The sequence below is a fragment of the Lissotriton helveticus genome, chromosome 11, assembly GCF_964261635.1.
Source record: "Lissotriton helveticus chromosome 11, aLisHel1.1, whole genome shotgun sequence".
Taxonomy (NCBI): Eukaryota; Metazoa; Chordata; class Amphibia; order Caudata; family Salamandridae; genus Lissotriton; species Lissotriton helveticus.
This window is the reverse complement of record NC_136072.1, coordinates 448,610,214-448,754,392: the sequence shown is the minus strand read 5'-3', so window position 1 is coordinate 448,754,392 and position 144,179 is coordinate 448,610,214.

Below are 144,179 nucleotides of genomic sequence, written 5' to 3'. Positions count from 1 at the left end.
TGTGATCTTTCCCTGGCTGACATAAATGATGCACTAGCTGTAGCCTGTGCTTTTCCACCGAAATGTGCGGGTACTCACATACATTGCCTTCAGTATGCGGATGATACATTGCTATATGATCACACAGCAGTGGGGCTCCTATGATCTTTGGATGCTCTTGCATGATACTGCAAGAAGGACAAACTCCTAGTTAACCACTCCAAAACCAAAATCATGGTCTGTCGATCCAGACACATCAAGAGCTTGAACAAATTCAAATTTACCATGGAAGATATACAGTTGAAACTAGTACCAAACCTAAAGTACTAGTGCATACATTTTAACCAGTATGGCTCGCATGTAACACACCTTGCTTGTCTTAAAGGCAACACCTTGTCCATGATTATGACCTTAAAGAAATTGGCGGAAAAGATGCGGGCCCAGATCTCATAGGCATTTGTAAAGTCGTCTATGTTAAGTTCATGCCAACTCGAAACTACAACTCACTGATATTTAAAAAACCTTTTGGTAGCATGGCTGTACAAAGTCCAAACTAGATTCTACAGGCATTTGTTCCATCTCCCCAATGCCACCCGGTCACCCCAAATACAATTTGAATCTTGTCTACATAAGCAATCAGTCATGTTGAATGAACGGTTTCTGGGCAACTACGCTAAACTCAAGTCGGCCCCTAAATAATCCCTAAAAAAACTAATCTGTCAAGGTATTCACAATTACGAATTGCAATGGAGTGCCCACGTATGGAGCTTAATAGAACTTTTGGATGCCCGGGACATTATGTATCGAAATCGTCTGCCAAATGCAATCTCAAAACCTTTAGCCAAAAGTGCAAAAATAACTTCGGGTGAGGAGGACAGGCAAGAACTTGGTCTATCAAAATATTGGGAAAGCCTTATTTCTTTCCAGCCACGTGAAACTGGTTTTCAAAAAAGAACTAATGAGGCACAGATGTGGTCTAATTAAAAGCATACAAATGTGGGCACCTAAAGGTTCCTCCAATCATAACTGCCAATTGTGTAATTTCAAGTAGGAATCCTTGATGCACATTGTTTGTATTTGTCCCTTTCTCAAAGTCTAAGATGATACTGATTAAAGTCAATATTCTGTCGTTTGGGCATTTACCAATGTAACCAGGCCATTACTGCATGTTTGTCCGGTGCCGATGTACAGATGTCAGTTAGGTGCATGACATTTCTTAGGGCTGCCCTAAAGTTACTGAATCTGAGCTCTTTGCATCGCTACCGGGGTAGTCTGAAAACCGTCTCAGGATTCTACTCCAAGAATAACCCTGTAATTGCACTACTCACTTTACTCCCCAGCAGCCGTGCCATGACACCGTTCAACGATTTATCTTGAATGTTGCTGATTGATTCCTTGGCAGAACTGCAAGATATCAGGTGTACCAGCATCAAAAATGCTAGGGCGCTTTGTTCCATCTTTTCCTTTAAAAAAAAGTGTTTTAATTAATCAATTACATCAACCCTGAGACTACAAGCACACTCTGCTGTATGTTTTACCCTCTTCATTCACCAGCCCCAGCCATACCATGTCACAGTTGAATGGTTTATCTTGAATACTGTTAATTGCTTCTTTGGCAGAACTGCAACACATCTGGTGTATTGTCATCAATGGTGCTAAAGTGCTTTACTCAATTTTCTTTTTTTTACATATTTTTAAATTCAGCAATTTCACTAGACTTTGCGGCTATTTTAGAAGCCTACTTTGCTAAGTGGTTTATTTTGAATGTAGTTAATCGATTCCTAGGTCGAATTGTAACATATTACGATTATCAACACTGGTGGGTAAAGATGCTACGATTATGCAGTTACAAGATGTTTGCCATTGGCAGACGCTTGCCCTGAACTGATTATTTGTTACGCGGATGATGCTCTTTTTACCCATCTTTTTTAATAGTCTTCTTAATTGTTATAGTTTGAAATACCTAAAAACAAAAAAAATTATCTGTCTATCTTGTTGGTTGAATTTGAGAACACAGAAGAAGCAAAGGTGAAGTGGCCAGATAAACACAGATTATGTAGGAGGATTTGCCAATGCTGCAGACTTTCATAGACCTTGGGATCCCACTGGACATTGCTTAACCAGGTAGAAGAGAACAGAGTAGTTATAGAAGTTATGGGACTTTGGAGTTAGTTGTGGGGCCCAATGAACACGTTGACACTGGACATCCTGGACAACCAGATGGTCTGTTCCCATTGCGCATACATTCAGGCATTTCAGATCTTTTATGTGAGGAAAAGGTGCACGAGGTGACCTAGAGGGTACAAGGTTCGCTTCAGCATGATAAGCGTGGCTCAAATCCACCCGAGTGACTTACCGCACTCACCTATAATTACCAAGTAATAAGTCAGCCGGACAGTGGAGAAGAATAAACAAAGTAATTTATTAGGCCACAAACTCCCATATGAGATGGCCCTGTCCGACCTCACCCCTAAGAGTGCGCCGAGAGGACTGACTCATCTCATCACAGCAATATATTATAACACGGTACAGTGAAGTAAAACACGCCCATACTGGAAAAGTACTGGACCCCGGAGACAGTGAACAATGGCCTCACACAAGAGGCATCTGCACCTGCAATAGCAACATTTGGTTATCTGTGTCCAAGGCCGCGGAGCCAGACCTCAGCATCTCCAGCATATGGGAACAGTGCAGATAAGACGTTTTGCTATTAGTTTCGATTACAGTTAGCCAAGAAACAAAAACTGCTGCGTTCAGGGTTTTTCTCTATTCCTACGGGAGGGGGTGAGCAAGTGCGACTCGCACGCAGAGAGAAGCACTCCAAAATGGTGGCACACAAGCTAAGCTAAGAGAACTGAATAATATCACACACATAAATGAAATAACGAAATGGGGAATATAAACGAAAATGCATAAATGAATATATCATTAGTTAGACACATTATGCTAACTCATAAGCGTAAGTGTAAGTGGGCGGGGCATCAGACAATGAAACCTATCAGCCCTCCTTTTAGCATTATGTGGCTAACAGGGGCGCAGCCTTTATTAGCTAAAAGGTAGGATCTTTACACAATATTCTAAGGATGGGGCAACATATCATTCGAAAATATCATCATCAATAAGCATCAACCAATGAATATCATGGAGCTCTACATCATTTGAAAGAGGATATTGACTTGTTGGTCTCTTAGAAACTCGCAAATTGCTGGCACACATGGAACAACAAGGGGGGAGGCAATAAACACATAGGCAACAGGTCAGCAATATACCAACAACTCCTACAACACCCATCAAAATCTTCCAGCCCCAAGAGGAGAAAACACCCCACAACCATGTCTGTAGTGACCAACGTACCAGTGTCCTGATAAAGTTCAGCCGCTAATCTATGGAGTTTCTGGACAGCTAAGTTAACAGTCGGGGCCGAGTCAGGAATATACACACAACAAGACGTCCTGATGACGCGGCAGGCTCCACCCCTATCTGCAAGGATGACGTCGAGCACCATCCGATTCTGGATCGTAAATAATCTCATAGCCTGCATCTCAATAGACATATTGGCTGCAATGTCTGCCTCAGTATTTACCACCTTTTCCATCACCCTTGACAGTCTCCGAATAGCTCTACTGTTAAAGATGGGACCCCAGAACGGCAGTAAACCCTTAGAAAAATCCGTCCATTGCTGCAAAGAAGTGTCGGTCTGATCTACATCCTCAACTTGAAGAGCCCTCCTTACACGCTGCCCAGGCATTATAGCAAACCGACGATGGGTTTTATGATAGTCTGAGGGTGCTACATAGACAGGAGGAAGCAAATAAGCTAGATAGCAGACCCCCCCCCCCCCCAACCCTCAGGCAACCACAGATATCCATTGTCCCCACAAACAAAGTAAATATTCGGGGGAGTGACTAAAGAAGGACTAAGGGGTAGACGAATCGAAGCAGTCACATTGCAGGAGCTGTTCCCAACCTTTATAGGACCCCTCCCTAGGATACAGAAAAATGGTGAGGGCCCAACAACTGCCAGGGGTACCAAAGAATGACCACTACTATTTGTCGAAGGAGGGTGTCTATAAGCTAGAGAAGAGTTCAACTGTAGAAAACTCTCCCTCACTTTGTCAGTGTCGTTAGGGGTCACAAATCGTTCTACTTTCCTTGAGCATGTTTCCAAAAATGTCTGATCAAAACGTCCGTCAGTAAACAACCGTCCAAGGGAAGAGGTGGGCATAGGGCGTACTCGCATCGTCAAAGTAGACCCTTTGCTAGGCAATCGAGGGTCCAAAAAATCAGGTTGTTGAAAGAATTTTACCATACCAATTAAGGTGTACCAACCCACACAACTATTCACAGGTGCTAAAGGAAGTGCCAGCAATCTATCCTTTTTATATGCAGCAGAAGGGAGCAACCCACAAACCCAACAATCTGTTACATTATACACGGCATGGGCATGATGTAGAGTCTTGATAAAAACATTATCCCGGTAGCCCTTTCGCATGCATTGTTCACCATAATCAACTGTAACCATATTATGTTCGGGAAGGGCAGAAGGGGTAGGGATAAACTTGTGAACAGGATAAGCTTCATCTAGGAAAAATAGTATTCCGAGAATTATTAGAAATACAATGATCAATATCACGATGACCACCATTTTCCCTTTCCGTGACAGAGCGAGCCATGGAGAATCTGGTTCTGGTCTACGAGGAGCTGCAAAAGGTTGCCCCTCCTCAGGGACGGGGCGGCCAAAGGGGTACATGTTCCCTAACTAAAAGTCCAAAACTAAACTAAAAGGGTATTCAAACAGTTCCAGTCACTCCAAAGCCGGCCAAAGGGGTTCTTCACCCTCAAAAGGGATCTTCTCCCTGTGTCCGTTAAAGCCTCAAAGGCAGGCTTCTATTGTTCATTCCCTAATCTCACGATGGAGTTGCACAGCTTTTGCAACTCAGGAGCACTAAATCCGGGCCCAGACGCAATCCTAGTGTCCCATTAGACAATGTCTCGACAGTGCACCAGGGCTCTTACCAGCAGTCCATCCCTAACACTTAACTATCCTTCAGCACTGTTCTCCTTTAACCCTATCTCAGCCCTTCTTCCAGTGCTCAGTTCTCGGCCACAGATTATAACTAGTGCTCCCTCGCACCTCTGGATCTGTGAACAAAATGGGGGGCTCAATGGCAGGGGACTTATCCGCTGATGTTTGCTCACTGCGATCAGGAGAGGCCTCACCACTTGCAATCAGAGCTGGCCTCTTTGCTCTTTGATCCGACTCCTCACCTCTCAGCAAAGCATCCGAGAAGGGTATGTACCGAGGAACCACTTCACATTCTCGATCAGCGACGCCTTCTCTCACCCATTCGTCATATGGCAGCGGTAGGGGAACGCGCTTCACATGAGATGCATGTGTCCATGCTTTGCGGCCCTGGATCCGAAGTGCGGTGCGGGTGGTGAGGAGCACCTGCCTTGGCTCCGACCACCTGGGTTCCAAGCAGGACTTCCGTTGGTACTTCTTCACGACAACCCAGTCCCCGGGTTGTATGGTGTGGCCTGGCCCCTCCGGCAGCGGTTTCAGGGTGTCTGCTACCTGCTGATGAATAGAACGGAGATCTTTAGTCAAAGCATACAGGTAATCTATCAACAAGGGATATTCTATTTCAGAGAAACATTTTGGTCTAGGGACACCCCACACGTTAGCCAAAAATGACCTCGTGGGGTGAGACACCTGTCTTAGAATTAACTGTCACTCTAGTGGAAAGCAAAGCTAGGGGAAGTGCATCTGGCCAACGTAACCCTGAACTCTCTTGTATCTTGGCCATTTTCAGCTTTAGTGTCCCATTGAACCTCTCTACCAAACCCGCAGCCTGGGGGTGTTGTGCTGCATGGAACTTTTGAGATATCTGCAGTCCCTTACATATCTGCTTCATCAATTCAGCACTAAAAGATGTACCGTTATCACTCCAGATCACCCGGGGCAAACCATAAGGGGAAAAATACTCCTTTATCAACATCTTAACTGTTGAGTTAGCCGTACAATCCTTAGTTGGGAAAGCCTCCACCCACCTGCTAAAGGAGCATACCACCACAAGGACATATTTAAGATTGTTGACCCTCTCCATTTCAATATAATCCATTTGGATCACTTCAAAAGGGCAAGAGGGAGGAGCAAAATTGCCAACCGGAACAGGTGTTCCTTTTCCAGGATTATGTCTTAAACAAACCATGCACTGCTGCACTAAATGGGTTGCCACCTTGGAAATGTTCTTGTTACTCCACACTAGGTCTAGTAATTTACATATTCCCTTTGCACTAACATGAGCTGGCCCATGAACCATTGTCACCACGGGGAGGACATATGCATCCGGGAGTAACCACCGTCTTTTGTCTGACACATCCGTCCAACACTCATCCAAGTCCAACCGCCCCCCACCATCCTTCTGTGGAAAAGTAAATTTTGCCATGTTCTGTGTCCCTACGTGTCCCCCATCTTATGTTATGTGTGCATGATTAATATGCATATGTATTCCCCATGTTTGATTAAAGACGCAATTACAGTTGTGTCCATCCCTAGTATGCCAGTTCCCAGTTCTCGTGAATACTACGAATATCAGGCCTATGTAAAGTTACGTTGCCACATTTCTCAATGTGCACGTTATTTCATTAAAAAGTCCCCGTTTCTAGGCCTCAAAAGGGCCCGGACACCAGATTCAGCTCCTGTCTCCTGAGCCCTCGCTGAGGAGCGATACAGCCCCCACCTGTATCCTCGACCCTTCACTTACTTCCTGCCTCGCAGTGCCCGGTTCAGCCTGGCTCTGCCTACGAGTCTGCCAAGAGTATGTTATGATTCTAGTTATCCGTCCAGCCCTCCTTCTCTGCATTCCTAAGCTACTGAATCGCATCAATAGTTTCCGTCATCGTCTAGCCTTTATGTCTCCATGTAGGAGAAATACTGTATTAATGGTCATTTAATATTCTCCAACACGCACTACATGTAGAATAATGCATGCACCAGTCTTAGAGTTTGTTAGCCTTTCCCCTCCTGACTTCTAGTTTATATCAACATGTTCTCTAAACATTAGATACTAGATAGGGTTTAGGTACATGTCGCCCTGACTCTCCAGACTTCAGTCTCTGCTCCTAGCGCAGAGTTCATAGCCCCCAGCTTCTCCTAGTAACACGTCATTGTCAGTTTGCGCGCACCATTAGGTTAGAGGTCCCGGCTCCTTAGGTAGCCCCCTCCATGTTTCCGCCCCATTTATGACATATTCTGGTACGTTTACATCACATGTCTATGTATACGCCTCCTGTTACACCCACTTTTACCCTTATCTTTCGCGACTGCTATTGACCACACCCACTGCTCCGCCTATTGTATGTATTGTAATGCAACTGTTTTAGTATATATGCTTGTGTACTGTTATTAAAGTTAGCGCGCTCATCCCAGATCCAGCCCCGGCAGCTGCCGGGCCCTGCCATCCTGTCCCCATGCAGGTTGTCCTGTTCCTGTCCTTTATGCTGTATTAAACCTGCAAACTCCTACTACCTCGAATCTTGACTCTTATTTATTGAGCTATCTGTTATTGCTATGTCCAGTCAAACCTAGATCCGGTATTATTTATTTATATACCACATAATGGCGCCCGAATAGGGACTTGCCCTTTCCCCACGCGCCGGTGAAGCCACGTATGCCCCCTGACCCTCTGCAGCCGTGACGGAACCATACCGGCCACGTGCAGATATTTCTGCTTCAAGTATCCCTCAGGCCCACGGAGGAGACGGAGGTTGCGGTCCAGCATCCAGACGAGGCGGTGGAGGAACGCGGCGAGTCCCGACCAGAGCCCAAGCCGAGAGTCCAAGGTCCGAGGTATCCGGAGGCCCACCCGTAACAGAAGTCCGAAGTCCGTCCGTCCGGCGTCAAAGCAGTCCAGTCCAGTCCGAGGCCTTCCTTTCTTGCTGCCCGGTGAGTACCGTTGCTGGGGTAGTATCTAGACAGGGTCAATCTAATTGACTCTGGTCCGTGGGTTTTGGTGGTACACAGACCCAAAACGAAGTGTCCACTTCGGTGGATGCGGGTCCTGACGTGTCTCTTTATGGGACCGGTAAGTTTCGTACTGTTTCAGCAGTGCATCTAGTCTCTGTTCTAGTCAGTTCTGTTCTCGAGAAAATTCATGTATTCTGTTTCCAGTATTCCAGGTAGTATTTTGTCAGAACTGTTATTTTAAATGTTCTTCATGTATTTTAAATGTCGTGGTATGAGAGTGGTGTAATTATCGTGTTCATTTTGTATTGTATTGTGTCTAGATTACAGTTCAGTCATGCCTTTATTTTCTAAACTACGTCAGTTAAGAACTAGAAAAGGTCTGTTAGAAGAAGCAGTTCCTGTCCCGCCTAGGGACAGTCCAGGTCATTTTATGTATCAGAAGCATGGCATAAGTGCCATATTATATCTAGATTTATGGGTAGAGTACACCAAAGAGTTAGAAGAAAAGTATAGATGGCCCGTATCAGGTACGTGGGATGCCGAGTGCATCATGCGAATAGAAGAAGCATTATGGAAAAAGAAAGCCAGACAGTCACAGAAAGATGCCATCGAGTTATGGCGCAAAGAATCTCATAAGAGAACTGAAAAAGAAATCAGAAAGTCTGAATTAAGTAGAGAATCCATAGAACGAGCCCAAGAAAGGGAACTAATCGAGATAGGTGAACGAGTTAAAACCGAACAGTCAGACAGACAGAGGAATGCCCTCATTAAGGGTATGTATCCTCTTCTTGCCGAGGGCTTGCCAAAGGCGACCCCGGAGGCATCCAGTAATTTTCCGCCACCATTAGTTCCGACTAAGCTACGTCACAAACCGACCGCAGCTGATATTTTTATTTCGTCCTATTTGGACGACACAGTTCCAGAATATGCAAATCCTGTTCCGCCAGTCCCTGTAAATCATGTAAATCCTGCTCCTCCAGTCACCGGAGTACCTGTTACGGTACCCCCGGTCCAGCCTACATTGCAATTTCCCGCCGCGCCAGTACGAAGAGTATCAGTCGACGATTCCAGTATAGGGGCCGCAGGAGGAGGTCCTCCTGGTACCCCGCCACCACACCAACGTGTAACATTAGTCGAGTTACATGAACGTGCGTTACAGCGTACGCCCAAATATAAGTCCGTTGCAGAAATCCGACGAGCCCTTACTGAATGCCGCTATGATCCAGTTGCAGGTGATGATAGTACAGTTATATATTCCATCCGTGTAAGACGGGTGACCGGGTATTTGGACACCCTACCGAATATGAAAGAAGATCTAGACAGAATATATCGTTTCATCCGTACAGGGGATGATCCAGAAAGTATTGGCGAAGCCATGTCTCAAAGGAAAGCTGAGATCCAGCTTATGTTATTAAAGTTTCTGATTAATTGTTTAATAAGGGAACAAGATTATCCGACCAAAGATCCGGCCGAAATGAGAATCCTGACAAGGTGGAGTGATAATATAGCCGAGGGTAAACACAGAACTATCAGTAGTATAGAGAGTATGTACAAGAGAATTCGTAAGGAAATAATAAAGTTACACGAACAACGTAAAGCAGCACAAGTAAGCGAGAAAGAGAATGACTCTTCTACTGAAGAGGTAGACGACGAGAATCCCGCTAGAATAGCGTACGTAGGTAGAACTAGACTTTCCGACCGACATTCACATCTAGACTACAAGAAAACTGTTCCTCAAGCTACCGATCACATTCTGAAATCACGAATCGGTTACAGTAAGTTAAATACCATGCATGAACAAGAACTAGCCCGATCAGCAGTCCGATGGATTACTGATTCTACCACTTTTCCAGATGAAATAGTGGCACAAATGTTTCTGAAACTGCCCCCAGCCGAGCAACGACTGGTGGGTATGTATATGATCCAGCACCTCATTACATTGTATGAGGGTCAACATTCTGATCCAGGTCCGTTACATGATGTCCTGAACGAGTTACTCCAGTATAGATGGAAAGGTCTAGGTACCGATTTAATTAGTGTCATTCTAGAACAGCGCCACAAATATAGTATGTTTTTGAACCCGCATTTTGTTCATGTTTCACCTCCAGAAAGTAAACCGTTTTACATAGACAGAATCCGTTACGAGAAGTACACCCAGTCAGGACAGCAGATGGTGAAATGCAACGAGTATTTGTTTACACCCCAATTACAAAGATGGAACTCTTAGAAATGAAGAAATTAATTCCCTGCCATGACAAAGATCCAGCAGGGTTCCACCGAGAATTAAAAGACATGCTCCGTATGGGAGAATACACGTATCCAGATATTATTAAAATGCTAAAGGTCCTGTTGCCCGCAGGGGTATACGAGAAACTCAAGGAAAAAGAATGGGAGGTGGGAGAGAAAAAGATCGATTGGGCAGTTCTAGAAGCTGAAGATAAGATACGAGTACCAGGTACCGGTCTTGGGGAGAAATTTAAAGAATTACCAGAATTGTTAATACAAGTTTTGCCCAGATTATTAGCCACTAAAAAGGAAGACTGGGATGCAATCTCAGCCTGTAAACAGAAACAAGACGAAGACACTAGTGATTTTTATTCTAGATTCGAGAAATGCTTTATTATAAACAGTGGCTTGAAGACGAGTAGTGAGTCATACCCTCATCTTTTTGTTACTAAATTAGTCGAGAATTCAAGTCCACAAGTTAAGAATCGAGTTTTGAAAGTCGAAAGTACATGGCAAGCTAGTACCCCGTCCCAGATGTTACAGATGCTCCAATATCACCAGAATAGAATCAGAGAAGAGCAAGATCATGAAAGGAAACGTATGAAAGACACGAAAATGAAAGTACTAGTTGCACAATCTGTTCCACAAGACAGTCAGAAGAGGGGTCCGAATCAAGCCAGTCATCTTGCGGTTCCCGTTAAAGGGACCTGCAATTATTGTAAACAGCCAGGTCATTTCATAAACGAGTGTGCAGTTCTGAAACACAATATAGCTACTGGTAAGACTAAAGAAAGACCACGTCCGCCTAGACAAGAACAAGTTTCACAGGCTTCTCAGCCACAGAATGCACAACAGACAGTTCCAGCACCGCAGCCTATTGCTGCAACACAGCATGTTACACAGCAGATGTACCAGTATGCACAGTCCGAGTATCCAGAGTATCAGCCATATTCATGAAACAGCCTAGAGAGGGAGGTAGGCTTGCCTCTCATCGAGATTCCTGTAGATCAAGAAGGTCCCTATGTTCATAGTCAAGTACTAGGGAAAGACAGAAAGTTTCTGATTGATACAGGGGCAAGTAGGACGACCATCAGTCACGACGAGGTTCCAGGGGCTCCGCTCTCAGGCTCTAGAAATGCTTCCCTTGGATTTTCAGGAAAGCTTATTGTAAACGAGATATCTAAGCCAGTTACTCTAGAAGTAGGTCCATTGTCCCGCACTACTGATCTGTTACTTACGAAGTCATGTCCAGAAAATTTGTTAGGTATTAAGACACTGAAAGAATTAGGTGCAGTCATATGTTGTTCCCCCGAGGGAATACGCTTGTTTCTACGTGACTTCAAGGGTCACTATGTATTACGAGATTTTGATCCGAGATTGTCCAATGTTCCACAGCATTTATGGGCGCAAGGTCCAACTGATGTTGGCTTCATGCAAATCACACCCCATCGTGTGACTCTCAAGCCAGGTGTAGTGTTACCACGAATCAGACAGTACAGATTGCCACCTGAGGCTGTAGCAGCCTTATCCAAAATTATTGACGAGCTCATGGCTCAAGGAGTAGTTGTAGAAACTAACTCCAATGTATGTAATTCTCCGATCATTCCAGTCATGAAACGTACTGATCCAAATGCACCCCCAGTATATCGATTAGTGATTGACCTTCGAGAACTCAATAAATGTATTATTCCTCAGTACCCAGTTGTCCCAGATATCTCTTCCCTATTGACAGCCATTGATTCAGAAGCCTCATTTTTTACAGTCATAGACCTCAAGAACGCGTTTTTCAGTGTCCCCATTCATCCAGACAGCCAGTTTCTTATCGGATTTTGTTTAAATGGAAGGAGCTATATGTTCACACGAGCTCTTCAAGGTTTCACGGAAAGTCCTAGCATTTACAGTCAAGCACTTAAGAGACAACTAGACAATATTCACATGCCAATTGACACTGCCCTGCTCCAGTATGTCGATGATCTACTGATCACAGCCCGTTCTGAACGTGCTTGCGAGCGAGCATCACTTACAGTCTTGTATTTTCTTGCCGAGATGGGGCACAAGGTGTCCCCTTCGAAGCTTCAATTCTGTGTCCAGCAAGTGATCTACTTAGGCCACTTACTGTCCAAGTGGGGTAGGCAGTTGGCACCAGACCGTATCCAGTTAATAGCGAGTCTTCCTCAGCCCAAGACCCAGAAGGAGGTACGTGCTTTTATCGGCCTTACTTCTTATTGCAGACAATGGATTCCTCAGTATGCATTTCTAGCCAAACCACTGATACCGTTAACGACACAGGAGGCAGCCGTATCGACTGTCCTCCCTTGGACATCTGAACATACACTTAGTTTCAATGAGTTAAAGAAAGCTTTATGTCAAGCTCCTGTTCTAGCTACACCAAACTACAGTAAGCCTTTTACACTTTTCGTCACAGAACGCGAAGGTACAGCATTATCTGTTCTCACACAAGATCAAGCAGGACAATACAAGCCCTGTGCTTATTTTTCGAGCACATTAGATCCTGTAGCCCAGGCTCTGCCTGCGTGCCTCAAGTCAGTTGCAGCCACAGCACTAGCTATCAGACAAAGTGATTCCATAGTATTAGGACATTCCTTGACAGTACAAGTTCCACACTCTGTGGAAGTTCTTTTAAATCGAACACAGACTCAGCACTTGACAATTGCACGTTTAACAGGTTATGAACTGACACTGTTCCAGCCACACATAGAAATCAGACGCTGCAACGTTCTAAATCCTGCTACACTATTACCGTCAGTTAATTCGAATCCTGCCACACACGACTGTGTGGAAGTAGTTAACACTATGACTAAGCCAAGACAAGATCTGACAGATATTCCATTACCAGATCCCGACCTGACACTTTATGTGGATGGTTCATGTATGAGAACAAGTACAGGAGAACTAGTAGCCGCGTATGCAGTGACTACTGACACTGAAGTTATAGAAACACACCGTATTGACACCCTGTCTGCTCAAGCAGCAGAGCTAGTTGCTCTGACACAAGCCTGCATACACGCCAAGAACCTGAAAGTTAATATTTACACAGATTCACGTTACGCATTTGGAGTCGTACACGACTTTGGAGTGCTCTGGCAGGAGAGAGGTTTCATGACTTCTCATGGAACCAAGATTCAGCATGGTTTCCTTATTCAAGCTCTGTTAGATGCAATACATTTACCGACATCCATCGCTATCATGAAATGCAAAGCACATACGAAAGTTACTGACATTATTTCCCAAGGTAATGATCTAGCAGATCGCACAGCCAAGCTTACAGCACAGACTCCAGACATTCCAGTTAATCCGACACAGACACATACTCCAGATCCGACTACATGTATGACAGTTAAGGACCCCACTCAAGATGTCATAGATATCCAGTTACATGCTACTCCCGAAGAAATCAAGAAATGGTCCGAACAAGGAGGGGTCCAGACAGATCAGGGATGGGTAACGAAGGGTAGAGCCACATGGTTTCTCCCCGACTCTATGGTTCAAGTCATTATCAATACCGCACATAGTCCAGCACACTTAGGAGAAAAAGCTATGTTAGACAGTATCCAGAACATTTGGTTTAACAAGCATTTACGAGCTGCAGCCAAGCAGAAAGTCCGTACCTGTATGATATGTTGCCAGTTCAATCCAGGTAAAAGTGTCCCGGTGGAACAAGGTGGATTCCAGCCCCCTGACCACCCTTTTGAAGTCCTCCAGATGGATTATATTCAGATGGAGCGATGTCGAGGTTTCAAGTATGTCCTTGTAGTTGTATGCGCTTTGTCCAGGTGGACAGGCCAAGCAGTTGGTTCGTGAATTCTTCCCCCGCTACGGACTCCCTAGGGTCGTATATTCTGATAACGGCCAGCCATTCTCATCTGAGCTTATGAAACACATCTCCCTTTTGTTAGGGTACCAGTGGAAGTTCCATTGTGTACGCCATCCTGAAGCAGCCGGTCTCGTAGAGAGACATAACCAGACCCTGAAAATCCGCATTGCCAAAATATGTAAAGAGAAAGGTGTAGACTGGCTAGTAGCTCTGCCAGTCGCTCTGTTTTATACGCGCATGGTCGCACATTCCAGATCAGGTCTGTCCCCGTACGAGGTCGTATTCGGCCGCCCCCCTAACATGTGGGGTACACCTAGACCCCGAAGTATTACCGATGTTTCAAGTAATATGCTGACAGATTACCTAGCTTCCTTGATGTCTGCCCTACACTCTTGTCGTTCACAGGTTGCTGCCGCATTTCCAGACAATACCGAGGTGGCACCGCATGAAATCGTTCCCGGATCCATGGTTCTTGTCAGGAACTTTGATCGTTCAAGTCCGCTGGAGCCTCGCTGGAAGGAGCCAAAACAGGTCCTCCTGGCCACCCGTACTGCCGTCAAGCTGGAAGGCAGGAAGGGCTGGGTCCACCTGTCTCATGTGAAAAAGTTTTACGGACTAAAGACTGTTTCCAAGAACATTTCCGAGGATTATAAAGACTGCCAAAGTACTATTCTTAAGGACTGTCCCGCAAAAGACAATGATACAGATTCCTCCCTGTTAGAGAAAACTCCGCAGCAGGAGTATAAGAAAAAATTAAGGTCTAGTAAAATAAGTCAGCCAGTTTGATTGTCTAAGTCCTCCCCTAGGTGAAACGGTTAGACCAGTTTCTGACATGTATATAATAGACCCCCACAGAGAGAGAGTTAGTGAGAACTCTAAAAGTTGCATTATTATTTTATGTTTTCTGCTTTATCTCAGCCTTATGTTTACCTGCACAAGTTATGCATTTTATTTGTGTTTTCCAGTTTCTCACGTAAATACGTCCTCTAATGCTACAGTAGAGCATACGTTTAGTGATCTGCCTCCTCATGAACTCTCTTATCGTCTTGCCATGCGTAATAATTCCTTTATCCGCATGTTACATTATTCACACCAGACCAGCAATGCCACTAATTGTTGGGTGTGTGGTCGACTCCCCCCTTTCCAGACACCGAAGGGAGTTCTGCCACTGTTTCCTTATCCATTTTCACATAATGGTTCGTGTGGAGCATGGTCCACGTTAACGTCATCCTTGACAGATATGTCTTTTCTTAACAGTACATGTTTCCCAGGCAAGCAAGGTCTTCCCCACAGAACAGGGTTAGATCTAGAAAATGAAGTTTATAATTTAGGTAATTATTCTTCGAATTTTATGGTCCTGAATGTTCAGTCTGATACTACTCCAGACTTACCTGCTATGTCAGTATTACCAGTAAAAGGTGAATTATGTGTCCGAAATAATGGTTCCGTACATGTAGGCCATAGTGATTGTACTACTATTGTCAAGTATAGTGACAGTGGGAAATCTATTTTCAAAGCTTCACGTCATTCTTATTTTGTTTGTGGTCAGACCGCATATGTTCGTCTGCCCCTCGATTGGGAGGGAACCTGTTACATTGCCTTCCTACTGCCACCAGTTTTTCTAGCCCCACCTGACTACCATAGGAATTCCCACCTAGTACATATCAGACACAAGAGAGACCTCCCGATTGTCGATTATACTGAAACTGCTCTAGAACAATATATAGATATCAATAAAGGTGTCTTCCCTTATTTAGGTACTGTCGTGAATAGTAAACTGATACGTAGATTAACCAGGACACTCGAAGCAGTAGTGAGTGAGACTACTTCTGCTCTAGGTAATTTAACCGAAGAGCAATCTTTTATGAGAATTGTCGTGCTCCAGAATCGTCTCGTCCTTGACGTCATACTGGCCGATAGGGGCGGGGCATGTAGAGTCATCGGATCTAGTTGCTGCATTTTCATTCCTAATAACGCGCCGTCTGTTTATTCAGCTATAACCAGACTCCATAAAATTGCCCATATGTTACACCAAAATCCAGGCACCTGGACATGGTCCGGTTGGTTCTGGAATATAATTTCCGCCTGGGGATGGAGAGTGTTGTCCTTTCTAGGTATTGCAGTAGCTATCATATTCAGTTGCTGCCTCTGTATACAATGTGGCCCTGCGATTTGTGGCATTTGTGCTACCTCTTGTATTCCTAGTCCCAAGTCCCGTTCTAAATCCCGTTCCAAGAAAATTCGAGACGAGCAAATGATACTGTATGAAATAATAGATGGTATCATGAATATTGATGTTTCCTGATGGAAACGTAGTGACAAGGAGGGAATGTGGAAAAGTAAATTTTGCCATGTTCTGTGTCCCTACGTGTCCCCCATCTTATGTTATGTGTGCATGATTAATATGCATATGTATTCCCCATGTTTGATTAAAGACGCAATTACAGTTGTGTCCATCCCTAGTATGCCAGTTCCCAGTTCTCGTGAATACTACGAATATCAGGCCTATGTAAAGTTACGTTGCCACATTTCTCAATGTGCACGTTATTTCATTGAAAAGTCCCCGTTTCTAGGCCTCAAAAGGGCCCGGACACCAGATTCAGCTCCTGTCTCCTGAGCCCTCGCTGAGGAGCGATACAGCCCCCACCTGTATCCTCGACCCTTCACTTACTTCCTGCCTCGCAGTGCCCGGTTCAGCCTGGCTCTGCCTACGAGTCTGCCAAGAGTATGTTATGATTCTAGTTATCCGTCCAGCCCTCCTTCTCTGCATTCCTAAGCTACTGAATCGCATCAATAGTTTCCGTCATCGTCTAGCCTTTATGTCTCCATGTAGGAGAAATACTGTATTAATGGTCATTTAATATTCTCCAACACGCACTACATGTAGAATAATGCATGCACCAGTCTTAGAGTTTGTTAGCCTTTCCCCTCCTGACTTCTAGTTTATATCAACATGTTCTCTAAACATTAGATACTAGATAGGGTTTAGGTACATGTCGCCCTGACTCTCCAGACTTCAGTCTCTGCTCCTAGCGCAGAGTTCATAGCCCCCAGCTTCTCCTAGTAACACGTCATTGTCAGTTTGCGCGCACCATTAGGTTAGAGGTCCCGGCTCCTTAGGTAGCCCCCTCCATGTTTCCGCCCCATTTATGACATATTCTGTTACGTTTACATCACATGTCTATGTATACGCCTCCTGTTACACCCACTTTTACCCTTATCTTTCGCGACTGCTATTGACCACACCCACTGCTCCGCCTATTGTATGTATTGTAATGCAACTGTTTTAGTATATATGCTTGTGTACTGTTATTAAAGTTAGCGCGCTCATCCCAGATCCAGCCCCGGCAGCTGCCGGGCCCTGCCATCCTGTCCCCATGCAGGTTGTCCTGTTCCTGTCCTTTATGCTGTATTAAACCTGCAAACTCCTACTACCTCGAATCTTGACTCTTATTTATTGAGCTATCTGTTATTGCTATGTCCAGTCAAACCTAGATCCGGTATTATTTATTTATATACCACACTTCCATGTTCTTAACTCATTCTCAGTCGCTTTTTCTTGTATGTTCCGCACACTTTGTACAGTATTCGCGAACATATTAACGTCCGGTACCCACCTAGCTGGTCCTGCCACAAACATTCGTGGGAGTTTTGTCCTAGCCGTCTCCTTAGCTGTCTGATCTGCAAATGCATTTCCCCGTCCTACGTCATCCACCACCGCTTTGTGTGCACTACATTTGATCACAGCCAGTCGTCTGGGAAGCGTCAATGCCATCAATAGTCGTAATATCAATGGACCATTCTGAATCCTTTGTCCGTGTGATGTCAAAAACACCCTTTCTGCCCACAGTCGCCCGTAACTATGAGCCACGCCGAAGGCGTATTGGCTGTCAGTGTAAATATTCACATCCAGTCCTTCACTCAGTTCACACGCTCGCATCAATGCTATTATTTCTGCAGCTTGGGCCGAGTGGTACGGGACCCTAGAAGTCTCCACCACTGTTTTCAATGTTGTAACTGCGTATGCTGCAGTTGAGGTACCATCCGCAAGTTTAAAACAAGAACCATCAATATACAGCTCCCCGTCAGGATCATCGAGGGGGGTGTCTGTTAAATCTATCCTTCCCTTCGTCTTCTCCTCTGTCCGAAACAAACAGTCATGGACTTCATCGTCTTTTTCATCTGAAGGAATGGGTAGCAACGTGGCCGGGTTCTGAGTGGCACATCTTTTAATCGTAACATGGGGTGCGAATAATGTCATCTCAAAACCTGTAAGACGAGCACTAGTTAAATGCTGCGTCTGCGTCCTGTTCAGTAAAATGTCCACAGCATGCGGTACCATTACTGTGAGATCTGAACCCAGGACGAGCCCCGCCGATTGTCTAATTGAGACCGCAGCAGCCGCTGTAGCCCGTAGAAAGCTCGGCAACGCTCTCGCCACATTGTCAAGCATAGCAGAAAAATAAGCACAAGGTCTCTGTTTCCCTCCAAAACATTGAATTAGGACAGACAACGCGCAACCTTCCGCCTCGTGTACATAAAGCACAAAAGGCTTCTGGTAATCAGGAGTCCCCAAAACAGGTGCAGAACATAAAGCAGATTTTAGTAACTCAAAAGCTTCTTGACATGCTGGAGTCCAGGGTAGGGGTTCGCGCACTTCTTTAGTAGTCAGATACAGAAGGGGTTTTGTTAGTAAGGCATAATTAGGTATCCACTGGCGACAATACGATGTTATGCCCAGAAACGCGCGCACCTCTCGCTGCGTGTTGGGTACAGCCATGTTAGTTATCGCCTTGATGCGCTCCGGTGTCAACCTCCTCCCCTCCTTCGATAGGAGATGACCTAAGTAGGTAACCTCCTGTCGACAGTATTGGAATTTGGGAAGTGACACTTTGTGTCCCTTGCGAGCCAAATGGTGCAACAATTTAACTGTGGCATCCCGACACCCGTCTTCGGTGTCCGATGCAATGAGAATATCATCTACATATTGCAATAATACATTGCCCTTGATGAGTTCCAAATCATCCAATTGAGCCTTCAAAGCCTGACTATAAATGCTGGGGCTCTCGGTGTAGCCTTGAGGAATTCTACAAAATCTGAAGCTTCGGCCAGCCAATGAGAATCCGAAAAGGTAACGGCTATCAGGGTGTACAGGGATACTAAAGAATGCGTTTTTTAAATCCAGAACAGAGAAATATTTGGCTGTGGGAGGGATCATTGTCAAAATCGTGGTAATGTCAGAGACCACCGGATATTGGGGCTCAACCACCTTATTAATGTGGCATAAATCAATCACAAATCGATAGACATCACATGCACCATAGCTTGCATCGGCAGAGGGTCGTTTAAGGATCTGGAGAATAGGACTATTACAAATGTTAGAGTCTGTCTCTTCCACTACACCTGACCGTATCAAATCCTGTATTATTTGTAGCAAAGCCTTCTCACCCTCCCTAGATATCTTGTACTGTGGTATTCGTGGCAATCGGGCTCCCACCTTAACCTTGATGGACACGGGGGCAATGTCCATCTTATCCACATCAGTATCACTACTGGCCCACAAAGTCTCTGGGATTCCCACAAACTCAGCCGGGAGAGGCTTGTCCTTTGAGAAACACTGTTGCGCAGGCGCAACAGTAGGACCCAAAGTGACGTACACACCGTCCGGGGAACAGTAAATGGTAGCATTTAATCTCTTTAACAAATCCAGACCCAGCAGATTTTCGCCACAATGCGAAGTCAAAAGAAAGGAGAGTCAACAGTGAAAGGACCAATCGTAAGAGTGAGAGGCTTAGAAATGGGGCTAATTACCGGAGTATCTGAGAACCCAACGGAAACATTATTCTTGCCAGACAGAGCCGCCCCTGGGACCTGAGAACGTGCTACAGAACTTTTCATAGCACCTGTGTCCACCAAAAATTTCCGAGGAGACCCCAACACATCCGCGGTCACATAGGGTCCTCGTTGATCAACATCCACAGAAACTGGTCCCATGCTCTGTCCTACGCTCTCCTAGTTATGGGAGAAGCCAGTCAAGTCGTCCAAGGTGTATTCATCGTTGTAGTACTGTCTGTCTCTGCCATGATCACCCTCAGTTTGAAAATGTTGTCGGTCCTTCTCTCCGTCAAAGTAATTTCTTCCCGGTCGCCTGCCTTCATCAAACTGTCTATCATCCCTACGAAATTCACCACAACCTCTACCTTGCCCAACATTGGACCGAAGCTCCGGACAATCTTTCCACCAGTGCCCCTCCTTTTTGCATTCCGCGCACTGATTCGGCCCTAGACGCTCTCTCTTCTCTCCCCTTCCGTAACCACTTCCGCCCCGACCCGGTATCATAGGTGGGGCTCCACGTCCCCGACCATTCGACACCTGCTGCAGCAGCACCCTTGTCTTCAAATCTTTGGCTTTCTTTTCCTGTCTATCTTTATTCTCGTTCTCTCTATGTTCGTAATACTGGGCCATACTCAGAATTCCAGAGGGGGTGGACGTCGTCCACGTACTCTCCGATGCCTGTAATCTAGCCGATATTTCTGGTAGCAAATTAGTTACGAACCTATTAACAAAAAGTCGTAAGCCCCCATCCTGCGAGAGATCCTGACCACTGAAATCCGTAAAGGCTTCCTCGAAACGAGTGAAGAAATCCGAAACCGCTTCATCCTTTTTCTGCCCACATGCAGTCAACTTATCCCAATCCACCTTCTTTGGAGGAATAAGGGAGTGCATATATTTTATTATTCGCCCTGGTAATACTAAAATCTCAGCTTTCGGCTTCTCCCCTGGTTTCCGCTCCTTGTACCAATCCTTAATTTCCTCCCAAGTACCACCCAATTCCTCCGCATGATCTGTACCCTTTACCTGTCTCCACACATCCACCGGAACCAGTAATCCAAAGAACAATTCTATGTCTGCTAAAGTCATGACTGTTGAGGAAGCTGCTTCCGTCAACTCTTTGTAATAAGCAGTCAGGTTTTTTCTAGAATCAGGCAACTGCGCTTTCAGCGCCAACACCTCGCTCCTTTTCCAAGGTGTGTATACCCACTGTTCCTGGAAATGAGCCTCCACACGAGCCCTGGCCACATTATGAGTTACTGGGTCTACCACTTCAGGCACTTCAGGATGGAAAATAGGGTGGACTACACGCATGGGATGCACTCCGGGAAAATGGGACCCTCCTGCTGCCGGTAACTCATTCCTATATTCCAGCAAAATCCGCAAACTCTGTAACACGTCCCTTATCCCAGTATTAGCCCTATAGGCCCTGTCCTTAATGTCATAAAGAGCCTGAGGTGCTGCTCCACCATAGCCTTGCTCCCACAACGCTATTAGTGTCGTTGACATATGCCATAAAGCATGCTGCTGCATCAGGGGCTCATAATCCTTCATTGTGCACCAGATGTCCTCCAGTACATAAATATCATTCCCAGCCCATTGACAAGCCTGATTAGCCACTATCGTTTTTTTCATCCAGCCCAACGGCAGAACGTGTAAGCAGTTTTCGTACCTGGGTAAGTAGCCCACTTCCCGCACCTCGAGTTGGGGTCGGCAACCCACCTTGGGGCGTAGCGCTAGCAGAAACAGTGGGGAGTACAGAAGAGATCACAGAGGGGGCAGGTGAGCTCGCCGCCAAGAGAGAGACCAAGGGAGTAGTCAAGGACGAGGTGGCAGAAGACAAAGCTTGTTCAACATCTCTCAGCAAAGTAGGGGCCGAAACAGAGGAAGTGGGGGTGCCGGACAAGGGAGGAACAACCGTTTTTGGAACTGAAACCACCACAGGGGAAGCAGAACCAGTCAACACGGGGTACAATGGTTGTGGAGCATACGGGGGAGGGGGCCGGGCATTCAAAATGTCCTCCATCTCATCCTGCTCTCCCTCTCTTACTACATAGCTTTTATCCGTCTGTAACCTATGAAGTCAATCTGCGCGCTCAATCTGCTTCTCATTCTCTTTCGTAGTATGTTCTCTCGCTTTCAGTGCCATCGTCTGTGCTGCTCTCTTCTGAGCCACCTTCTCTTCTCTTATCTGTCGTTCCCTTACTTCTTTCTGCCACATCCTCAAGGAATCGAACATACACTGGCGACTGCGCCTAGCAAATAATCTGTCCTGTAAATAATCTAGTTTTGCCACATCGAAAGAACCAGTCAAGGGCCACTGTAAATCTACATTTCCCTTGGTATATCTATGCCACAAAGTATTAAACAAAATTGGAGTCAATCCATGTTTAACATACATCCCAAAATTAGGTGAGCCCTCCACCTGGGCGGGTTGGCTCTCAGCCAATTTAGTGTCCGAGGCGCCGCAGCAACACCTGAGGCACCGTAGCTTACTGAAACACGGCATCTTCACTCACTCAGTCACGCACCAGCACAAAATTTACACTCACCCTCTCACCAACTCCCAGACCGCACAATCACTACTAAGTACATACATATATTCACTCTTCCTATGCGTCAAATCCCTGCCAAACACGTGTTACCAAAATGGGAGAAGGCCCATCGACCAAGTCCTGCGGAACCTGGACCCTACCGCAGACCGAACAGTACACACACCGTTCCGAAATTGGGGAACACATCCGCCTCCCGGGCGGCACTACAGATCGCTGCGCACTATACCACGTGAGAACCGGGACCTGTTCCCAGCGAACCACACACCCTAGGGGTTCGGGTAAGTCCCAGAATCCACCCGCAGTGAGCCACGCCTCGACCGCAGTACCACCCGGTCGGATGACCGTAAACAAACGTCCACCCAATCTCCACCAAGTCTGTCAGAGCACCACTCGCACTCTGAGTTCCCCGGAGCACGCTAGCCCCAGGAGCACACCGGCTCCTCCAATCACCAGAGACACACCGGTCTCATGGAGCATCCCAGCTCTCTCAATCAACAGTCGGACCACTCACCTTCTATACGTGGTACCGACCTCTACCGTTCTCCACCGCCGGCTGCCGGGACCAACACGGTCAACTCCAAAGTTCCGCCTTCCGGACCCCGGCGCAGGATCACGACCCGGACCTCTCCCGATCAGCAGGGTGGGGCAGCGCTGCGAGAACCAAGCTCGGCATCAAAGTGGGTACCCAGACCCACCGTGCCGACCAGAGGGTCCCCAGCCTTCTGCTACCCACTTACGGGTGAGGAAGATCCTTATCACGGGGTCCCTGTTCGGGCGCCATCTGCTAAGCGTGGCTCTAATCCACCCGAGTGACTTACCGCACTCACCTATAATTACCAAGTAATAAGTCAGCCGGACAGTGGCGAAGAATAAACAAAGTAATTTATTAGGCCACAAACTCCCATATGAGAGGGCCCTGTCCGACCTCACCCCTAAGAGTGCGCCGAGAGGACTGACTCATCTCATCACAGCAATACATTATAACACGGTACAGTGAAGTAAAACACGCCCATACTGGAAAAGTACTGGACCCCGGAGACAGTGAACAATGGCCTCACACAAGAGGCATCTGCACCTGCAATAGCAACATTTGGTTATCTGTGTCCAAGGCCGCGGAGCCAGACCTCAGCATCTCCAGCATATGAGAACAGTGCAGATAAGAAGTTTTGCTATTAGTTTCGATCACAGTTAGCCAAGAAACAAAAACTGCTGCGTTCAGGGTTTTTCTCTATTCCTACGGGAGGGGGTGAGCAAGTGCGACTCGCACGCAGAGAGAAGCACTCCAAAATGGTGGCACACAAACTAAGCTAAGAGAACTGAATAATATCACACACATAAATGAAATAACGAAATGGGGAATATGCATAAATGAATATATCATTAGTTAGACACATTATGCTAACTCATAAGCGTAAGTGTAAGTTGGCGGGCAATCAGAAAATGAAACCTATCAAGCAATAGCAGGCCACTTATCGTGGTTGGGTTGAATGTGCGACTAGGACAACAGGGACCATATTACAGAAAGTGCTGCAGGGAGCAATGTGTGTGGGTACCCACTTTTTGTGCCCCAGAACTCTTTGTTGCTACAGAATTTGCTGCAAATTATTGCCTGGTTCCATATCTAATATAGATCACGCAAGCACTAAATGTGTACTGGTTGGACCCAAAGGGCACAACATTGGCACAGAATGTGGCTCAATGAAAATGAGGGTACTCTGTGTTCCTGTATATATAATGGATTACAAATGCAATCAAAGGAGCCATGAGACCGTAAAGAAGTCCAGCAGAGAAGTAGAGAGAGTCAGAGGGCATCCCTGAGGGGGCCGCATGAAAAAGGGGAAAAAATGTGTCCCGGGTATCCCTCAGACTAACCAGTAGCATCTATCTGACGACCCTCCTTTTACTAAAGCGATACACCTAGTTCACACCTGCACTGAGAACACCGCATTCAGTGTAACCTACAGCCCTGTCCCAGCCTGTGCCCGGTGCACCCAGTTAAAGGTGCCACCTGGCACAGATTGAGGCAGTGTCCCCTATGTGTAATATGGGCCCAGGCCATCCAGATGGTCCACCCATATAGTGGTGTTCACCACCATACCTGTAATATAAAAATAGGCATGCAGTATGCCATAAATTGCTATACAATATATTTATATACCTTTCAGGGTCAGCCTTCAGAGAAGGGGTAAATAAAGGCTTTCTATAAAAAGGATTTGTTCAATCATTTAAAAGCCAATGAGTGCATTCATCACATTCAAAAACTGCAAAAATCTTTTCTATAAATACTTGATTCGGTATCACACTCAAATCAATGAATGTCCCAGTGAGGGAAGTAAATCAAGGCTGTTATACCAAATAATATTAGAATTACATTGTCCTCTACTAGTTTCCTTGTTCATAACTGTACCATGGCATATTTCCCATTGCTCCACATCTCCATATGTCTGTCAAGATGTTTCGATCTAATTATGGACCAAATTAAAGAGATCTTCCTCAGGGCTGTATCGACTATTTGGTAGTGATATGGGCTTTACGTAAGACATAAAATTTAACCTGGTTTTTCAAAAATGGCTCATATTATAATGAACCAATTTATAAATACTGTTTGTATTGTGGCCACACACCACTTTATTTTTACATGGACATTCATCTGTAAAAAAGCAACACAAAGAAAATAAATTGTCCATTATCTAGCACGTTCTAAAATGAGCTACTGTATTTAGTGACCCCTACATGGTGGAATATTTAGTTCACCTCATTAAGTCAAAGAATGTAACTGGCCTATATTTCTTAATTCATTCATTTTCCAGATGGAGCTAGTAATAATGATTTCAATAAAAAAATATATAAATATGTGAATACGAGTTTCAATGGTTAAACCTGTTAACTGCGGTCTGTGCCTCTGAAACAGTCCTTTCTATTTGAGCTGCCACAGTGTAATGCTGCTCTTTTAAGTCTGATACCCTCCTCCAGCCAGTGTGATTGCACATTCCTGAGCACTATATTCTCTTTGTAGGAACCTTGCTTTTTTTTACTCTTTGTTTCGATCACAAGTCTGTATCTTAAATGGATCATTGAATAGTGTCTTTGTTTACAGACTTGGAAACTAATTGCGTCTGTGGTTGCTGGCATGTTTGCCCGTCTTACTTTACAGGCTCGTGACACGGGCTCGCTCTGACTTGTGTCATAAGTAGGCTCTTTTGGCAGAAATAAACATGGATGTTTTAAATCTTTCCCAGTGAAATACCTTCACACATTTACACGTACTTACTGTTTGGTGCCTTTGGTGATGATTTCCTCTTCTTTCTTATTTGCCCATGTAATCATTTGTGATGTATTGTTTTGCATCCTTTCTCAGCTGTTACATTTTGCCAGATTCTGGCAGTTCATTTTTTCATTTTTCACTGTCCAGAGGTGATTGAATAAGAATAATTTCTTGATATTTTAGCCTTATTCCGACATCCTTTTCCATCAGCTTTCATTGTTAGGATGTGATTGTAGGAATGCGGAAGGTTGGGAGATGTAGCTGTTTTCTTCACATGTTCATGATTTTATTTTCACACTGCAGCCCGAACAAAATAGGGATCTTCCTCAGTTTGGATCGTCGTAAATTCTTATTTATGACATTTTTCAAAGAAGAGAATCTTCCTCATGTTTTACCTAACTCTGCTCTGCAACAAGAAACAGTTCCTCCCTTTTTGCAATCTACCACTTGTCGGTCAGTGCCAGTGGTGGTGTGTCATATTATCGGATCTGAGCTTACAGAACCCAATGAGGTGTGGTTATTAAGCTGTGATATTTAGATGTGGTCACCTAGTATTTCCACACAACAATTAAGGAGCAGTACTAGTTTTCCAAGAATTTCATGGAGAACTGATCCATTTTACACTTAGACTTCGATGTTACATTGCTGTAAAGAAATACTATAACCCTGATGAAGTCCTGTCAGATGACGAAACGTGTTGGCCGGGCTGTTTCCTTGATGTATTGAAGAATAATAAAGAGAATTGTTTTGAGACTTCATACCACAGCTCCCATGATATTTTGATATTGGAGAAGAGTACATTGATATTGACACCATTGAACTATGTGTACTTTATGAAAAGAGGAGAGAAGAAAAAAAGAGATCAAACTCGACAATACAATTGTTGGATTCTTGAGGCACTCCCATTTGTGTGTTTGTTTCTGATTTAATGTATTTATGGTTTTGGAGTAGTTAGAGATTGAGTGCAGTCCACAATTACTGTGTGGAACTAGCACCTGGCAGCTGTCTTCTCTGGAACTACTCTTGCTTTGAGCTTGGTAGCCCACCCTAGAGGTGTGGCTACCTGTGGGCTACACGTCCATAGGAAAACTAGTTAGGACACTTTTGTTCCTTCACTGTTCCTGCTGCCAGCCTGTCTACGTGAACAAAAGGGCGGCCCTTCAGGAGTGTGATCACCATTTGCCCACCAAATGTGGCTTTGCCTTTGAAGGTCGCCTTTTAGGCCAACACCCTGAGTGGCTTCCTGCAAGGGAGAGGCACCTCCCTTGGTTGAAGGCTACTATTTTTCCTGAGCCTGGGAGTTGTTCACATGACTCCCCAAGAGGGCATAAAGCTGTATGCCTTTTCTTAAAAGTGGTACAAAAGGGGGTGGTGATGGATTAAACCCAGATTTGTTGACTGGGTGTGAGTGTTTGATTGGTTCAGATGCTCCGTCCATCACCACCCCCTTTTGTACCGCTTTGTTCGCCATAAGTTGGCAGGGTATGCTCAAACGTGAGTACCTTGCTCACTTTGCCACTGGATTCAAGCAAGCCTGGCTGAAGACGGCTGTAATGCCAGAAACCGGTCCTAGGAAGCTTGAGTCCGGTCCAGGGAAGGCATGGCTTGGCAGTTCGGGCTGGACTGTTCCCATGAGGCACAGGGTCAGACTGATTTGCATAACCATGTCTGAACTGGGGTGGCAGATTGGGCTAAAGAACGGTGTTGGATTAAAGCCAGATCTGTTGACTGGGTGTGAGTGTTTGATTGGTTCAGATGCTCCGTCCATCACCACCCCCTTTTGTACCGTTTTCTTAAAAGTGACATTACATTTGACTTGGGCATCAGGTGGGTTTAATGGCATGATTAATTTGGAGACTTACATATATTATTAAGGGAAGTGGCACCTTTGCCATTTTTTAAAATTGCAAAGTCGGACTAGTAGTTCTAAATACGCTCTTCCAAGTTGCAGTGACAGGCTGGGAACCATTTTGCTTTTTTTAATACACAGGTTGGCACAATCAGAGTTGCATCCCTGCGGGGACACTCTGTCTTACATGCCCTGGATACCCTTGGTACCTACCATATACTATGTAGTTGTAAGTAAGTAAGTAGAAAAAATATAGGTCGCCAATCAGGCAGGCCAGGGATATGGGTGTCCTCTAAATTGTCTAGTCTCATGGATCCTATCATCCCAATACACATTTCAAACAATATGTACATATTAGATTGGTTGGAAACCTCTATATGGAAAGGTTTGTGGGTGTCTTGAATGTCTATGAATCCCCGAGGAGGAATGGTAGAGGTAAACCTGTGTTAGATGCTCTTGAAGTACCAATCTTAGAGACTAGATCGGCCTGCAGTGAACCATCACATCACACTATTCTTATATGCATTTGACAGGTAAAACAGAAGGAAGTGCACTTTCCGAGGAATATCTTATGTGGGATTTACCTGAAGCAAGCCCTTATGGAAAATATTAGAGTGAGCAAACCTTGGTGGAAGGGTATAGATTTAGGTCGATGTTTCTGTCTTGTGTCGTAAGACAACTAAATGGCAAATGAGACCTTCCATGGTAATAGAGGGTCATCCATTATGGATTCTATATAAATTAGGATAGAATCATGGCTGTTGATAAGGGATAGTTGGGTTGTACCTCACCCAGATTATTATTATAATTATTATTATTATGCATATTTTGTAAAGGGCAAGGCCACCTAAAAAAGGTTTCCCAGCACTAGGTTCATTCCAGATTATGGGTCAGGCTGGAGTGTTATATAAGAAAGATGCAGAGTTAGGAAAGTTCCAGAGATTGAAACAATCAAGTTTTAAATGATTAACGAAACAGAGAAAGTGAATAACACACTCTCAGAGTTAGAGGCAGATCATTCCAGAGTCTGGGTCCCAAAAAAGAGAATGCTTGGCCTCCTCTGTGGATTTTCTTAATCCTAGCAATTATGGCCAACATAAGATGACTAGAACGTAACAAGCTTGCGGGGGAATACAGAGATACAAAGGATGTAAGGTAAAACGGTCCGGTGTTTCATAAGCATTTGTGCATATAGCAAAATGCCTTGAATTGCACACTTCACTCGATAGGTAACAAATGTAAGTTCTGTGGCATACTGGTTGTGGAGGTGAATTTAGGAGGGTGGAGCAAGAGACATGCAGCAGGGTTTTGTACAGTCAAACAGATAGAGAACATAACCCACTTGCATCCCTTTATGTTGGATTTAATTTGGAATTTTAGCGCCTGAAAGAGCATCCAAGGGAGGAGGTTTTAGAAGGGCGGGTAGGTGGAATCCTGAAAAATATTATTATTTTGCGCAGGATTTGAGGCATTTAATCCAGCCTAGTGTTGAGGAGTTGATAATGAAAGGGGACAAAGAGCCTGATGGTAAAAGAGTATGAGCCCTATTTGAGCAAACCATTGAACAGATTTCCCGCTTTAGGATGAGTACTAAGAGTGTGGAATATAATAGTGGCAATAATCATATTGGTAATTGGTTTGACCATGAATGCTGAACGAGAAAGAAGGAGTTATCAGACACCTTGTTGAGGCACAATGTTAGCGCAAGAAAACACGAAAGATACACAAGGTCTTATATATATGTTAGTATAGTCGGTATTCTGATAAATATACAGGCATATGGATACCAAGAGGTTATCTAGAGGGCATAGGAGAGAAAAAGGTGATCTTCACTAAAGTAGAAAGAAACCCATCAGCCCACCAGTTGGCGGAACCTCATCATCTGGGTTGTGTAGATACGTGTGATGTCTGTTAGACAACTCTTTAATCCCTTCAGCGACGGTAGTGAGGTACGGATCATCAGACGAAAAAGAGAAAACCATCAACCAGAAGATGGGTGTTAGAAAGGCTGACAGAGTAAGTTGCAGTGCTCAAAAAAACAAAACAAAATTCGTGAAAGGAATAAAAATACCTGCTTTGACGGCTAAAGAACAATTTTAATAGGTGTGTCCATCAAAACGGTATGTCTAAAAGCAGAGTGAATATAGTGTTTTAAGAAATATTACTATTCATCAAAGATAGAGAGTGGTCAACATGTTTCAGCCCCTCCGGGCTTTCATCAGGACCTATGATGTACACTACTGCAACGTATTTTCACAAGACGTGATAAGAGAAGGACCTACCAGTGGTATGGTCTCTTAGTCCAAAAACTCTCCCATTATTGTTGGGAGGAAAAGCCTCACCTCTCCTGGCACTCGCTCAGGAAAAAGAGGCCTCGGCTCAGTCACACGACCGGGGCAACGACGGATAGAGCGTGGCCTCTTTTTCCTGAGCGAGTGCCAGGAGAGGTGAGGCTTTTCCTCCCAACAATAATGGGAGAGTTTTTGGACTAAGAGACCATACCACTGGTAGGTCCTTCTCTTATCACGTCTTGTGAAAATACGTTGCAGTAGTGTACATCATAGGTCCTGATGAAAGCCCGGAGGGGCTGAAACATGTTGACCACTCTCTATCTTTGATGAATAGTAATATTTCTTAAAACACTATATTCACTCTGCTTTTAGACATACCGTTTTGATGGACACACCTATTAAAATTGTTCTTTAGCCGTCAAAGCAGGTATTTTTATTCCTTTCACGAATTTTGTTTTGTTTTTTTGAGCACTGCAACTTACTCTGTCAGCCTTTCTAACACCCATCTTCTGGTTGATGGTTTTCTCTTTTTCGTCTGATGATCCGTACCTCACTACCCTCGCTGAAGGGATTGAAGAGTTGTCTAACGGACATCACATGTATCTACACAACCCAGATGATGAGGTTCCGCCAACTGGTGGGCTGATGGGTTTCTTTCTACTTTAGTGAAGATCACCTTTTTCTCTCCTATGCCCTCTAGATAACCTCTTGGTATCCATATGTCTGTATATTTATCAGAATACCGACTATACTAACATATATATAAGACCTTGTGTATCTTTCGTGTTTTCTTGTCAGTCTAGTTGGGGGACAAGATACAAGTAGGTCTATAAACTTCAACTCCCCTAGGACCCTACTCTCCACATTTTTTCATTATTGATTACAATGTTAGCGCAGCCTTAGATTGTATTTTTATTAGAATGAGAAGGGAATATGCAGAATTGATCCGGGAAAAAAAGTTTGAAATGAGACTTAAGATTTCAGATAAGGTCATACAGGCTGCCAGGGAAAAGAATTCCAGAAACTTCTTGTCACTTATTACATGGGGATATAACCAGTGCTGGGACAAGAAGGTTATATGGGTGCATGAATGGGTTTTTCATCTTTCCAGTCTTTATGCCTCTACTAGGAAGAGGAACTGTTCCCAACAGTTTACATCTATGCTTAAGCAATCATTCCTGGGAGGAGATGGTTGGGATTTCAGTGAATCTGAGGTTAAAGAAGCCATCTTACAACAGAGGTCTAGCAAAGTTTGTTCCCATAGATTTATATAAGGCTGATTGATCTTTCATTATGGGTTCCGTTTCTCACAAAGGTTTTTAATGCTGTGTGGAGATCTGGAGATACGTCAAAATCATTGTGTGGGATGATAATTCTTCCACCATTTAAGAAAGATGCTAAAACTGACCTATCTAATTAGTGCCCAATTTCCTTAGTAGATAGGGCAGGTAGGATCAATTGGAAGGTGCTTTCCAACCTACATGATTGGGCTGAAGAAGGTAAAATATTAGCAGACAACCAAGCAGGCTTCAGAAGGGGCATTAGAACGTTGGAACAGGCTGTGTGTTTATATTCTGTACATGTAAAATATACCAGTCAAAGGAAGGTCCCATTGTTTTTAAAGATTATGGATTTTAAATCAGCTTTCAGTTTAGCATACAGGGCTTACTTTGGCTAGTGTAACAACAGCAGGGTCTGCACCAGTCTAAAATTAGATTGCCTGAAGCTTGGTAATTCATGTATTTCTGTTTTTTTATATGTTGACAACGCAGTTTTGCTTTCTCTTGCCAAGCTTTCTGTGCACAAACTTATTAAGGCTTCCTTAACTACCGTGCAAGGAAATATTTGACCATAACTGTTTCCAAAACAAAATCTATGATATTGAAGCCAAGGATCAAATTAAAGTGCTCTTTTGCAGTGAGCGGTGAGTTCTTAGAACAGGTAATCATTTTGAATATTATGGGATTCGGGACGACACTAAGCTGACTTGGAAACAGCAAAGGGAAAAAACAGCTGCAATTTTAAACTAAGAGAAAGGGGGGGGGGGGTTGTCCAAGCCATCACATTCAAATGCTGCTAAACCAATCTAACAGACTAAAGGCCATCAATTCAATTGATATGGACTATAAGCATGTATTTGCTACTTTGTTCTGTGCACTTTACTCCACATTTAATCATGGGTCAGGTAAGTGCGGATATGTTTCAATCAAGAACAAATTATACATATGTTTTTGATTGAAATGTATCTGCACTTACCTGACCCATGATTGAATGTGGAGTAAAGTGCACAGAATAAAGTAGCAAATAAATGCTTGTAGCCCATATCAATTGAATTGATGGCCTTTAGTCTGATAAATTGGTTTAGCAGCATTTGAATGTGACGGCTAGGACAACCCCCGCACCTTTCTATTAGTTTACAACGGCCCTGCCCAGCCCCCTTGGGCCAAACCCCTTGTTGCTATTAATTTTAAAGTAGGCAGCAGCCGCAGTTATTAGATGTAAGCAAAGAATAGGGGTCAGTCAGTGAGTTCACTACTTCATGTTTATAGAGCAAAGACAGTTACAGCAGCAACATACGGAGCAGACATTTAGAGTTATACAGATTCCTCCATACTACAGAAAATTGAGAACAGGCTTCTGAGAGCAAAATTGATGTGGGGTCCAGGCATGCCTTTAGCATCACTATATTTTGAACTGGGCATTAAACCTGTTTCCGATTTCTATTACTATAGCACCAATAACTCATTGGGTTAGCCTACAGAGAAAACAAATATTGGGAATTTATTTGGAGGCCAACACTTGAAGCCCATTACCCTGGACTGCCTGGGATGCCATGGTGGAACCATATTTGCAGTAGTCTAGTTAGCAAGTCTCAGTGCACGCTCAGAGTCGGAAAATTAGCACCATCAGTCCACAACTTTGTGGATCAGGTAGGAGATAAACGCAGGTCATTAGTGGCTAACTTAACAATTGAAAAGGAAATTTCGAATGGACCAAGGAAGAGTTAGCTCACAAAGCTAGGGAAGTTATGGTCCAATAGCTTTAGATTGGGAAAAGGCGATGGACGCTTTGCATCAGACAAGTTCAGATGTATTATGACACCATATTTGTGGGACAGAAGGTGTGTGACCCCATCTTCACCTTTGATGCTTCTTCAAAGAAGTTCCTACAAGATGCAGTGCAAGTGGTGCTGAATGTGTATTTCGGTAGTGGGAAAAATGCGTATGTCCAATTGTCAAACAATTGGTATGGTACATGTTATGTGGCTGTTTTGTTTCCTAAGATATACTACGTGGAGGATTTGAGAAGTATGGAAGGGAAGTCACCACATAAAGAGATACATGGAACCAGTACAAGAGCGATTGTAGGAGATGTGTTTGGAGCAATGATACTCAGTTTGAGAGTGGTCTTAAATTATGTATTATTATAAGGTTGTCAAATAAAGTAGATAAGTTGCCTGTCAACACAGCTCAGTCATTATTACTCATAGATGGAGAAATGGTCCCCAGAAGAGCTATGGTGATGCAGAACCGTCTTCCTTTAGATGTGTTATTAGCAAAAGAGGTCGGAGTCTGCGTTCAACAGTGCTGTACTTATATCCCAGACCATAGTAAGGGTCTAAGGAAGTATATAAGTAACATCACTGAGATACACCATGAGATCCATGATTTGGCAACTGAGGGAGTTTGTGACAAGCTTGGAAAGGGGTTTGTAAAAGTTGGAAGTTGATTTGCGAGTCTTGGAAAGGGAATTTTTGGCTATATCTTGAAACCAATAGAAATAGTTGTGATTTGTGTCATCTTCTTAATGGGAACAGTGAAGGCTTATAAATGGCATCAGTCAAGACGAGCTGAGAATTCTCTCAGAGAGCGAGAGAGGAGGCTGGAGAGACTGCAGGACAGTCACTATGAAAATCTCAAGAGTTTAGAGATGTTTCAACAGGGAAAACTGGCTACAATGTCTGTTTAGGTTGGTTCATTCTACAGGGAGTTGAAATATGGGGGTGATGACACTTGTCATCAGAGGGGTAGACTGTTAGAATGCAAATTTTGCTCTTGCATTTGTTGGGACGCATTATAATCATGGGTAGTCCGCACCTACATATAATCTTTTATCGTGTTAATCTAGGCCTTTAGAATGTGAACTGTAATAGTGTGAAAGGTGATGTGTTAGGGTTATTTTCGATGTAAACATGAAGTAATTAGCGTTGCAACTACATGTGGTTAGTCGAAAACATTACATGTCGCTGACAAATACTCACACAATTGATGTGCTTATGTAACATGTTAACCCTAGATGTGCTCAGTAATAATGTTCATTTTATATGTGTAATTTTATGAGGCCTTCTGCTAGTTCTTGTGTTGACCAATTTCTGTACGCATGAACTGTGTTTTTCCCCTGAAAGCTCTTGTATTAGACTTACCATTGAATTTCATGTGCATGTTGGATTTGTTATTTCTCACGTTTCTATTGCATGTGGAGAATTCATCCTTGTTAGGTAGAATAATGTCTTTATTTTAAGAGTTAGGCTTGGGAAGGAGAGGATACATTTAACAGCGATACTGATAGTAAAGGACTGTTGTACTTTCACATTGGAGTAAGCCTGGAAATCAAAGTCAACTCGCAGAGGCCTGGGAGCATCACTGCTGCATGGAAAGTTATTTACAAGGTTGTGGCTTGACTGGATTGTATGATGCCGCAATGCATCTTGGGATACTACTACCTGCAAAGTGAAGTATCACAGTTACGGACAGTGTTCGGGGACTTCTGCCTTGCCTTGAGAGAGAGAGCATCTCAGAACGAGCTCTGTAGTTTTATGCTGCCTGACCGATCTAAACGTGAAGAGACTTTTTAGAAAGACCACACACGCTGACACCTTTTATGGAACTTGCTTTGGGAAATGCTAGTTAGAGATGTCATGCTAGTGATAGAGTGGCTATAGACTAATACATACCTCCAATGAAGGGGAATCTCGAAGTTGGTGCGATTATTTTCAGTATCCTGATTCTCAAACTGATTATTCTGTGCATATTGTACCGACTTAACTGCACCCATAGGTTTGGCTTTGTATTAGTTCCAAGGAGATAGTTTACCTGGCGAGGACCCGTGAGTTTTGTGTGGCGTTTGGAGATTTAGGCTGCCCTTTATGTTAAGCTGTTATGTTATGTTAAGCTGTTTTATAGCGCGCACAATTACTACCGGAGTATCCTGGCGCGGAAGAAGGAAACAAGGGAAGTATAGCAGCCGAGCCCTGAAGTAACATAACAATTTATACAGCTAATCTAAACAGATGGGTTTATAGTGCTTTCTTAAACACCGTGAAGTCCACCGTGCTGCGCAAAGAGACTGGGAGCGCATTCCATGCTCGCGCAGCTCTCACAGTCACAGAGTGCCCACCCAGCCGGATGCGCCGGAAACGCGGTACTTGCAAGAGGTGTTGAGATGCTGAACGCAGATCTCGATTGGGAGTGTACCGCAGGAATCGTTTCATCAGATAGGCGGGGCCACGCCCATTGATGGCTTTATGGGCCAAAGTCAAGATTTTGAAGGTAATTCGATGCTGCACCGGAAGCCAATGCAAGCTCTCCAGGTAACTCCTAACGCTGATCCGCTTGGAGATATTCCCCAACAATCTAGCGGTGGCGTTCTGAATAACCTGGAGCCGCCCTATCAAGTAAGCCGGAGAGCCACTAAACAGAGCGTTCGCGTAGTCCAGGCGCGAGAGAATTAAAGCTCTCGCGACTGACTCGCGGGCAGAGGCCGGCAGAAGCGGAAAAAACCTTCTAAGAGACTTCAGGGTCCCAAAGCAGCTTCCAGTGAGCCTCTTAATGTGCCCCTCGAAACGGAGGTCCTCCCCGAACCAGACCCCGAGGTTCTTGGCCAAGGTGTTTGAGGCACCTGGAATGGGGAAGCCATCTGGCCACAATAGTGACCTAAAGTCAGGGGGAAACTGGCCATAGAGCAAGATTTCCGTCTTGTCCTCATTACACTTCAATTGTGATGACGCTAGCCAATTGAAGACTGAGGACAGACAATTTTGGATCTGCTTTGTATCCAGTGCCTCACCTGGCCAAGTGAACAACAACTGCGTGTCGTCCGCGTATGCAATAATTTTGGCTCCCCAATGTTCGGCTAGTTCAATCAGGGGGGTCAGATATATATTAAATAGCAAGGGGCTCAATGTTGAGCCCTGCGGGACCCCTGTGCGGAGTGGTCTAGCCGAAGATGAAAACGGAGGGAGCCAAACCTGTTGAGATCTAGCCAACAGAAATGAACTCAGCCAGTCCAAAGCAAGATCACAAATACCTATGTCGGCAAGCCTGGACAGGAGGCGTTGGTGGGGAACAGTATCAAACGCGGCAGAGAGGTCCAATAAAATTAGAGCCGCTCTGCCGCCCTCATCCAAACATTCCCTGACCGCCTCAGAGACTTCCACCAGAGCCGACTCCGTACTGTGGGCAGTGCGGAACCCGGATTGAGCCTCGTGCAGAGCTCCAGATCCTTCCACAAACTCATTAAGCTGTTGGAAGGCCAACCTCTCACCGATTTTAGCCAAGGCAGGAAGCAGCGATATAGGCCGATAATTGGTCAGTACCGCCGGATCAGCGCCGGCCTTTTTCAGCAGAGGTAGGAGCTTAGCTTGTTTCCACTCTGCAGGCAGACTGGCAGCTTTGAAGGAGAGGCCAACTAAGTGCGTCACCTCCTCAATCACCACATCAGCAGCAGCGGCCAACACTCTTGCTGGACAGGGGTCAGAGGGAGACCCCGATTTTAAAGACTTGATCACGGCAAGAGTGTCAGTGATAGAAGGTGGAACAAACTCCGACAGCTTGGTCGAGGGAACCTTCCGAGGAAGAGGAAAGTCCTGTGGGTTAACAAACGGGCTGGAAGCAGCAAAGTTTGACTGGATAGCCGCTATTTTGTCAACAAAAAACCCAGACAGGCTCTCACACCACTCTTTCGAAGCTGGAACTATCCGCTGCTCCGCGCAGGGGGCCAGGAAGCTGTTCACAATTGAAAAAATCTCCCGACTGTTATTATTAGCTTTAGCAATTCGGTTGGCGTAATAGATACCTTTGGCCTTTTTAATACTGGCATAATAAATTTTCTGTTCCTTACTCAGTATTTCCTTGGCCAGAGGACAATACGATTGACGCCAATCCCGCTCGAGTCTTTTACAGGACTGTTTATGGAGACGTAGCTCCTGGGAGAACCAGGGTTGTGAGGCGGTGGAGCGCAGTTTACCTCCCCATCCTTTAGAAGAGGATGAAACCCCCGCAACCATCCACTCATTAAAGGACGACACTGCTGTAGTGAGATCGTTACCCAGCGCAGGCCGATTCTCAGCTATCCCTCACCTTAAAGGGATACCGCTACTCCAGTAACTCCAGTAACTCCAGTAACATTTTATATGTTGACAACGCAGTTTTGCTTTCTCTTGCCAAGCTTTCTGTGCACAAACTTATTAAGGCTTCCTTAACTACCGTGCAAGGAAATATTTGACCATAACTGTTTCCAAAACAAAATCTATGATATTGAAGCCAAGGATCAAATTAAAGTGCTCTTTTGCAGTGAGCGGTGAGTTCTTAGAACAGGTAATCATTTTGAATATTATGGGATTCGGGACGACACTAAGCTGACTTGGAAACAGCAAAGGGAAAAAACAGCTGCAATTTTAAACTAAGAGAAAGGGGGGGGGTTGTCCAAGCCATCACATTCAAATGCTGCTAAACCAATCTAACAGACTAAAGGCCATCAATTCAATTGATATGGACTATAAGCATGTATTTGCTACTTTGTTCTGTGCACTTTACTCCACATTTAATCATGGGTCAGGTAAGTGCGGATATGTTTCAATCAAGAACAAATTATACATATGTTTTTGATTGAAATGTATCTGCACTTACCTGACCCATGATTGAATGTGGAGTAAAGTGCACAGAATAAAGTAGCAAATAAATGCTTGTAGCCCATATCAATTGAATTGATGGCCTTTAGTCTGATAAATTGGTTTAGCAGCATTTGAATGTGACGGCTAGGACAACCCCCGCACCTTTCTATTAGTTTACAACGGCCCTGCCCAGCCCCCTTGGGCCAAACCCCTTGTTGCTATTAATTTTAAAGTAGGCAGCAGCCGCAGTTATTAGATGTAAGCAAAGAATAGGGGTCAGTCAGTGAGTTCACTACTTCATGTTTATAGAGCAAAGACAGTTACAGCAGCAACATACGGAGCAGACATTTAGAGTTATACAGATTCCTCCATACTACAGAAAATTGAGAACAGGCTTCTGAGAGCAAAATTGATGTGGGGTCCAGGCATGCCTTTAGCATCACTATATTTTGAACTGGGCATTAAACCTGTTTCCGATTTCTATTACTATAGCACCAATAACTCATTGGGTTAGCCTACAGAGAAAACAAATATTGGGAATTTATTTGGAGGCCAACACTTGAAGCCCATTACCCTGGACTGCCTGGGATGCCATGGTGGAACCATATTTGCAGTAGTCTAGTTAGCAAGTCTCAGTGCACGCTCAGAGTCGAAAAATTAGCACCATCAGTCCACAACTTTGTGGATCAGGTAGGAGATAAACGCAGGTCATTAGTGGCTAACTTAACAATTGAAAAGGAAATTTCGAATGGACCAAGGAAGAGTTAGCTCACAAAGCTAGGGAAGTTATGGTCCAATAGCTTTAGATTGGGAAAAGGCGATGGACGCTTTGCATCAGACAAGTTCAGATGTATTATGACACCATATTTGTGGGACAGAAGGTGTGTGACCCCATCTTCACCTTTGATGCTTCTTCAAAGAAGTTCCTACAAGATGCAGTGCAAGTGGTGCTGAATGTGTATTTCGGTAGTGGGAAAAATGCGTATGTCCAATTGTCAAACAATTGGTATGGTACATGTTATGTGGCTGTTTTGTTTCCTAAGATATACTACGTGGAGGATTTGAGAAGTATGGAAGGGAAGTCACCACATAAAGAGATACATGGAACCAGTACAAGAGCGATTGTAGGAGATGTGTTTGGAGCAATGATACTCAGTTTGAGAGTGGTCTTAAATTATGTATTATTATAAGGTTGTCAAATAAAGTAGATAAGTTGCCTGTCAACACAGCTCAGTCATTATTACTCATAGATGGAGAAATGGTCCCCAGAAGAGCTATGGTGATGCAGAACCGTCTTCCTTTAGATGTGTTATTAGCAAAAGAGGTCGGAGTCTGCGTTCAACAGTGCTGTACTTATATCCCAGACCATAGTAAGGGTCTAAGGAAGTATATAAGTAACATCACTAAGATACACCATGAGATCCATGATTTGGCAACTGAGGGAGTTTGTGACAAGCTTGGAAAGGGGTTTGTAAAAGTTGGAAGTTGATTTGCGAGTCTTGGAAAGGGAATTTTTGGCTATATCTTGAAACCAATAGAAATAGTTGTGATTTGTGTCATCTTCTTAATGGGAACAGTGAAGGCTTATAAATGGCATCAGTCAAGACGAGCTGAGAATTCTCTCAGAGAGCGAGCGAGGAGGCTGGAGAGACTGCAGGACAGTCACTATGAAAATCTCAAGAGTTTAGAGATGTTTCAACAGGGAAAACTGGCTACAATGTCTGTTTAGGTTGGTTCATTCTACAGGGAGTTGAAATATGGGGGTGATGACACTTGTCATCAGAGGGGTAGACTGTTAGAATGCAAATTTTGCTCTTGCATTTGTTGGGACGCATTATAATCATGGGTAGTCCGCACCTACATATAATCTTTTATCGTGTTAATCTAGGCCTTTAGAATGTGAACTCTAATAGTGTGAAAGGTGATGTGTTAGGGTTATTTTCGATGTAAACATGAAGTAATTAGCGTTGCAACTACATGTGGTTAGTCGAAAACATTACATGTCGCTGACAAATACTCACACAATTGATGTGCTTATGTAACATGTTAACCCTAGATGTGCTCAGTAATAATGTTCATTTTATATGTGTAATTTTATGAGGCCTTCTGCTAGTTCTTGTGTTGACCAATTTCTGTACGCATGAACTGTGTTTTTCCCCTGAAAGCTCTTGTATTAGACTTACCATTGAATTTCATGTGCATGTTGGATTTGTTATTTCTCACGTTTCTATTGCATGTGGAGAATTCATCCTTGTTAGGTAGAATAATGTCTTTATTTTAAGAGTTAGGCTTGGGAAGGAGAGGATACATTTAACAGCGATACTGATAGTAAAGGACTGTTGTACTTTCACATTGGAGTAAGCCTGGAAATCAAAGTCAACTCGCAGAGGCCTGGGAGCATCGCTGCTGCATGGAAAGTTATTTACAAGGTTGTGGCTTGACTGGATTGTATGATGCCGCAATGCATCTTGGGATACTACTACCTGCAAAGTGAAGTATCACAGTTACGGACAGTGTTCGGGGACTTCTGCCTTGCCTTGAGAGAGAGAGCATCTCAGAACGAGCTCTGTAGTTTTATGCTGCCTGACCGATCTAAACGTGAAGAGACTTTTTAGAAAGACCACACACGCTGACACCTTTTATGGAACTTGCTTTGGGAAATGCTAGTTAGAGATGTCATGCTAGTGATAGAGTGGGTATAGACTAATACATACCTCCAATGAAGGGGAATCTCGAAGTTGGTGCGATTATTTTCAGTATCCTGATTCTCAAACTGATTATTCTGTGCATATTGTACCGACTTAACTGCACCCATAGGTTTGGCTTTGTATTAGTTCCAAGGAGATAGTTTACCTGGCGAGGACCCGTGAGTTTTGTGTGGCGTTTGGAGATTTAGGCTGCCCTTTATGTTAAGCTGTTATGTTATGTTAAGCTGTTTTATAGCGCGCACAATTACTACCGGAGTATCCTGGCGCGGAAGAAGGAAACAAGGGAAGTATAGCAGCCGAGCCCTGAAGTAACATAACAATTTATACAGCTAATCTAAACAGATGGGTTTATAGTGCTTTCTTAAACACCGTGAAGTCCACCGTGCTGCGCAAAGAGACTGGGAGCGCATTCCATGCTCGCGCAGCTCTCACAGTCACAGAGTGCCCACCCAGCCGGATGCGCCGGAAACGCGGTACTTGCAAGAGGTGTTGAGATGCTGAACGCAGATCTCGATTGGGAGTGTACCGCAGGAATCGTTTCATCAGATAGGCGGGGCCACGCCCATTGATGGCTTTATGGGCCAAAGTCAAGATTTTGAAGGTAATTCGATGCTGCACCGGAAGCCAATGCAAGCTCTCCAGGTAACTCCTAACGCTGATCCGCTTGGAGATATTCCCCAACAATCTAGCGGTGGCGTTCTGAATAACCTGGAGCCGCCCTATCAAGTAAGCCGGAGAGCCACTAAACAGAGCGTTTGCGTAGTCCAGGCGCGAGAGAATTAAAGCTCTCGCGACTGACTCGCGGGCAGAGGCCGGCAGAAGCAGAAAAAACCTTCTAAGAGACTTCAGGGTCCCAAAGCAGCTTCCAGTGAGCCTCTTAATGTGCCCCTCGAAACGGAGGTCCTCCCCGAACCAGACCCCGAGGTTCTTGGCCAAGGTGTTTGAGGCACCTGGAATGGGGAAGCCATCTGGCCACAATAGTGACCTAAAGTCAGGGGGAAACTGGCCATAGAGCAAGATTTCCGTCTTGTCCTCATTACACTTCAATTGTGATGACGCTAGCCAATTGAAGACTGAGGACAGACAATTTTGGATCTGCTTTGTATCCAGTGCCTCACCTGGCCAAGTGAACAACAACTGCGTGTCGTCCGCGTATGCAATAATTTTGGCTCCCCAATGTTCGGCTAGTTCAATCAGGGGGGTCAGATATATATTAAAGAGCAAGGGGCTCAATGTTGAGCCCTGCGGGACCCCTGTGCGGAGTGGTCTAGCCGAAGATGAAAACGGAGGGAGCCAAACCTGTTGAGATCTAGCCAACAGAAATGAACTCAGCCAGTCCAAAGCAAGATCACAAATACCTATGTCGGCAAGCCTGGACAGGAGGCGTTGGTGGGGAACAGTATCAAACGCGGCAGAGAGGTCCAATAAAATTAGAGCCGCTCTGCCGCCCTCATCCAAACATTCCCTGACCGCCTCAGAGACTTCCACCAGGGCCGACTCCGTACTGTGGGCAGTGCGGAACCCGGATTGAGCCTCGTGCAGAGCTCCAGATCCTTCCACAAACTCATTAAGCTGTTGGAAGGCCAACCTCTCACCGATTTTAGCCAAGGCAGGAAGCAGCGATATAGGCCGATAATTGGTCAGTACCGCCGGATCAGCGCCGGCCTTTTTCAGCAGAGGTAGGAGCTTAGCTTGTTTCCACTCTGCAGGCAGACTGGCAGCTTTGAAGGAGAGGCCAACTAAGTGCGTCACCTCCTCAATCACCACATCAGCAGCAGCGGCCAACACTCTTGCTGGACAGGGGTCAGAGGGAGACCCCGATTTTAAAGACTTGATCACGGCAAGAGTGTCAGTGATAGAAGGTGGAACAAACTCCGACAGCTTGGTCGAGGGAACCTTCCGAGGAAGAGGAAAGTCCTGTGGGTTAACAAACGGGCTGGAAGCAGCAAAGTTTGACTGGATAGCCGCTATTTTGTCAACAAAAAACCCAGACAGGCTCTCACACCACTCTTTCGAAGCTGGAACTATCCGCTGCTCCGCGCAGGGGGCCAGGAAGCTGTTCACAATTGAAAAAATCTCCCGACTGTTATTATTAGCTTTAGCAATTCGGTTGGCGTAATAGATACCTTTGGCCTTTTTAATACTGGCATAATAAATTTTCTGTTCCTTACGCAGTATTTCCTTGGCCAGAGGACAATACGATTGACGCCAATCCCGCTCGAGTCTTTTACAGGACTGTTTATGGAGACGTAGCTCCTGGGAGAACCAGGGTTGTGAGGCGGTGGAGCGCAGTTTACCTCCCCATCCTTTAGAAGAGGATGAAACCCCCGCAACCATCCACTCATTAAAGGACGACACTGCTGTAGTGAGATCGTTACCCAGCGCAGGCCGATTCTCAGCTATCCCTCACCTTAAAGGGATACCGCTACTCCAGTAACTCCAGTAACTCCAGTAACATTTTATATGTTGACAACGCAGTTTTGCTTTCTCTTGCCAAGCTTTCTGTGCACAAACTTATTAAGGCTTCCTTAACTACCGTGCAAGGAAATATTTGACCATAACTGTTTCCAAAACAAAATCTATGATATTGAAGCCAAGGATCAAATTAAAGTGCTCTTTTGCAGTGAGCGGTGAGTTCTTAGAACAGGTAATCATTTTGAATATTATGGGATTCGGGACGACACTAAGCTGACTTGGAAACAGCAAAGGGAAAAAACAGCTGCAATTTTAAACTAAGAGAAAGGGGGGGGGGTTGTCCAAGCCATCACATTCAAATGCTGCTAAACCAATCTAACAGACTAAAGGCCATCAATTCAATTGATATGGACTATAAGCATGTATTTGCTACTTTGTTCTGTGCACTTTACTCCACATTTAATCATGGGTCAGGTAAGTGCGGATATGTTTCAATCAAGAACAAATTATACATATGTTTTTGATTGAAATGTATCTGCACTTACCTGACCCATGATTGAATGTGGAGTAAAGTGCACAGAATAAAGTAGCAAATAAATGCTTGTAGCCCATATCAATTGAATTGATGGCCTTTAGTCTGATAAATTGGTTTAGCAGCATTTGACTCCAGACTCCAGTAACTTCTCGCAGCACCCGCTTCGCGGTTGCCGCTTCGAGGGCTGTAGCGAGGGGCATTGGTGTTGCTCCTGCGCCGGATCACGGAGGAGAGGAGGGGCATTCGGCGAACAACGTGAAGGGCGGTGCGAGGCAGGGACTCGCTTGTCCAGGAGTCCCTGCAAAGCCCCGGAGATCTTGGCCGCGCCCCCTTGAAACCACGCCCCCCGCCCGGCTGAGAGTTAAAGGCCCGTGACGCCAGGTCACAGGTGGGATAGTTTACCTGGCGAGGACCCGTGAGATTTGTGTGGCGTTTGGAAATTTGGGCTGCCCTTTATCCCTCACCTTAGCGGGATACCGCTACCCCAGTAACTTCTCGCAGCACCCGCTTCGCGGGTGCCGCTTCGAGGGCTGTAGTGAGGAGCTTTGGTGTTGCTCCTGCGCCGGATCACGGAGGAGAGGAGGAGCATTCGCGAACAACGTGAAGGGCGGTGCGAGGCAGGGACTTGCTTGTCCAGGAGTCCCTGCAAAGCCCCGGAGATCTTGGCCACGCCCCCTTGAAACCACGCCCCCCGCCTGGCTGAGAGTTAAAGGCCCGTGACGCCAGGTCACAGGTGGGATAGTTTACCTGGCGAGGACCCGTGAGGTTTGTGTGGCGTTTGGAGATTTTGGCTGCCCTTTATCTCTCACCTTAGAGGGATAACGCTACTCCAGTAACTTCTCGCAGCACCCGCTTCGCGGGTGCCGCTTCGAGGGCTGTAGCAAGGGGCTTTGGTGTTGCTCCTGTGCCGGATCACGGAGGAGAGGAGGAGCATTCAGCGAAGGGCGGTGCGAGGCAGGGACTCGCTTGTCCAGGAGTCCCTGCAAAGCCCCGGAGATCTTGGCCGTGCCCCCTTGAAACCACGCCCCCCGCCCGGCTGAGAGTTAAAGGCCTGTGACGCCAGGTCACAGGTGGGATAGTTTACCTGGCGAGGACCCGTGAGGTTTTTGTGGCGTTTGGAGATTTGGGCTGCCCTTTATCCCTCACCTTAGAGGAATACCGCTACTCCAGTAACTTCTCGCAGCACCCGCTTCGCGGGTGCCGCTTCGAGGGCTGTAGCGAGCGGATTTGGTGTTGCTCCTGCGCCGGATCACGGAGGAGCATTCGGCGAACAACGTGAAGGGCGGTGCGAGGCAGGGACTCGCTTGTCCAGGAGTCCCTGCAAAGCCCCGGAGATCTTGGCCGCGCCCCCTTGAAACCACGCCCCCCGCCCGCAACGCTTTCTACTTAACAGCACGACCGTCGCATAGCGGAACGTGAGCGGAATGCCGTGCGAAGCCCGGGCAAAGGGCGGGCAGTCTGTGGCAGTCAGGGGCTGTCTAGGGCTGGGCTGGGCCACCCCTCTGACACCGTCAATCGATACTTCAGCCCCGGTAAACAAATCAACGCTAACAAGGGTATCCGCCCTTTCTTTACAGTCTGTGCCAATGTCTACCGGCTCGGGGAAGAGCTTGAGGGGTGGTGGCGAGGTGGGAACTAGTAGTGTAACCGGTACTATGGACAAATTTATTACACGGGTTGCAGCCGTCATAGAGAAGGAGATTGTAATGACGGAGCGGCGTCTCTCACAGGAACATCATCCGTCTAAAAGATCATCCTTGGGCCCCTTAGCTCAGGCAGTGTCACCTGTACGTAACCCTGTTCCCCTTTTAGTTACATCGCGTGTACCTGATGAACCACGGGTTGCATCTCTGAGGGACAGTATCAATAGATTGGTGAGGCTGGCTGCTTCATCCATACCTTCTTCTGAGGATGGCGGCAATCAGGCCTTGTTTCCCACTGTATCCCCTTTTACCATAGTAGGCCCTGACTGCCCCCCCCGGCTTAGTGGAAAATCCAAAGTCACTGGGCACCCCGCTGCTGGCTCCTAAGATCCCTGTAACTTTTAAAAGGAAAAGGAAAAGGATTCCTAGCCCGCGTAAAGGAAGTTCCTTGAAACTGTTTAGGAAATCAAGGAAACAGGGGACTAAGGGCATAGGTACCAAAATGGGTGAGGCCAAAATGGGTGAGGGCTTGGGCATGATAAATCCCTCTTCCCTTATCAATGGGAGCGGTCCCACCTTAGAAAAAATGGCTGCAGCGTCCCTTCCCAGCCATCAGCCACCAGCTTCCTGTGTCCCTGTTACTATTGCACAAATCGAGGAGTTGCTCAAAACTTTGTTGTCCCCGATTGTTGACAGAGTAACAGCACTAGCTGAAGGGGATGACTTTCACAACCCTTAGTGCAATAGTGAAATAACACCCCCTGAGATAGATGGACACACTGCCCCACAGAGCCCTAAATGTAAGGCTGCTAGGCACCATGCCCCACAACACCGCAACCCCAATGCAACACCACACTACAAGGCAATTAGGGAGAAGCTCAGAGCATGAGACACACAATCCCTACAGGCTGAGATAGAGTTAGTTTAGTTTACTAATTTGCAAGGTTGTTCCACACCCCACCATGAGACCACACCTTACTTGGAAGATATAATGACTCATATACCGCTAAGTGGGTAATGTTAAATATGAGCATGTGTAATATGTAAGTGAGCTAACTATTCAAGTGGCATATGTGTAGCAATGTCGCGGATGTGTATGAGGGGGTAAACATCGTTTACAACGATGTTTTCACAACGCGGTACCTTTACACCGCGGCTGTGACAACGCAAGTCGTTACCACGACTTGCGCTGGAGGGCGCTCAAGGTCTAAAAATAGTTAATTTACTATCCTAACACCTTCCCTAGGGTCCACGGGGACTGGTGTTAGAATAGTAAATTAAACTATTCGAAATCCGCGCCCCCCCAACGCAAGTCGTGGTAACGACTTGCGTTGTCACGGCCGCGTTGTAAAGGTATGCGTTGTGACGGTACGCGTTGTACCGTCATATATCCGTATGAGGGGTAATAATTGTTTGTACTTTTTTTAAAACCTCAATAAAAATATATTTTTAAAAACATTATATAAATACACAATTCACATAACAATTAACTATTTTCTATTAACAGCATTTTTCAGTGTATGTTATAAAGGCCAACTTGAAGAAAATTATTATATTTAAACATGATTTGCATATAAGTCACTGGGCTCTTTTAATTTTTCATATTTTATGGAAAAACTCTTCTTTCATGTAAGAATCCAAACATGGCTAGAAGTGTTATTGTGTGTTATTGGGTTATGGTGAAACGTTACCAGCACTGATGATATAATACCCCCATTTACAGTATATTATGCCACTGCAAAATGCCATTGTACCGGTAATTCGATTCCAAGTCTGTTATTTGTGATATTACAGAGAACTCTCTATGTATTGAGGAATTACATGCGGAAACAGTGTTTCCACTTTGTTTTTTATTATTTAAAAGTGTAGGAGTAGCATTCGTTTTTTGCTTAGTGTAATACGTTTCTTGGACAGAGAAGTGGTATAACCATAGTTCTTGATAGTATAACACCACTTTTCTAAGATAGAAAATGTGTTAGATAAACAGAAAACCCCTGCCTATTCTCTTCGCATATTATTTTCCAGCTGATAAATAAGAAATAAACAACAAAGATCGCCCCCCTCAAAATCAGCTTCGTGTTTTGAGGATTTGAGTGAGGACATTAGTAGGTTCTGAACAAAGTTGTTAAAAAAAAAAAGAAAATACTTACTCAAAGATTTCCCAAAATTGCATAAAATATTTTGAAAGCAAGGCCACTTAAAAAATAGAAATCCCCCTCGTTTTTTGTTGACATTGAGTTGAGGAAGCAAACCTATTGCTCTCTCATCTTTAGGAAAATACAAAACTCATATGATTTCCACTTGATACATTTTGAGAGGCTTCATCCTGCCAGATTAAAGCTACAGTCGTAATGCATTTATCTTGGCATGATGTCAGAGGAATTTCCAGCAACTTTCTTAGGAGGTAGAGATTGAGAGGAGACAATGTATATACTAGGAAAAAAAGACTTTCATACAAAGCTTTTCTCATGCATGGGTTTATAATGTAGCAATGCCATTTTACAATTGTGTTTGCAAGTGGACTGATTAATACATTGATTTCACAACTCGGTTTGCTTCGGTTTGTCATCAGCAGGTCACATTTACATATGGATTGCCATGCTGAGCTTTACAATAGTATATGCTGCAATAAAATACAGATCGACTCATTTAGTTTCATGAAGCATTTCTCTTCTATCTGTGCCATGGTTTCAGCTTCTCCTAACTTGCATGGCTATCGATGGCAGATTTACAAAGGAACAATATTGGTTAGGGCCTTCCGACTCCTGGCTGGTGGCAAGTAGGACTTTTCCATTAAAACGGCAAAAATTGGTAAAAGTATAGCAAAGAACCCAAAAGTGATCAGAATGGATGCATTGGAGGCAAAAAGTGACCTCCATGGAGGACACAAGAGAAGAAAATAAGAAACTACATGTGAGCATGGGCGTCAATTCAAAATGCTGGGGTAGCAGTAGTGACATCACACACCCTTTGACCTTAATGACATCACAGGAAGTGAAGTGAATTTTGTGGATCACTCCAAAAACTGGCCCTGCGCACTCCACCCATTGGGTTAGTTTCCCCTCTGGCCTGAAAAATGAATATCAGAATTATGAGGTGTGGGTATTAGTATTGTATCCAGCACAACCAAAAAGGTAATTCCTCTTAACCTCTTTACCTAAATTAACATTTCTTCTTATTTAATAAGAGAACATCTTTACATGCAAATTACATTAAATCATCTTGCAAACACGTCATGATGTACAATATATCACAAATGGTTCACAGATCTCACACTTCATGTGGTCTTTAAACAGCATGAATCCTGTTGGTTGTGTTTAACACACTACTGCTCCCCACACCTTATAATTGTGCTATCACAGGAAGTGACCCTTGACCCTGATTATTTTTCCAGGGAGTCATGTGAAATGCCCTTAAGAATAATGGCATAACAACAATTGACATTGATGAGTTCCATTATAATTGCATAAATACTATAAAAACACAACATAGACAAATGTGTATTTTATATATCCCCTATAATATGGTACTAGCTTAATCTTTGAAAGTTCTGGAATGTAATAGTTGCCCTCAATTGTAGTGAGCAAGCAAAACAGGAAAGCAAGGCTCTACTAGGGGGGTTCCCTCCCAGAGAAACGTTTTAAAAGAATGTTGTTGAATAGTGCATTTTAACACACAATCTTCACATACATTTTCTTTAAAGCCATAGGCTCTAAGAGGGCACTCATTACATTTTCAAATCCTTTAATGGGGTACCAAGGCAATGAAACCTTATGCTCCCCAGGAGTTGATCACATTTTTTCAAAATGTGCTATGAATGCCAACAAATGTCAACAATTGGGTCTATTAGCATTTTGTCATTGTGCCCCCCAGAAGCCATGGTTGCCCCCAATATGCCTATGCCCAGAACATTTCCATTTATACCATTGATATACCGCAAGTAACCCTTATGTCAAAAATGAGCTCAGTATGTGAGGGTCAGCCTATTGTCATGGTTGCACCCATCCCACATGCCAGGTTTCTCTCCTCTATGCCAAAAAATGTCCTCCAATGTGCTGGCATTTTTCCACAGGTGCTCCATATGTCAAGAATTACCTCCAGTGTGCCATTATATGTATTTTAGCATTAGGTCCCATTATGCCAAGAAGTATCTCCAGTGCCAGTATTTTGTCACAGGTGCTAAGAATTGCCTCAAGTATGTCAGCACTAGTGTTTTACCAAAGGTATCTTTGCAAGACAAGAATTGCCTTCAGTATGCTAAGGCCAGCAACAGACTTGCAAACATAACACCACATTCTCACTCACACTGACTCATTCATTTTCACTCACACTCATTCTGCTCCCACTGTTGAACAGTCCCTTACACTCATTCTTATGAATTCTCACTAACTTTCAGTCATTTGTTTCCACCCATTATGTTTTACTCATTTTACTGACTCTCAAGCTCACAATTTCTTACTCACTGTCACTAACTCTCACTCACACACAAATCCTTTCATATACAATCACACTTGCTCACACATATGCACCCTCACCTTCACATAAACACGCTCTCACCCAAAAGCAGGGACACCACATACATTTAAAATCATTTTCTGCTTACCCTAGCTGCTCCCAAAGGTCACATTCCAGCAAATTGTGCGACACTTTTTATTACACAAATAGTGAATACTACATTATTCACTATTAGTATAGTGTAAAATGGACAGATAATGAGTGCTGAGTGTCCCCTTTGTTCTTGGCACTGATTTTACCACTTCAGAGGCCATGGGTTGCAAATGCAGTGCTGGGGCTACAAGGGGAAAGCCAAGGGTCACAGCTGCAACCCTAATGGACCCTTAAATGACGTCCTTGAGCACTCCATACATTCGAAAATTGTCTGGGGACCAGCAACACATGAAAATAGGCCCAGACTAGGGATAGCAGCCCTGATAACTCCTTCTCAAGCCTGCTGAGTCCTCCCAGAGCCTGCAAGTGAAGTATGTTCCAGCCTGGTGGAGTTTTGGGTGTGAGAGGCCTCGAAAGATGTGAGTCTAGGCAACACGTTCAACAAACCCCTAGCTAATGATTCAAATTGAAACATAGGCAAATTGCAACTGTTCCTTGTCCCCAGCTACAGCAACCAGGAAATCCAAAAGCTGCTTTTATTTTCAGATGAAAATGTCCTGTTTCCTCGGTTCCTGTGCTGCCCTTTGTATCCTGAGCTCAGGGGTCGCAAGGATAGTGCCAGAGGTTGCAGGGGACAAGCCAGGGGTCACTGGCAATCCCTAGCGACCCCTAAATGATATTCATGCATGTGAGTATAGATCATAGGGGCAAGGGAAGATTGGATGTAGGAAGAAAACAAAAGGTGGCTTTATGTTTTTTATGTATATAAACCTTATGAAAATAAATAATGAAAAAAAAAAGAAATCACAGACAGGCTGGCTGCAGTCGGCAGAGGTATCAAAAAAAGCGATTAACTCACGTCCAGCAGAAGGTGTGGCAGTAAAGGGTGCGGGCTAAAAGGGAACTAGTGGCAGATGGAAGAGGTTGAATAAATAGGCCTAAGAAGAGCAGGTGCCATAGAAGAAAGGAACATCTGAAGATTGGGAGGGAATCAGGACGCCGGGACAAAAGTGGGGTCAGGTGGGGAGCGAACGTCGCCTGAGAAGTGGTGTCAGGTGACGGGCATTACAGGCCAGTGCAGTCCAGTGCTTCACCCTGACACCGGCATGAGTTCATGTTCTCTTACTAGGAAATGACCAGAACCTTGGCCTTCTCGAGGCTGTGAGTAGGAATACACTGATACAACTAGATTATACCTCATCACATGCTATCACCTTTATTTTATTGTTTCAGCTTGTAAATGTAAGCCATATAATATCAAACGCAGATCATAAAATACAATAAGATACAATAAAAGCTTTCATATTTTCAACGGGCAATTTATCACATTCTTGTGAGCTATTTGTCTTGTATTGTCTTAGAGTGGTGATCAGTCTCGATCACTACCTCTCAACCGGTTCTGGTGGTTCAGTGGACTAAAGCAGCCACTGCAGGGGCTTGTGTTCGACCTCATAGTCACAGGTTAGAATCCTGGCGGGTCCACCCAGCCTTTCATCCATATCAGGTCAATAAAATGAGTACCATTGAGTTGGGTAACAATAAGCATCTGTTATTCAGCACCAGCAAATATGCTAGTCTTAGGTGAAGTGCAATAGATTTTACAGGTGTTTGGTCCTGCATCTAAATGTGCAATACAATTTAAATCTATGCTGGGCCAAATAGAAAATGAACAAAAAGAAAATGTGGTCAGAGCTCCTAGATTAAATGAGCTAGATAAGTTTATGTGTCTAGTGACTTTCCAGGCGCCATAGACGTAGGAGGCCACCAGGATAAACTAGGCTTAAGAATCCGTTCAAAAGACCCGAGGACAATGCAACCTTGCAGTTCCTTATAATATATTTTCTTAAAAGAGGGACGAGGGAGAGCCTCCTTGTGTGCAAGGAGATGATGCAAAGTAGCATAATGGGCAAGCAGTGTAGTTGTTTCCTTGCTTGGAGTTACAGGTGCCTAAACCTTATATATAGTGATCCTTTTGACTCTGGGAATAACTGGTTTATATATCGTCCAAAGAGGGTGGAAAGTTAAATTCCTGGAATCATAAAATGAATTTGCCCCCTGCTTGGCTTTCTGCCAGGACTAATATTTCTCTTTGTGTAAGAAATCAGGTTACTGGTTGAGGGGGGGTGAAGCTGTTCCTAAGCAGCAACCACAGAAGTCACAAGCAACCCCTAAATTAATCAGTGCTCACCCTTCTGGCATCTTGGCATAGAGCAGTCAGAATTAACTTAGAGGCAAACACAACAGAGGAAAAATTCCACTCCAATTTAGAAAAATAGAGTAAAATGTAAGAGAAAACAGTGGCAAAAAGAACAAAGCACCAGCTGTGGTCATCTGGTAGCGCTGGACCGGGACAATGTGATAAGTTCAGGCTACCCGCGATGGAGTGTGGGCTGGCTATAAGGACCCAGTTAGGCCTGCTAAACAAAAGTACCTTAAATTCTAGTTGTGGAGCATTGAGGAGTCTAGATTCGATGAGGCGTCAGATTCCAAGGAGCTGCAAACCCGCGATGCAAGGTCCTGTATTGTCGTCGAGGACATTGTCAATGAGGTGTTTGCAATGCAAAGTCCTGAGTCGAGCTGCGTGGCGCACTGGATGGTTCGGAAGCAGCTGCGGGTCTTGCGATGTGGCATCCTGCTTGCCGCTGAGGGGCTTGCATTGCAAAGGCTGGCATTGGGGACTAACCCTGATGTGGAGTGCGGTGAGGTGATGGATCGGGCCGCGGCGAGTTTCTGGCTGGCGATGAGTTGTGTTGCGGTTCCTATGCATTAGTTCTGCTGGAACCACAGTTGGTCTGGCAGAGCACCTTTCAGGCCCACTTCCATTGGTCCAGGACTGAGGTGGCATGACTTGCAGGGAAGGACTCACAGCTGGCAGAGTCCAGGTGCTGGGTTCAAGGCGGTTGAAGCATTCTGTCCCTGAGTGTTAATAAGGCCACTCACTTCAACGCCATGTGATTCCAACTAAGTCACACTGTACCTTCGCTCCTTCTGGGAAAAACACCCATGGCACCACGCTTCATGTTTCATGAAGTGCAGAGCCCAGGAAGCTGGTGCCGTGATGCTAAAAGAAAGGCACGTGTTTCTAGTAACACTAAGAAACGGAAGAATGAGTTTCTTTTGGACTCAAGCATTTTCTCTGAGACCTAATAGTGTACTTACTATACAGCAAGTTGCACCCTTAAAATATGGTGGTTAAAGGAGCACCGTTACAAAGATCTTTATACTTCCTCAAACGTCCTGGAAGGGTGCTTCAGGTTCCAGTCTTGCGCACAAAGGAAACTCGTTCTTTTAGAATAGCGTGTTGTCACTTTCCCAGGAGTGGCCGTGGAGACAGTATCTCGCTGTAGTAGGCTGGGTCCACTTGATGGAGAACTGGGGAGAGATATTGGCCTCGGGGCACTCGTATTTCCAGCAACAGAAGTACGATATGGCAGAACAGCTATCTAGCAAGTTCACTGCCATGCACAATGCCGCAGGCACACGTGGCTGGTAAACAGAATCTCGAGGACTATGTGAGTTTGGGACTGCATCAGAGATAAGCAGGGCAGCCTACTAAAACATACAACAAGACCATGTTGGAGTAATCCTTGCTGTAAACGCTTGTTCAAGACTGCTTACGGAGGTCATCTTAGGTGTAGGAAAATCTGGTTTGTATGTTACATAGTGATTTGAAATGCGCAGCCTAGTTGCGTCGAGTGGGTGGAGGTGAACAGCTCCCATTAGTGATTCGCAGGATACTACACACTACCCTTGTTGAGTTGTCAGTGAAGTGCATTATTGAGAGTTTGTTCCACAACACCTCCTTTAAACCAGGTCATCTAAAAATCTGTAACTCTGCTGGATGGATATTGAGCTTATCGAAAGTGATTATCGGATGCTGTTTTGGAGTTTCAGTCCCTTTACAATCTCCCGGAATAAGCCTTGACTGCTCGCCTTTGGCGAATATTGGTATTTATTTTGATTTATTTTTGTTTTATTTAATGCGATTTTATATAGCGCGAACTTTACCCAAAGGTGTCAGAGCGCTTTACAAAAGGACCAGTTACATTACATAAGGACTTCGGAGTACATGAGTTACATAAAAGATACAAACAGAAAAACTCTAAATTCACAAAAGAAAGGTAGTAAGTACATTAGAGTTGCATAAATAGATGTTGAAAATTCACTCAAGGAAAAGATACAAACAGAAAAACTCTAAATTCACAAAAGAATGGTAGTAAGTACATACGTCTACTACAGATACTAGTGGTTAGAGTTGCATATATACAAGTTGAAAATTCACTCAAAGAAAAGATACAAACAGAACAAGCAGGACATTATAAGTGTTTAGCCATGCAACAGTTGATGTTGCACCAAGGATATTGTGCTGCATAATAAAATACTTATAAGGTCCCAAAGGCAAGACCTATTGGCTATGCCAATGCTTGTTTACTTGTTTTTCAGGTTCACTGGGAGTGGGGAATCTGTCTTCAGGGAGTGCAGCTTGGTGATCTGAAACCCCAAGTGATACAGGTGTGCCCAGACATTGGTCCCATGCTCACCATGCCACTGGATTAAAGCTACCCTGGCTGATGAGGGATGATACCCTAAAACTGGTTTAGGATGCTTGTTTAAGGTCTAAGTAGGACCTGACCTGGCAGTTTAGGCTGCATAATCCCATGCATAGCAGGGTCAATACTGATTTGCATATGGCTGGGCCCAAACTGGAATGGCATGGTGAGCAAAAAAACTACGGATTTAGGCCCAGATCTCTGTACTGGGGTGAATGTTTGACATTGTTCAGCATTCCATCCATCAATTGTTCTTTTTGTATTTGTCACCCCAAGTCGGACGTGTGTGCCCTGACGTGGGTCCATTGCTAACCATGCCACTGGAGTCAAGCTAGCCAGGCTGATCAGGAGTGAAACCCTGAAACTGGCCCCAGGATGCTTGTTTCCGCTCCTAGCCTGACAGTTTGGGCTGGACTGTTCCCACGGGCAGCAGGGTCAAGACTGATTTGCATATGGCTGAGTCCAAACTGCAATAGCATGGTGAGTAAAAAAATGATGGATTTAGGCTCAGATCTCTGTACTGGGGGTGAATGTTTGACATTGTTCAGCATTCCTTCCATCAATTGTTCTTCTTCCATTTGTCACCCCGAGTGGGACGGGAGCCAAGACTTGGGTGCCGTGCTTGCCATGCCACTGTAGTTAAGCTAGCCTGGCTCATGAGGGGTGATACCTTGAAACCGGTCATAGGATGCTTGTTTCTAGCCCAGGGAGGACCTGTAATGGCAGTTTGGGCTGGACTGTTCCCATGAGGAACAGGGTCAACACTGATTTGCATATGACTGGGTCCAAACTGGAGTGGCACAGTGATCCACACCTGCCTTCCCTATTACTATTAAAGGCGCTCAGGTGGCCTGTTGAGATATGTGTGCAAGTGTCGCCAAACAATTTTCTACATTTAAGCAGAAACCTATTACGATGAATGAATTCTACAACACAATATTCGGAAACCACATGCAGCGAGTCAGTATTCAATGAACAGGGAATGGGACCAACAATTGAAGGAGCATTGTTTCATAGTGCTATAGTCTCTGGGGTGTGATTGCTCAGCAGAGTGCTTCTTTGGTGCATTAGTTCCACTGGATGCCCAGTATTTCAGATGTCATTATTTGTGCTTACACAGTAATCAATATGTGTTTTTCTTAAACATGATATTCTTTATGGTGCCTATTATTTCTACTGGAACATTATTTGTTTGTGGAATTAGTTGGCCACTAGCTGTGACGCAGTCTCACTATTATACAGACATATGTTTGTTAGTTCATTTAGGATTCCAACCTGGTACACCATGTGGGAGATTGGCCAATAAAATCACTCTTGCTCTCCAAGTGACGTCTAAATCTGGGAAATTGATCACTATGATGTCCTTGGTTAAAATGGGATGTTCTAAGAGAATATAATCTTTATAAATGGCCAGTTACTATTGCACTATTTTTATAACATACTTTACTGTATGTTTAAGAATATGTACGACAATAAGCAACACTAGAGAATTTTCTTCAAAGTTACCCAGTGGAGATCGTCAGGCTTTTGGATCATTCAATGCCTAATAATAAATACACTGGATTTCAACAATCTTTGCTCAATTGTGGGGGGTATTTCTATGCTTCTGTGGCCATTTCACTCCTTTCAGTGGCATTATCTTCGTATTGAGTAAGTAGAGTCATTAATTTCAGGACAGCAAGCAGAGGATCAGACATGTGGACGCTCTCTCTTCAAATTTCTAATGATAATAATTTGCACACAATTCACTATCGTAAGGGCTTCCTGTTATTGCACTACATTTTTTGTGTGAATTGAAAGGAAGACGCTCGGCATTTCCCAGTTTATCTGTCCTCATACACTCAATCAATTTGTTGTGTTGATTGTAAAGATATTCACTTAAACAAACCAACATATCCCACTAGCTTTCTTAACATCTCTGGTGGACTCTGGAGTCTAAGGATGAAGAACTTTCACCGGCTTAAAATAGTAAGATTTAGTACCTCCCAAGCTCAGAATCTGTCATTTATCAGACCACCAATGAACATTTGGAACTCTCATCCTGCTGAAATGCATTTTCTAACCAATCTACTTCCTCTTAGGAAGCTGTTAAAACATATATGTTTCTACCCATTTGAATTGATTCTGATTTTGAAGCTTTAATGGTTTTACCTTGACATTTGCTGCACAGTTCAGTGATGAAATATATTTATGTTCTTTATGTTCTCTGTAAAGTGACCAAGTAACTTACTAGGCCCTCTTTGAAAGTAGGCCAGGAATGGGCCAATATTTCTTAATCTTTGGTGTTACCCATACCGTGTGTACCGTCAGAAATCTGGGCCCGATTCCACGGTCATTCGTCATTTTGAATACAGACGCCGCACCCATTTAACATCATCTCAGGGCAGAGTAATGCAGGGCAGCGACTTGCACTGCCTTGAGTTACTCCAGAATGCAGGGTAATGCAAGGTAGCCTTGTGTTGCATGGTAAATCTGCCTTAGGGATTAAGTTGCCCTTGTGACACCCTGTGTGGTACAAGGGCATCACAATCCCTTGATATATCTGTCCCAAAGTCTTACAAACTGCTGTTTTCCTTGTATTTCCTGATACTAAGCCAGGGAAGAGACTGAAGGTGTGATGATATTTGGACTTGATGAGAAGGTAAAGTATGGATGTGGATGCATCGTTCTGAATTCTTTGTAACTGAGCAATGAGTGTGGTAGATATGATCATAGAAATTGCATGGCTGTAATCCAGTCTGGTAGTGATCAATGCCTGAGTGATGAATTTGCAGCAGTCCAAAGGGTAGACTTTGGAAGTTTTTCCCACCATTTTCAGAGTGAGAAAATAAGTAGCAGTTATGTGGCTAACTTGAGACCACATGCACAATTAATTACTGAGAATAATATCAAGGAGAATCTTATCAAGATTTTTGAATGATGTAACTAGAGAAGGGCCTCACCTAAAATGGCCAGCCAACATTCTCTAGACGAAGACTGAGGAATATGAAGCTAGTCAGTCAGTAACTTTAATTTGGCCATTACGGCCATAAAAGTACCACATACTTAAAATATAATACAGACATAATAAAACTTTCGGAATTACAATAGCAATCTAGTGCGTCATTGGTATTATTCATTTAAGAGTCCATACTTTCTACTACTCGGAGGGAAGAGAGAAATCCCAAAAAGTGCAAGTGCTTACAGTATGAAGAATTAATTAGCCATCGTACAAAAGCTGGTGCCTAGAATTGATAAGATTAGCCTTAGTCCCCAGCTATCAAATCTGGGGCTCAGAAAGTGCCAGTGCCTAAAGTGCATAAGGACTGGGTTTTTAGTTGTAAATTCCCAATAGTTAGTTCAACTCAGACCAACCTGTGCAAATAAGCAACCATGGTTCAGAGAGCAATAAAAACAGCTAAAATGATACCTTAATACCATATCAGTAAAGGTCTACACCGTAACATTTAACAGCATGACACGTCATGGAAGGTACTGTTATGAAATTAGCCCATTTCGAAATAATAATAGATACATATTTAAAAAACATTTAACAGAAGCACGTTTATCATGTCAGAGTTATGTTTAGGAAAGTTTGCATGCATCCATCTTGAACCTGCTTGTATACAGGCGTTAAAGTTAGTTTTGATGGTGATGCAGTGTTTTGGGCCAACCCTCTTACCATTGTGGAGCAAGGAGAGGCTGTCGTCCCCACAGAATAGAGGGGGCTCATGCAAAACCACCCCTCTTTTCTTGTTTCAACAGAGGAATCAGACGGACGAGGAAATGCAGTTTCATCCCCCGGAGGTAAATGAAGTACCATATTGCTTTAACTGGGAAGACCAGGAGGAATGGGCGTGGCCTGGATCAAGCGTCAAATATGGAAGGAGGAGACGAGGAGGTGTGCTTGTTCACCGGAGGCGTAGGAGCGGAGAGGAGAGCGGAGTCAGGAGCGGAGAGGAGAGCGGAGTCAGGAGCGGAGAGGAGAACGGAGTCAGGAGCGGAGAGGAGAGAGAAGCCGACCCGTCGACGGCGCGGACGCCAGGAGGCCACCGTCAACACGAGCCGCCCTGCCATACGCCAGGAGGTGTATGGCTTGAGCAGGTACGGGGTCGGATAGCAGCTTGGGTGGGGAAAAAGGGAGGGTCAGTAACGTGACCTGGATTCCTTATTCCCGGTGTTCGTAACTCCCCGTGCACTCCCCCCCCTTTTGTCCGCCGCTACGAGCCTGAAAGTTTGACACACCAGGTGCTTCCTCACTCCCTTTCCCCTGTCACTAGAGTGTCAGTATTCATACACCCTGACGAGTGCCTTCTGTGTCCTTTTCCCCAACACGTCGAGAACCACTGAAGGCATCACGGACCCCACCGCCCCACTACACCGGAGGAGTTCGGAACCCCGAAGGAGGACCGAGATGGGAGAGAAGAGCCCCCGCCGGGGCGACCGGAGCAGATCTCCCCGGCAGAGCCGGATTCCATGGCGAACTTGCACGGACTATCTGTTTTCAGTAATAAAGACCCCAGTCACCAAAACACGTCTCTTGCCCTTTTCTCCCGCCCGCGCTACACATTGGTCATCCGGTGAACCTTTCTTACCGACTGAGAGGTGATAGGAGTTACCATTACATCAATTAAATCCAATTAACAGTGTAAACCATTTGGCTATGCAATAAGGACCAGGAATCAGTAAATATAGTTAAAAAGGTTTATTACAAGTTAGCAATCAAGTTAAGGTACACAACTCTCAGCACCATGTTATAAAGATACAAAATACCAACTGAGAAACCCAACCTCCTAAAGATGTTTAGGCATACCAATATTAAACAAACAAGAAGTTCAGTCAGAGCAATACAAAAGATAAGCAGCAGTATTTGATGCCCAGAGAAGAGTCTCAGATTTTCTTGTCTATACATAGGTAAATCTAGAATCACCTAAATTAGATTCCAAGTTAAGAGTATAGTTCTGAAACTTAAAGGATCTAAAAATCAGGAAACGTCAGAAAAATCTAAGGAAGTACAGGAAGTGAGAAAAACAAAGCATAGGAAGTAAGGGAATGTGTCAACATTGCAGAAGCTCAGTAAAGGGTCTTCTTGGGTCAGGGAAGTCGAAGTGTTAGCCTAAACCACACTCATCAAGAGTTCAAGGGAATAAGCATAAAGGTCTAAACTTCTCTAAGTCCAAGCAAAGCTGTAAGGTTCTGAAAGCTTTCTGACGGCAATCTGAAGTGATCTGATATCTAGCAGTGTGAACACTAGGTTTTAATACGAGTCTCCTAAGCAACACCCCTTTGTACGCATCATCAGGGCTACCTTTGTCCTTTTCCATTCTCATGATGTAGATTGCAACATTAGCAAAAGGTCCTACACTGGACATGGGAAGGACATTGTTCTTGTGCTACCAGGCCAGGTTACAAGAAGATGGTGAATAGGCCTTTCAGTTAATGCTCCGGCTCACCATGTTCTTTTTTCAAGGTTTTCTTCTCAGGTTCTCTCCTTCTATCACTAGTACATTATGTATATATATTCTAACTATCAATGTGTGCGAATACCTGCAAGCAAGTCATGTTAGCAGAAAATGGAAAGTAGAATTTTATGCACCATGGAAATTGTAGGCCTAAAATGTCAACTTAGAGTGATAAAGCAAGATTAAAATGTGTGTGCACTCTCAGACACAAGTAAATATATACATTAGATTTATATTGTATGTGGCATACATTAAACTGTTTGATAATCATGTTTAAGTAGGGCTAACAACTACATTAAAATGACATATACATGTAACATTAGTGCACACATTTCATAAACGTTTGTTGTTTCTAGAGTAATCACATTCTACATAGTGAGGATGGTTTCTATTCAATCATCGAAACAATCAATGTCATTTAATATATTAAGGCCCTTATGTAAATCGATTTCCTTTTAGAATGAGTACATGTCTAATAAGTAAGGATGGTTTATTCATCAAGGGCCAGATGTACGACCCTATTGTGCATGCGGAAACGGGTTTGCGACCTGTTTGCGCATGCAAAATGTCACAGGGCCATGTACAATTCATAAATAGCGAGTCACAATTTATTTGAGACTCGCTATTTGGGAATTGTGAGTAACTATTAGGAAGGGTGTTCCGTTCCTAATAGCGACCCCAAAGCCATGTAGGAATGCCACTGCGGTAGCAAAACACTTGCAAATACCACCCTCTTCAAGAGGGTGGTAATGCACTCGCAAAAGGGAAGGGGTCCCCAGGGGACCCCTTCCCATTTGCAAATGTCGGGGAATATATTTTTTTAGGGGCAGGCAGTGGTCCCAGGGACCACTGTCTTCCCTTAAAAAATGAAACTGAAACGTTTATTTTTTTTATGCATACCATTTTTCTTTAAGGAAAACGGCTGCATAAAAAAAAACTCCTTTATTGAAAAGCAGTCGCATACATGGTGGTCTGCTAAGCCCAGCAGGCCACCAGCACTGGAAGGGCTAGCCATTCCCAATAGGGTTGCAAATTGAGAGTGGCCCATAATATTCATGAGCCTCGCATTTTGCGACCCCATTGGGAATTGCAATCAGTGTCTCTGACACTGTAGTACATTGTAAATTGCACCTCTCAATTTGCGACTTGCAATCACGCGCAAATTGCGAGGCACAATTTACAAGGGTCCTACATCTGGCCCCATGTCTTTAAAAGATATGATTTAATAGAGTTAAAGCACACAATATGAGTAAACTCGCTAATCCTACAGTGAATGCACTCTAGCAGTATATTTCAAGTACAATCCTTATTTTAATGTTGTTCGATCACATTTATGTTATGTAATTGTGATAAGTAAAGGTATAGCCAATTTTGCGCTGCACCAATGTTTAGCGGATCTTCAGGACGAGAGATATGAATTCAGTGTTGTCGGCATTTAAAAGGAACGCAAACTGAAAAGACCGTACTAGGGCCGCTAAGGGGAGCATATAGACATTAAAAAGGGTGAATCTCGTGGGGGAGCCTTTTGGGACTCCTTGCTTAAAGGGTGTAGGTGCCAAACAGATAGATGCCAAAGACAATGATTGAGCCCCTCAATTCAAAAAGGATACTACCCATTTGGGGGCAGCTTGGCAAATTTCTATACTAAAGAGCTGTTCCATCACGGTAACATGGGCAACAGTATCAAATGCCACAGACTAGTCCAGAAGGACTGTACAGCAGAATTGGCCATGGTCCATGATAAATCTCAGATTATCCGTGGCGGCAACCAGTGTGATTTCAATGCTATGATTAGCACAGAATCCAAATTAATTGAAATCCAAAAGACAATTGGATTTTAGCTAGGAGGTAATTTGCTTATTAACATGTTTTTTTTCCGTGATCCTAGATGAGGAAGACCTGAGCATACTTCCAGTAGTCCATTGATCGCTGAATAGATGTGTTGTAGAGCACTGTTCGATTTGGCACAAGAAGATCAGCCATCTGCATTCAGATCCTAGGAGAACAGGACAGGTATCAAATGGGGAACCATATTTCTTGGGAAGAAGTACAGCTTTCACTTACACTTCTGAGCACCTCTGGAAAGAAGTGAGAGCAGCCATATTATCTGATTTGAAAGATAAATCCCGGTCTAGGCTTGCAATATCAGTTGATATAGTCAGAAAGACGCAATGATTTTCTAGATTTGTTTTTAAGACATATGAATTCACAATGTTATCGACTATTTAAGTATCAGGTCTAATTGTGAGCAGACTTTCAGGATTATCAAGAGGCATAAATCTTAAAATTTTTTTTAGATTCTTTTTATTTATTTTCGACCTGTAAAGTTTAAGAATGATACAAATACATGGCAGTCTTCAGGTTGCGTACACATTAGAACATGCAGCTGAAGACAGCATTAGTGTATAAATCAGGGCACCACCAAACACCGGGCCAATTAATTCACAGCCAGGCATGCCGGAGGACTCATGACTAAGATTGTGTGAGGAACATATTCGATTCAGTGTCCCTTAATGTTCATGCAGGGTTGCATCTCCTTTCATTGGAGGTGTGGGTGTCCTCCGCAAGTGTCCCTAAGTTCCTCCCATTGCTCCCATATCTTGGAATACTTTTGAGGGTAACCCCGAACCCAATAGATTGTTTCTTCTACATGCATGCACTTGTTCCTATTGCACGCTCAGCCGCTCACCCCCTGGTTGTGTCCTGCTGCCCAAAAGCTGAACAATGTCTCCTTTGGCAGATTGCAGAATATTAGGGCACATATGAGATGAGTTTAAACATTCCGTTTCCACAGAGCAATCAATTGTGGAGTGAGCCTCAACGATTTTCCCTTGATTCTGGATATTTGTTGTTGAACCCAAGACCCAGATATTTAGACAGTCCCAGAGGATGTAGACCAGAGAACTGGGCTTATGACAGGCCCGTAGACAAGAGTCAGCAACTACTTTCCCCATTTTAAACAGGCGTCCCCTGGTAAAGTAGGCCCTGTGGAGTATTTCTAGTTGTAATAGTCAGAAGCCAGTCCCTAACCTCTAGAATTTCAAGGTCAACTTCCCACTTGTATTTGAGAGTCGCTAAGGAGTCATGGCTGTTAGTGATCATCGTCCTGTATATTTGGGATATAGCGTGTTTGTGTAGTGGGACTATCAGGAGTCTATCTTCGAGGAGTTATTCGTCTTCAACTGGGTCCAGGAAGGGCTCCTACTTAGGGAATGTTTATGTTGTAGATAGCAGAAACTGTGTTAATCAAAGTTAGTAGCCCATCAGGACCCCCACACAACCCCAAGTTTGGAGGTGCCCAGGAGGTCCTATTTCTGAAAGCCCCCCAATGTCATCAGATCTGTCAGTAGAGTGGAATCCCACAAGAGTGTTTCAAATGTGATTTTATTTAGCAAACCTAGTGTCTTTGTCGCCTCCCTCCATATCTTGAGAACTGTAATGGTCAGAGTCGGACTTTGAGTTAGGACCGTCCCCCCATATACTTCCTTGGGCTATTTACTGAGTAACATGGCTCATCTCTCTGCTTTCACTGAGGATTCCTGCAGGTTTGTGAATGCCCAGTCATTAACGGTCAGGAGGTAAGAGGTCCAGTAGCAGAGTTGTTGATCTGGTACGGCTATGTGGATCTTATTAATGCATATAGTACTATTTTGACTGACCCCCGTCCCACAGCAGGGATCTTGTGCCGCTTTTAACCCTTTGGAAAAAGGAGTCGAGACATTGACAAAGCTTGTATTCCTCAACATATAATGGCATTTGGGTAGAGAGACAATTGATGGACGGAATACAGAACAATGTCATACATTCATCCCAGTACAGTGCCATTCCAGTTTGCACACAGGCATATGCAAATCAGTCTTGATCCTGTGCCCAATGGGAACAGTCCAGCCGGAACTGCCAGGCCAGGTCCTCCCTGGACTGGGAACAAGTATCCTTTTTGGGCTTTCAGCATCATCAGCCAGGATAGCTTGATTCCAATGTCATGGATGCTTGTTTCTGGTCCATGGAAGCCCTGCCTTGGCAGTTCGGGCTGGACTGTTCCCATGAGGCATAGGGTCAAGACTGATTTGCATATGGCCAGGTCTAAACTGGGATGGGATGGTGAGCAAAAGAACCATGGATTTAACCCAGATCTCATGACTGGGGGTGAACGTTTTGATTTGTTATGCATTCTGTCCATCAATTGTGTGTCTATTGCGTTCTTGCCATAAGTGCGCCAGGTATGCCCAGACGTGGGTCCTGGGCTCACAGTGCCACTGGAATCAAGCTATCCTGGTTGAAGAGGGGTGAAACCCCAAAACTGGTCCTAGGATGCTTGTTTCCAGTCCAGGGAGGACCTGGCTTGGCAGTTCGGGCTGAACTGTTCCCATGAAGCACAGGGTCAAGACTGATTTGCATTTGCCCAGGTCTCAACTGGGGTGGCATGGTGAGCAAAAGAATGAAGGATTTAACTCAGATCTCTTGACTGGGGGTGAATGTTTTGATTTCATCTGCATTCGGTCCATCAATTGTCTTTTGCTTTCTTGCCCTCAGTGCGCCAGGTATGCCCAGACGTGGGTCCTGGGCTCACTGTGCCACTGGAATCAAGCTATCCTGGTTGAAGAGGGGTGAAACCCCAAAACCGGTCCTAGGATGCTTGTTTCCGGTCCAAGGAGGACCTGGCTTGGCAGTTTGGGCTGGACTGTTCCCATGAGGCACAGGGTCAAGACTGATTTGCATTTGCCCAGGTCTAAACTGGGGTGGCATGGTGAGCAAAAGAATGATGGAGTTAACCCAGATCTCTTAACTGGGGGTGAATGTTTTGATTTGTTCTGCATTCTGTCCATCAATTGTATGCATTTTGAAAAGGGCATCCCTACCCATTTGGAAAAACTATCATAAACATTTCTCTTGATGAGTTTCTGCCGCTATTAATTTTATTTGCAAAAAATGAGCATAGCGCCACTGGAAAAACTCTGTAACAATCCTGAAAGAGCGCCAATAAATAGAAAAAAAACATATAATCATGAAGTGTTGTCTACTAAAATTATCGATCAGCAGAATTTAGAAAGGCCAGCTTGAAGCATATTGTTATAAAATTATATTAAAAAATTAATAGGACAGACGCCACAAGGCTGTTTCAATTTTCCGTGTTTCAGGGGAAAGTGCTTTTCTAGTGTAAGAATTCAGTACTATAGATGCTCAGATGAACATGCCTAAAAGTTTAAATGTAAGTGCTTCAGTGTGTTCTGATGAAAGAGTACCAACCTTAACTTACAGTGTATTGGACCCCTCAAGTAATACCATTATTTCCGCATTTACATTAAAGTGCCTGGCATTTGTGGTATTACAGAGAATTTTAAAATACATAAGGAATAATGTTTTGATACAGTGATTCCTTATTTAAAGGTGAGAGTAGGTACAGCTTGTTGCTTGTGCTGATGGGTGTGGATTTCTATGCAGAGTCATAGTATTACTAATAGCAAAGAAGGTATGCAGATTCTACGGAGGAAGAGGGATTGTGATTACACTTTGGACACTGTACTGGCACTTCACATATGGTTTGGAAAAAGATCTCTGATAAAGAGCCCCCTCGAGGGTGTGCATAAAGCCTTGCAGCGCCGGCTCGACGATCCCAATGATGAAACATGAAACTCACAAGTGTGTGCGAGGGCCCTAATTCCAAATAGGGAACCACCCCGCACCCAGCCGCGGCCGGTAGTGGGAGAATTTCGTTGCACACACTGCATCACCAAATGCGATGCAGTGTGTGCAACGAAATTCGTTTTATTTATTTCTATGTTTACTTACCTTTTAAAGTCCGTAATCCATACATTACTATCCCCCACCCTGCCCCTCCCCCTCCCCACGTCACCGCCCGGTCGGTACTCTCACTACCCGCTGCGGCTGCCCCCACCTGTTGGTTCCAATATATCTGCCCTGATATTTAATCACACACCCCCCTCCATAGGAATTGCATACCTTCTTTCTTAATTGTATGCAGCACGAATGATTTACCTTCATGCACTCTCAGTCACTCTTTTTGTAATGGAGACATAGTATTACAACATGCAAAAACTGTGCTAATTACCGACAAAACACATTTTGTACGCTAAGAAGGAGGTTTTCCACCTCCTGACAAACTCTAACTGAGGGTTGAAGTGTAGTGATCCAGATTACCAGACAAAGATGGATACCAGAGCACCAACAGCGTGTTTTGAGGACCTGTGCAGAGAATATTAAACAGTTGTTGTGTTTCAAAAGACAAAACATGTTCTCGGAATTTTCCCAAGTCTTAAAAAGATATTTCAAAACATCCTTCGTTTTGCTGACCTAAAGTACATGCAGCAGGGTGGTTGCTCCTGCTCCCCCAGCTGTAGAAACAAATACACAAACCATGTAATTTCCACTTGATTATTTTTGAGAGGGTTCATCCTGCTAGGCCAAACAACTTTGAAAATACAGTAATAATGACTTTTTCTTGGTCTGACGTCAGAGGAATTTCCAGCAGCCTTCTTGGAAAGTAGAGATTTAGGGGAGGCAATGTATAGACCAGGAAACAGGACACTGATACATACATTTCCTTACATATGCAGACACGTAGAAATGATATTAAGATTTGTGTTTGGAAATGGACTGTTTTCTTCACCAATTTCACAAATCCCTTCTCTACAGCTTGTCATAAGAAAAGCACATTTTCGTAAGAAATTCGCAGAATTTCGGCCTTTGCGAACGCATTTTTGCTAAATGGTATGTATCAAAGAAATTTGCGTGCACAATAAGGAATCGCAAAATTTGCGATTCCTCATTTTGCGATTGCATTTAAGGAATCGCAAATTTTGCGATTCCTTAAATGCAATGTAAGAAGCATAAAAAAAATGCTAATTGGCCTTACGGAATCGTAAATTACCACCAACTTCAAGTTGGTGGTAATTTGCGATTTCCTTGAAAAATGCACTTTTTTGCATTTTCAAAGTGCAATGTGAAGCATATACATGCCCTTAGGGCATGTATGTGCACCACATGTGCACCCATGCTCATTTCAGGGATGCAACAGGGTGTCCTTTGGACACCCCTGCAACCTTGAAATTGCATTCTCAATTTGCAATTTGCTAATTGCTAATCTTAAATTGAGAATGTCTTCCCATTCATTCCTATGGGCCTCTAGGCCCATAGGAATGAATGGGGAGGTATTCCTTAATTGCGAATCGCAGTTTGCGATTCGCAATTAAGGAATATGTAGGATTCGCAAAATTTATTGCAAACCCTACATACATAGCATTTTGCGATTCTCAAATGGCGATTCGCAAAAAATTGCTATTTGAGAATCGCAAAATGACTTCTTGATACATATGGCCCTAAGTTGCCAAATAATATCGACTGACTAGTTTCGTTTTACAAAACATCTGTCTCTTAGTTGTGGTGTAGTTTCGATTTCTCCCAAGTGGCTGTGCTTGCACAGCTACTTAAGGACTCCACACTTGACTCTGACGTTAGGCTTAGGGTTGACTTTGAAAATGCAATGGACAGGTGAAGGAGACTGTAGACCCTACAAGCATTATGGTGAGAGAATCTGGATATATTAAAGACAAGGGGTCCCATTTATGAGGCACCTTGCACAGTCGAAACGTCACTTTTTGTGATGTTTCATGGCGCAGAAGTCTGCTCCATATTGATGAGGCAGCACTAAGCCACTTTTTTTGGCTTAATGCTACCTGGTAAATATTGTCCCCTTTAACGCAGTTTTCTGTGTTAAAGGGGCGTGCAATGGGTGTTGCTGGGGGCGTCCCCAGCAACATCCATGCCATTTTGACACTGCCCCAGATTTACGAGAAATCTTAAATCTTAGGCAGCACCAAAAACGTATGCCTCCTAAGGGGAGGCGTAAGGGAGGTACAACGAGGAGAAATATCTTTATTTCTCCTTGTTTTTCCTTATTCTATGTGTGCTGCATATTCTGCAGCACACACAGAAAGAGGAAAAAAACTCTACTGTTTCTCTGCAGGAAGGTTTCCCTTCCTGCAGAGAAATAATCATCACCTCGTCGCAGGCACCCTAACACCATGGTGCAAAGGTGCCTGCGTTGGTGCACAGCAGCCCATTGTGCGCTAGCACAGGGGAAAAGGACAGGAACGTGCCATATCTGATAGATACAGCGCATTCCTTCCCTTTTCTTTTACCGTAGCGCAGCGCAGAAGGAGAGCCTCATAAATGAGGCCCACAGAGTCTAATTTATTGGCATCTCCTTCATTGCTATTCCAAACTGCCTCTTTAAAGCAACCACTAAACAGAAACAACATTCCAGGACTCAGAGCACTGAAGCATATACAATCTCATAATAACAGACTTTTCAGAATTTTGATTAAGAGAGATTTCATAATTAAGTTGCACAAATGGTGGTAATGTGGCTGTACTACTTGTAGTGCCCCTGGGGTTATAACATTCCCCTTACCTGGCACTGCATCTGTATGATATGATGCATGTGGATTGATTGATACATGCAAATAGGTCAGACACCTACCAGTCTGGAGTAAAATGAGCCTGGCAAAAATTATATAGTGAATGGGTCCTGCCAGAAACATGTCAGGGACTGGCTGAGCTGTGCAGTGCCAGCTCTAAGTGTGACGTCATGCATGGTTTTACTAGTCTGCTGTGTGGGAGAATGTTGCTTTGCTCCTGAGTTCTGGTACGAGGGAGAGTGAATTTCTATAGTGATAATCGGTCCTTGAGAGACTGTCTGGGTAGGGGCCGGTCTGCTTTGGTGGAAGATACTAACCTTACAGAAAACAGCCAAATAAGAAAATACCAGTGGGCAAGGTGACCCAATGATCTCAGGGATTGCCAACATCTCTCTGTTCATTAGCTAGGCAACGCCAAGGACTGACAAAGTCTTAATGAAGAACAAGGGACCAAGGGGCCAGATGCACATAGACTTCCATTTACGATTTACTAATTGCAAATTTTTGTGATTCACTATTAGGAAATCGCTAACAGCTGTGTACATCAGTGTGCTTCACACTGTTTGCGACTCCCAATGGGTCGCAAGAGACCTGCCTTATTATTATTCATGAGGCAGGTGGTAATTTGTGACCCATTGGAAATGGCTAGCACTTACATGGTTGGTGGTTTGCTGCGGTCAGAAGACCACCATGTCTGTGACTGCTTTTTAAATAAAGCAGTTTTTTTTTTAAAAGCAGTCCATTTTCCTTAAAGGAAAACAGGATGCATGTAGGAGTAGGCAGTAGTTTGTGGGACCACTGACTGAATGTGGGCACCAACATCTTTTAAGAGCAAAGGGGAAGGGGTCCCTTCAGGCCCCTTTCCCATTTGTGAATGGATTACCACCTCCTTCATGGAGTAGGTAAAGTATGAATTTTTTGCGACCGGAACATTCATACATGCCCCAGTGACTCAATATTAGTCAGAGACACCCTTGGCATGCGACTCGCAAACTCAATTTGCGATTCGGTAATAGCTTACTGAATCTCAAATACGGCTTTCTACATTTAAAATTGCTTTTTTCAGGTTGCAAACGGCCTGACTTTGCTAATTGGGGCGCTTGTGAGCTGAAAAAGGCTTCATACATCTGGCGCAATATCTCATGTGGAATCCACCTGTAAATGTAGAGAGATGGTATATGGCAGCATCCTGGTCATAATATCATTTTTGTTTTAGACAAATTTGGATTCCTGTTGGGTTTTTCCCATCCATATCTAAGGAGGTTCCGACTGTCAATATCAAGGTATGGTACTTTCAGGATCTCACACAAGGTACCTGCCCATTTAATGTCCTCAATGAGACAAATGCTACAATATCCTTCTACACATGTATCTAAAGTAAATTACATTTTTCTTAACAACCCAATCAGTTTTGCCTAGTTGCCAAATTTTAGGTCTGGTGTTCGCCAAGACCTTTTGTTTTCCCCTTATTATTATTACATGTATAATATACCAGCATACAGGGCCTTTTGGATAGCCCTATCCAATGGTTATGTTATTGTCAGTATGCCATTCATATTTTTCTTCCATCTCAAGAGCATACACGCAGCATGGGCAGCCTGCTTCGGCCAATGGCTAAAGTCTCAGTGACTGACAAAATTCTTCCATTTCACAAGAAGCACTTCCAGACAGAAGGTAATCCCCCTCAGTGCCAGGGACTGCTAGGGCAATGTGTACTTTCTGAGTCCAAAAATATGTTTCTGCTTTAAGCCAATTCTATTTATAGATTGATTAGGGTCCAAAACGTTCCCCAATAATAAGGTTTGCAAAAGCCATGACAAAAGAAAACCACATTGACTAACTGAACGCTGGTGGGCAATGCCAGACCTATTGGGTTTGCCAATGCTTGATTTTCAGGACAGCTGTATATCCACACCTTTCCTTGTTGTGATGCATTCCTTTTGTACTCTATCTGCATTGTGTGTTAGGTTTATTAGTTACCTTCTCCAACATGCCCCTGATTTAATTATTTCAAGACGCCTTCCACCAGATGATCTGCAAAGGAAAACTTCCACCTGGCCAAATAATTTAGACCTATTTTGCTTACTTATTAGTGCCCTAGTGTGGTCTATTTTGGTGATTGACCATGCTCATCCAATTCTGGCCATGCAGCAAAACTGTATTTCTGCCCTTATTGTCATGCAGGCCAAGTATGCGGTCATGCACTCTTTTTTAGCTCTAGCCATACTGCTCCTTTTTGGACTTATTTAACTCCACCTACACCCACCCCTAAATCAAGGAAAAATTTGTATTATGAGAGGTGCTCTCCCACATGCCACTACCGACATTTATAGGGAGCTGATCCATTTTATTAGCTGGTCAAATCAGTACCCACTGCTACCGAACAGTGGTTGTCAGGCGTTGGGGGGCAGGGTGGGGAGGGTGGGGAGGGAGGGGGGAAATAATTAAATGTTTTAAAAGGCACTTACATATACTGCCGACCGCTGGCCGCAGCCTCTTATTCTTCCGTCTTTGTTCTGAAGAAAGTACACAGCCTCCCAGAATCTCCTGACCAATCACTAAGTTGCCTTCGCAGCCTTGTGATTGGTCTGAGTGCCGTTAGACAGGGGCTGGCAGACTAAAAATAGATAAATAATTAAAATAAAACTAAATTTTGTGCCTACTCATTTCATAGTCAAGGTCACTAATTTGCAGAGAATTTAAAAGGTTTATATGGAATGGAAATTAAATTACTGAAAAATACATTTGCACAGAAATTGCAAAAAATGTAAATAATTTAATTATTGGGTAAATTCACATAGCTTCCGTTGCATAACAGTGGATGAGAGTAGTTTGGGTCCCTTTTTTTGAATTGACAGTAGGAGAACATTATAATCATGGGTTGTCTGCACTCATATATAATCTGTGTGACTAATTTATGAAAAGAAGAAAGAGGAATACAAAATGTTAAAGTATCCTCAGGAATTAACGCAAATCACATGTGAACTTTAGAAATTTAACTGACAAGATTGTGCATTAATACTTAGTTAAGGGATAGAAAATTAAATGTGTTTGCTAATTTGTTTAAAATTACACTCATGACACTAATATTTTAAGACTTGCCATTTATAACTTTAGAGGTGTATATGGAAAGTATGGCTTATTTGCTCGTAGAGGGGCGCACATAATGTAACCTGTGCATTGTTAATGTAGCTTAACTGTAGGACTGAAATGCATTTCCAATGTATTTTCCAGCTAACGTTTGAATTAGCTTTCTGCTTGCACCATGAAATGTTGCATGTATCTTGTGTTCCCACTGCAGGTGGACAAGGCTTCATTAGTTGAGGGAAAGAGTTAATGTTCCTAGTAGAAAGAGAACCCTGACAAGAAGAAATGCGATAATAGATGGGGATATGGGAAAGAGAACACCATCCTCAACTCTTCCCAATCTGGACTCTGCAGTAAGCACAGCACTGAGACCGCCCTCCTCGCCGCCACAGACGACATCCGCACGCTCCTCGACCAAGGTTACACCACGGTCCCCATCCTACTAGACCTCTCCGCAGCCTTCGACATCGTCTCCTACCGTACTCTCGCAGCCATACTCCACAACGCCGGCATACAGGGAACCGTCCTCGACTGGCTCTGCTCCTTCATCGTCAGCAGAACCCAAAGGATTAGACTCCAGCCTTTACTCTCCAAGCCCACAGAGATCAACTACAGAGTACCCCAAGGATCGTTGCTCAGTACCACGCTCTTCAACATCTACGTGGCCCCCCTCGCCGCCATCATCAGGCAGCATGGACTCAGTATAATATCCTACGCCGACGACACCCAGCTTTATCCTCTACCTCATGCAGGACCACAAAGCCACCATACTCAGCTTCCAGATAGGAATGAAAGCCGTTGCAGCTTGGATGAGCAGCAGCTGTCTGAAGCTCAACTTGGAGCAGACAGAAGTCCTCGTCCTTGGACCCACCCCCTCAGCTTGGGTCAACAATTGGTGGCCCACTGCAGTCGGCAAACCCCCACCCCCACGAATAACACCTGGATCTTCTGCATCATTCTCGACTCCTCCCTCACCATGACCCGCCCAGATCAACACTGTTGCCTCCACCTGCTTCAACACCCTCCGCATCCTTTGCAAAAAGAAGCCAGAAAGACCCTCACCCACACACTCTTAACAAGCACACTGGACTATGGAAACGCCCTCTACACTGGAATCAACAAATCCCTGCTACGCAAACTCTAGACCATCCACAACACCGCAGCCAGACTCATCCACGACATGAGCACATCACCCAACAACTGCGAGACCTCCACTGGCTCCCAGTCGAGAAGAGAGTAACCTTCAAGCTACTCACCCATGCCTACAAATCTCTCCACAGCACCGGACCCAAATATGAAAGAGTCTCCTTCCACGCACCCAAAAGAATCTTCTGCTCCATCGACCTCGCCCTAGCAGAAACCCTGCCCTTCCGCAGAATCAGAACGGGTGGAAGAGCCTGCTCCTACGTCACAGTTCAGGCCTGGAACGAGCTTCCGGTCAACATCAGACGCTCCCTTACTCTGCACACCCTCAGGAAGAGCCTCAAGACCTGGCTTTTGGCTGACTCAGATCGGTACTCCGCCCCTCGCCCCAGCGCCTTGAGACCCGCACGGGTGAGTAGCGCGCTTCACAATTTCCCGATTGCTTGATTAAGTTCTCGTGGGAGAAGATGGCACCAAGGATGTTATGAAATATCTCAACATGTGAACTTGGAGGCGGAGAAAGGAAGGGAGACGATGCTGGAAAAATGGAAAATTAATAGTAGGACTGTGGGAGGTGCTTTAATTCAGCAATTGCTTATGTTGTAATGTAGTTAGGGACAGCTGGCACTTTTGGTTTATGACACCTTGAGGTACAGGACTCTTCTTTGGCTTCTGTGGCTTTATGCTACATGACCCCGGTTGGAGTCACTTCTTTGGAAGGCTCTGAAGGCTGACACCTTTTTTTCATCTTTACTGAAACTTGTCTTAAAATCAGATTTCCACTTTAGGGTAGTGTAGGGACAGATAGGGACTTGTATGGTTTTCTGAATGGAGTTTTGATGCAATCCAACATGCATTTCTGTCTCCTCATAACCTATGTTGCTGTAATCGAACTAGTTGTTTCCTTTTTCATATATAGGATGAATCGGTTCCAGAGATTAGACTTCCTTCTGTTAACTTTGTAGTTCTAAACAATCATGCTTAGATTGGTATACACTAATCTGTTTCAGAGTTTGCAATAGACAAGCTAACCTGAGTTTAGTTTTTGGCTTGAGTTCTTACTTAGAAGATTAGATCCTCTGGAATTTAGATATTGTGAAAGGAGTTTTCTCTTTACCTCTCATGCTGCACAACAAGAACAATTGACCAGGTTTCTGAGGAGGATGGGTTCCAGTTTTCCCAATAGTGAACTTTTCAATTATTTATGGCAAATCACTGCAACAGCAGTCAGGATGCTCCTCATTCCTGGAGTTTGAGAAATAATCTTCCCTAGGCCCACAAACGTTGTTTACAAGTGTGCTAATAAGTCAGTTTCTCTGTGTGTCACTAAATAATGTGTAGTGCAATATTCTGGAGTAAGATGAACGTAGAAAACGCAGCTCGGATTCTCTCTGTGTGAAGATACCGATACAGTATGGCTTTTCCCTAATGCAAAATTCCTGAGGAATTATAAGTGCTTCCCTTGCAGTGGGGAATAACAGTGAAACAATTCCTCCATATTTTTTACCCATTCGTGGCTTTTTTCCCAGCACTGATTTGGGCAGGTTTTTGTCTATCTTAGGATCCTATGACAAAAATGCAACAGAAATTCAGGCACACAGGAATTACTATGTAAGAATTTTGCGAGAATTGTTCATTCCTGGATGCTGGATTCGCTCACCATTACATGTTGGTGCCTGGAATAGAGAATAACTGATGAAATCTGTGTTCCTTTATAGATGTCCACAGTGCCCCATCAATACGCGGTACTTTACTTGATATATACATCACAACAGGTGAAATTTCCGCTGTGAATGTTTTCCCATTGAACTCGGAGGCAGATTTATTGACATTTTGTACTTGGGAAAAGCCAGCAAAATTGATGCAAACCAATGCAAACTATTGGCATATTCTTGGAATCAAAAAATAAACACCTCCTCGAGGAAGGCGTTAAGTTGAAGTCCTTTTTCAATTTCTCCAAACATTTACAACATTGTATGTGTGCTACACTCTACAGCACATATATATAAAAGGCAACATTTGACACTAGAAAAAGGGAGATTTTGAAACAAAATTGGGGAATTAGCATTTTCCTAATTACCTTGCATTGACAGAAAGGCAATTTCAGGTGGGAGACTGCTAAAATAAAGCCATTCTTAGGTTACAAAATTGGGAGTCTCCCACCTGAATCAGGTCGGTTGGCATGTATGCATATACAATGTGGGAAAAGTTTTAAAGTTTGTCTAAACTTGGCATTTTATACTGGCAGAATACTTTTCAGTACAAAATCTATTCTAAACATCATGCACACCCTTTTGTACTATAGAGCAAAGGTCTGTGCGTGGTGCTAGGCAACCCGTTTGAGGGCATGGGGAACGTCAGTAGCAATACCACATCTTTGTAGATATATTTCAATACTTTGGGCCTTATTTATCGGATTACGCCAAAGTGAAAGGCCAAGAATGCACCATATATCAGCAATACGGTGCATTCCTGTCCTTTCTCCCTGCGCTGGATCCGTTTTGATAGCCTAACACCCAGGGCACAAGTCCTAAATAAAGAAGTGGGGGGATGCTCAGAGACAGGAAGTGACATCACAACAGGAAGTGACATCACGAAAGGTAAAAAACATAGAAGTGGGGGGACGCTCAAAGACATGAAGTGACCAGGAAGTGACGTCACGAGAGGTAAAAAACATAAACATCAATGGAAAAGAAAACACTCATAGGGAATGCTGCAATCCCCCTCCTAAGGGAAAACATGTTCCAAGAAAGACGAGAAAACATAAGTGCGCTTCATTGGCAAACTCTGTATAGCGTTGCTAATGTTTAACGCAACGCGGGGTCAAAGTAGTGTGAATTGGGGGGGTGGGGCGGAAATGGTTCTAAAGGAAATAAGAAACAAAGTACATCAAGGTTGGGAGATCGACGGGGCGGCCGGTCCGGTAAGTAACACCATCATTGTGCAGTCCAGCTTTTGGGCAGGGGGGACGGCGTCCACCCGGTAAAATAAATTATAATAAGTGGGGGGACGCCGTCCACCCGCGTGGTACCCCGACTCGAGCCCTGCTAACACCAATGCAGGCACCCTTGCATCATGGTGTAAGGGTGCCTCCATTGCATGCAGGATTGTTTTTGTGCAGGAAGGGGCATCTTTCTACACAAAAACAATGCACTGAGGCGTTTTCCTCTTTCTATGTGTGCGGCAGAATGCAGCAAATATAGAAAGAGAAAAACACGAGGAGAAATGCCTCACCTCGGATGGCATACGGATTTGGCACTTTCCCAGGTTTACATGACGTTGTATATCTGGGGCAGTGTGAAATTCCATGGATGTTGAGTGGGAAAAACCCACCGCAATAGCCATGGAATGCCTCCCGGGTGCAGAGTAAGGGGATGCAGTGATTTGTGCTGCATCGCCTTACTCATGATTTATCACGGTGGATTTGCATGGCTTCATAAATCGATTTGAGAGCCCTGCTTGATGCGTGTACCACTTTACGTGTTGCAAAAGTGAAGCAGGGCTCTCATAAATAAGTCCCTTTGGGGCATATTATCAAGGACAGGCGATACATTATCGCCGCTTTTATCGGCTTGATAATATGCTCTATGAATTCCAATCGAAGCCCATGTTAGATGTGAAGACATCTAACATGGGCTTCGATTGGAATTCATAGAGCATATTATCAAGGCCATTATCGCCGCTTTATCGGCAGTTTCCTGTCCTTGATAATATGCCCCTTTGTTTTTTGCCTTGCACAAAGCAGCGCAGCAACTCTGGTCGCGGCACTGCTTTGCTCAAAATTTTATTAAATGAGCTCCTCTAAATCAATCCACAGATAGTTGCATATAGCTAAATCCTGAATATCGTGATACAAGTTACGAGGGGGTAATTGAAAACGGAAAAAGAAAGGGGAGTCCGGTTTGAAAGCACAACTTGAAATTCCTCTTCTTTGATCTCCTTCACAGCAGGACCCCAAAGCAGGCTCTCTCTCCTGGGCAGTGCCCTGTTACTGTGGGCATGCTCAGAGCAACGCCATGTCAATGTGAGCTCATTTAAAGCAACTATGTGCATGTCTTTGCCCATAGGTGTGCCCAGACTCTCCCTCAATGCCGGGTCCTCACAAAGGCAATGCGTAAGCAAATGAAAGTAGACGTTTTTCCTTAATTTTTGAATCAGTAAGTATATATAAATGTTAATAAACCGTGCATTTGCTCGAATTTATATTACAATGCACATGTAGAGCTTATAGAAATAAAAGGTGGTTGGAATTACTCAAAAACAAATCATTACAAATCTAAAATTAAATATGTTGATTAGTTTCTGGAAATGTCTGGTTCAGACCCATCACCAATTTACTAAGAGATACCTAAAAAATACACTGCACACGTAGGAAAATAAAACAGAAAAATACAGTTTCCGATTGATGGCACTAGTCATGAAACCTGCACGTTATGGGCTTGCACACATGGCACTTAGCAGAGGTGCGTCATTAGTCTCGTCATGGGCAGGAGCAGGTTGGAGGCGGCTAATGGTGCTACCCTTCAAGAGATTGGAGTGACAACATTGCAATTCACCCTTTTGGGGCACGGGGCTGGCAGGAGGGGAGACTGACCTGGGGGTGGTCCTGGACCTTTCTGCCCTACCCTGAATATCATGATTGAAGGGGACTTTGCCCGGTGACAGGTGCCCCGGCTGGGGCGGTGCGTTATGCAGTGCCCTGGAGTGTGTGTATTTAGGATCAAACTGCATGTATTTGACATTCCTCTGTGAGACAGAAGGGAAGCTGGCATTCATTGTATTTGTATGACATGTTTTTCTCAGGTATCCTTGGGAGGGGTATATACGTTGTTGGCTCCAGGTGCTTGCCCCTGTGGGGGATGTATATATTGAAAAATGTGTTTGACATGATTGGATTTTGGGGGCATATGTGCCTTGTACAATGTATAATTTGGTAAATAGCCGGTAGGCTGCTTTGCCTTAGCTTCTTCCTCTATGCTCACATCTAACGTTTACCTAACTGTGGTTTTCATTCCTGCTTGAAATTGTGTATTTAAGTTCAATGCTCTGATAGAACCACATAATGGTGTCTAGGTTTTTTGGCGACTTGCACGTTGTGAGCACACTATAAAGCTTAGCATTCTCCATAAAGTTGAAACCACGTGAACAAAAACAATACGTTTGGTCTCTAACAGGGTAACACAAACATTTAATGAAAGAAAGGAATTTTAGTTAAAAAAAGATAAGGCAAGATTTTTTTCTCAGAAGCAGCTGGGTTTCATAGTAACAAGAAGCCATTATTATATTTTACAACTCTTATTATGGGTGGCTGTAGTGCCTCCACCAGCACTGCCTGTAAATGAGTGGTCTTCTGACATTACCATATTGCTCTGTTTCCTAAAGTACGCGCAGTACATTTGCTGCACTGTGGATATTTCCAATTTGGCGCCTTAATACAGAATTACAGATGAAGGAGGTGCTGTTTGTCCTCAAGTTGGTTAAGAGGAGCGTTGTCAGGATAAGGCATGATCTTTTTGATTTTGCTTATAATTTCCTTCTAAAGAGGAACGCTTTCAGTGGTACTCCTTAAGCAATAACAGTCACTGAAAGAAATAAAGGTCCTCCAACTATAGGCCAAAAGTACAAACGATTTGCGATTCGCAAATCAGTCACAAACAGGTTTGTGAATAGAAAAAGGGCGTGTGCTCTTTACAAAAGTCATTTGCAAACCTGAAATAGTGATGTAACCAATTTGCAACTCGCAAATTTTAGCGAACTGATTAGCGATTAAGGATTCTCTAATACCAACTCGCAAACGTGATGTATAAGAGAGTTGCAAATAGTGAACAGTTGCTATTTGGCATGTTTGCACATGCAGTTTACCACCAATTCAAACCAGGTGGTAAGTGAATGCAAACTATAAAAGCAGGCCCAGAATGCATCACGTCTGTCCTGCACCTGATAGCAAGGAGGATGTGCATACTGGCTGCTCAGCAGGGGAGGAGGTTGGAGACAAGAAAGGATTTTCCGAGCCAGGATGACCCTTTTCCAACAAACAAAAAAAGACATTTATGACCAATATAGGCTAAGTAGCACTGTCATTCTGGATATCATAGCATTTTTAAAGCCACATTTAGAAAGCAGTAATCTGCACAGTAATTCCAACCCCCACCGTGTTCAGGTGTTGTGCCTGTTACACTTATTAGCCAGTGGAAGTTACCAGGATGTGATATCTGTAGCAGGAGGGCTGTCTCATAGATGCCATGCTTATCTACATCCACCTCCACATATACCTGCCCAGGAATGTGCAGGAAATACAAAGTACTAAACTGCAATTTTACCAGATTGCTAATTTCCCCCATGTCATAAGGTGGATAGATGGGATACGTGCCCATATGTCCACCATCAAATATTAAATATCTAAATAGGACCCGGAAAAATACTAGGGGTGGCTGAAGAATTTCACTTGCCGGTGGAGTTAGCAGACTTTTGCCCACTCCATGCCGAGTGCGGAATTCCCCAAAACTCCACGAAGTGACGCGGAGCAGAGTTATTTCTCTCGAACAGCTCGCTAATAGTGGTGAGCACTCACGAGACAAATCTGTGCACTAGACCTCCTCCCAGTGACATTTCTCAATGAGCCTGATCGCTGCAGGTCGCGACCGCTTGCGTTGAGTAATCTGCTACTCGCGTTGAGGAAGCTGCCACTTGAGCCGAATGTCTACTCGAGCAGCAGAAAGCAGCAGCGCCCTCTGACACAACGCGTAGGGCAGTTTCTGCTGATTTTACAGTGCGGGACAAACTCCCAGCGCTGAAAATCAATGCAAGCTGTGCGACTTAACGGACTTGCCTCTGGCAGAATTCTGAGGAGCACTGTGGAGTTTTTCAGAGTTACACGGCGTAAAACTCTGTGAACACCATCCAGGTTTAAAAAATACCCATTCCTGGAACATACAAGTGGCATGCAATGCCCACAACATTATCACTAATATACTGTCCCAATATTCTGGAAACACCCATGACTCCTTCATGTTTAGGTACCGCATAATTTACAAATGACTGGTAAGAGGGGAGTTTGATGGCACGTATTTATTAAGTACCGAAAATAAATATTAAAACATATTTGTAATTTCCCAATCAGCACAACATGTATTTTACCTCACACAAATGTATGTGTTTCAGATGACAGTGGGTGTGCCCTATGTCCTCGAATTCGCACACCCTCCCTCTCTTAATCCACCCAGAATGAGAGGAGATATAACACTGCACATCGTTGCACCAGGACTGTAATTGATCATGGTTTCGTTGCCTTCATAAGAGCTGGGGTGCCCTACAATATGCACCAGAAATTGGCCTGTAAAATGGTAGCAACATGTGCCATACTACACAACATTGTCTACAGGGGAGGCCTACGCATTGAAGTGTTCGAATCAGATTCAAAGGATGAACCACCTGGCCCACCAGTTCAGTATCCAACAGAGGAGAGCAGAGCAGTTAAGGGGAGGAGTCGTAGGGACCACGTTGCCACACATTACTTCGCAAAGTAAGTCATGGTTAGTTCAACAAATTGTATTCAAATGGTAGCACAATAGTTAGATTTATCAAAGTGAAGATACCTTTATCGTCAAGTGTTTCACTACTGTTTCTAAATGATCTGTATTACACATGAATGTATGCAACATGAGGTCAACATATAAGTTGGTTACAGCACCAACCTAAATTACATCAATATATTTAGGGACTCCCTGATCGTAACCCTCAATTCTTTTTGTGACAACGTCCAGAGGGAATTTCTTTTTAAAAAACGTACATTTTTTTTAGAATGTATTTTATTATACAGTTAGCTAAAACTCACAATATAAAAACATTCAATGTTAAAGTTATATTCAGTCTTATCTTTGTACTTTTACATTTAAAAATGTACTCTCGAATAAAGGTCGTATCAATCTCAGTTTCGTTAACTGTGCAGTCCTTTTCAAGGGTAATAAAGTGCTTGTACTTCAGGGTACAGGACACAATTTTAACAAGGCCTAAGTCTAGACAGGCTGTCTCTGTGCTTCATAAAATGTTATAACTGCTTGCTGTTCTTCCATGCGCCTTTTACTAAGTCTTAAGTCTTCTATCCATTATGTTGAAGTACTTTGTTAGTCAGCAGTTTAGTTGGGTCACCTAAATTACAGCAAAATATTTAGGGACTCCCTGATCGGTAACCCTCAATTCTTTTTGTGACTATGTCCAGATGGAGATGTGCCACCACGTTGAGGGGCAGGAGTACGGCTACTACTGTGTTGCAGTAGTCGTACATCTGTGGCAGAGATGCTGACATTTGACAATTCCTCACTATCAGGTTGCACTTCAATCAGCACACTTGCAATTTGTGCTCAGTATGGCTTCCACGGTAGCGGTGATCTGGACCCGGCTACCCACACATCCCCACTGAAGTGCCCCATTTCGACCTGCAGTGTCACAGTTTGCTTTGATAAGTCTGAGGTGTTATGTGCAAACATTCCAACTGACCATGTCAAGGCACCCATATGCACAGCACTGCTCATCTCTCTTTGACCCTGATTACTAGTGTCCTCGGCTATCTGTGTACATAGATACTCATTTTAGTGGCCATTGTATTGAAATCCACTAATATTGCATATTGAATTTCATGCAATTTCCTGTTGACTATTTAATTTGGAGGAGGTCAGGCACACACTGCCTCACATCCCAACACTCAGTTTGCCCCGACATATCATAGTAAATGCAGTGCATGATAACACTTACTTTGGTGACAGGTTTTAGTTTTTCACCCTTGTTGGTGCAGCCAGTGCTGTATATCTCTAGACACGTGTTTCAGGATAGTTGTCCTTCTTAGGTAGAGAGCAACACATTCTTGTGTCTAGAGATTCACAGCACTAACCTGTACCAACTTTGGTGAAACACTTCAGTAAAAACTCAAGTAAGCATTTAAAATGAACTGCATTTACCATAATGCTAAGGGGTGAATTGTGCTGGGAGGTGAAGCAGTGTGATCCCATCCACCTTCTGTTTGAAAAGGCTTCTTTGAGCCATTGAGCTCACATGCTTTTGTAGATGCACCTGTGCACCTGTGAGAGGTACTGAGACCTGAAAGGATTGTGGCAGCTTGCTCAGCAACCCCAGGTAAATTTTGTTGTTTTATCTCTACTGATGAAGGATCATATCCAGAAACACATGTGTCTAGAGATTGACAGCACTAACCTGCACCAACTTTGGTGAAACACTTCAGCAAAAATTCAAGTAAGCATTTAAAATCAACTGCATTTATCATAATGCTAAGGGGTGAACTGTGCTGGGAGGTGAAGCAGTGTACTCCCATCTCCCTTCTGTTTGAAAAGGCTTCCTTGAGCCAACAAGCTTTTGGAGATGCACCTGTGCGCCTGTGAGAGGTACTGAGACCTGAAAGGATTGTGGCAGTTGCTCATCAACCCAAGATACATTTCTTTTTTTATCTCTATGTGCTGGGAGGTGAAGCAGCGTGCTCCCACCCCCCTTCTGACTATTTAATTTGTTTGTGCTGTAGGTGCTGAATCTGCAGCATGGATGACTGAAGCCACCAAACAGCGCTGCTGTTCTGCAGTTACCTGGGACTTAGAAGGCTGTTGTGCATGAAGAATTTCACAGCACCTACGAGCATGCACTGCAGCATGCATGACAATTTGTGGTTGGATTGTAGTGAGTGGCTGGATGGGATCCTCATCTTCAAATGATGGTGGCTGTGGGGAGAAAGATGCACCGCCAGAGTGGCCATACAGTGGTGTGGGCAGACTCTCCACCAATACTGCTTCTTCCTTCACCATTTGGCCCTGTTTTTCTCCCTCATCAAATGGGCATTCAATTTCTTCCTCTGGTGCACCTATTTGAAGAATGGACATTCTAATAATGTCATTATATGGGGAACCCATTTGTCTTTAGTTGCACAATATGATTTAATAAATGTCTGACACTGAATACAGTGTGCAAGTAGTTTGACTACAAGTCCCATGATGCACAATAAGGGGTAGTTTAGCTATTTAATGGTCCCATACTGATCTTTCTGTATCAATCCTATTCTTGCATACATGTAGTATACAGTGATATAGTAAACAGTGATATAGATGTACACTTACTTTGTGATGGTGCAGATGCAGAAGTGTCAAGGCTGCAAAAAACAACCACTGCCTCTGGCTCCAGGGTCGTCTCTACCATTGCCTCCAGTGTCCTGGGTGCAAGTACAGTTGAGGGACCACCTCCTCTTGCCCGGGACTCACTCAGTTGTGTTGCCACGCTTCCTTTGCTGCCAGACCGCTCTGCGCTGTTCCAGACCTACTGCATTTATTGTCTGCTGCATGTCCTTTCTGATTTTGAGTTTCTGGGTCTCAGACACAGTCATTGATGCACAACCAAACAGCTGCCCATGGTTGTTGCAGAACTCCTCGGTTAGTATCGCCAGTTCTATTTCTGAGAACCTCAATTTGAGCTTTGGCACCCCTGCCTCCTTCTCTACCCGTTGGCTGGTCCTTCCGGTGGTTTTTATTTAGGTTTTGGTTCTCCTCGGGTCCCTTGTATTGTGCAGCAGTTCTCCCCTCCTCACTCTGCCTGCTCTTCTGATTTCTCCTGGGCTGCACTACATGATTGTGAGTTCACCCCCTGACACAGGTAGCTGAATTGCTAAATTTTCTAATGTGGTCGCTATTTGCAACCGCATTTGCAAATTGCGACTGAATAGGTAATCAAAATTGCGATTTCCAAATTAGCGATGCAACTTGTTACCAAGTCACAAAATTCAGCAACCCTGTGACTGTACATGTCAGTTAATAATTTCCTAATTGCTAATCACAAAAATGTGCTATTAGGAAATCGCTAAATGGTTGTTTCGGATATCTGGCCCTATGTTTGTTAATTAAAACTTCAAATTCCAGAATGTACATTTCTGTTAATAAAAAACAGATGTGTATTAATTTGTCATATGCAACATGGGGTCTTTTGGCAGCTTGTGTGAACTTTGCATGTGAAAGAAGAGTCCGTGGGCCCAATTTACCAATGCAAACGTACACTTTTGTGTAAGTTTACTCTTTTTCTAGCCAGGTCTGTGCTATCGTTTTTTGTGCGGAGTGCTACGTCCTGACTGTGGAGTCTCAACAGTCATAAAGTTTGTTTGTAAATACCAAAAAAGAGTAAACTTACACAAAAGTTTGTTTACATTTGTGAATTAGGCCCACAGTGTTATAAATTGAGAGACTACATTCTTAGAGGAAATCAAATGCCATTCAACGTAGCAGGAGAGATGGGAAAGATGACCTTCCAGGTGTAGACGTGCACATCAAAATGTTAAGGGACAGTCATTTACACTTATCTAAAATTAAGGGGTTTGATAGCAACACACACTGTCAAGCAAATTTAGAGTTGTGGGCCACAGGATAAGATTGCTTTTTGTATCAAACCGTGTTGCCAAGTGGTATGAACTAAACTATAAACTATAAGTATGTTAAGAAAACAACCACTTACACAAATCAGCCCCCCTCCCTGGCAGATTTCAGCCTCGGGGACCCCATCTCCCAGGGCCCTACCTTTATTTTGATTTATCTTTCACATGGGAGGGGGGCCATGCTGCCCCCCCTCCCCAGGCCTATTTTGTCCCCCGGGACCCTATCCCTTGTGTCAAGCCTTCAACATTTTTTTTTAATTGGGTGGGGGGCTAGCACACCACCCTCCCCTTGCTGATATTGGCCCAGGAACCCCATACAGCCAGCTCACTGGGTACCTTGGGGGGAGCCTCAAGGCCACAGCGGTCACTGCTGGCTCCCCGCCTCTTGCAGGAGCCAGCATTGCTTTTGGACAGAGGGAGCTGCAAACATGCAGCTCCCTCTCTCCAAAAGCAATTGTGCTTCACTTCAAATGTAAATGTAAATGTGTTGGACTTGTAAAGCGCACAGCTGCCCGTAAGCGTCCCGGCGCTGGAGACCGCTGGGGAACCCGTCCTGGCTTTCCCTGTGAGATGGTCCCTTCTGGGTATCTCCAAGGTGAAACCAGGCATCCCCGGCATCTGTAGGGGGCCGTTGTAGAGATGAAGCAAGCTTAATGCCCAGAGTTGCCAAGTGTGATCCCTGGTTAGAGTAGGCACTGAGGTGAGAATTGTCGAGTCCGCTGACCCTGGTCCACGACCCTGCCGCGTCGGGAATTGAACCCTGGTCCCGGGCCGTTCTCTGCTTCCGGGTCTGCCGCCTCTAACCAGTGAGCCACACCACTCCACTTCATGGAGGCGAGGGCATTTTTAATGCTCTCACTTCCATGAAGCTGACCAGAGTTTGCTATGGCTTGGCCATAGCAAACTGCAGTGTCCTGGGGGTGGGCACCCCGGGACATTGCTGGAATTTGGGGAAGTTGTTGAACACTAAAGGGGTGACATTTACTATTCCCACTCCAACCTAAACCAATTTGGGTAAGGTGTTGGACACTAAAGGGGTGACATTTTTTATTCCCGGTCCAATCTATACCAATTTGGAAAAGGTGTTGAACAATAAAATGGTTATATTTACTATTCCCACTCCATTCTATACCAATTTGGGGACGGTGTTGGACACTAAAACGGTGATATTTATGATTTACACTCCAATCAAAACCAATTTGGGGAAGGTGTAGGACAATAAAGGAGTGACATTTACTATTCTCACTCCATTCTAAACTAATTTGGCGATGGTGTTGGACACTAAAATGGTGACATTTATGATTTACACTGCAATCAAAACCAATTTGGGGAAGGTGATGGCCATTAAAGGGGTGACATTTACTATTCACATTCTAACTAAACCCACCTCCATTTAAACCAATTTGGGGAAGGTGTTGGGCACTAGAGGGGTGACATTTACTATTTCCACTCCAATCTATACCAGTTTGGAAAGGGTGTTGGATACTAAATGGGTTACATTTACTTCCCAATGCAATCTAAATTAAATTCAGGAAGCTGATGGACACTAAAACGATGGCATTTACTATTCACACTCTAAAAATTTGAGGAAGGTGTTGAACACTAAATAGGGGTGACATTTAGTAATCCCACTCCAATCTAAATCAATTAAAGGACGTTTTTGAACACTAAATGGATACCATTAACTATTCTCACTCCAATGTAAACCAAATTGGGGAAATGTTGGACACTAAAGGTGTGACATTTATTATTCACACTCCAATCTATATCAAGTTGGAAAAGGTGTTGAACACTAAAGTGGTTACATTTACCATTCCCATTCCAATCTATACCAATTTGAGGGAGGTGTTGGACACTAGAGGGATGACATTTACTATACCTACTCCAATCTAAAACAATTTGGGGAAGTGTTGGACACTAAATGGGTTATATTTACTTTTCTTACTAAAATCTAAACCCATTTTGAGAGTGTATTGGACACTCAATACCAATTTGGAGAAGTTGTTGGATACTAAAGGGTTGACATTTACTAATTCTACTCTAAAGTAAACTGTTTTGAAGAAAGTGCTGGTCGCTTAAACAGGAGGCATTTACTATTTGCATTACATTCTAAAACATTTTATGCAAGGTGCTACACACTAAAAATGTAATACACACAGTCTATACTCCATACTTGCACATCACTTTTTAGCTCTCAAAAATAAAGTAAAAATTACTTCAAAAACACACTAACCCAAAATACAAATGTATATATTCATAATTAAACATTTACATATAATGGATTATTCTTTTCACATTTAATAATTAATATACTTACAAAATAAATACTACCCTTCCTAAAATGTGAACATAAAAGAAAATCACACTCCAAAATTAACTATCATAAAAATTATAAAATACGTTTTTCCAAGTATTTAAAAAAATCATTTTTTAGAAAATATATCTCCAACAATAGAACATTTACTGTAAACAATTTTTATATAACTAAACCAATAACATATAAATTTAGAACAAAATATGCATGTATACATCATAATTAATACATGTTTTTTTATTTCAATATTTGAATTAAACATTCCCAAAAATATATATTTTAAAGTTGATAACATTTTCTAGTTTTTTTAAATGACTTTAAAAATATATATTTTTAAAACCTTTAAATGATTTCACATTACTAAATTATTTGGTGATATATTTTTTATTTTCATAATTGTGTTATCATTTTGATATTTATTTATCTATATCTTTATTATAAACTACTATTTGTTAAATTATTTAATTAAATACATTTTAAAAAGATATTTAAACATTTTACTATAATATTTTGAATACCAATAAAATAATGAACATTAAATTTAAATTAAATCATTCCCTTTTAAAACACTTCCCACCCTTAATTCCTAATAACCCAATATCCCGCCGCTAAAAAAATGTATAAATCTTATCCATTATTTTTAGACATCAAAGCAACTAAAATACTAATTTCAACAATGTCATAATTAATGTAATTCTTAATTAATAAACTATGTTCCTAAAAATACAAATAAAAATTAATAAACATTTATTATCAAACACACTACAATAAATTACATACCAATTAACACTTGCAAACAATATTACATATAACCATATTTTCTAAATCAATAGTTTTTATAATATTAAAACAACACTTAAAACAAAAACAAAACTCTTACATACGATATTCCTGTTGACAAGATTTTTTCCATCCGGAAATTATTGAAACAATATATTTGTTTCCTGATATTTTATTTATAATTTGATATTTTGCCCAAACACTTCACCCAATTGTGATTGAAATCATGTTTCACCCATTAGAAATATAGCTAGACCAATATCTCCAACCACTGCTTAAAACATTAAATCGTATGTAAAAGACGCTACGGATTTCTTAACGGAATTTCGGTTAAAAAAAGTATAACAACTTTTTGCTATGTACTGTGGATGTGAGTAGCCTTTATACAATCATAATACATGCTAAGTTCATGGAATAAATTGAACAAACTTTGTGTAGTGTTAAGCCAACAAATGTTTTAGATGAAACTTTTAGAAACCATACTAACCTATAATTACTGCAAATGGAAAAAATAGTTTTTTTTTACAAGTAACTGGTGTTCAATAGGATCTAATGCAATATATAGGGAACATGTACATACAATATTACTAACACCAGTACATTCTTCAGAAAGATGAGTGAAAAAAGGACTAATATTTCGTGACATTTTCTTGGCATGATCAAATGCACAGGAATCATTGAAAGACAACATATGTAAACTCAATGAACTTGCACTATAAACATTTCCTACAAAACACATACGATTCCTCTCTGTATATAGAAGTTTACCAAATCACAAGAATGAATGTGTAAAATAACCTTCTGAATATTATTATGGGGCATGATGGCAATATCGGTGAAAATTAGATGGAACGAAAATAGTGCAAGTCTGAAGCTTAAAAAACAAAATCATCTTCAGTAAAACACTTTTGAAAAGGGACATCATTTTTACAGATGATGTCTCAAGATTTGGAGACAGTAAAAGATCCAAGAGGAAGTAATTTCAGACAAAAACGTACAGTAGCAACTTTTTAGACCATGTATATGATTTGGTTAGTATTTTATATGTTTAACCATCTTTTCATGTTTCTTAAGAAGTTAATTGTTTTATTATAATCTATAAAATGTGGGGATTGACTCAAAGTATAGAAATGGAAATATATTATTGGGAAATACACTATGTACTTTATTTGAGAAAGAATGTGACAGAACAGTAACTCACTGGCCTTTTTCAGGAAAAATAAACACAAAAGAAAGACTTTATTTTTATGTAAAGTATTTAAGAATAGAGTGACCAATACATTTATTGTGTTTGACTCCAAGACCAGAAGAAATAGCATACAGAAGTACGCAAAGAATACATATGAGATAATATGCCACAGAGCAGCAATATGTGAACAGAGGAACCTGGCAAGAAAATCTCATTGTGCCAGCACTTAGTTGCACAGAACATACTATAAGAATAAGGAAGTCAAGTGTAGAGTGGAGATGAAACAGGTTTGGACAGACTAAGGATTTGCAAAACAAAAAAAGGTTCTAACTTGTAATATTTTACATTTAGCATTATTAACCCCTTCGCCGCGGGGGTAATTCCCCCATGGCGCAGGTGGGTGGGGGGGGGGGTGCGCGGCGCCGCGTTCCTCGTGATGAGCCCAGCTCATCATGAGTCACAGTAGAGCTGTCCTCATGACGAGCTGGGCTCATCACAGCCCCACCCACTGATTAATTCTCCCGCACAGGCGGGGAATCAATCGCTCGTGGGCACGCCGCGGCAGCTATAACGAGCCCAGCTCGTCATGAGGACAGTTCCACTGTGCCTCATGACGAACTGGGCTAGACATGAGCATGGAAGGGGTTAAATGTTGTTTTCTTTGTTGTTACAAGTTATTTGTTGAAAGGTCTTAACCTCAAAATCCATTGGGGAGATTGATCAATTTAAATCTTTTTTCCAAATGATGAATTGGTTTAGAAATATGTAATTAAAATTGAATTAATTGTATGAATGAACACAAAATGGAATTATAATAAATATCTGATTTAAATGCATTTATGCATATATGGTTTACAGGACTGGGAAGTTCCTAACCCTTTTATTTATACTGTCATCCTGTACTAACAAGGTGGCAAGGAACAGAGCACATGAGGGGAGTGTTTGGCAGGTTGTGAAAGTCTCCCAAGTCGAACTCACACTTCTACTGAAACCCAACAGTGCAACTTACTCCCAGAGAGCTCCCTGAAAAAGTACTATTTTTAGGCCTATTCGTAGGTGGTGCACAGATAGTGTTTCCTCCAAGAGCCAATTGACTCAGGCATTCCGGTCTGTAATAGGCCACTGATTGATTGACTCTAGTGTTGTTGCTTGGTGTTTGTTTCCCTCCATCTCTCTAAAGCAACTTTCACGACAATCCCTTCATTCACTCGTTTATGAATGACTGCTTTTTAGTAGGCCACACATTGAGCTTTGTCAAACTACCTAGAAGAGGATTTATTTTCCCATTTCTTATTTGGGATTTATAGAGTTAGCCCATTTTTAATTATGACACTCAGGGTCTGATTACGAGTTAGGTGGTGTTGCGCTGGGTCTGCCCCGCCGCCGCACCGCTAAACTTGTGGAACTGGCCGCCCAACAGATTATGAGTGTTTCTCGTGTCAGGCGGCTTTTTTTTAAATTTCCACAGTGGTGCCTCAGAAAATGGGCACGGCAATGGGAACACCAAAAACAGTTCCTGCACAGCAGGGACTGTAAAGTCCATGCCACGCAAGAACTGGGGTGCATGCACACAGGAGGGTGCATGTTGTGCCCTCCTCCATTCATCCCAAGGCCCTGAGGCACAAGAGAGCCCTGTAGGGCCCCCTTTGTTTCCTCTCTGCCATAGTTTTCATAGAGTAGGAACCGCCATGAAAACCATGGTGGAGAAGAAACTCGCAATATGTGTGGCGGGACCGCCGCATTCCTGCCAAGCATATTGAAGCAAAAAGACCGCCACAACACCACTATGAAATGGTGGTTCCCTGGCGGCTGTGGCTGAAGCTGAAGCTGAAGCTGAAAGTATTTGTAAAGCGCTCTGTGACCAAGCGGTTTCTTGGCGCTGGAAATGTGACATGTGGCATGTGGCATGTGGCATGTGGCATGGCAATAGCGGTCCAATGCCCTAATTGTAATAGGGCTATCATGAGACCGCCACCGCGGCTCCCTCCCGAGTCTGGTAGTGGTGGACCGCCTGACCCTTAGTTCTGAGAATTTACTGCTGATGTATGAGACTAAAATGTCAACAACTACTCTATATTGTCCCCAATTATATCTCCACAGTTCCACCTTCATGAGGTATAAAAATATGTTTGAAGACTTTTGTTCGATAACTGGATTCTTCACTGCCTGATGGTCTTTTACATGAAATGATTGTGTGGCTAATTAAAGTGTATGTGATTGTAATGACCCTTGATACTTATATATCACCAATATTATGTACTCAGTATTGAAAAGTTTGTTATCCAAATACATTTTTCTGATCTCCTATTGACATGTACAGGGTACAAATTCATATGTTTACACTGAAGTATGATCCTGCAAATATGATCAATCCAGTTGAGTTAGTTGGTTTATTTTGAACAGTGAATATTTATTTATACTACTCTGTAAATTATTTCTTCACGAGTCTCCTGTTATATTTATGGGGGCTGCATCACGTTGCAGGTTCACTATAAAAGGTGTTCTCTTATTTTCATGTGGCCACACATGCACTTTGAATTTACTCAGGTGTAAATGTTCACCTTTACAATAAGTATTTCTGAAGGGAACCCCACAAGCATATTGTTGCTTGTGTAGAATGGAACTGCTCTTGAAGTTAGAGACAAAAATTGGTATAACTTGCTGTAATGATCACCAGGGGTTGAGATGAATTCAATTAATCCTTCCATCCCTTTGTAGTGTGTTGCAGTGGAAACCCTGAGTGGGATAGGTATTCATTGACCTGGGTCGTGTGATCACTGTATATATATAACACAACCCATATAAATATAAATCACTAAAGTGGCCTCAGTAGGATAAAACTGGTCTGTTCCTGACTAGTAGGGACCTGGCCATTCAGATTGGACTATTTCTATTGGAACAGAACCAAAACTGATTTGCTTATGGTTGGTCTGTGCTAGAGTGGCATAGTGGGTGAAAACAGGGATGCAGCAACCATTAGTGCAGCAGATGCAGTGGCCCTGGGGCCCAGAGGGCTGATGGCCCCTAAAACCTGTTAATTGCTGCACTTCCTATAAACTTCCTTGACTATGGTCTATGACGCACCACCACTGAGAGAGAACCCATTGACTGGAAAGCGACCCGAGCGATTGCCAGTAGCTGAGATTAATTCAAGCCTTCCTTTCATCATTTTGCTGTCTGGTGATGTACTATGGGAAACAACATGTAGACTGATATTCTTAAAAGCACTGATAACTGCAGTATAATTAAGGCACTCGGTTTTCCGTCTAGACTGATTTTTATTTTTATAGAGCAATACATACAGAGAACAATTTGCTTCTCTGTCTATATGCATGCATAGAAACAGTAAAATACTTAAAAATACACTCCCTCCCACTGTAGTTTAAATACAGTCAGCTGGATGGAGACAAGAACAACTGAGCAGGGGAATGCTTGGTAGAAGTGTGAGTACCACTCCTAGGTAAGTTAATGGCAGTCATCAATGCTAAGTCTATGGAAATGGGGCCCATCAGCATTTCTCTTCCCCAAGCTGTCACCCATTCTCTGATCAGCCTGAAGTGGTGAGGCAACTTGAAAATTCAGTGGCCTCATGGCACCTAGTTCTGTAAGGGAAGACACATTTTAAAATTATAGCAATGAACTTAGCATGGACACTTTGGCATACTGCCTGCCGCCCACCCCCGACCTTTGCATTCTCTGATTGATATCTGCAATGGTTTATAAGAAGTAGGTATGGGCAAGAGCAACTGACATTAACACAGCTTTTTCAGGGAGGCCAGAGAGACAGAAGCAGCAAGTTTCATATGTCACAACTTTTCACAGCAGCGTGGACTGTGAGAGCAAGACCTGTCTAAATATATTACTTGCGACTGGACACCACATAGTTGCATATCCTAGATCCTGAGAAAACAAAAAATACACTGATCTTACATATCAAGGTTTTTTTGTGACATTGATATTGCTCCATTGGGAATAATGATACTCCATTTTATTAACCCTAGATTGATAAAAGAGTATGGGGCCTATTAGGATGGCGGACGGACCTGCGTCCATCCGCCACCCCCGAGGTGGAGGGACCGTCCGCAGGGGCAGCGGCAGTCCCGGTGCAATTAGGATGTGACCGCCACCCTGCCGGTCACATCCCGTATCTTTAACCTTGCGGCGGGTGCTGCTTGAAGCAGCACCCGCCACAAGGTTAAAAATGCATGTTTTACATTTACATGCACAAAGCGGCAGGCACCGCGCGGTGCCTGCCGCTTTGTGCATGCAAATGCTGGGGGGTACCATAGGTACCCCCCATGTGCACCCCGCACCCCCTGACACCCTGGGGGCCCGCAAAGGGCCCCCAAACACCAAAGACCACATGCTTTTCCACGGCGGAAAAGCCGTCGTGGAAAAGCATGTTTCAATGCACATCGTAATTTGGCTGACGGTGTCTTGCAGACACCGCCACCAAATAGCCCTCCACACCCCGCGGATCAGCGGCGGACGGACCTGCCGTCCGCCACTGGTCCAACCGCAATACCACCGCCATCCTAATCTGGCGGTGGGTGTTTTCTGTGGCCGCGGCGGTGAATCTGCATCCTCCGGGCCGGTGGTGGCTTCCACTGGCCCGGAGGATGCCGATTCACCGGTGTCCTAATCGGCCCCATAGTCAGCCCTGCTAGGCTTTGTATCTCCAGAAGGCGAAACATGGATATTAGCAACACAAGTTCAAGATTTGTACTAAGTAAAGTGGGTTCTTTCTCCGGACTACCACAAAGCGTGAAGAATGGACGAATGAGATAGGCAATTGCCCTTAAGGTCTGTGTTCAATCTAGAGAGTCATAGTACACTGTAGGAGGGCTCTCATACTGATGAGGTGCGTGCAACGAGTACTGTGGAAGTAGATTGTTACACCTCTTATTTCCAATATCGAGGAAAGGAAGCATTGTTCCAAATTGAATAGTACAATGTGCTTTCTGATGAAATTACATTCAAAATTGAGGGATGATGGGGCTTTTTCCACTCGTAAAGAAGTGGGAGGTCCAGCATAAACAGGAGCCCCTGTCAAGATATCAATCCAACGGTGTTATGCTGTTCCTCATACAGCTGTTGGATAAAAGATCTCTGATAAAGTGGCCCTTTTTAGGGTGAGCCCGAGGAGCAGCCCATATGAAGAAGCATGACACCTGAAAGGGTGTGTGAGGGCATTAAAATCCAACAAATGGATTCCCCTCTCTAGAACCCACTTGGGTCAAGTGGTTCCTAGACTTTCGTTTTGATTCACTCTTTCTGATGAAATGCCACGTGGAGTGAACACTTAAATTAAGTTATCTAGTGTGATTCTATTCAGTGCTGGTGTGTTTCCTACAGACTGTATATTTCGTTTATATTTTTGTAAGACAAAAAACTGAAAGTATGAATGCTGTTTAACTCAACAAATATGTAATGTAGAATATTCAACACAGAAAGATCAGTGCTATGACATAATGGTGTTCTCAGAAGCAAGAATGGCAAGCATTGTGTACACTTTCCTTGAATCTCATGATCATACCAGTCTCTACTGCAAAGACTGAATTGGTTTTCATTGGCCTTCATCCCCTTAACAAATCTTACAGAACCTCAGTATCAGCAAGGTCTCTTGAGATGCACGTGTGCATATGCTCCTATGACACCATTTTCAGCCGAGCACTGTGATTCTTTCATTTCTTTCTACATATAAGTATATCTAACCCTATATATCGATCAAGTGAAAGTGTCCACGGTCTTTATAAAGTACATTAGAAGAATACCAGTTACAGAAGCTTCATTTCACCCCGTGAAAAAAATAAGCTTTGATAAATACAGAAAAAATGATAAAAAAATAAATAAATATAGATACATGCAGATGGAAACGCAAAAACAATACCAAAATAAATAGGGTAAAACCGGGAGCACTAAGTAAAATATTTAAATTTGTGTTTGAGCAGTCACAGTATCCAGCTGCATGTCCTGTTTCATTGTAATATCTAATCTGTCTGCTGCACCCACTCTGGCTTTGCTCATCCACTAAAGCACTCGGCGCTTTCCAGCTCCATTAAAAGGCGAGCTCAGACAGAACTTTGCTTGGTGGAGAGCACTTAAATGTTCTCACTCATCTCTCTGCAATTTCCTCCTACAGCATATTTGAAGTTCTGTATTTTGCTTTAAACAAAGGAAGCACGCATTCCTATAAGCTTTTCAAAGATGCTTATCCTATTTGCCTGTTTGCAGAACATGTTGTACCTTCTATCTTTCAGTCAGGATCAATGCATATTACACTGCTATTAATTAAAAAATAACATTGAAGTATACCAACCTATTTTTTTCTAGGCCTCATTCAACAACGAGTGAGTGAAAATAATGTACTGAGGACTTTCATTCAAACTTCGACACATTGTTGCAGAAGACGTATTCTCTTTCTTTAGCCTACATGGAAGTGTGACTATACCCGGCAATGAACAAATACACGTGATTTCGCATTAAACCTTCATTTGAAGTAGTTAGTAGAAATCTTAGTACAACTTGATGACTCACCTGACAGGAAACAATGTCGATATCAGGTAACACATACCGTTCATGCAAATTCATATAACTAAAACGCACGAACAATAGAAACACTGTGTGGTCAGACATAGGGAAATCACTGAAGGTCAACATATGTAAACATAATGAGCTTCCATTTAAACAGGCTTCATACAAAACATAAGAACACATAACATTCCTGCATGTACATATCAGTGAACAAATAAAAAATGGGAAACCGGTGTTAACACTAAACTCACTAGTACACATTATTGTATCACATAAAAAAGTAGTCATACATGACACTAGAGTTTAGATAGGTTGCATTATTATGTGGAGAAGGACTCCTCCATAGAGACCAAATTTAAATGCCACCTTCTTTTTTTATTAAAACATCTTTTTTCCTTGCTCTTCTTGAATTGTGAATTTGCCCTCTTCAACTAAGTTCATTAGGTAGTCGAAGCAGGATCAATTGTCATTTATCTAAGAAAGGAGATACGATAATTATGTATTTCATTAATAACAACAGGGTACGTAATTTAAGAGAAGATATACGATGTACTAACCTCTTTACTGTGCAATAACATCTAATCAGAAAAAGCCTCAAATAAATAATCAATCTGAAAGGAAAAAACATATTTTCCATCTGGATAGGTTTAAACAGGAAACATACTCAAAAAATATGCAGGGCTGAACTTAAATAATAATTAGTCCCTTGACTTCAGGAATGACTAATTATTCCTTTGTATATCTTACAGCTTGTAGTAGTGCACAACAGGAACCGGAATCTCCAAACACAGTGGAGAATACATTAGATAAGTATAATACTTTACATATAATGCGCAGCATGCTTTACCAATATTGAGGTAGACGTAGATACTTTAGTAATTGTTTCTGTATTTTCTTTTGCAAGAAATGTCATGTATTCACTGCGAGTCCAAACGCGATGGAGCTAAATAAAAAAATGTGCAAACATTCGGGACAAGAATTTTCAATTCTATTAAGGACACGGAGGCGAGGATTATGTTTCTCATTTCTTTACTGTTTATTCACAGCAGCCAATAAAAAGAAAAGTTATAAACTCTACATTACCCATGAACACCTCAATGTCACATCACCAACCTTAGGGTATAACCCTATATGAGCTCCGACCAAGGTAATCGTGTCCTCTTTCTTTGAATGATCATCCAACAGTTAAGTCAGTAAAACTAAGAACTTGATCCAGTCTTTACGATAGAAGAACCTCCTTGTGAAGAGACAACTTGTAGCCCAACGAGGCTCAACTTCCGAATCTGGTTCTTGAACCAACGAAATGTGGTACCTTCCTTGAGTAAAGCGACCTATGCTCGCCACAGACTGCAGAATGAAGGCATTACAGCCTTGTCCTCCAGCATACTCTACTTGCTATCAGAGCCTGAAATTGAAAAGGATAAACCATAACTCCGGTCTCCATATCTGATACCATAATTATAATATACGGAAAGGGAAGAGAAAACATAGGAACAAATTATGCAGTATAAAGATACAATGCAAATAGTACAAAGCAAATACATATGGTTTGGGTGGGATAATCCTCGCCTTCGTGTCCTTAATAGAATTGAAAATTCTTGTCCTGAATATCTGCAGATTTTTAATTCTATGTCTGGACTGGAGGCTCCGAATATGCTTTTCAAAGCTTAGCCACCACCACAGATGACACATCAACAATAGGCGAATAGTAGAATGATTTAAAAGTGGTCTCTGTTGACCAATCAGCTGCATTCATAATGTCTGTAAGGCTGACTCCTAAAAATAAAGACTTAGATGCCATAGCCCCTGGAGCCGAGTGAGCTCCAAATTTTGACACATCAAAGCCTGCTTTGCCCATGAGCCAACACACCCAAATGAACATGGTGGCTGGAGTCACTGGGCGAAAAGGCATTTGCAGTGCAAATAACACTTGGCCTTTCATGTCTTAATGAAATTCAGCAGTCCGTATCTCATACTCTTTTAAACATTGCACAACACACAGCTTAGGATTATCTGGGAAAGCTGGGTACGACATTGAAGAAGTATTGCATTTAGTCCCCCTTGTGATAGCAAATGTAACTTCCTCCGGGGAAATCTACATCCTGCTAGATCTAAAGCTCGGACATCTGAGACTAGCTTGCAGGAAACCAGACACAGCAACATGGTCAACTTGGCAGACAGTTGCTTTCTTTATTAAACCTAAAAGAAGGCCAAGCTTCCAAGAATCTAAGGATGATAGACACATCCCATATACCGAATACATAGGACAAGGGGACTTGACCATCCGGATACCCCTGAGTAGTTTGCACGCCAGGGAATGCTCTCCTACAGGTTTGCCCTCTACTGCATCATGCGCTGCTGAGATGGCTGACCAGAAATTGTTAACCGTCCTCTTAGCCAAACCAGAAGACGTGATGGAGGCCAAACAATTCACAATCAAATAGATATGTGCTTTAGCAGGATCAACTTCCTGTTTAGAGCACCAGCCACACCATCGTTTCCAAGCTGATGAATATCACTTGTGGGTATTAGCTGGCCAAGCTTCGCTAATAAACCTTTCAGAGTCTCTCGAAAAGCCGTGACCTTCCATCTGTCCCTCAAACCTGCCAGGCTACCAAAGGGAGTTGCCCCGATTCTATCAACGGATGTGGAGCTTTCTGAGAGTCTAGCAACAGGCTCGACCGATGTGGAAGGAGGATCGGCGCGGCACATGACATCTCCAAAAGAACTGGCAACCATACTTGCTCTCTCCAGAGTGGGGTAATCAGAATTAACTCTGATTGCTGATGCCGGGTCTATGCCAGAGCTCTAGGAATCATCATAAATAGAGGAAAGGCATAGCACAGAGATGCTGGTCAGCTCTGCAGATACGCACCCGTGGCGATCGCCTCCGGATCTGGATGCCAACTGAAAAAGGCAGGGAGTTGTCTGTTGAGACATGAGCGAACAGGTCCAACCGACAGGGCCCCCAAAGGCAGTTTTGTTCCCTGAACACCCGAGGATGGAGTCTCCAGTTGCTGAAGTCCTGGAGATATCGGGAGTGCCAATCGGCCACCTCGTTGTTGCAACCTGGGAGATATTCTGCTACAACTGAAATTCTGTGTTGAAGACAGAAGTACCAAAAATCCTTGCCGATCTCCGCTAGAATTCGGGACCTCGCCCCTCCCAATTTATTCATGTATCGTACCGCTGACACATTTTCCATGCGAAGCAAGATACAATAATCCGTCTTCAAGAGGTGATAGATTGCGGATTGCAAAGGAGCCTGCCAGCAGCTCGAGACAGTTGATAAGTAGGGAGAGTTCCTCCTGTGACCAGGGACCCCCAGTCAAAATCTGGCCGCAACAGGCTCCCCAACCCCAACGGGTGGCATCGGACTTGATCACTACTTCCGGAGTGGATCTGAAGATACCCTGCAGTTCCAAGTCTCAATGTGGTCTAGCCACCACAACATCTCCAACCTCGCCTCCTCAGAAAGAGGGATCTGTTCTGCATACCCGAGGCCTTTCCGGAAATGCTGAATCTTTAGTTTTTGGAGTGCTCGATAGTGAAGGGGGCCCGGAAAGATCGCTTGAATCGAAGAGGCCAGCAGCCCAACCACCCGGGCTACTAATCTCAATGATACAATCTGCTTGTTCATAATCAACCTCAACTCTCCCTTGATTGATATGACCTTCTGATTTGGGAGGAGAAACTACAGCTCCGGGAATCGATCTGGAATTCCAGAAACTTGATCGATTGCGCCGGAGAGAGAGTTGATTTCTGTGAATTCACAATAAATCCCAGACTCTGCAATAGGATGATTGCCCATTAGAGATGTATCACCACAAGTTAAGGGCACTGAGCCATGATAATGACGTCGTCTAAATAGATGATTAGTCAAACACCCAGTGCCCTCAATGACTCTACCACCGGACAAAGAAGTTTTGTGAAGCACCGTGGTACTGATGAGAGGCAGAAGGGAAGGACTTTGTACTCATAACAAACTCCTTGCCAGCGGAACTGCAGAAAGCATTGATGCAGTGCGTAGATGGGAACGGACCGATACACGTCTTTCAGGTCCAAACGGACCATCTAATCCCCTTCCTGAAGAAGGTCGCGAAGAAGATGGATGCCTTCCATCTTGAAGTGTTGATATACTACCCATCCATTAAACTCCTTGAGATGTAAAACTAGCCTGGATCCACCCCCCTTCTTCTCAACTAGGAAGATACTGCAGGTAAAGCCCCGGGAGTGAAGGTCTGTGGCCACTATGGCCCCGTTCTTCAGTAGGGAACGTATTTCCTCTAAGATAAAGTCCTGCTCTTGTTGGGAAAAATACATTTGAGGGGAAGGAGAACTCTGACTGGGAGAGCTGTACAGTTCTAGATTGTAACCCTGCACTGTCTCTAGGATCCGTGCATCTTGCGAGATTGTTCGCCATATGTGGAGAAAAAACTGGATCCTGCCCCCCAACTGTACTTCTGAACTTAGGATCAGTCTCACCTGAATTTCCGGCATCCTGCTGTCCACCCTAGTTTCCTCCATATCTGCCCTTCCGGAATCTATTTTTGGCACGCTGGGTCGGCTAGAAGGAGGGGTTGTTATTGTAGTTGGGGTACTGGTAACCCCTTCATTGTTGGTGGTACTGGCCACGTGGGGCGCCTTGGTTATAACCCTGGCCGAATGACTGCCCTTGGTGTCATCCAGCCCTGCCGAAAACCGTCCAGAAGGCACGTGTGAGGGAGCCCTGTACCTTGTCCAACCAACTGAAGGTGGCAACAATTTTTTTTTTTTAAACCCTTTATTGTACAGAAAGCGCTCACAGATACGGGCCTACAACCCATCGGGCCGGCCACCACAATAAAAGAAACATAGCAGGCAATACAGAAGCTCCCACAGGACATCACAGCAATCCATACGAGAAGCAAAGGCAAGAAGCCACCGAGCAACCATCACGTACAGGATGAGAGAAGGTTGATTTTATAATAGAAGAAAGGGTGTCTCAGAATAAGGGCAATCCGTAAAGTCCAGAGGGCCATGGTGGGCCGCGAACAAGCAGAAGTATCGAACACAGGAAAATTCAAAAAGAACAGGTACATTTTGGCAAAGGCAGAACGTGAGTCCCACAGTAATAAGCAATAGCAACCGCTGCCCAGCGCCCTCCCACCACTACGACAACACACAATAATACACAAAACTAAAAAATAGGCTTGCAAAACAAAGAGCCCTCTGCCACAACAACCCGGGGGAGGAAAGAAAAAGGGGGGAGAGGGGAAAAAAAAGGGGGGAAAGACAGAGGAAAAAAAGGGGGGGAGAAGTAAGAACGCAGCATCACTGCACGCGCCCCACGGCTAACGAAGCACTCAAGAATAGATCAGCACATGGAACCAGTGGGAACAGGAGGAATGAATGCATAGTAAACCGTGACGGCAGGAACACCAGACGGCCCATGCTAGCAAAAACACCCCAGGGGGCCACATGCCGACACCGCGTCTCGAAAAAAGGGGATACATAAGAGCCATAGAACCAAAAAAAAGAATGAGGGAAAACACAATACAACAGACCCCCCCCCACCCCGCACATCCCACCCTGCACCCCTACAGAAGGCTATGGCCTACCCCCCGGCAGCGTGCCTGTCGCCCTAATCAGAACCCGAAATATAGAAGAGATAAAGTAAGAAAGAACCACAAAGACAAAAAGAAGAAGGGAAAACAGGGAAGTAGCAACGGGAGAGGAGCCATATAATCAAAACCCCATCAGCTCCCACCCTCCCGTCCGAAAATACTCAGAACCCACGGGAAGATAATAAGCACAAGGATAAGCTCCAGGAACATGAAGGAGAATCGAACATAGTCATACAGTTACAAACGGATCATCCGACCATACCGCAAGATAACAGTCCACCGAGGCAAGTTCATCTCAACCCTGTCCTTGTTTATCCCAAGCTGTAGTCGTCGAACGCCGAAGGAACCAGATCACGTGGAACAGGAGGTGAATAACAGGGAGTCCGATCGGCAATCCACACAAGTCATATCGATTGCGACCCGGATGAACAGGAAAGGACGGCAACCACCTCAGGCAATGCAGGCACAGTTCCGACGACAATATGAGGGAAGCCGATCCGGCGGAGCAATCACAGGATCTTCGTTCGGCCATTTGAGGCAAAAAGGGAAAGGGAGATCCAACAAGGCCGGTCCGGACGTGACCCGGCCGGCGGACCCCCTGTACAGGGGGGAGCACAGGATGAAGGAGGGCAGCGGACATCCATACACCCACACCAACTGCAGCCGCCGGGCCCACGACCTCCAGGAAAGTTCCAGCAGCACACAACAGAGATGAAGCCGCACACACCGGGGGGGGCTCAGCAGGCCCGGCAAAATGATCCTCCTCCAGGTCAATGATAGGCGCGGTCATGGGAGCACTCCAGGAGCGCAAGGCGGCGAGGATGTCGCCAAGCGTAGGCTCACCTTTACGGTATTCAGCAAACGTGCCATGCGGCGGATGAGCGTCGCCAGTCTCGGCCAGTCTGAGAGACATGGGGTCGGCCGCCATCTTAGAAGCCTGGCGGGGCCGCGGCAAACTCCGACCCCCGTCCGGACACCAGCGGGGCAAACAGGATACAGCCGACCACCAGCAGAGGCACCACCAGAGCAGGAAGGGGGGCCACCAGAAGAAGGCGGGTCGCCGGCTCCCCACACGCTACCGGCTCCGTTCTCCGAGTCCGGGCGGAGGGACTCAAAATGGCCGGACCGGAGAACAAAGGGGAGATGAGCCACATACACGGTCAACCCCGTCCATGGAAGGCAGCGCCCCAACACCAGGCCGCAGGACCGCCGGATCAGGCCCGGATAGCCGTAATCGGTCTAATTGCACATCGGCCTCTCCGACCGAACCCACACCGTCACCAAGGGCCGGCCACAGCGCTCCGCCCCGCCCGGGCGCCGCCAAGGAGTGTCAGGCCCGCTCGCTCCGGAGGCCCCGAAGCAGACGAGGGTGCAGCCCAGGATCCGCGGCACCCAGGAACAAACGGATCAAACGGTAAGTGCCTGTGAAATGTCGTAGTTCCATAGTCTATCAAAGAATACTTCCCGGGGCAGGATAAAACACAGGATAGACGTTCCAGACAGGAAAGCGAACGGAGCCGAGCTAAAACGCGGCCATCTCGGACGCGAGCTTGGCTCCTCCCCCGGCAACAAATTTTTTAAACTCTTTGAGAAAGGGTTGGCCAAATAGGAAGCCCTGAGTAGGAAAGTTCTGCTAACTTAAGGTCCAGCTTTAACAGGATTGAGCGCCTTCTCTCGCTGGACATTGCGCAGTTCGCATTTCCTAATTGGCACACCACCCTTTGCATCCATCCAATTAATTCTTCTGGGTCGATTGCCATAGCTGACTCATTGGCTCTAAAGCCCAACTCCAAAATCTTTGTCAAGGGGCCCATCATAGCTAATAGTTTGTCCTGGCATGATCTCCATGCCTGGTCTATGACCTTTTTAGGGTATTTAGAGTATTTTTTCAGATATGTAAGCATAGCGGGGTCTACCCCTGGAGTCTTTGACACTTTACCTGGCAGGTCTGGTGTTGGGCATTCTGATCTCAGCCGTGCCCTTATGCTTGCAGAAGGTGGGACTGGACATAATCTGCCACCTCCTGAGGTGGAAGCTACACAGTGGAGTTGGGATGTACGATCTCTGGTGGCTGAAATGTTAGGAGCTTGGGTTGGGTCGGGGTGTCTACGTGGCACTCCTTCTTTGATCTTTCGGAAGGTCTGGGGGCCTCTTCCTGATCAGACATATGGTCTGAGGAGGTTTTCTTGTCATCATCGTGATGCGGTTTAGTGACTGATGCCTCTTTAGGGGGGGGGGGCGATATAGTCATGGTCACCTGCCATAGCCTTGGCTAGTTTTGCAAAATTGGCAGCGTGGGGGTTTCGGACCCCCTTCCCATTGGTTTTGGAGCGATTGCCAGAGCTGTGGAGTCAGCCCTGCTGTTGGGCATATCCGCACAGGTGGCGCTTCAGAGGCTCTATGACTCTCACCAGGGCTCTATCTACTGATTGTTGTACCCCTGCATCAAGTGCCTCCACAAGGTCTTGTTCCATGGACCCAGAGGGTTCTTCATCAAAGTATTCCTCCTCATGGAATTATTCTGACAGGATAGAACACTGTAGTGCAGCTATATATCCCACAGGAGGATTGTATGTCTCAAACACCAGGGGTTAAACCCACAGAGAAAAGCTTATATACAATATAAGAGTCCAGGGGGAGTGGAGCAACCCCAAGCAAGCCAATAGCAAATGGACCACAAATATGAGGTGGAGGGAGGGCTTGCCAGTACCACTCTAGGCAGAGCCTATGCCAAATTATACAGCCCCACAATCTTTACTTGTGGGCGTCACGAGGAGCTTGTACACGAGCCAACTGGGATGCCGAGTACAGAAACACTGCTCCCACGCTCGTTTAAGCCTGATAACTTCAAAGAAAGCAGGCAAAATGTCTGATGCGCATGCGAGATTAAGGCTGCTTGTGGAAAAAGGAAGAGGACTGCGCGTCAGGCCGACACGTGTCCTTGTTTCCTTTCTCCCTCTCCACTGAAAGGCAACAGGGAAGTAAAAAGCCCGGTCGGGGAGGCAAAACGCTCCCAGGACACATGTGCTCGACTCGGCAGCCAAATGCTTCTATAAATAAAGACGCGAACACCTAAATTTAGCTAATCGGGAAAATCACTGAGAAATATAATGATCCTGAAATACTCATTGCCTTAATCCAATCAATTGAAATATATCACAACATTCAATACACAAGCACAAGCTAGTCACAACATCAAGCAACAACAGTATAAGGGGAATACACTTAACTGGCTGTGGAGCAGCAAAGAAAGAGGACAATGTTACCTTGGTCAGAGCCTATATAGGGTTATACTCTATGGTTGGTCATGTGACATTGAAGTGTTCATGGGTAATGTAGTGTTTATAACTTTTCTTTTTATGGGCTGCTGTGAATAAACAATTAAGAAATGAGAAGCATAATCGTAGCCTCTGGTCCTGACATAGAATCTCAAGGATTGCAGCCAGAGGCCGAACTGCGACATTGACCGCAGAGGTGACACGGAAGCACTTAGGTGAGACAGAGGATAGGGAAGGAAGACACACATGCATATACTTGAATGCAAAGCACTCTTTTCTTCCAGTCAGCCGTTTTTATTTCTGACTTGCTCTGCCCCATCTGCACACACGTTCCGGCGGCGGAGCAAGCCTGACACCACAGAGCCAAAACAAATGGCCCATACACAGGCCCTTTCTTCTGACACTTCAAGAGTTCCAAAGAGTCCAGCTCAGCTCTGTCCAGACCAACATATGATTTTAGGTAAAGTCAGCCTCTGCCACAAGGAACTTCTCATCACATTCCATAGTCATAGAGCGAATCTGCAGTAACACATTCTGTGACAAAGTTCAAACTGCTATGTATCATGGCCTTCAGATAAAACTCCAAGGACAGAACCTCAATCACCTGTAAGATCTAAAAGCCTAGATGTCCTAGATATCACCAAAATAGTATTGGCCACCCACTTTGTATGAGTCCATTTAGACGTCTCTTTGAGGTCCAGCTGACTCCTGAACAAACTCAACTCTCTGGAGTGCTTGGATGTAATGTGCTCTAGGGTTCATCCTACCACTACCTAGCTCTCTGAAGTCTTGGTAAGGTGAGACGTCAAAGCTATTAAAAATTAATTCCCTAAAAAACAGCCAGAGGAGAACAGTGAACATTTAATTGTATGTTACACCAATTCTGGCAAAACCATCTTCACTCCCAGTTGGTTCTGGGTTGAGATATGTATGGTGACTGAGACGTCTTTGGCTCTTTCAAGCTGGTCCATCTGACAGTACCAAAGTGGCAGAGTGTCAATTAGGCCAGCCCAATACCTGGCCTAGACATGTACCTGCAGGTGAATGTCCAGACACGAGATGGCCATCAAGGGTGGGCAGTGAACTTTGCTCAGCCAGAAGAGTTTGCAGAGTTTTGCCAACTCCGCACTCTGCTGGGAGTGCGTACTTCGCAAAAAACTCCAATCCTGCCGAGTGGCGGAGTTTGCCCCCACCGACCACCCCTACGAAGTCGCATTGCATTTTTGTTGCCCCTCAAATGTCTGCAATTAGAAATTTCAAGCTTCTGGTCCAATGCAGGACTGCGCCAAGTATGGTTTTCCCTCTGTACACGATGTGTCAGGCCCATATCTAAGAACACTTCCGAGGACCTGCATCGATTTGTAGTCTCCTTTTCTGTTCACACTACAGTTGATGACAGATTATTTTGAGTGGTGGTGCGAGTGGCATGCCCTCATTGGTGCACGCTGTTGCTGTGCGCTATCAGACCGCACCTTTTAATTGCCCAAATTCATTGACCTAGAAAGAACCTTGCTCTCTGAATGGCACCTTGGGAACGGGTACACAATACGGTATGTTGAAGGTTATTATTATCTTTGTCTGTAGCTTTGTGCTTCATATTGTCCCAGAAAATGCAATACGCGGGTTTTATATAATGTAGACTCAGGGCTATTGTCTGGTAATTTACAGTCGAGAAGACATGGCTACTGAGTATTCTGAATAATTCAGAGAAATAGAAACTCTTCCTACAAAATATACAAAATGGCGCTCTGTCCTTAATAGGAATGTCACCTTTAAATCTTTTAAGTTTGGATTAACTGGATTGGCAAAAAACTAGGGCTTTCAATATTTCACAAACAAAGGTTTTCTCCCAATTCATGTTATTAATTTGTATAGCCAAAGGCCGGCTTCGCTGAATGTTGAGCTCCAGTCGTCCCTTCTGCCGTAATTAGCATGACAATGGCAATAATTAATAGGATAAGAGCTATATTATCACTTTTTGCTGTTTAGCCAGCAGAAATCACGAAGACAGTAGTAGAAGCTATGCATTTGCTTCCCTCACATTTTCCTGGGCATACGGTGGACCTGCAGAGATGCCGTAGCAATAGCAATACAGCAAATGCAAATGGCAAGCATGTTGTCGCGTCGCGATAAATGTTTCTCGCAATGTGTCTGTCACTATTTCATAATCGTCTTACACCTACAGCTCGGTCTGATATTCAGAAATCACTGCCATGCAAAAAGTGGCCATATGCATTGCCGCGTGGGTGGTGAGGAAGTTGTCATATAGAGAAATTGGGCAAAAAGTAAACTCCTATTAATAATTAATGACCCATTTGAAGCCCATTTCCATGATATCAATTTCCAGAAACCAGTAAGGTTCCACACCCCTTCATCTGTCGTTTCAAGGCATTGGAACAGCTGATTGTCATTATATGTTTACAACGGCCCTAGCAGCGCCGGGGATGCCTGGCTTCACCTTGGGGGTGCCCTCTCACAGGGAAAGCCAGGACGGGTTGCCCAGCGGTATACAGCGCCAGGACACCACGTAACGAGGTAACAGTGCGCTTTACAAGTATACATACATTACATTACACATTACATGTTTGGCATTTTTAGTACTGAGTAGAGCGGAGCGGAACACCGCTGAGTTTCACTGAGTTTTTATGTAACTCCGCTGAATTCTGCATTGTGCAACTCAGTGAACTCCGCCCACCCCTAGGAGGCTGATGAACTGGGATGTCTTTGGTGGGGAATACCAGAAAGTAAGCCATGGCATACTTCCTCAGTTCCCCTGCTCTAGATTAGAACATTTCTAGCATAGAACTTACATTTTAATTGTCTCTGTAGGAAGAAAGAGGAACACAATTACTTCCATCAGCATCATAAACTCATTTAGACCCTATTGTAATACCAGTATCTGAAGAGAGGACATAAGGTAATTCATGGTTTGAAAACAAAGTAATAAAGCCAGAATTCACTTTGGAGGAGCACACCTCAGCACATGAGGGCACTGAGCATTTTTAGAATTCTTTTTGTAAAAATTCCCACCCTAACATTTTTATTTTCTAATACGAAGTAAATATTGTTAAAAGCTTTGCTGGAAATGTAATGTTTTCAAATATTTTAATAATATTTTTGAGTTACATTTATTATTAATTACATTTGTTATTATATTTTTATATAATAATATGACTTTTTTAAACACTATATATGTGTATACATTATAAATGATGAAATACCTTTGTTAATTTCACATTACTAACAAGTGTTATTTTATTTTCCTGCCTCCATTATTTTCTATGAGAGGGTGTTGGAGTACTTGTGATGGCGGTGTGTGGTACCCCAATGTTGAGCGGGCCATTTATACCTGTTTTGAAACTCTAGGGTGTGGTATCTTTAGAAGTATTGTTTTTGTGGATAGCAAGGTTCTTACTCTTTTGTGGGTGTTTGTTTGTTTTAGCATGTCCATGTTTAAACCCCTCCTTAAATTGCCTTAATCCCTGTCCCTTTAGTAGCAATTGTTTCCCATTTTCAAGCCACCCCTGTTTGTTCTTTTCATATCTGCAACGAAAAAGTATTCCTATGCATGTGGAGAATGCCATCACGTTGGCGGAGATCTACTTACAGAAATGGTGGGAGAGACTGAGGTCTCTGGCTGTAGGTTTGTTAATAGTATGTTTAAGTCTGAAAATAGTACTACAGTAAAACTACTTTATGTACTAAAAATGCAGTTGTGAACAGGCCCCAACTACATGTTGTTAAACATGAAACAGGATGCAGCCATGAAGTAACTCCTCTGTCTTCCACTTCACAGTCCTTACTCCAATGGGATGAACTCTCATTATGGAGACTGGCAAACTGTTATTCCTTTTCTAAAGAGAGACTTATGTTTTTTGAACCCTTCAAGAACTTAGCGTTGAGCTTTGTTTTATCTAGCTCCACCACCCTGGCTATAAACAGGCTCCATTCTATCCCATTCTCTCTGCCTGTTTATTATCAAGGTTGATACTATATGGTGGGAGGTCATTTGATAATAAAACAGGAGGATGTGGTATAGGGCTGAGAGAAGGAAGACTAGGCCTTGGAGTAATTAAGTCATTAAAGTGCTCAGCCAACCCTTGGAACTCCTGCCTCCTGCCTCTTTGGGCTTCAGTGAGCTGCCTGGGATTGGTTCCAGGCAGAGGCAAAGGGAAGATTGATGTAATGCCAGAGAGCCAAATGAGAAGAGTATTGAGGGTAAGCTGACCATGAGGCATCACCCGAGAAACCCCATTTAATTTGCATTACCAGTTATCGTACATTAGCTGTCACCAGCAATGCAATGCTCCGATGCAGGTAGTTTGAATCTGACAAACTTCCCAGAAAATGATATATTTAGAGGTCAGGATAAGAATCTTCTCCAACTTTATTTGGATTGAGAACTAGGACTGTGGGATCAGGTGGTGTTAGAAATGGAGTGTCTGCTTCGCTAGGGTATGCACCTAAGCCAGGCAGAACCCACCACTCTAGTCAGGGCAAGTAGGTTACACACCAAAGATACCCTGAGCTAACACCCTGGTAGCTTGGCACACAGCAGTCAGGCTTATCTCCATAGGCAGTGTGTAAAGCAGTTGTACAACACACTCACACCAGTAACACAATAAATACAGCACAAATGAGAACCCACACAAGATTATATATACAAATATAGTATATATTGTACATATAACATAGACCAGCATGAACTGCATCAAAAGTACTGAACATGCGATGCAGACCCTGGCATAGTACACGTTCCAACCCCAGGGCATCAAATGCAGTAATTAAAAAGTATATGAATCATTAATTCTCTGCATGTTATGCTGGTTTAGTGGAGGTACAAGTTAACTGGAATCAGATGTGTACTCATAGGTCCCCGAACATCCCACAGGGGTATGCCATAGTATTGCAGTTCATTAAATGACACCAGTCAATATTGCCTTTATCACGAGATAAAAGAGACCAGCATAAATCAATACTCTCCCTGCAAGCTACACGTTTGTCAAGGACCCGGGCAAAGGCCTTCCTTAACTGTAGGACTTCAAGGGGAGGAGCCCAGCAGGTAGGACACTTGTACTAATCAAGTTCCGGTCCGGCTCCCCTGGTCATGATGATGTTGCGGGCCCCCAACAAGGGCAGTACACAGTCTATACAAATATAAGTGTTCCCGTCTCCCTCTCTCCCAGCCCAGGAAAACTATCAGTATGCAGATGGATGCCGATACCTCTCATGTCACACCCATCCCTTCCTGTGTTGTGGCTGTCTGGAAAGTATGTCTTTCCGGATAGCCACAGACAGTCACTCTGCCCTAGACATGGATTCAAAGTAGGCTGCAAAATACTAGTTATAAGCACAGAGAAATGCCCACTTTCTAAAAGTAACAATAAAGAAAGCAGCTATGATGCACTCAGTAAACTGACTCAATAAGCTAAACAATTAATCAAAAAGGTATATTATTTATCCAAATCTAGCGTGCACCGGGTGAAGGCCCTGCAAGCCTTTGAAGAATACATAGAAAGAAATATCCAGATAACTATCTGGAAATCCCAATGCACTGCTTGAAAATATCACTCAGAGAGTGTATAATTGTTGTGGCAATGTTTTACAAAAAGATTAGACCAATCTACACAATAGGTTCAATAGTCCACAGAAGAGTAATCCATATGAAACAGAAAGAGGAAGCATTCACAAATCTTCAGACGTTGTTGATGGTCTTATTTATTGTTCATGGAAATTGTTGTATCATTTCACAAGATCCGAACAGTAATGCTTTACAATGGCATCAGAGGTTGAAAATTAAAAATCCCAATGCATTTCGGGCTGAACAAACACGCCCTTCGTCAGGGGTATCTGTAGAATAATAATACAACCATTACTTTAGTCTATATACAATGCAGCGGAAAGCCAAGCGGCTTAACAAAAACGGGTCAAGGAGAAACATCATGTAGTCAACAATGTCGCTAAAACAAGTATCAAAGGTACATCAAAAGTGCTCTAGTCGCAAAACCAAGATGAACAAAAACAATAGTGAATTCTAAATTGCCAGTGGATTTACCCAAAAATAGCATGCAACCAGTGGTGCAGACTGGTGAAAAACGGTACGAACACCGTGGAAGAGAAAATGTGTACAAGTCAAAAAAGAAAAGTGGGTATTCTTACCCAAAAGGGTGGTGAAACTCAGCTAGCTTTCTCCTTGACCCGTTTTTGTTAAGCCTCAGTGCGCCGGGTATGCCCAGACGTGGGTCCCGGGGTTACTGTTCCACTGGATTCAAGCTATCTTGGCTGATGAGGGGTGAAACCCCCAAACCGGTCCTATGATGCTTCTTTCTGGTCCAGGGAGGACCTGGCTTGGCAGTTCGGGCTGGACTGTTCCCATGAGGCACAGGGTCAAGTCTGATTTGCATATGGCCAGGTCTAAACTCGGGTGGCATGGTCAGCAAAAGAATGATGTATTTAACCCAGATCTCTTGACTGGGGGTGAATGTGTTGATGTGTTCTGCAACCCGTCCATCAACTGTGTGTCTTTTGCTTCTTCGCCCTCAGTGCGCTGGGTATGCCCAAACGTGGGTCCTGGGCTCACTGTGCCACTGGATTCAAGCTATCCTGGCTGATGAGGGGTGAAACCACGAAACCGGTCCCAGGAAGCTTGTTTCTGGTTTAGGGAGGACCTGGCTTGGCAGTTCGGGCTGGACTGTTCCCATAAGGCACAGGGTCAAGACTGATTTGCATATGGCCAGGTCTAAACTGGGGTGGCATGATGAGCAAAATAATGATGGATTTAACCCAGATCTCTTGACTGGGGGTAAATATTTTGATTTGTTCTGCATTCCAAACATCAATTTTGTGTCTTTTGCTTTCTCGCCCTCAGTGCGCCGGGTATGGCCAGACATGGGTCCTGGGCTCACTGTGCCACTGGATTCAAACTATCCTGGCTGATGAGGGGTGAAACTCCGAAACCGGTCCTAGGATGCTTGTTTCTGGTCCAGGGAGGACCTGGCTTGGCAGTTCGGGCTGGAATGTTCCCATGAGGCACAGGGTCAAGACTGATTTGCATATGTCTAGGTCTAAACTGGGGTGGCATGGTGAGTAAAAGAACGATAGATTTAACCCAGATTTCTTGACTCGGGGTGAATGTTTTGATTTGTTCTGCATTCCGTCCATCAATTGTGTGTCTTTCACTTTCTAATAGTGATATTTCTAAAATAGTAATACAAAATCCAACTACATCAGTAAGAAGGACTTCTCACTACCATTCTGAACAAACCAAACATGGCAATGCTACTCCTTTCAGATCACAAATTACCACTAAAATACATATAAGGGAATTCACAATACTAGTCTATAAGAGGAGTGGGCCTCACAGTAATGAGAAACAAAATAGGCTAGTTGTCACTACCAGGACATGCCACACAATAAAGGCACATGTTCTACCTTTTAGCTAAATAGCACCATGCCCATAGGTCTACCTAGGACCTACCTTAGGGGTGACCTATAGGTAGAAAAAGAAGAGTTTATAGCTTGCCAAGTATTTTTAAATGCTAAGTCAATGTGGCAGCAACCTGGAAATGCGTCAGCCTGCTACGCTACACCATAGCAAGGCACATCGAGAAAAAATGTTTAGTTTCTCCTCGTTTTTCCTCTTTCTATGCAAGCTGCATTCTGCAGCACATGTAGGAAGAGGAAATCACCTCTTGTGATTGTTTTTGTGCAGGAAGGTGTCCCTTTCTGCACAAAAACAATCTCCCCGCAACGCAGAAACCCTTTCACCATGGCGCAAGGGTGCCTGCATGACGCATGGCAGCTGATTGAGCGCCAGTACAGAGTAACGCACAGGGATGTGTCATATTGTTGTAAATATGACGCATCCCTGTGCTTTGAAAGTGCTGCAGCGTGGCGCAGCCAAAGGTCTAGCGGTGCCACGCTGTGGAACTTTCTTGTAAATATGGCCATTTGTTTCTGATTAGCCCCTTAGAAATGGAACATGTCTTCTTTTCTCTCACCTGGTCCTGCTTATTGATTAGTTTGGGACTGGCGATAGCATTATAAATGTTGACCTGAGCACAGTACCCAACACAAGTCAGATAGGCCTACTTCATACTTTCTAATTCAGCCCTGAATTCTATACACTGCTTTTGCAATGTGCTTCATTGGAATGTGTTCTATGGTTTAGCTGCAAAACACAACAATGTTGCACTGCACTCCACAAACGAATGAGACTGAGGTAAACATGCTTGGATTCAACCACATAACCTTCAGGATAGATGGAAGGATGCACGTGATAAAGTTACAGCTGAGCTAAATAATGTGTACTGTGATCCGTGATTAATGTGTGGCAGTGCTTCCAGATGGTGCACTTTTAAGGGACTTATTCCATCGTCAGGATTTGACCCAGAGCAAGAGAGAAAATGCAATAAAAGTGAGACTGAAAGACTGAGAGAAGGATAGGAAAACAGTAACAATGGAAGCAGGGATGAAAAAGTACACACAAGAGTGGGCTAAAAATACATTAAGTGTAGGATAACAGAAGAAAGAGGCAAGAAGTTGAATGTAAACTAGAGAATCCTGGTATTCGGCAACTCAAGAACCCTGCAGCATTGAGACTTTGGATCCCAAGAGCTTATTTCTTTTTTTGCAAATTAAGTACTGACTATATCTTGACATCCCACCAAGCAAAAAAGTAATGTCGTGCCTGCGAAGAGATGTCTGGTGATGGGTCATGCAGCATCAAAATATTGAGATGCGTTATTAAACAGTATTACATCAGAGTACATGAGAACAATCAATTTGTAGCTCAGCCTACTGACCGAGGTGCTAAAAGCAGAGATTTGGAGATTTGATACCCTAAATTCATGGCAAAAGTTTGAATAACTAAAAAGCTTTATTTAGGGCTTCTTTGGGGTCTTGACTCTAGGATAGCCACCTGAAACCTGTTTACATCTGGATATTGTCATTAACATTTTGATATGAAAACTCTCCCGTTGACCTTGTGTCTAATGGTCAGCTGAGTTCTACCACTTTGGAATCCCCCACACATTCTCCGAAAACCGTTTATCCCCTGGAAACACGTAATGGGGCTAAAGGAAGTGAACATTTGGGTCTGGTAGGATCCTACCCTATGACAGTGATTGATCTAGATAGTCCAGGGGGTGGGAGGGAACCCGGAATAACCACCAATGAGATAACAGCAGATAGCTTTTCTCTGAGTATAGGTGACCAAATGAAGCCTCCATTAACTATCTCAACATCAGGGTATAACCCCAGTGGCAGGGTTGGTGGTATAGTCTCTTGGAACATCGCGGGATTGGGCCCCAGACTGCATTCACCAGAATGGGTATCGTTCATAAATGGCTATGATGTTTGCTTTTTCCAAGAGACATGGGCCTGTGAGCCCCTGTTTCTCTTGGGTTTCCTCAATGTTTTTGTTCCTGCTGTGAAGGGCCCAAAGGGCAGACCAAAAGGGGGATTGACGATTTGGGCTCGACAGGCACTATTTGAAAAAATAGTATAACTCCCCACAGGTAACAATGACATCCAGCATATAAGATTAAATTTGACCAAGGGGGAACCGCTAGAGATTTATAATTTGTATAGAAGAGGTTCAAACGGGAGGAAATCTCCAGTTTTAGTAGTACTGGACCAGCTGATCGAAGCCCAACCAATTGCTAACAATATGTCAATTGCTGGGGGCATGAATATGACCTTTGAGCCTCTCTCTATTGAAGACTGGCATCCCGGAGAGGAGGCAGATATAGAGTGGGGGATCCCCAAGATGGGTTTAAATCCCGTGAATAGATGGTCAGCTGAAATAATCCAGATGAATGCCTTATGTATGGAAAGGGGGATAAGAGCTCTGAATGGAAGGTCTGTAAGTGATGGACAAGGGGCTAAAACATTTGACAATGGACGATGGCAAAGTCGGATTGATTATGTCATCTGCAACTTGGCAATCTGGCACCTAATGATTGATATGAAGGTGGTCTGTAGGCAGGAGAGTGACCATAATCCCCTATGTATCACCCACAAATTATGGGGTGGGGAGACGGAGGGCCCAAACGACACAGAAGAGGGGATACCAGAGATCGTTCCAACGAACATGAGAAGAGTCAAGGGGCCCAAAGTAGTGGTGAACCAAGAGGCCTTGGATAGTATTAACAAGGAATTGGAGACCACCACTGTAGCCTTGGAAGCTATGTTGAAGATGGTAATGGAGGGAGGTATAGAAATGGATGAGATCACTAACCTCCATTGTGCATTCTTTGACCTAATAAAAGGTCACTTTTATAGGGCAGTTCGGGTGCAACCTGGCAAGAAAACGCTCCCATATCAAACAGGGTGGTATAACGCACAGTGTAGGGCAGCAAGAAGTTCACTGGGGATGGCTATTAAGAGTAAGGTCCCAGCAGCCGTGAGGGAGGCGAGGAGGGTGTATAAGGCTAGTGTTCACCAAGCTAAGAAGGACTGGGATGAGCAGCATTGGTTAGATCTTAAGGCCGCCAGCTCAGCCAAAGACTCCAGACTATTCTGGAATATAGTCAAGTGGGGGAAATGTGGCATCCCTGAACCACCCTCAAACAATGTCTCACAGAGTAGCTGGTTGGACTACTTTGGACCCCAATACAAATGTCGTCTGGAGGACATCTTGGGAGATTCTGTGGTAACTACAGTTTTTAAATTACCGCCTTTTATAAGAACTGACGTAGTTATGGCCCTAGATTCAGTGGCCCGGGGTAAAGCTCCGGGACCAGACGGGGTGCCCGCTGATGTCTTTCTCCACGATAAAACCTGTTGGGGGAAGTATATCTTGAACCTGGCGAACACTGTAGCTTTAGGGGCACCAGTGCCAAAATCGTGGCTGGGGGCGGTAATAATACCCGTATTTAAAAAGGGAGACAAAACTATACCGGGTAATTATAGGCCCATCAGCCTAATAGATACGGTCCAGAAGGTTGTAGGAAAAATGACCCTAACAAAGATCATGAACTGGGTAGAAGAATCTAATGTACTATCACCTTACCAAGCCGGATTTCGTAAATTGACCAGCACAATGGACCAGATCTTTAGGTTCACTTTGCTACATTGGAAAACAGTGCAGCTGGAGAAGGGAAGTCTGTACGCAGCTTTTATCGATCTGCGTGCAGCTTTCGATTTAGTCCCCCGCTCCTTGTTATGGAAAGTCCTATGCGAGATGGGTATGCCATCTGAGATTCTATCCCTGGTCATGAGATTACACGAGGCCAACCATGCAAAGATCCAGTGGGGTAGGCATGGCCAGGTAACTGATGAGTTCCCAGTGGAAAGAGGGGTACTTCAAGGCTGTGCCATGGCGCCAACACTTTTTTCCACATATATATCAATGGTGTAGTGGAGCGTATGTTGTCTGCGTCTGTTGATGCTCCAGTTTTGGATGCTTTGAAAACCCCAATACTACTTTTTGCTGACGACACATTGATAGTATCTAACACCCCTAGTGACCTTCAGCGTGCACCGAACATCTTCGAGGACTTTTGCAGGGATCGTGGCCTCGAAGTAAATGTGGCAAAAACAAAGCTCATGACTTTTAACGCTCACCTCAGTTTCAGAGGGAACTTTTTCTTGGATGGCCAGAAGGTGGAAATAGTATCAGACTTTGTCTACCTGGGAGTCCATATTGATAAGGGTGCTAAGTGGAAGAAACATATGGAAATGGCGGCCCTTAAATTCCGCCAAAACACAGGTGTCATAAGTGCTGAGCATAAAAAATCATTGACTAGACCTATTAAGCGAGCACTTCAGGTATATGAAGCCAAAGCAGTTGGCTCTGCGCTATACGGCGCTGAGCTTTGAGGCTATGACAACCTGGTACCACTAACACTCACTGAAAATAAGTTTCACCGAAGCCTTACTGTACTACCTAAAAGCACACCCTTGAAGCCGCTACGTTACGAGTTGGGCAGGAAAGCCATATCTGATATGGCCAGATTGTGACCCATTCTATACTGGCGTCGCATCTGGGTCACTCCTGAACTCGCTCACTACGCTAGGGGCTTCCTGGATGTGATCAACCAGGACAAATTTCATAAGATAGGCTGGTTAGGGTATCTGCGTAGATCCTTGGGGTCTTTGGGTTTGAATGAGCTTTGGGAGAAACCAGAGGAGGTGCAGTTTCCGGCTAAGGAAATTATAAAAGCAAAGTATTGGGAAACAGTAAATCATAGGAATTGGAATGATGCTGACGCTTCCACGCTGGAGGGCCAGTATCTTGAATGGAAATCTTTCACTTCCCTTGAGCTTTACTGGGATATTATAACCAAGCCCCAGGAAAGGAAGTTATACTTCCAGCTCAGGGTGGGGTCCATTCCTATTAGATCGCTAACTGGGAGATGGGCTGAAGGTAAGTCTCATTTTTGCCCATCTTGTAAAGGCTGCATAGAGACCATTGCCCATCTATTGTTTGTATGTGCGGCCTACTGTCTACCCTGACGTGTCTGGTTGAGGGCCATGTGTAAACATCTTGGTGCAAGGGATAGTGTTGTGGCCCTTAGAATAATACGTACTAGTTCTTCCCCCACTATTGCTGTGGCTGTTGCGAAACACCTAGGCTGGGCATGGGCAATCAGAAGAACTTTTCTGGCACAATAATAGGATGTACAGAGAAATGTAGTGCTTTTCCTGCCCTTCCAATTACCTATTGAGAATCTGATTATACATTGGTGTTGTACTTTTCTATGAACTCTGTGGTTTTAAATTGAATTTTAAATGGAAGTCTTGCAGCTTTATTTCTTAATTTCTTTGTGACTGTAAATATGTTTTTAATACCACTGTTATGAATGTAAGGTTTTATAGGTGTTTTGCTTTTATGAGTTTTTTTACCTCGAATAAAGCATACTTGACTTGACTGATATGACAAACCCTTCTTATGGTTTCTTAAAATAAAGCTTTAGCACAAACCATGTCCCGACAGCCTCATTGAGCAGTCTGAACTGTTTCGTTATTGCCTAGCTATAGAAACATCTCCAGTTGGTAACTTCACAGAAAGTGGACACTGTTGTCCACAGAGCCATCTGTCACCACCTCCCCATTTGACACTCGGGCCACTTCAGTGGGTTGTTGAAGGTGTCATTGATCGGGACCATGTTAGGACATTATCCAACAGCCACTACTAAGAGATGCAAAAAGTGATGTCCTAATGTGAGTGTCTGGACTATTCAGCCTATCCGGCTTCTGCCCACATATTTCAAATCCATGCATGGACTGTTGCCTGGAAAAGTACTCTAACCAATCGTAGAGTCATCTTTCATTTCTCATCCAACATGCATGTTAACCCATTTTCTGGAAAGGTGAGATTATATTGTACTATAATTTAGGATTAATAATAAACATTAATAAAAATAAGGTACATCAAGACATTATTTAAATATAAAGAAAACATGCATTTAATAATATTTTAAACATACAAGCTATGTAAGGTTGTTAAAAATGTGAACACATGTTCATTGGCTAGACACAATACACAGTCCACAACAAAACAAATGAGTAAACAACTGATATCCCATTTTTTTGAAATTCCGCTCTATGGGGGTACTTGAATATTTGTGTCGTAATACATTTTGTATTAAAAAGAAGATCAGCAAGGTTGAAGTTTACAGCAACAAATTCTACAAAAACTTGTCAAAATGGAAACCAGGCATAGAAAACACAACATTGGGAAGTACTCAACTAGCAAATGATAACAGTGTATAATGAAAAGACAATTGTCATCAGAGAGTAGACATGAAATTAAGCTATTGCGAAAAATCAATATCAGTGTTACATGTTTTTAGCAACCGTTCCTCCTAAAACATCAGTAACACAAACAACAGTCTTCAGTCACACTTAGGGGTCTATTACGATCCGCCCGCCATTGCACCGAGAGATGGGACCACCCGCTATATATGCTGCGGTCCTGCATGTACAATTAGGATGCGCCCGTCACACTGGAGGGCGCATCCTGCATTTTTTGCATTGTGGCGGGCAGTGCTGTCAGCAGCTTCCACCCCAATGCAAAAAAGGCATCTGTGCATTTGCATGCACAACGTGGCAGGCACCGCACGGTGCCTTCCACGTCATGCACACAAATGCTATGGTACCCCCCCATGTGACCCCCCAACATCCTGGGGGCTTACAACGGGCCCCCAACTGCAAATACTGCATGCCTTTCCGTAGCGGCAATGCCGCCACGAAAAGGCTGGTTTCCGCAGCCATTGCAATGTGGATGGCGGTGTCTAGCAGACACCGCCACCATATTCAACCCTTTTCCGCTTTGTCGACTGGCCGACTGGGCGGAAAAGCGGCAGACAGTCTTCTGGTCCGCCGCAGTACCCCCGCCATCATTATATGGTGGGGGTAAATGGGAGGCGGGCGGGAGATTCTGTTGGGTGGATCGCCACCGCCATGGGGGCGGTGGCGATCTGCCCGACATTGTAATAGATCCCTAAGTGTTACATGTTTTACATAGATATTATGCGCTGATGTAATCAGAAAATACTGCCAATTTCTACAGATAAGCTACAGATGACCTAATCAAGAGCTAGTTCTAGACTTGGAAACAACACACAACATGTATCATTTACTGTAGATGAAATTCATTAACACTGGCAAAACGTCATGACTGAGAAGAGGAGTCTAGATATTATTGGACTATTGTTTTTAGACTATTGCTTCTGTACTGCAAGACATTTTAACTAAGTATTATTTTTTAACCTACGATGCTCTCTATTAGCATGTTTATTATATAGGATTTGTATGGCTTCAAATTGCAATGATTTTAGTTAATATGCAAAAAATATATATATTTGCAAATACTATCACACTAATGATCAGCAACTTGCACTGCAGATCTCTCAATCATCTGTTTCTGGGGAAGTCTACAATATACTCACCTATGAGTTGCAACTGCTCCATCAAATCACAGGATGACATAACCTAGTAAGGATTATTCAGATATACTAATATATTTGATAGAAATGCTTGCATTTTAAATTCCAATTAGTATGTTTATTAGCATGAGCATCAAGGCTCATAAGAGATAAAATCTCACATAGCATGCCCATCTTTATATGTCTCATTTCAGAATATATACTAATGTTCTTTCAATAAAATTCATCAGGCAAAGATGTTTTCAACAAGTTCATGCCTCAGGTCACTGCCTTCATTCCCATCACTGTAATCTTGCTGATGCACCTCACCAAAATCACCCTGGGCTTCCCAATGGTAGTCATCAGGGAAGAAAGGAAAGTTCCTCCACAGGGTGATGATGTGCACCATACACCATAAAACAACTATCTTACTGGCTGGTGGAGAAGAGTAGTGGAGAGCCCATGGAGACGTCTCCAAGAGCCCAAAATCAGCTCCACAGTCACCCTTGCTCACACATTGACATTACTGAAGTGGGCTTTTCACTGAGTTGTTGGTTTTCTCATTGGTGTTACATGTCATATGTGGCTAGGATAAGCTGAGTCCCCTGAAAAATAGAATCAAAAAAGCAAACAAGTTTGATTATGTCTGGAAGGCCTAAACATTCCTATCAAATATCATTATGGCACAATGTTTACAACTACCAATAAACCAGGTACCCCTTGGTGCAAGATCTGCCATCTGTTGTGATATGCTGTTGTTGCGTAGCACAAGCAAGTAATGAGTTCAGCCTGGAAATCGTGTACACGCCTCAGTGTGGTAGAGGTCTAATGTGCAAAATACATTAACATTGATGGAGTAGAAATGCTTCCTATTGTGAGACACTTGCTCCTGGTCATGAAGGGGCACTAATTCAACATGAGTTACATTTATGGCACCAATAACATGTGGAATGCCTTGTAATCCACAGAGCCCATCCTTGATATTGCTCAATGTAGCATTATCTGTTGAAATATGGATGTGGTCAGTTATACATCTGAGCATAATAACCAGGAATTGGCTGAGGACAGCAGAACAACTTGGCTGCTAACTGTATACTGCAAGAAGTATGTACCACAGACATGCAACACTGACATTATCTTCAAAATAGGTGGGCTGGCAGCCTCAATGTTTATGTCCTGCAACATTTTGTATTGAAATTGAATTACCGAGGCTTGAATGGTGTTGCAGTGCAGACAGTACGAATGAATGATGTGTCTTTCCAGTTAGGTTTCCAGATCATACCTGGTTTGTAGACTTTCTTACTACATTGACAGTAACATCTTCTTCTTCCCAGTGCCGGTGGATGGACATATCTGCAACATATGAGTGCAATGTGTAAATATTGTATGTTAACAGTCAGGTGTTAGACATATATAAACATTACTCAGAATTTATCCCATATAAACATAAAGGCATTTAATAATGTAAAATGTTTTTATAATTTTTTTTCATATTAAATTATTATTTTTGTTAAATAAATACATTTTTTTCAAAAGTAACATTCTCTTTGCTCGTGAAATATACCTATGTTTATTTGAAAAATGTTCTACTTTAAAATATATTGTAACTATTTTTTGTAATGAATTGTTTCTAGAGATGAATGCTAATATTGCTATGTATGCTCTATGTGTGACTGCCTATATGGATGAGTCAGTGGATGAGTCAGTGGCTGTATGGGTGACTGAGTGTGTCTACGACTGTGTTGGCGAGTGAGTGGGTATATCAGTGGTATATGGTGAGTAACTGCATATGTGAAAGGAGGTATAGGTTAGTTTTGGAGTATAAGAGTGACTGTATGGGTGGGTGAGTGATTGTGAGAGTAACTGTATGGGTGGGCGTGTGCTTGTGTCAGTGACTATAGGTGAGTGAGTACATGTTAGTCTCTGTATGAGTAAGTGAGCGGGTGTGTGCGTAACTGTATGGATGAGTAAGTGGATGTGTGATTGACTCTATGGGTGAGTGAGTAGGTGTGTGAGTAGCTCTAGGGTGTCTGACAGTGAGTGAGTGGCTGTATGGGTATATGAGTGGCTATGTCAGTGGCTGTGAGTGTGAGTGAATGGGTATATGAGTGGCTGTATGGGTGAGTGAGTGGATGTGTGTGTCAACCTATGAATCAGTTAGTGGGTGTGTAAGTACTGGCATGGGTGTGTGAATGAGTTTGAGAATGGTAGTGTGTAAGTTGGAGTGGGTGTATGAAAGGTTATTTGGGGGTGTGAGTGGGTGCATCAGGTATTCTGTGGTTGATGTAATTTTTGATGTCATCCATGATGTCATGAGTGATGCCACTGACCATGTCATGAGTGATGTAATATGTTAGTTGTTGTGGGGTTATGGGGTGACAGGCACTCTGCATATTACGATGGTGGGTGGTTGGGGGCCCACTGAGCAGGGAGGCAGGGTGGGGGGTATGGTTGGGGGGGGGGTTGTTGTGGGTATGTTTTTGTTTTGCTCCAGGTGCGTGGGTAAGGCAGCTATGTTGGGTGGTCCCTGGGCTTCAGCAGGAGTTTGACGAAGATCCGACACACGTTAGTACACTGCTCTTTAATGGGTGATCATTCAAAACTGAGAATTTGGTCATGGGATGTGAATGGGCTGGGAAATAAAATAAAGTGCACACTAATCCTACAATATTTGAAACGCCACGGCCGGGACATAGTTCTCCTACAGGAGACACACCTGAGGGGTAATACTTATAAAGCACTGGACCGGTTCGGGTACAAGCTATTGTCTCACTCCGGGTTTTCGTCAGGCTCTAGGGGGGTGGGAATTCTAGTCCGCACGGCCTTTCCACTGATTGTCACGGGTAAATGGGAGGAGGCATCAGGATGTTTGGCGACACTGGCGGCCACATGGGAGGAAGAGGTGCTCCTAATGAGGCAGTTGGAGAGGGAGGTGGAGGAGTTGGAGAGAGGGGCTGAGGGGACCCCATCGGCGGAGCAAGGTCATGAGTTGGCCCTTAAACAACGAGAACTTCGGTCACTGGCGGAGGGTGAGGAGCGGGCCTATTCCCTTGCTGTGTAGCACCGGATATACGATGCGGGGGACAAGAGTATGTAGATTCTAGCATGGCTGGAATGCCGGGACAGGGAGCGATCCTGGGTTGCGGAGATACGCGATGAGGCGGGAACCCTGGTGTTGGCGGGTGTGGCTATAGCGGAGGCATTCGCCTCCTACTGTGAGGCGGTATACACCCCTGTGTGCACCAGGTCAGAATCTGACTGCGCGGAGTTCCTGCAAGACTTCGCTCTCCCCACGCTCTCGGAGGAGCAGACTGACAGCCTGGAGGCAGACCTCACAGCCCTGGAATTGGGTGAGGCCCTTAACGCGCTTAAAGCTGGGAAGGTGCAGGGGCCGAATGGGCTCCTAGTGGAAATTTACAAACGGTGGGCCAGCATAGTGACTGAACCCATGAGGCGCATGTTCCTTGAGGCACAGTGGGCTGGGGTGCTGCCTCCGGACCAGCGGGAGGCCACGATCGTGGTCATCCACAAGCCGGGGAAGCCAGCGGACTGTTTCTCTTCCTACCGTCCGATATCACTCATCAACGTGAAGGCCAAGGTCTTGGCTAAAGCTTTGGCGACGCGACTACTCACAGTCTTGCCGGATCTGGTACATGTCGACCAGTCGGGCTTTATGCCTCACAGAAGTACACGGCATAATCTACGTAGGCTATATGGTGTAATGTACATGACGGAGGATGAAGAGGATACCCAAACGGCATTGATGGCACTGGACACCTCAATGGCCTTTGATAGCATTGAATGGCCTTATCTATTTATGGTCCTGCAGCAGTTGGGGTTTGGGCCAGTCTTCTGTGGATGGGTGCGCCTGCTTTATGAAAGGCCGGTGGCAAGGGTGCGGGTTAATGGTGTATTGTCTCGGGTGTTCCCCCTGCGGCGTGGCACACGGCAGGGGTGCCTGTTGTCCCCTCCCCTGTTCGCACTGGCGCTGGAGCCACTGGCCCATTGAATCAGAAGAGAATGGTTGTTCTGGGGCTTGTCACTTACTTATAGCTGGGAAGAGCGTATATCATTATACGCCGACGATGTAGTCCTGTACATGGCTAGACCCTACCATTCCATGGCGCAGATACTTCACCTTTTTTAACTCTTTGGCAGCTACTCTGGCTACAGGATCAATTGGTCCAAGTCCTTGATTCACCCCCTCTCGGGGGCCCCTCCACGGGTCCTGTAGATGTGTCCGGACGTGTTGTCACTGAGGGTTTTAAATACCTCGGAGTGTACGTTACAAGGAACAGGGCAGAGTTCTTCTCCAGGAATCTAGAGCCGCTTCTGGTGAGATTGGCGTCTGACGTTGCGCATTGGCAGGCCCTGCCCCTCACCCTGATTGGGTGCGCCGCGTTATTTAAGATGTTGGCATTACCGCGCCTACTGTACATCCTACAAAACTCACCCTTCCAGGCACCAGACGGTATTCCGGCGCATATCCCAGGCCGTGAGGACATTGCTCTGTGACGGGGCAACTCGAGGAACGCATTGCCAAAGCTGACCAGGGGGGTGTACGATGGAGGGCTGGCCCTGCCGGATGTTCGGCTGTATTATTGGGTGTCTCAGCTTCAGGTCGTCAACGATTGGGTCTATGCGGCGGGCTCGGAGCCGGCCTACAGGGTGGATAGGCAGGTCATGCAGGAAGGTGGTTGTGAGCCTCTTCTATACTCAAAGAAGCTCCGGAGGGACTTGCCCTCGCACACAGTGGTAGTATTGCAATGCTGGAGGAAGGCTAACCGGTTCCTGGGTTGGGCCAATGCCGTAACCGGCAGGACCCCGCTTTGGTGCGGTGATCAGTTACCGGAGGTGAGGAAGCTCACTGCTTTAGGGGCTGGAGATTGATTGGTATTGAATACCTTGGGGACGTTTGGAGGGGGGAGGCCCCTAGGTCCTTTGAATATCTGAGGAAGGAGTACCGAATGCATGCCTCACAACATTACCACTACTTACGCATTACACATGCTTTACGCTCTCACATACCAGTGGGGACTTCGGTACCTGAATACTCACCACTGGAGGACAGGCTCTTGATGGACCCTATCCTAGAAAAGCCCACAGCCACTATCTATCGCAAACTGATCAATAACATGCCCGATCCCCTAGTATCACTGCGGGCAAAGTGAGAGGGGGACATTGGCACCCTGGAGGATGATGACTGGCAGGACGCCCTGCAGAGCCCGCGTGAGATAGCGATACGGGTCCAGTTTCGTCTGGTCCAGTTAAGATCCTGCATCGGGTTTACTACCCGCGCACGCACCTATTCTCCTGGGTCATGACTCAATCTCCCTTGTGCGCGAGAGGCTGCAATGAGGAGGGCAAGTTTTTTCATATCTTATGGGACTGTCCGAGGGTGGCGCCCTTTTGGTCTAAGGTGGCTCGCACCATGGAGTTAGTTGTTGGGTCACCAGTTCCATTGGACACGAGGTGGCTTTTATTAATGATTAGAGGTCTGACTGATTGGACAAGATACAAAGAGATCTGGCTGGCCTTAGCAGCGGGGGTGGCGAAAAGGAATATTGCACAGGGGTGGGGGGCGCGGGAGGCTCCTTGATGGGACCAATGGAGGCGAGACCTGGATTGGTGCCAAAGAGCGGAGGAGACAATTTACAAGGCAAGGGGGTGTGTGAAGAAGTGGAGGAAGATCTTGGGCCCCTGACAAAAATACAGAGGATCCGGGGGGAGGCTGGTGGGGTGTGATGCGTGTAAGGGTTTTGGGGAATGTTTTGACCTGCCTAATGTATGAATCAGAGACTGATGACTATCTCGTGATAAATGTATGCTGCTATGTTTTTTATGTACCTGTGAGCAAGGTTAATAAAAAGATTTAACAACAACAAAATACCAGAGCGTCTCAAGAGGAAAAAATTAATTAATAGTGTGTGTGAGAAAAACCGTTCAACAAATAAAATTACAATGAGCCTAAGACAAAAAGGTTTCTATGACAGCCTAGTGGATGATCAAAGATACCCATCAGTCACCACTCGGAACCGCCCTTCATCATTTGGGTTTCTTCCATCGCCATCTACCCAAGCAGGTTATTCTCAAAAGAAGGAAAAAATCAAGATGTAAATTGATTTCCTCAATTGAAAAAAACGGTAGTATGGTGTGCCACTCCTTAAATCAAATGAGTGGAATAGTGTAGGGTAACTGATGCAGTGCAGTTCTAAAGGTGAATAAATAATAATACAAAAAAGCAAAAAGTGTGTTAAAATTTGGATGAGGGAGTACAGAACAAACTTTATTCAGGTGATACTCACTCCACCAAGGTTAAAAGAGTTTTCGTGAAGACAGTTCGAAAATATATACTGCCTATAGATGGAACCAGGTCTACATGTTTCAGAAAATAAGGGACAACTATGTCCTTGCTTTCTTCAGGGCCTTACAATTAACTAACTGCTACTGCAAAATTATAACGTGTTCAGAAATTAGTGACGAGAATGTATTACACAGACAAGTACAAAGATCACCTGTGACTTCTAGGTGAAAGAGCCTTGTCTCCTTCTTTACAGGTTATGCCGTTCACTAGAAGGATCAAAGTAAATAGATTTTAATTGTCAAACGGTGGAATTCACACAAAATTATGCATATCACAATAGAAATGGCCATGGCCCAGTCTGGACACGAAAGATCCGTATCCGTATATCTGAACATAGAAGCACAATCCATTGTAAGAGACAGGCCACAAAACTCACGACACATTTTTTAGAGGTCAACCATCCATCCACTTCATTCCAATGGACTGTGCTGGAACAACCGTTCATTCCCTCACATACCACGGATGTGGCAAAATTCCTCCTACTCAGAGAACAGAAATGGGTCCTGAAGCTTGACACCCACCGGAGCGGATTGAATGATGAAATTCCGTGGTCTTCTTTTTGAACCCTCCTTTTTGAACTCTGTATCAGTGTAAATCCCTTTGAGCATCAGGGTTTGCTGAAACATGTAGACCTGGTTCCATCTATAGGCAGTATATATTTTTGAACTGTCTTCACGAAAACTCTTTTAACCTTGGTGGAGTGAGTATCACCTGAATAAAGTTTGTTCTGTACTCCCTCATCCAAATTTTAACACACTTTTTGCTTTTTTGTATTATTATTTATTCACCTTTAGCACTGCACTGTAGTGTAGTTCCTATTATCCCAATAGGCTCTGCGCATTGGAATAATACCTTCAATAGTATAGGCCTAGACCAGACGTTAACTAGGTCTTCTATTGTCGATATTAGACTTAAAGTTTTGGGTTTGCCAGCTAGCTCAGAGTTCACTAGAAACTTTCTCGAATAGGCAAGGAGGAGTTGAACCTCCCTGGATAGAAAAGAAGGGATTTAGTTTCTGACAACCATAGAACATGACAACTTTGCTCTCCCCTAATCAAGAGTGTATCTCTAGAGTCGTGTGAAAACAAAAGACAACTTATTTTACTCAGTCAGTACGTGCATTCTTAGTCTCACCAGATTGTAGAGAAAAGGAAGAGACGGGCGTGTTCAATAAAAGATGGTATTTATTGATCAGTCTCTTTTCTCATACAAGAGAAATGAATCGATATTATCGCAATACTTATGGTTAAGTAAAGTGCATACAATAAAAGCAGAAGTATAAAATAATACTGTAAAAACATGTATATGGTTTCTAAGCCATATGGTGGTTTAAAATGGATGAAATAGATACATACACATATACATTTGACTAATCGTACTCAACTGGTGTTTCTAACTACGCCTACCCCAGTGTACCTGACCTAAGCCTAATACGTGGGCGGGAATAGAAAGTAGCAGTTTAAGTTAAGTTTGTTTTGCCAAGTGACTGACTCAAGAATTCTCTGCAAGGGGTTATTCAGTTCTGTACCTGGAATCTAGGATGGTTGAGGGATGGTATCTCTCGTCTTTGGTCTCGATATTCCAGGCTGCCTGCAAGGGCTGCCCGGAAGCGCCGGAGCTGGATTTCTCGGCAGGAGAAAGCAGCGTCTCGTTCTCAGCGCGTCAGGAAGGCGGGGCTGCGCCAGCGGGGTCTGCTCTGCTCTGGGCTTCGGCAAGTCTGGCTGCTCCGATCTCGTCACCACCGCGTGCGTTTGCTTAAGGCAATATCGGTAATATTTATACCTGTAAGGTGCCGAGATTGACGTAAGGATGGACATAGATACGTCAATAAGGATGTCATACGAACTGGTCGTTAGCACATTCTTTTGCTGAAGTTCTCGGTGAAATCAAAACAATGGCCGCAGGGTTTTTCCCAGGTTGTCATAGGTTTGATTTGTTTTGAGAACTCCGTATGCCTTATCTGGGGCTGGAGGAATATTGCTTTGCCTAATTAGATGGCAAGCGTTATGACCTAATCAGATAACGCGCTCCTGTGCCGTGGTCTGGCGTAATCAGATAACGGTTTCTGCATCATGGGATGGCTGCTAGTTAACTTGTTAACCAGAATAGGGTCAGGAATAGGGGGATCGATACAGAACCTATAGGAATACAACACACCCACTCCATGCTAACTATGGCCATATTTACGAATCTAGGCATAGTAAAACATACTGTAGAGTATCGTGTATACCTTACCACCCCAAAATACATATAATGCATTTCGAAATTATGTAATATACGGAAAAAAATAGTCACATGTACTATATGCACTCAAGCTGTAGAATAATGCTAAATTAATCACGCATATGTATACATTATTACTAATTAGAATATGAGAATTACACATGAAATGGCTCTTAATACAGAAGAAAAGTTCGAGACCATTTCATCACAGAATAAAATAATTATGAACATACCAGCGGGCAGCTAATGTCTATAAAGTTTCTAAAAGTAGAAATTTTGTTCTCTAAGAATAGTTCTTACTTTAAGCAGAAGATAAGTGTCCCGAAAAATCGTAAAAATATTTTGGGGCTGCTGAAAAAATTGCTGTCCGTGAACTGGAGGGAAAATTGTTCATGTTACTTTATTATTAAAGTTGAAGGCCAAATTCAGGGTGTTGGGAACGCCGTGTGCTAGCTCGCTCAAAAGTCGTTATTTCTGCTCTGTTGAGAACATCATATCATTGAGACTGTCGAAAAAGCTGTCAACAGCTTCCTGTGAAAGTTCCACTAACTCGGAAAAAGGTGTAACCATGCATTCGTGTGCATGATTGTCTCCATTGACGTTATGATTAGTATTGCTGACAGAAGGTCGTACCTGATCGATGCTGCTTTCACCTTGAACTTCACTACCCCTTAATCGTAGTGGTGAAGTTTCCACAAATGCCGTCATCAGGATTGGCAGCCGTTGAGGGCAGCACAATGCATGGGCCGTTACCGGACCCAACAATGCTTCTGCATCCATTGGCGCATCCGATTGTAGCGTCAGACAGGTGTCCAACACGCATTCTTCTCCGCACAGCAAGCACCTTAATACAGGTAAAACACATCGATGCCACATTGGTCGAAATGAAAGAAACCAAGTCATGTTTAGGTCTCTAAGCCGGGAAAGTCCCAGGATTTTTGATATCCGGTCCCGGTATCCAATGGCTCGGATTGTTTCTTCCCTTGTCGCAGGTGTTTTGTCTGTGACATGGTTTGCCATAACGAAATATAAGGACCAAGAATAGGATTCCTGCAATTAGTCCCAAAATGAGGGGAAGTCTGCCAAAAATCGAATGGACGAAGTTTGGAAAAATACCCAGTATGGCTTTGAATGGTGTTAATGCCATCGAAAATACTGTCTTAAATACATTTGAGACTCAACTGGTATCAGAAATATTTAAGATTTCATTCAGGATTTCTGCGAAATGTATGGGGGAAATAGTTGATAGCAATGAGTGAATCTCTGCAGTTGTCCTTGCGACTAGGAGATCATACGTTTCTTTTGATGACGTGAGCCTGGTCGGCGTCTGAAGAAGCACTGTTTTCATTCTGCTTAAAGTATCTATTCGAATAGAAGTAATTTTCAAATTAGGCCATGCCCTTGCCTCCCTGTCTGGAAAGGAGCTGGGGAACAATAAGCGTCCACAGCACATGACCTTCGCAGTCGTACTTATGAGATAAGGAACCCCGGGCAGTAAACTACAACATCTGCGATCCACAATTAGAATGTAACTCCCGTTATAGAGTCTTTTAAAGAATGGTTCTATCTCTGTTGCAGGTGCGCCTAGCTGGTGACATGAAAGGTTATTTGAGTTCCCTTCACAGGCTCCATGCAAACTAATTCCATTACACAGAAGTGTACCGCTTAGTGACATTGCACAATTATTGCCACTAAGAAACACTTTCTGTCCTTTATTACTGACACATGCATGTGAATAGGGCAAGTTCCATGTTGTCTTAATGTACCCTTTTCCCAATTTTTCGTACATGCCAGCCTGTATATATTTTTGGCAGTATTGAAACCTGAAGGTTGATATTGGAATATTAATTATCCCATGTATTATCCATTCACTGACAGGTCGTTCTGACATTGTCACTGGTAATCTCTCGAGTTTCTCAATGCTCAGGATTGTATAATCAGCACCCTTTTGTGCCATACTGATTTGTTTATCAGTAAGGTTAAAGATATTGAATAGTGACGTTGTGTTGATTAAACGCCAAGGCACATAGCCTGAACGCAGGTTTTGTAACGTCCAGCCAAGCTGTACAATAGAACGCAATTGAGACTGACCGTGTTGTAACAACAGTAAGTCTTGCGATATTATGTCGATTGCTGAAGACACAATGCTGTCCAAAGAAAAAATTCTGGAGGACAGAGTCATTAACCCATTGTCCACTACAGAAAGTGATTTTTCCAAATGAATACGGTCAATTTCCCGTATACTTTCTGCTGTCTCAATTTGAGTTACCTTCCAGGCCTCGTTGTAAGCTGCATATACAGAGGCTGCTATGAAGCGTTTTTGACGCTGTTTGCGTGGTCCCATAATGAAATCACGCAAGTCAGCACCATCAGTAAGTAAAGTTAGGTGTTGCTTAATTTCTGTCAGTGTGGAAGTTTGTAGCCATTGAAGGCAGAGTTTGCCCGCACTGTAGGTGGTTATTATCCCTGGGTGTTGTCTTTGGGAATATCTAGGATCTGGCCTGGTCAATGTGAACCCCTGTATTTTGTTCAGGAATCTGTCTTGACAGTTATTAGTATCTGTGGGCCAGATTAACCATTGTTTCCAATCAGGATGTGTTCTGTTTTGGTTTAATACATAGTTTACGTCTATCTCTTCATCTGTAGAGCTATTGCTGTTTATAGTTGGCTTTGGAATAGACGGTTTATTTAAGTCTTTGATTTTGGCTAGGCCAAGACAGGTAGTTTGTTGAACAGTGTCATTCAAATATATAATTTGTTCTGGGATAATGCAGGCTCTAAACAATGATTCTATACCTTGTACTTGCCATTCTTTTGTACCCCAAACACTTTTTACTTCAACATTTTTGTCCCAATAATCAAAACCAAAAGTATTCATTTGTTCAAAAAACGAGTCTGAATATATCAATTTCGTATTTGTAAGCATGGTCTTTGTCCCTGTCTTATTTGACAATTTGAAATAAAATGTTTCAGCATTACTTGTGTTGAACCCTGAAAAGTATGAATATTTGTCATAAAAGGTTCTTGAGCTTCCTTTTGGAGGGGTTGCACAATGTTCCCATTGATTATAATTTAAAACATTTCTAGGTTGTGCAGATTTATGTAAAAAATGGTTACCATAGTGGTTGTAACAGTACATACTATCATAATTAGACGAACCCTGCAAATAATCATGTTTGGTAAATTTAGCAGACATCACTAGGTCAGACATCATATTATTTATACTTTCAAAGTCCCAATCATCAGCAAATGAGCTCGGTTTTACAAAGTCACTCAACGAGATCTTGATTTGGTGTGGATATTTCAGGATTTCAACCGGACCATAAATTTCATAGTCAGTGTTGTCCCATGCTACCCCACCCGGTATAGGATTGGCTGTGAAGTTGACTGAAGAAAGTTCTCTTTTCTCGACGTGTGAAGATGTGTGTGGCTTGAGGATCAAGTTGATTTTCTGGCTTGCTGTGTCCATTTTAGCATATTTTCCCTCAATGAAGCCTCCCAAGCATAGTATCATGATGAGCCAAAGTATGAGGATAAATGCACCAAAGGCCACCCAAAATTCAATCCATGGAGAAATCAGATATGTTTCTTTCAGTTGTTTCAAAAGTTCTTTAGCTTTATCTTTAAAGGTTTTTGTTGATGGCTGTGTCTTTGATTCACTGAGGTCTTCAGAGGAATCATCGAAGTTTATGAAGTAGCCGGATGCCGTTCTGTCAATTGTTCCAATTGCTTCAGGATTACTGTTTCTTGCATATTCGTTTGTTACTTCATTGTAGGTTGGTGTGTCTCTACTAAATGTTTTTATTTGGGTTTTTAGAGGTGTGAGTTCCAATGCATTGTTGCATAGTCCTTGTTGTTGTTCTGTAGGCGTTTTGAATGTGATTAGCCTTTTAGTTGGCACCTCTGTATTGGTAGCAAACCTTGGTGTTCTGCTACTTATTGGGAGTCCACTTCGCCTACTGTTTGTTATCGGCCACATGATTGTGGTTTTACCAGGTCGATGGATACAACTCGGTTCTCCTTTTTACCAGCAAGCGGCGGTAGTACAACTGATCTTGTCCCGTTGATAGACAAGACAGGAACTGCTTTTTTCTGTAAGAAGGCCCAAATTCCTTCTTTACCGCGATTTTTTCTCTGACTAGATCCCCGACTTTTGTAATCCAGACAGGTCTTGCTGGGACAGGTGGTGGTTCTTCAGTGGTTGTTGGCTGTTGTTTCAACTTTATGTTGCTCAGGTCTTTTCTTGTTTCATTTAAGTCCTGCAAAATAGCCAAACGATCTTTGATATCAAAGCTTTTTTCCTTCACCACTGAAGTCTGACTGTCAAGATCTAAGACCAACATCCTAGTTCCAAACAATAATTCGCACGGACTGAATCCCCTCAGAGAATTTCTTGGCAGGTTGTTTAGACTACGTTGGACACTTATTAGATGTTTGACCCACCCAGCTCCCGAACCTAATACCTTTGCTGTTATAGATTGCTTTATGTCACGGTTTTTTCTTTCTACGATTCCGTTTCCCTTGGGATGAAATGGACAAGAGTACCGCAATGCAATGCCCATGCTGGTCATGGCCTCCTTATAAGCTCGAGAGCTAAAGGCAGGACCCTGGTCAGAATGCAGCATGCCAATTGCGTATGTGCCGATAAAGACTCGCAAATCTTTTATAACAGTTCTGGCGTCAGCCGATCGCTGGGGCCACATCCATATGAATCTCGTGCATGAATCCACTGCGACCAGGATGTATTTATAGTTACCATCCCTTTGTAAGGGACCACAGTGGTCCAGATAAACACAGGCTAATGGTTTATCTGAGATTAGAAGGGGCGTCTGTGCTGGTCGTCTCACCGTTGATACTTTCATTCTTTGACATATTTCACATTCTAGAACATAGTTCCGTGTTTGTCTTCTCATTTGTGGCCACCAGTATCTCTGTTTTAATAATGATACTGTGGCTGAGACGCCAGCATGTACAGAAGCAAGCCCTTCGTGTGCCGCTATGATTAGTCCTCACCTATGTTCCATGTTTGGAATTGCCCTATCCCCCACTCCAGGGATTCGAGCAAACGGAACATTGTTTGCATCAGTTATGTATGAGTACTTCACTGGAAAGCCTTTCGGGAGTGTTTCTATCGAATCCTTTTCTGTAGCGCTGACAGCTTGTAATATATCGCTGTCTATTTTTGTTTTTGACCGTGTGATGGCAGCTACGGAAGCCGTTTGCACAGCTGCCTTCGCGGCCTCATCAGCCAATGAATTCCCTGCAACGTGAACGCCATCACGTTGATGACTCAGTGTATGTATCACGTGAGTCTTTGGTAGTTCTTTTTGTAAAAGAGCTTCTTGTTCCCAAAGCATTTTATGCTTGATTGTGGCTCCTTTTGCATCCTTAAAACCATTCTGAAGCCAGATCTGCAAGTATTCATTGTAAGACTGAACGCAATAATACGAATCGCACACTATGAGTGTGGGGAATTCTCGATCGGTATTTTCAAGCGCCATCTTAAATGCCAGTAGTTCAGCTCGCTGAGCTGTACAATCTCCTAGAGATTGTGTTTTAGTGATCGCTGGTTTAAATTTCCCTTCGTGCCAGTGACCTTCAACAATCGCGCACGCAGCACTGTAAGCTTGTTTACCCCCTACTGCGGGTTGTGCTGATCCGTCTGTATATATTATACAGCCGTAATGTTCTAGAGGCAGAATTTCGGTCGGCGGAGGACATTCGAATTCATATTGGAGAAATTCTTGTGTTTTTAAGTTAGGATCAAATTCGTATGCCACGTCTGTTGCAGCAAGAGAATTCGCCCATTGTATCCATCTCGGATGGAGCGCTTTAGCATTCGGAATGCTTGCTTTTGTTACAGCCTCTAAGGCTGGTATCGGTGTCACGATTATTATTCGTTTACCTTGTGCCAGGGCTCGTTCTTTTGCTATAGCTGTCTGTGTTGCAGTTAGAATTTTTTCCGTTGGGCTAAATTTCATTTCAGCTTTAGTGTACAAGTGTGATTTGAATGCAATTGGTACCTTTTCTCCCTCATTAGAGGTCAGGTATGTGAATCCGCATCTTCCTGGGATGACTCGAATCACAAGATTGCGTGTGTTATCACGTGTTTCTAATTTTGTTTTAATTAACATGTCTGTTTGTAAGGATCTCAGAATTTCTGTGTGTATTTGAATCCAATTCGTTCTTTTAAAATCTGGTTTTATTAGATCATAAAGGGGTTTGACCCTTTCTGCGTAATTTGCAATGTATGTTCTTCCGAAATTTAGGAAGCCTAGAATTGACTGTAAGTTTTTTAGTGTTCTAGGTGCTTGGAGTACGGCACATTTCTCTAGGAAATTGTCAGCCAGGCTTTTGCCTTCACTTGATAATTCATATCCTAAGAACAGGACTGTTAGATGGGCTATTCTAGATTTATTAAAGTTGAATTTGTAACCCTCTGCTGCGAACCCAAGTATTATGGTGTTCACTCTCTTCAAGTGAGTATCCAAGTCATCGTCTGTTAGGTATATGTCGTCGACATACGATAATGCTTCGTCATCATATGTTTGTAGTAACTCTGTTACTCTCGCTGAGAATAACCCTGGGCTGTTCTTGTACCCCTGGGGTAACCGACAGAATTGTTTTTGAGCGCCATTTATTGAGAACGCGGACAAATATCTGCTCTCTGGTGCTATATTTTGACAAAAGAATCCATTAGAGATGTCTAATGTTGTTTTGTATTTTTTGCGCACTATGTTATTCATTAGTGCTGCACTATGCGAGTTTTGCACTGCAAAAGTTTTGCAACATGAGTTTAGGTGTCTGTAATTGTGGAAAAGTAAATTTTGCCATGTTCTGTGTCCCTACGCCTCATCCATCATATGTTATGTGTGCATGATCAATATGCATATGTTATTCCCCATTTCTGATTAAAGACGCAATTACAGTTGTGTCCACCTCTAGTATGTTAGTTTCCAGTCCTCGTGAATACTACGAATATCAGGCCTATGTAAATAATGTTGCCACGTTTCTCAGTGTGCACGTTATTCCATTATAAAGTCTCCGTTTCTAGGCCTCAAAAGGGCCCGGACCACAGATTCAGCTCCTGTTTTCTGAAAGCCTCGCTGAGGAGCGATACAGCCCCCACCTGTATCCTCGACCCTTCACTTACTTCCTGCCTTGCAGTGCCCGGTGCACCCCGGCTCTGCCTCTGAGTCTGCCAAAAGTATGTTATAGTTCCAGCTATCAGTTCAGTCCTCCTCCTCTGCATTCCTAAGCTACTGAACTGCATCAATAGTTTCCGTCATTGTCTAGCCTTCTCGTCTCCATGTTAGAGAAATACTGTATTTAATGGTCATTTAATATTCTTCACGCACTACATGTAGAATAATGCATGGTCCAGTCTTAGAATCAAGTTAGCTTTTCCCCTCATGACTTCTAGTTTATATCAACGTGTTCCCTAAACATTAGATACCAGATAGGGTTTAGGTACATGTCGCTCCGACCCTCCAGACTCTAGTCTCTGCTCCTAGCCCAGAGTTCGTAGCCCCCAGCTTCTCCTAGTAACACGTCATTGCTAGTTTCCGCGCACCATTAGGTTAGAGGTCCCGGCTCCTTAGGTAGCCCCCTCCTATGTGTCCGCCCATTCAGGACATATTCTGTTACGTTTTTGCATCACATGTCTAAGTAAACTCCCAGTTACACCCCTTATTTCTGTTATCTCTCGCGACTGCTACGCGTCACGCCTTCTACTCCACCTACTGTTACGCCTACTGCAATGTAATGCTATGTGTTTGCGCTATGTATATAAGTCAATGTTTTGTTATTGAATGTTAGCGCGCTCATCCCAGACCAAGCCCCGGCAGCTGCTGGGCCCCAGTTGTCCTGCTGGGCCCTGTCATTCTGTTCCTATGCAGGTTGTCCTGATCCTGTCCTTATGCTGTAATAAACCTGCAGAAACTCCTACTACCTCGAATCTTGACTCTTATTTATTGAGCTATCTGCTATGCTATAAGTCTAGTCAAAAATAGGGTATTATTTATTTATTTACCACATAATGGCGCCCGAATAGGGACTTGCCCTTTCCCCACGCGTCGGTGAAGCCACGCCGACCCCCTGACCCTCTGCAGTCGTGACGGAACCATACTGGCCAAGTGCAGATATTTCTGCTTCAAGTATCCCTCAGGCCCACGGAGGAGACGGAGGAGGCGGTCCAGCATCCGAACGAGACGGTGGAGGAACGCGGCGAGTCCCGACCAGAGCCCAAGCCGAGAGTCCAAGGTCCGAGGTATCCGGAGGCCCACCCGTAACTGAAGTCCGAAGTCCGAAGTCCGTCGTAGTCCAGTCCCGTTCGAGGCCTTCCGTTCCGTGCTGCCCGGTGAGTACCATTGCTGGGGTAGTGTCTAGACAGGGTCAGTCTAAATTGACTCCTGGTCCGTGGGTTGGTGGTACCCAAGCCCACAAACGAAGTGTTCACCTAGGTGGATACGGGTCTTGATGCGTTCCTTTATGGGACCGGTATGTTCCGTACTGTTACAGCAGTGCATCCAGTAACTCTAGTCTGTTCCGTTCTCGAGAATTCTGTTCTGTTTTCAGTATTTTCAGGTAGTATTCTGTTCGAACTGTTATTTATAATATTGTTTAATGTATTTCCAATGTCGTGGTATGCCTGAATTGTTTTCCCAATTGTTATTGTTTTTCGTGTATTGTATTGTGTTCCGATTCAAGTTTAGAATGCCGCTCTTTTCCAAGTTACGTCAGTTAAAAACTAGAAAGGGTCTGCTGGAAGCAGCAGTTCCTGTTCCGCCTAGGGACAGTCCAGGTCACTTTATGTATCAGAAACATGGCATAAGCGCCATATTGTATCTAGATTTATGGGTAGAGTATACCAAACAGTTAGAAGAAAAGTATAGATGGCCCGTATCGGGTACATGGGATGCCGAATGTATCATGCGAGTAGAAGAAGCATTATGGAAAAAGAAAGCCAGACAGTCACAGAAAGATGCCATCGAGTTATGGCGTAAGGAAGCGCATAGAAGAACGGAAAAGGAAGTCAGAAAGTCAGAGTTAAGTAGAGAATTCCAAGAACGAGCCCAAGAAAGAGAATTAATCGAGATAGGTGAACAAGTCAAAGTCGAACAGTCAGACAGACAGAGGCATGCCCTTATTAAGGGTATGTATCCTCTCCTTGCCGAAGGCTTGCCAAAAGCGACCCCAGAGGCACCCAGTAATTTCCCGCCACCATTAGTTCCGACCAAGCTACGTCACAAACCGACCGCAGCTGATATTTTTATTTCGTCCTATTTGGACGACACAGTTCCAGAATATGCCAATCCAGTTCGCGCTCCACCTGTCCCTGTAAATCAGGCACTTCCCGTTTCTCCAGACACCGGAGTACCTGTTACGGTACCCCCGGGTCAGCCTGTCATACAAGTTCAGCCCACGTTACAATTACCGACCCTGCAAGCACGAAGAATGTCAGTCGACGATTCCAGTCTAGGGGCCGCAGGAGGAGGTCCTCCTCAAACCCCACCGCCACACAAGCGTCTATCAGCACTCGAATTACATGCCCAAGCATCACAGCGTACTCCTAAAAGTAATAAGTCTGTTACAGAAATCAGACAAGCCCTTGCCGAATGTGTCTATGACACAGTCCCAGGCGAGTATAATATGGTTTTATATTCCGTACGCGTAAGAAGGGTGACCGAGTATCTAGTCACCTTACCGAATATGAAGGAAGATCTAGACAGAATATATCGTTTCATCCGTACAGGGGATGATCCAGAAAGTATTGGCGAGATTATGTCTCAAAGAAAAGCCGAGATTCAGCTCATGGTATTAAAGTTCCTGATCAATTGTCTAATAAGAGAACAAGATTATCCGTCTAAAGATCCCGCCGAAATGAGAATCTTAACAAGGTGGAGTGATAATATAGCCGAGGGTAAGCACAAGACCATTAGTGCCATGGAAAGTATGTACAAGAAAATTCGTAAAGAAATAATAAGGTTACACGAACAGCGTAAAGCAGCACAAGTAAGCGAGAAAGAAAGTGTCTCTGATCCTGAAGAGGAAGACGAGAATCCCGCCAGAATAGCGTATGTAGGAAAATCCCGATTTCCAGATCACCATTTACGTTCAGAACCCAAGTCTATGTTTCATCATCCAGCGCCAGAACGAGGTTCTCTAGAACAAGTATTTCAAGCTACCGATCACATTCTGAAATCACGAGTCGGTTACAGCGAATTAAGTACCATGCACGAACAAGAACTAGCCCGATCAGCAGTCCGATGGATTACTGACTCTACCACTTTTTCAGACGAAATAGTGGCACAAATGTTTCTGAAACTGCCCCCAGCCGAGCAACGACTGGTGGGTATGTATATGATCCAGCACCTCATTACCTTGTATGAGGGTCAACATTCTGATCCAGGCCCGTTACATGATATCCTGAACGAGTTACTCCAGTACAGATGGAGAGGTCTAGGTACCGATTTAATTAGTGTCATTCTAGAACAGCGTCACAAGTATAGAACGTTCCTGAACCCGCATTTTGTTCATGTCTCACCCCCAGAACGTAAACCATTCTATATAGACAGACAGAATCCGCTACGAGAAGTCCACCCAGTCCAAGGGGCGGGTGGCGTAATGCAACGAGTGTTTGTATACACTCCGATATCAAAGATGGAACTCCTCGAGATGAAGAAATTAATTCCCTGTCATGACAAAGATCCAGCGGGGTTCCATAGAGAATTAAAAGACATGCTCCGTATGGGAGAATACACTTACCCAGATATCATTAAAATGTTAAAGGTCCTGCTACCCGCAGGGGTGTATGAAAAGTTAAAAGAAAAAGAATGGGAGGTGGGAGAGAAAAAGATCGATTGGACAGCTCTAGAAGCTGAAGACAAGGCACGAGTACCAGGTACCGGTCTTGGAGATAAATGTAAAGAATTACCAGAATTATTGATTCAAGTTTTACCCAGATTATTGACAACTAGGAAAGAAGACTGGGATGCAATCTCAGCCTGTAAACAGAAACAAGATGAAGACCTTAGTGATTTTTATTCTAGATTCGAGAAATGTTTCAGCATTAATAGTGGTCTCAAGACAAGTAGTGAGTCATACCCTCATCTTTTCGTTACCAAATTAGTCGAGAATTCAAGTCCACAAATTAAAAACCGAGTTTTGAAAGTCGAAAGCACCTGGCAAGCAAATACTCCGTCCCAGATGCTCCAGATGCTCCAGTACCACCAGAATAGAATCAGAGAAGAGCAAGAACACGAAAGAAAACGTATGAAAGACACGAAAATGAAAGTGCTAGTTGCACAATCTATTCCTCAAGACAGTCAGAAGAGAGGTCCGAATCAAGCCAGTCATCCTGCAGCTCCCGTTAAAGGGAACTGCAACTATTGTAAACAGCCAGGTCATTTTATAAACGAGTGTGCAGTTCTGAAACACAACATAGCTACTGGTAAGACTAAAGAAAGACCACGTCCGCCAAGACAAGAACAAGTTTCACAGACTCCTCAGTCACAGAATGCACAACAGACGGTTACAGCACCGCAGCCTATTGCTGCAACACAGCACGTTACATCGCAGATGTACCAGTATGCACAGTCCGAGTATCCAGAGTACCAGTCATATTCATGAAACAGCCTAGAGAAGGAGGTAGGCTTGCCTCTCATCGAGATACCTGTAGATCAAGAAGGTCCCTATGTTCACAGTCAAGTATTAGGGAAAGACAGAAAGTTTTTGATCGATACAGGGGCAAGTAGGACCACAATTAGTCATGCCGAAGTTCCAGGGGCTCCGCTCTCAGGCTCAAGAAATGTTTCCCTTGGATTTTCAGGAAAACCCATAGTTAATGAAATATCTAAGCCAGTTACTCTAGAAGTAGGTCCATTGTCCCGTACTACTGATCTGTTACTTACTAAGTCATGTCCAGAAAATCTATTAGGCATTAAGACATTGAAAGAATTAGGTGCAGTTATTTGCTGTTCCCCAGAGGGAATACGTCTGTTCCTACGTGACTTTAAGGGTCACTATGTATTACGAGATTTTGATTCAAGATTGTCTAATGTTCCGCAGCATTTATGGGCGCAAGGTCCAACTGATGTAGGTTACATGCAAATCACACCCTATCGTGTGACTCTCAAACCAGGTGTAGTGTTACCACGAATCAGGCAGTACAGATTGCCACCTGAGGCTGTAGCAGCCTTATCCAAAATTATTGACGAGCTCATGGCTCAAGGAGTAGTTGTAGAAACTGACTCCAATGTATGTAATTCTCCGATCATTCCAGTCATGAAACGTACTGATCCAAATGCACCCCCAGTATATCGATTAGTGATTGATTTACGAGAGCTTAACAAATGTATTATTCCTCAGTACCCAGTTGTTCCAGACATTTCTTCCCTGTTAACAGCCATTGATTCCGAAGCCATGTTTTTCACTGTTATTGACCTCAAGAATGCATTTTTTAGTGTTCCAATTCATCCAGACAGCCAGTTTCTTTTCGGATTCTGTTTAAATGGAAGGAGCTATATGTTTACACGCGCTCCTCAAGGTTTCACGGAAAGCCCTAGTATTTACAGTCAAGCACTCAAGAGACAACTAGACAACATTCACATGCCAACTGACACTGCCCTGCTCCAGTATGTCGATGATCTACTGATCACAGCCCGTTCTGAACGTGACTGCGAGCGTGCATCACTTACGGTTCTGTATTTTCTAGCCGAGATGGGGCACAAGGTGTCACCTTCGAAGCTTCAATTCTGTGTCCAGCAAGTGGTATACTTAGGACACTTGCTGTCCAAGAGGGGTAGGCAGTTGACACCCGACCGTATCCAGTTAATAGCGAGTCTTCCCCAGCCCAGAACCCAGAAGGAGGTACGTGCTTTTATCGGCCTTACTTCTTATTGTAGACAATGGATTCCCCAGTATGCATTCCTAGCCAAGCCACTGATACGGTTAACGACACAGGAGGCAGCCGTATCGACTGTCCTCCCTTGGACATCTGACCATACACTTAGTTTCAACGAGTTAAAGAAAGCCCTATGTCAAGCTCCAGTTCTAGCTACACCGAACTACAGTAAGCCTTTTACACTTTTCGTTACAGAACGCGAAGGTACAGCATTATCTGTTCTCACACAAGATCAAGCAGGTCAATACAAGCCCTGTGCTTATTTCTCGAGCACATTAGATCCAGTCGCCCAGGCGTTGCCTGCGTGCCTCAAGTCAGTTGCAGCCACAGCACTAGCTATCAGACAAAGTGATTCTATAGTTTTAGGACATTCCCTGACAGTACAAGTCCCACATTCAGTAGAAGTTCTTTTAAACCGAACACAAACTCAGCACTTGACAATTGCACGTTTAACAGGTTATGAATTGACACTGTTCCAGCCACACATAGAAATTAGACGCTGCAACGTCCTGAATCCTGCTACACTGTTACCATCAGTTAATTCAAATCCAGACACACATGATTGTGTGGAAGTAGTTAACATTACGACAAAGCCAAGACAAGACCTGACAGATATTCCGTTACCAGATCCTGACCTGACACTTTATGTGGATGGTTCATGTATGAGAACTAGTACAGGAGAACTAGTCGCCGCGTATGCAGTGACTACTGACACTGAAGTTATTGAAACACACCGTATTGATACTCTGTCCGCTCAAGCAGCAGAGCTAGTTGCTCTGACACAAGCCTGTATACATGCCAAAAACCTGAAGGTTAATGTTTACACAGATTCACGTTACGCATTCGGAGTTGTACACGACTTCGGAGTGCTCTGGCAGGAGAGAGGTTTTATGACTTCTCATGGAACCAAGATTCAGCATGGTCTCCTTATTCAAGCCCTGTTAGATGCCATACATTTACCGACATCTATTGCTATCATGAAGTGCAAAGCACATACGAAAGTCACTGACATTATTTCCCAAGGTAATGATTTAGCAGACCGCACAGCCAAGCTTACAGCACAGACTCCAGACATTCCAGTTAATCAGACACATATTCCAGATCTGACCACATGCATGACAGTTAAGGACCCTACACAAGATGTCATAGATATCCAGTTACATGCTACTCCCGATGAAATCAAGAAATGGTCTGTACAAGGAGGGGTCCAGACAGATCAAGGATGGTTAACGAAGGGTAGAGCCACATGGTTTCTCCCCGATTCTATGGTTCAAGTCATTATCAATACCGCACATAGTCCAGCACATTTAGGAGAAAAAGCTATGTTAGACAGTATCCAGACCATTTGGTTCAACAAGCATTTACGAGCTGCAGCCAAGCAGAAAGTCCGTACCTGTATGATATGTTGTCAGTTTAATCCAGGTAAAAGTGTTCCGGTGGAACAAGGTGGTTTCCAGCCCCCTGACCACCCTTTTGAGGTCCTCCAGATGGATTATATTCAAATGGAGCGATGTCGAGGTTTCAAGTATGTCCTTGTAGTTGTATGCGCCTTGTCCAGATGGACAGAAGCATATCCAGTCCCAGATTACACAGCCGCGACCACTGCCAAGCAGTTGGTTCGTGAATTCTTCCCTAGATATGGACTCCCTAGAGTCGTATATTCTGATAACGGCCAGCCATTCTCATCTGAACTCATGAGACACGTTTCCCTGTTGTTAGGGTACCAGTGGAAGTTCCATTGTGTACGCCATCCAGAAGCAGCTGGACTAGTCGAAAGGCATAATCAGACTCTGAAAATCCGTATAGCAAAAGTCTGTAAAGACAAGGGTGTGGATTGGTTAGTAGCTTTGCCAGTCGCTCTGTTTTACATGCGTATGGTCGCACATTCCAGATCAGGTCTGTCCCCGTATGAGGTCGTTTTCGGCCGCCCCCCTAACATGTGGGGTACTCCTAGACCCCGAAGTATTACCGATGTTTCATGTAATATGTTGACAGATTACCTAGCTTCCTTGATGTCTGCCCTCAACTCATGTCGTTCACAGGTTGCCGCCGCATTTCCAGACAATACTGAGGTGGCACCGCACGAGATCGTTCCAGGCTCCCTAGTGATGATCAGAAATTTTGACAGATCAAGTCCGCTGGAACCACGTTGGAAGGAGCCACGTCAGGTCCTCTTGACCACCCGAACTGCCGTCAAGTTGGAAGGCAGGAAGGGGTGGGTCCACCTTTCTCATGTAAAACTTTTCAAAGGACCGAAACCAGTCTTTAAAAACATTCCCAAGAACATTTCCCAGGATTCGAAGGATTGCCAGAACATTGTTTTAAAGGACTGTCCCGCACAAGACATTGTTACATTCCCTCCCTTGTTAGAGAAAACTCCGCAACAGGAGTATAAGTTAAAGCTCAGGTCTAATAAGTCAGCCAGTTTGATTGTATAAGTCCTCCCCTAGGTGAAACGGTTAGACTGTTTCTGACATGTATAAAATAGACCCCCATAGTGAGAGAGTCAGTCAAAGCTCAATCAAATGTATCGTTTTTCTGAGTTTCGTATTATTCATCAGCATAATGATTTCCTGCACCAGCTATGCTTTCTATCTGTGTTTTTCAGTTCCTCATGTAAATATGTCTGCTCATGCTACAGTAGAGCACACGTTTAGTGATCTGCCTCCTCACGAATATGCATACCGCCTCGCTATGCGTAATAACACATTTATCCGTATGTTACATTATTCACACCAGACCAGCAATGCCACTAATTGTTGGGTGTGTGGTCGACTCCCCCCTTTCCAGACACCGAAGGGAGTTCTGCCACTCTTTCCTTATCCATTCTCACACAATGGTTCGTGTGGAGCATGGTCCACGTTAACGTCATCCTCAACAGATATGTCTTTTCTTAACAGTACATGTTTCCCAGACAAGCAAGGTTTCCCCCACAGAACAGGTTTAGATTTAGAAAATGAAGTATATAATTTAGGAAATTATTCGTCGAATTTCATGGTTCTGAATGTTCAGTCTGATACTACTCCAGACTCACCCGCTATTTCAGTACTACCAGTCAAAGGCGAATTATGTGTCCGTAGTTATGGTTCTGTACATATAGGTCATAGTGAATGTACTACTGTTATCCAGTATAGTGACAGTGGGAAATCTATTTTCAAAGCTTCACGTCATTCTTATTTTATTTGTGGTCAAACTGCATATGTCCGTCTGCCCCTCGATTGGGAGGGAACCTGTTACATTGCTTTCCTACTGCCACCTGTTTTTCTAGCCCCACCTGACTATCATAAGAATTCTTTCTTAGTACACACTAGACACAAGAGAAATCTCCCGATTGTTGATTATACTGAAACCGCCGCAGAGCAATTCATTGATATAGATAAAGGTGTTTTCCCTTATTTAGGTACAGTTGTAAATAGTAAACTCATTCGTAGGTTAACAAGAACCCTTGAAGCAGTAGTAGATGAGACTGCCTCCGCTCTAGGTAACTTAACTGAAGAGCAATCCTTTATGAGAATTGTCGTTTTACAGAATCGTCTCGTCCTTGACGTCATACTGGCCGATAGGGGCGGGGCCTGTAGAATTCTCGGATCCAGTTGTTGTATTTTCATTCCAAATAACGCGCCGTCTGTTTATTCAGCTATAACCAGACTCCATAAAATTGCCCATCTGTTACACCAAGATCCAGGCACCTGGACATGGTCCGGTTGGTTCTGGAATATAATTTCCGCATGGGGATGGAAAGTCCTGTCCTTCTTAGGTATTGCAGTAGCGATCATATTTAGCTGCTGCCTCTGTATACAATGTGGCCCTGCGATTTGCAGCATGTGTGCTACCTCTTGTATTCCTAGTCCCAAGCCCCGTTCTAAATCTCGTTCCAAGACAATTCGAGACGAGCAAATGGTACTGTATGAAATGATAGACGGTATCATGAATATTGATGTTTCCTGATGGAAACGTAGTGACAAGGAGGGAATGTGGAAAAGTAAATTTTGCCATGTTCTGTGTCCCTACGCCTCATCCATCATATGTTATGTGTGCATGATCAATATGCATATGTTATTCCCCATTTCTGATTAAAGACGCAATTACAGTTGTGTCCACCTCTAGTATGTTAGTTTCCAGTCCTCGTGAATACTACGAATATCAGGCCTATGTAAATAATGTTGCCACGTTTCTCAGTGTGCACGTTATTCCATTATAAAGTCTCCGTTTCTAGGCCTCAAAAGGGCCCGGACCACAGATTCAGCTCCTGTTTTCTGAAAGCCTCGCTGAGGAGCGATACAGCCCCCACCTGTATCCTCGACCCTTCACTTACTTCCTGCCTTGCAGTGCCCGGTGCACCCCGGCTCTGCCTCTGAGTCTGCCAAAAGTATGTTATAGTTCCAGCTATCAGTTCAGTCCTCCTCCTCTGCATTCCTAAGCTACTGAACTGCATCAATAGT